Genomic DNA, 117,570 nt, shown 5'->3' on the forward strand with positions numbered 1-117,570 from the left:
TAATTTCTTTATTTTCTCATAAAAATAATTCTATTCAGTACAATAGTGTTCAGTACAATAGAATCTGGGACCTCTGCTGGGGTGACTTAGGGGGCCCCTTTAAACCCCGGGGCAGCAGGAAAACAAACTTCAAGATGGAAACCTTAATAATGTAAGAGCCAGGATCGGTGTCTATTGGAAGCAGCGCTAATGCTGAATAATGGAATCATCGTCCGCTGACTCAGACTGGTTTATGAGATGATTCATTTTACTGAGAGACTCCAGAAAATGTCCTATCGGTAATGTCTGCGCACAGCCGACTGGCAGAATCATCCCGCCATAGCTTACCCTCCCCCACAGCCACCCATTCCTATTCTTAAAGGGGCACTTTATTCTTAAAAGGGATACTCCAGAGGAAAATCAACTAGTGCCAGAAAGTTTTATAGATTTGAAAATTACTTCTATATAAAAATCTTAAACCTTCCAGTACTTATCAGCTGCTGAAGTTGTGTAGCTCTTTCCAGTCTGACCACAGTTCTCTCTGCTGACACCTCTGTCCATGTCAGGAACTGCCCGGAGCAGGAGAGGTTTGCCATGGGGATTTGCTCCTACTCTGGACAGTTCCTGACACGGACAGGGGTGGCAGCAGAGAGCGCTGTGGTCAAACTGGAAAGAACTACACAACTTCCTGTGGAGCATACAGCAGAAGTACTGGAAGGGGCAAGATTTTTATATAGAAGTAATTTACAAATATGTATAACTTTCTGGCACCAGCTGATTTGAAAACTTTTTTTTTTTCCCTCTGGAGTACCCCTTTAAGAAAACTGGGAGCAGAAAAGGGGCACAGGGGGCAATGGGGTGACAATGTGCTGCGCCCCCTGCTCCTGTCACCGCCTTTCTTCCTATCCCTTTAGCTTAAGTAATGAGCAGTACAGATTTGCAATTAAAGGGGTATTCCAGGCCAAAACTTTTTTATATATATCAACTGGCTCCGGAAAGTTAAACAGATTTGTAAATTATTTCTATTAAAAAATCTTAATCCTTCCAATAGTTATTAGCTTCTGAAGTTGAGTTGCTGTTTTCTGTCTAACTGCTCTCTGATGACTCGCGTCCCTATGGGGATATTCTCCCATCATGCACAGCTCCCGGGACGTGACATCATCATTGAGCAGTTAGACAGAAAACTTCAGAAGCTAATAACTATTGGAAGGATTAAGATTTTTTAATAGAAGTAATTTACAAATCTGTTTAACTTTCCGGAGCCAGTTGATATATATATAAAAAAAAAAGTTTTTGCCTGGAATACCCCTTTAATGGAAAAATGCATCAGTTTTTCATTTTATGCTTCATATTTTTGTTTCTAACAAATTTTAACATTTTTTTTTTTGCACATTTTTATTGCATTCTATAAGTCCTGGGGGGAAGGGGGAAGTCTTAAAAAAAAAAAAAATGCATGATTCATACTAATACTGTTCCTATCTGTTCACCAGCCCCTGGGTATTGTGTGTAAGAGCGTCCGGTCGGCAGAGCAGCTGCGTGTACGTACTCAGGAGCAACCTCCACACCAGGGAAGGAAGAATGCAAGGTACATCTAAAGGGTTAATACAATGTTTATGCAAATCCCCCAAAAGAACCAATAAATAAATAAATGAATAAATGTTAAATAAATATAACATTTAATTAATAATAAATTAAATTAAATTAAATGGTTAAATTAAAAAATGTTTACAATTTTATTTTATTTTTTTGTAAACTCATGTATCTAATTTTAATTGATTTATTTAATTTTAATTTGTTTAAATAAATAAATTTAAAGTAAATTCATTTTTTTTTTACAATTTTTTTTATTTGTTTAATTTGAACTCCTTTTATTTTAATTTACCTATTTCATTTTTAATGTATCTAATTGTATTTATTTAAATACATTTTAAATAAAGGAATGAAATTTAAGGTAAATAAAAATATAAACTTTTAATGTAAATAAAGTTAAGTAGATACATTTTAAAATAACTCAATAAAAGGATGAATTTATATTACATAAATAAAATAAATAAATTAAAATAAATAAATAAATATTCCTCCAGTGCGGCATTGTATATACTGTATATGTATGTAACATCCTGCAGTAACCAGTGGATTAATGTATTACTTATGTATACGCACCTGGTGCAATGCAGGACTAGAGGAATATATACAGGTATTTTTTAAAATTTTGGGACTATTTGGGGAGTTTGCCGGCATTGGATACATTATGCATCATTTCCTATGCTTGGTTGCTACATTGTATAACACGCACACATCCCAGTAGTGATGGATACAGATCACCGATTGCCCAACCAGTGTGCCTCCAGCTGTTGCCAAACTACAACTCCTAGCATGCCCGGACAGCCAAAGGCTGTCCGGGCATGCTGGGAGTTGTAGTTTAGCAACAGCTGGAGGCTCACTGATTAGGTAACACAGCTATAGACCCTGTATCCAGCTGGTTTTCCCCCATTCTTCCTTGATACATTGTTCCTTTTCTTTTATTACAAATGTATTCTTTTCATTGATAACATTCTGCAATTTACATTTAAAGGGGTACTCCGGTGAAAACTTTTTTTTTATTTTTATTTTTTTAAATCAACTGGTGCCAGAAAGTTAAACAGATTTGTAAATTACTTCTATTAAAAAATCTTAATCCTTACTGTACTTATTAGCTGCTGAATACTACAGCGGACATTCTTTTCTTTTTGAAACAGAACTGTCTGCTGACATCACGACCACAGTGCTCTCTGCTGACATCTCTGTCCATTTTAGGAACTGTCCAGAGCAGCATATGTTCGCTATGGGGATTTCCTTTTACCCTGGACAGTTCCTAAAAATGGACAGAGATGTCAGCAGAGAGCACTGAGGTCGTGATGTCAGAAGAGAGCTCTGTGTTTCAAACGGAAAAGAATTTCCACTGTAGTATTCAGCAGCTAATAAGTACAGGAAGGATTAAGATTTTTTAATAGAAGTAATTTACAAATCTGTTTAACTTTCTGGCACCAGTTGATTTAAAAAAAAAAATAAAAAAAAAGTTTTTCACCGGAGTACCCCTTTAATACCAAATACATAAGATTCCAAGACTTGGAGGCTATAAAATCCTTCCCCTGTGGATTTACCGAATGCCCCAAAGTCATTTCCTGCGGGTGATGTGGTGGCCGAGCTCAGTATCGCCCCCTGATGGGAGGAGGAAATCCTGACTATCCCAAAATTTCCATATATCCCTACAGTCCCATCTGTAAATGTTGAGGATTTCCTTTTTCTTCAGGTAAAGCGGTGATCAATGAAGCTTCAGTCTGAGGGGTGTAAAGCTGATCATATATAGTGAATCCTACAGAGGTGTAGGTATATATATATATATATATATATATATATATATGGGGAGCAGAGGCTGCAGCTGGACCCTTATAGTGGTGGGAGACAGAGGCTTTATAGGATGGATGATCATGGGCTTTGTAGTAGAGGACGATCAATGTCACAGAATAAGTACTGAAATAATAGTTATACATCATAATAATAAGGTGGAGGTTTAGTACAGAGCAGGGGCACAACTAAGGGAGTTATATAAAGCAGATCAGGGTGGAGAGAGCTGAAACAGGCTGTAGATAGGGAGGAGAACATACATGGAGGACAGGTCACACAGGCTGTAGATAGGAAGGAGAACATACATGGAGGACAGGTCACACAGGCTGTAGATAGGAAGGAGAACATACATGGAGGACGGCTCACACGGTGTAGATAGGGAGGAGAGCATACATGGAGGACAGCTCACACAGGATGTAGATAGGGAGAAGAGCATACATGAAGGACAGCTCACACAGGGTGTAGATAGGGAGGGGAGCATACATGAAGGACAGCTCGCACAGGCTGTAGATAGGAAGGAGAGCATACATGGAGGACAGCTCACACAGGGTGTAGATAGGGAGGAGAGCATACGTGGAGGGCAGCTCACACAGGCTGTAGATAGGGAGAATACCATGTAGGAAGGATGGCTCAGACAGGCTGTAGATAGGGAGGAGATTATAGAAGGAGGACAGCCAACACAGGTTAAAAATACAGCTGAGAGCATTCATGGAGAGCAGCTTACACATGCTGTAGATAGGAAGGAGAGCATGCATGTAGGGCAGCTCACTCAGGCTATAGGTAGAGAGTAAAGCATACTTGTAAGGGACACACAGACTGTAGATAGGGAGAACATACATGGAGGGCAGCTCACACAGTGTATAGAAAGGAAGGAGAGCATACACGGAGGGCAGCTCACACAGTGTATAGAAAAGAAGGAGAGCATACACGGAGGGCAGCTTACACAGGCTATAGATAGAGAGTAAAGCATACTTGTAATGGACGCACACAGACTGTAGATAGGGAGAACATACATGGAGGGCAGCTTACACAGGGTATAGAAAGGAAGGAGAGCATACATGGAGGGCAGCTCACACAGTGTATAGAAAGGAAGGAGAGCATACACGGAGGGCAGCTTACACAGGCTATAGATAGAGAGTAAAGCATACTTGTAATGGACGCACACAGACTGTAGATAGGGAGAACATACATGGAGGGCAGCTTACACAGGGTATAGAAAGGAAGGAGAGCATACATGGAGGGCAGCTTACACACGGTGTAGATGGGAAGAAGAGAAGATACAAGGCATTCTGAAGGGAGAAAAACATGGGCTCTGTACAAGTGTTAAGTAGAGCACCGACAAAATACTGTAGAGTCATGATACCACAAACCTCATATGCAGCATGAACTACAGGGAGGACAGGGGGTCTGAAAATGAATGGAGGTGACAAACGTCATAACTCTCAGTAGCCACTAATTTATGGAAAGACATTTTATTTTTCACATTTCTAAGGAGTCCATAGCTATTAATCTGCACTTAGCGGGGCTCAGTACTTTGGCACCATGTATGAGCAGCTTTACTCCCCCGCTGATATCTGACAGAAACAATGAAAACTCTGACATCTCCTAAGGATTTATTGTTCTGTACGTCTGGTTATAAAACACCCTCTAAACCTGCAGGATGTGCAATAGAAAACCTACAGAGCAGTGGTCTTCAGCCTGTGCTATTCCAGCTGTTGAAGAACTACAACTCCTAGCGTGTCCTGATGTTTGTGAGGTCATGCTGGGAGATGAACCTTCACAACAGCTGGAGGAACACAGGTTGGGGAACACTGGAATAAAGGAACACTGATAGGAGAACAAAGCGTCCAACAATGCAAAAAACAAACAAATTTCTGAAAATACTCTTAAAAAGATACAAAATAAGATGGCACAAAGCGGTGAGCACTTCTTGTCCCTCGCCAGCAGCCGGACTACAGGGAGGGACCCGCATGTTATGGTGGGTGGTTTTTGTTTGTATTTTTTAGGTGCTTAAGTGCCCATGAATGAGCCCTGAGAATAGCACAAGAACAACCCCATGGGTGTCTCTAGGTCCTGGGACTATTAGTCTTATAGCGCGGGGCGATCTGAACCACATGCAAGATGCTCCGCTGCCTCCTTGTTTACAGCATTGAGAACCGAAATCTCTTCAGCAAATAGAAAGTGTCTGCAATAAAAAAAAGAGCGCGCACGCGCAATCCGATCTTCATGAAGAACTGACATCTTCTTGCAGTGCCCACAGCTGGGGGGCGCCGTCACAGTCCCTGGTGTTTTCATTGGTTATGGTTGCTGCCACAGTGCTTGTTTACAGTAAAAAGCATAGACGCGGGTATTTCGTGGGGTGTGCTGATGTCGTACGGCCAGGAACAGATCCGGCTGGATGTAGAGGTTAGAAAGATGAGACGCATCACTTACGTATTTCTTATTCTATTCATGTGCCACATAATGCATATATGTGTTTATTTGCAAGCTTGGGAAATGCTTCCTACCACGTTTTGATTTAGACAGTGAAACGCGTTGCCATCTCTGGATCTCCTAGTACATTTTACTTGCCAGATTGGAAATAACACCCTGTCTTAAAGGGGTACTCTTCCCCTAGACATCTTATTCCCTAAGATGTCTGATCGCGGGGGTCCCACCACTGGGGACGCCCACGATCTCTGCTGCGGCACTCCAGACATCCTGGGGTTCTGGATGAATGGCGATGTGGGGCGGAGGCTTGTGACTTCACAGCCACACCCCCTCGATGCAAGTCTATGGGAGGGGGCGTGACGCCCCCTCCCATAGACTTGCATTGAGGGGGTGTGGCCGTGACATCACGAGCCTCCGATGCTGCACCCGTTGTTTCTTTAGAGCGTTGGGTGCAGGGAGATCGCGGTGGTCCTTTGGATAGGGGATAAGATGTTTAGGGGCGGAGTACCCCTTTAAGATGGAGATTGAAATGCATTGCCAGCTCTACTTCCCTTATTCTCTTGTTTCATGCCATATTAGATTTGGAGATTGAAACGCGTTGCCATCTCTAGATTTCCTTCTTTTTGTAGAAAGCGTTTCGTACCACATCTGATTTGGAAAGTGAAACGCGTTGCTATCTCCACCATGCTGGATTTGCAGACTTGGAAGTTACTCCCTGTCCTGTTTGAGTTGAAAAGTGAAATGCGTTGGCATCACTTTACATGCTGAATGTTCAGGCATAGAAATTACTGTCTTTGCGTTAGAGTGAAATGTGTTGTTATCTCAACGTTCCCCTGGTATTCTCTTTTTGTAGGCTTAGAAATGGTTCCTACCATATGTGATAGAGACACAATTGTGTTGCTGTCTCCACCTTATTACCTTCCATGCTGGACTTTCTTTCTTGTTTGAGGCAGAGAGTGAAATGCGTTGCTATCTCCATATTTCCTTATACTCTTTTTTTGTAGACTTAGAAATGGCTCCTATCACATCTGAGTGAAACACGTTGCTATGGTTATAATTTTTGTGTTTTCTTTTTTGTCTGTCTGGCAAGTGCTTCTGGGGACCTATCATTCAGTACCGAAACGCGTTACCGTCTCCATATGTCCTGTAATGACTATAGTTGTCTTATTTAGCATAACACAGTGCAGTTTCCACATTCTGGCTTCTATTTTTCGGTATTTTTTTTTTTTATTCTCGTTGTTGGGTGGGATTCTTTCGGGGGGTTTTTGGCAGTCATTTATGGCACAGTAAAAAGTTTCCACCAATGCAGATTACGGAGCTCCGGTTAAGTGAAAAGTCTGCATAAGGCACATGTCTCCAGAACTCCCTTTATAGTCACCATCTGTTCTGGTTTTACACCTCGGGGCGATTATTTTAACCCCTTCTGTACTGGAGGGGGCAGTCGACACGCACGGTGGGGGCCACTGTCTCCTCCAGCACAGAAGGGGTCAAAGGTCACTGCTGAGTCAAAGTACAAAGTAACTTTGGGCTCCAGAGTGGAAAGTGTAAGTCAAGGGTCCGTGGTCCCACATTGCAGCCCACAGCTTCGTTGTGCCGTGACTGAGCGGTGATCCTCACGTTTGCCCCCTTAGTTGCGTTCTTCTTCAAGTAATGCTTTGTCCTCGTGCTCCTCATCTTTGGTTTCGCAGGGTACCGAGCCGTTCTCTATGATGGAGTGTCGGATGAAGTCTGAGAGAGTCGCCGTGTCGGAGGTGGACATCCTGTCGCCCTCGTCCTCCTTCTTCTCCTCGTCCGCTGAATATTTCCTGTAGTTCTCGTAGATCTTCCGTACGTCTTCCGGAAGGTTCTTCTTCAGGTCCTTGTTTTTCCTTTTGGTCAGCTTGGAGGAGCTGGAGCCCAACTTGTTGATGATGTTGTCCTCGGAGAGGCCTTGGCCGTGTAGCGTGATGAACTGCTCGATCCCCTTGTGCCTCAGGTTGTTGGGTCTGTTGTTTATGCTCTCCTGGGATGACGCCTTAAATCGCCCGTTCTCCAGCTCTGCGAACACTGAGCGTTTTTCGGGGGAGAGCATGTCCAGGGAGTGCGCCCTCTGGTCCAGCCCCAGCCGCCTGCGTTCCATGCTCCTGATGGTGGCCGCCCGCTGCAGCTTATCGTGGATCTCTACGCTCAGGCGTCTACGGGTCTCCCGGAACTCGGCTGTCACGTTGGCTTTCCACTCCGCGGCGTGAGCCTTGATTTCTCCCACCTAGAGGGAAAGATCAGAAGGACGATCAGTGACTTGTTAGAATCGATGAAATGACAGCGAAACTCAAAGGGTTAAGTCATTTTATCATTAAATATTTGTTTGCATCTCTGTACAGTTACTGCCCCCTACAGACACAAACACTTAATGGCAGAAACAGTACATGGAAGATGACCGCAGCAGGGGGTAACAGAGGAGGGGGCAGGCGGGTAAGAGAGGAGGGGGCAGGGGGTAAGAGAGGAGGGGGCAGGGGGTAAGAGAGGAGGGGGTCAGGGGGTAATAGAGGAGGGGGTCAGGGGGTAAGAGAGGAGGAGGGGGGGTCAGGGGGTAAGAGAGGAGGAGGGGGGGTCAGGGGGTAAGAGAGGAGGAGGGGGGGTCAGGGGGTAAGAGAGGAGGAGGGGGGGTCAGGGGGTAAGAGAGGAGGAGGGGGGGTCAGGGGGTAAGAGAGGAGGAGGGGGGGTCAGGGGGTAAGAGAGGAGGAGGGGGGGTCAGGGGGTAAGAGAGGAGGAGGGGGGGTCAGGGGGTAAGAGAGGAGGAGGGGGGGTCAGGGGGTAAGAGAGGAGGAGGGTGGGGTCAGGGGGTAAGAGGAGGAGGGGGGGCAGGGGGTCATAGGAGGGGGTAAGAGAAAGGAGGAGGGCAGGGGGTAAGAGAGAGGGGCAGGGAGTAAGAGAGAGGGGCAGGGAGTTAGAGAGAGGAGGGGCAGGGGGTAAGAGGAGGGGGGCAGGGAGTAAGAGAGAGGGGCAGGGAGTTAGAGAGAGGAGGGGGGCAGGGGTCCGGTGCTTCTACAACCTCAATATCAGTAGGCTGCTGAATAAGCCCAAATCCTCTATATAACCTTTATATAACGTAATGTATATTTGTTGCTCTAGGCAGGTATCTCACCTTTGTTTGGTTTCCATCAGAGACTTATTATAAGGTGAAGTCTCCTCCTATTTCTTTATGAATTTACAGAAAGGTCATTGGTTCTGTCCCTTCTGTACCTGAGTCATGTGACCACAATACACAGAGGTTCCCCATAGGATCCATTATGGCTCCTCCGCTGTCCGTGGTCCTGATGAGACTGGGGGCTGCGCCTTCTCCACATCTGCTGTACTAATGTCGGAGCGTCTCATGGTCGTCCTGATCTTTTGTGAGGATAGTCTGACCTAATCCGATCGATCAGCACAACGGCAGCCATGAACCTCTAATAGTGACCTGGCTCCTGCAGCCTCCATTATAATATTTATATATATCACACAAGATCTGTGGTCACAGCCCAAACCGCACCCATGTAATGTCCTGGACGAGACAATGTTACAGGGAAAAACAGCGCCACACCTGTCTGCAGGTTGTGTATGGTATTGCAGACCAGACCCCTATGATGAAACTGAGCTGCAGTGTCAAGTCCCATAGCAGGCTGTAGCAACAGAGCGCCGATCTAATGGATCAATGAAATACTTTAGTATGACACTGATTCGTATAAGTAATCAAATAAAAAAGTGTAAAAAAGATAAATAAATAAAAAATCCCCCCCCCCCAAATAAAATGTAAAATCACTAACCTTTTAAAAATTTTGAAATAATAAAAAAGTTGACAAACAAAAAACCGTATTTGATACAACCGAATGCAACTGCCCAAACTATTAAAATAAAATGTATTTTCTGCCTGACCACAGTGCTCTCTGCTGACACCTCTGTCTATATGAGGAAGCATTTATTTATTTATTTTTATGTATTTTTTATTGTTGTTTTATTAGTATTACTATGATTATTATTATGTCTTATTATTATTTGTTTGTTTGGGTATTTTTTTATTTACTTTTTGTTCTTTTTGAATAAAAGCTTCATAAATTGGTTATCTCGGAACATTACGAACCTGAGAAATACATAGAACATGTTAGTTTAAAGGGGTACTCAGCTGGAAAACATTTTTTTTCTAAATCAACTGGTGCCAGAAAGTTAAACAGATTTGTAAATGACTTCTATTAAAAAAAAATCTTTACCCTTCCAGTACTTTTTAGTAGCTGTATGCTACAGAGGAAATTCTTTTCTTTTTGAATTTCTTTTGTCTGACCACAGTGCTCTCTGCTGACACCTCTGTCCGTGTCCGGAACTGTCCAGAGCAGCACAGGTTTGCTATGGGGATTTTCTTCTGCTCTGGACAGTTCCTGATACGGGCATCAGGTGTCAGCAGAGAGCACTGTGGACAAGACAAAAAATAAATTCAAAAAGAAAAGAATTTCCTCTGTAGCATACAGCTGCTAAAAAGTACTGGAAGGGTAAAGATTTTTTTTTTTTTTTTTAGAAGTGATTTACAGTGCTCTCTGCTGACACCTCTGTCCGTGTCAGGAACTGCCCAGAGCAGCATATGTTTGCTATGGGGATTTTCTCCTGCTCTGGACAGTTCCTGAAATGGGCATCAGGTGTCAGCAGAGAGCACTGTGGTCATGACAAAAAAGAAATTTAAAAAGAAAATAATTTCCTTGGTAGCATACAGCTGCTAAAAAATACTGGAAGGGTAAAGATTTTTTAACAGAAGTAATTTACAAATCTGTTTTAACTTTCTGGCACCAGTTGATTTAAAAAAAAGTTGTTTTCCACCAGAGTACCCCTTTAAGATGAAAATGCAAAAAACAAAAATTGGCTGCATTATTAAGAGGTTAATGAAGTGCTTCCCAACCGGGGTGCCTCCAGCTGTTCCAAAACTACAACTCCCAGCATGCCCGGACAGCCAACGGCTGTCCGGGCATGCTGGGAGTTGTAGTTTTGGAACAGCTGGAGGCACCCTGGTTGGGAAATACTGGGATATCAGTTTGGTGATGATCTGACACCCTCAGGATCGGTCACAGGACGGGTGCGCGGTCGATACGCCTTCTCCCTGTGTACAGGCGCTGCTGGGTCATTGAGCCTTGATAGGAAGGAGGCCGAGGAGATATGGGCGGAGGATCAATATATAAGCTGAATATATCAATACAAAGCGAGCGGATACAATGTATCCAGATGGTGAAGGACATATGTTTGATAATGTATTCGGTGTTATCTTATTAATACAACACTCATGTGATCTCACAATGTAACTTGGCTCTGCTACATCTGCGCAGTCGGCGGCCGCCTTACCTCCTCTTTTGTTTTCTTTGATATCACTCGGAGCCAGTCCCCGATCATACTGAGCACCGCCGCAAAGTAGGCCAGGCCGACCAGGATCCAGAACCACACCAGGGGCTTATACCACTCCCGATACATTATATCTGTATTCCCACCTGTAAGACAGAGACACAATACTAAGGATGTATCCAGTTTATATTCAGAGTGATTATCGACGTCACCTCCTGTATATGTGTATACACAGTCATGGCCGTAAATGTTGGCACCCATGAAAATGAAGTATTCCTCACAGGAAAGGATTGCAGTAACACGTGTTTTGCTCTACACATGTTTATTCCCTTTGTGTGGATTGGAACTAAACCAAAAAAGGAGGAAAAAAAACAAATTGGACAAAATGTCACCAAACTCCAAAAATGGTCTGGACACAATTATTGGCACCTTAACTTAATATTTGGTTGCACACCCTTTGGAAAAAATAAGTGAAATCAGTGTCTTCCTATAACCATCAATAAGCTTCTTACACCTCTCAGCCGGAATGTTGGACCACTCTTCCTATAACCATCAATAAGCTTCTTACACCTCTCAGCCGGAATGTTGGACCACTCTTCCTATAATCATCAATAAGCTTCTTACACCTCTCAGCTGGAATGTTGGACCACTCTTCCTATAACCATCAATAAGCTTCTTACACCTCTCTGCCGGAATGTTGGACCACTCTTCCTTTACAATCTGCTCCCGGTCTCTTATTGGGCGGCGCCTTTTCCCAACAGTAACTATAAGATCTCTCCACAGGTGATCAATGGGATTTAGATCTGGACTCATTGCTGACACTTCAGAACTCTCCAGCGCTTTGTTGTCTCCATTTCTGGGGCTTTATGACGTATGTTTGGGGTCATTGTCCTGCTGGAAGACCCAAGATCCCGGACACAAACCCAGCTTTCTGACCCTGGGCTGTACAGTGCCACCCAAAATCCATTGGTAATCCTCAGATTTCATGATGTCTTGTACACATTCAAGGCCCCCAGTGCCAGAGGCAGCAAAACAACCCAAAACATCACTGACCTCCCCCATATGTTACTGTAGGTTCTGTGTTCTTTTCTTTGTAGGCCTCATTCCGTTTTCGGTAAACAGTAGAATGATTTGCTTTACCAAAAAGCTCTATCTTGGTCTCATCTGTCCACAAGACGTTTTCCCAGAAGGATTTTGGTTACTCAAGTTCATTTTGGCAAAATTTAATCTTGTTTTTTATGTCTCTGTGTCAGCAGTGGGGTCCTCCTGGGTCTCCTCCATAGTGGGGTCCTCCTGGGTCTCCTCCATAGCGGGGTCCTCCTGGGTCTCCTCCATAGTGGGGTCCTCCTGGGTCTCCTCTATAGCATTTCATTTAAATGTGGACGGATAGTTCACGCTGATGCTCCCTGAGCCTGCAGGACAGCTTGAGTATCTTTGGAACTTGTTTGGGGCTGCTTATCCACCATCCAGACTATCATGCGTTGACACCTTTCATCAGTTTATCTCTTCCGTCCACACCCAGGGAGATTATCTACAGGGCCATGGGGTGTAAACTTCTTGATAATGTTGAGCACTGTGGACAAAGACAAAGATGGACTTGTATCTTTGAGATTGTTGATATTTTCCCACAATTTTGGTTCCCAAGTCCTCAGACAGTTCTCTTCTCCTCTTTCTGTTGTCCATGCTTAGTGCGGCACACACAGACACACAATGCAAAGACTAAGTGAACTTCTCTCCTTTATATCTGCTTTCAGGTGGGATTTTTCTATTGCCCACACCTGTTACTTGCCCCAGGTGAGTATAAAGGAACATCACAGGCTTGAAACAATCTTATTTTCCCACAATTATGAAAGGGGCCAATAATTGTGTCCAGACCATTTTTGGAGTTTGGTGACATTATGTCCAATTTGCCTTTTTTTCCTCCTTTTTTGGTTTAGTTCCAATACACACAAAGGGAATAAACATGTGTATAGCAAAACATGTGTTACTGCAATCCTTTCCTGTGAGGAATTTCAGGGGCGCCAACATTTACGGAAAGCTGTGATGTCACCTCCTGTATAATATAACTGATCAGCTGATTAACCCCTCATGTTATAAGGCCCATAGTCTGAGATTTCTCATCCCTGAAGTCAATCAGGAAACTGCTGAGAAAACAGCGAGATCCTGCGCGACGCCGCTGCCTCCAACCGCTCCGCCGACCCTTATTCACTGAGAGCACCGCGCCACTAATGGAGGCAACATAATTAATTTACAGCGGGTCTAATTGGATGAGCAAAGAGGGAACGACTCTAAAGATGGCGACCGACTCTCCTCATCGGACTAAACTATTATCATAACATCTAATGTAACTAAATAATATATAATAGATGTTCTAGAACAATGTAAGAAAACATTATAATACTAAATGCAATGTAAACAATGCTATAAAATATAATATATACCATTATAAACAAATATTACTCATCAAAGAACAGGACATGTAATACCACACTCTACCATAGGGAGGCGCTGCCAGACTTGGAACAGTCTGTGACATTGTGTTTATATGGTTTTTCTCACAATGAGAGAACAATGGCGGCTGAGAGGATTGTCACCTGTAGGACCCGTAGGGTCGTCTTGGTCTCTGTTCACACTGCGCTAACTTTGCGCTTTCTATTACACATCCGGGGACGTATCTCTGTATCTATACCTTTTATTATATGGATCAGTGTTTCCCAACCAGTGTGCCTCCAGCTGTTGCAAAACTACAACTACCAGCATGCCCGGACAGCCTTCGGCTGTCCGGGCATGCTGGAAGTTGTAGTTTTGCAACAGCTGGAGGCACACTGGTTGGGAAACACTGATATAAATAGAGACCTCCATCGTGGTCGCCAAATTATTAACCCCGGGTCGGCCGCTCACGCGTTTCATGATTTATTCATAAGGATGAGATCACAGGACGATTATAGCCAGAGAGGAAGGGGCCACGGGGAGAGAGGATGGAGGCCGCCGTTAACTCTTTATAGTACAGACAGTCCGCAGATAATGGAGACCGCTCGCTGCTGCTCTAAGGGTCGTGTCACATAATCCGCGCCAATTTCCATAACTAAACCATCTTCCACTTTAATATAATATTTTGTGTTTTATAGGTTATTTTCCTACAGGAAAAAATGGCCGCCCTTTTTCTGTAGATTTCCACATGGATTCCCAATAGTGAAATTAGCGTCAAAAGCTACACCAGAATTCACACGGATTTTACATGCGGTTTCGGTGACTATTTAAAGTGTGAACCAGTCCTTTAAAAGTCTATTAAGGGTCTATAGGGGGCGAGATGTACATGATGAGGGTTGTAGTGCTGTGCGCTTCTCAGAGTCATCACACATGATAGGCTTAGATACAGTAGCTCAGCAGACAGTATCACACATGATAGGCTTAGATACAACAGCTCAGCAGACAGTATCACACATGATAGGCTTAGATACAACAGCTCAGCAGACTCCATTACAGAAGATAGGCTTAGATACAACAGCTCAGCAAACAGTATCACACATGATAGGCTTAGATACAACAGCTCAGCAGACAGTATCACACAGGAAAGGCTTAGATACAACAGCTCAGCAGACAGTATCACACATGAAAGGCTTAGATACAACAGCTCAGCAGACAGTATCAGACATGAAAGGCTTAGATACAACAGCTCAGCAGATAGTATCACACAGGAAAGGCTTAGATACAACAGCTCAGCAGACAGTATCACACATGATAGGCTTAGATACAACAGCTCAGCACACAGTATCACACAGGAAAGGCTTAGATACAACAGCTCAGCAGACAGTATCGGACATGAAAGGCTTAGATACAACAGCTCAGCAGACAGTATCACACGACAAAATTAGATACAACAGCTCAGCAGACAGTATCACACATGACAGGCTTAGATACAGCAGCTCAGCAGACGGTATCAAACCTGATTGGATTAGATACAAAAGTATCACACATGATTGGATTAGATACAACAGTATCACACATGATTGGATTAGATACACAACAGTATCACACATACTCACGAACCTGCCACGTAGTCTCCAAAGCCGACGGTCGTGAGCGTCACCACCACGAAGTAGATGGACTCCAGCTCGGTCCAGCCCTCGATCTGCTTGAAGATGACGGCCGGGATGGTGACGAACACCAGACACCCGGCCACGATGAACAAGATGGTGGAGATGACGCGGATCTTGGTCTGGCTCACCTGCTTCTTCTGAAACAAAGACATTTGTCACTTCTCCCTGGATACAATGTATCCGCTCACACCAAAATATTCCGTCCCACAATGCACTGCACTCACTGACGTCTATAGATTTACAAATCCTGGAGTAACGCACAGTGTCATATACTACTAAGATATAGAAGAGGGACTACAACTCCCATCCGGCCCTGTATAACCACATCTCCACATCTCACGGACAGTGTCATATACTACTAAGGTATAGAAGAGGGACTACAACTCCTATCCGGCCCTGTATAACCACATCTCACGCTCAGTGTCATATACTACTAAGGTATAGAAGAGGGACTACAACTCCCAGCCGGCCCTGTATAACCACATCTCCACATCTCACGGACAGTGTCATATACTACTAAGGTGTAGAAGAGGGACTACAACTCCCATCCGGCCCTGTATAACCACATCTCACGCTCAGTGTCATATACTACTAAGGTATAGAAGAGGGACTACAACTCCCATCCGGCGCTGTATAACCACATCTCACGCACAGTGTCATATACTACTAAGGTGTAGAAAAGGGACTACAATTCCCAGCCGGCCCTGTATAAACATATCTCACGCTCAGTGTCATATACTACTAAGGTATAGAAGAGGGACTACAACTCCCATCCGGCGCTGTATAACCACATCTCACGCTCAGTGTCATATACTACTAAGGTATAGAAGAGGGACTACAACTCCCAGCCGGCCCTGTATAACCACATCTCACGCACAGTGTTTCCTCCATTGCCGCGTTCTCCTGCTTTTACTAATATTGCGCAGTTGTAATTCTTTGTCATCTTCATGGTTTTTAATTTGCATAAAACATGTAAATGACCCTGTATGCAAATGAGATAGCAATGCAGGGACGGGACCCATTAATGTTCGGCCCCAGAGGAGCCTCCCGGGAACAGTAAAGTGACTAAGCGGCTCCGGGGCCCCGAGGACGGAATCTGCTGATCTGATCTATGGGGAATCCTATTACTGTTTCCATGGTGACCAGTCGTGGAGGGGGATGGGGGGGTCCTGTGTCTAGATGCTTGATGATCAATGGTGGAGACCTTGACAATGAATCAGCAACGGAACCTCCGTAACATTGTATCTAGATGGGGAGCTCTGAATCAGTGATTCCCAACCGGTGTGCCTCCAGCTGTTGTGAAACTACAACTCCCAACAAGCCTGGACAGCCTTAGGTTAGTGTTTCTCCATCAGTGTACCAACAATTGTTGCAAAACTACAACTCCCAGCATGCCCGGATAGCCATAGGTTAGCGTTTCCCAACCAGTGTGCCCCCAGCTGTTGCAAAACTATAACTCCCAACAAGCCTGGACAGCCTTAGGTTAGTGTTTGCCAATCAGTGTGTCTCCAGCTGTGGCAAAACTAAACTCCCAGCACGCTTGGTCAGCCAACGGCTGTAGTTATAGTTCTGCAACAGCTGGAGGCACCCTGGTTGGGAAACACTGCTTTAGATGATAGTGGATTCTCAACCAGTGTGCCTCCAGCTGTTGAAAAACTACAATTCCCAGCATGCCTGGACAGCCTTAGATCAGTGTTTCCCAATCGGTGTGCCTCCAGCTGTTGCAAAACTACAACTCCCAGCATGCCCGGACAGCCGTTGGCTGTCCGGGCATGCTGGGAGATGTAGTTTTGCATCAGCTGGAGGCATCTTAGTTGGGAAACACTGCTGTAGATGATCGCTGATATCCGGCACTAGCAGTGAGTCCTGGCTGCTGGTTGTACCTGTTACTCGCCGGCATACATGTACGCCCTGTGTCATCTAAGGGTTAACCTCATTGATAAGATGCCAATGCATGAAGTGTGTGAATCCAATGTATATGTGACGTGTATATCCCCCGGGGTGGCGGTATTACCTCGCTGCCTTTATTCTGCGTCACTGACCTCCCGTCACGTATCAGAACAAACCATTCATAGAACTAATTGTATCTTTTCTCCTCCATTGGTGACCGATCCTGAAGGTCACATCTGGGGTCACTCACCGGGGGGGGGGGGGGGGGCCCAATTTACGCTCCCGTCTCCTAAGACTTCAGGATCGGCTCATAAAATATAAATACAACATTTTACAGGTCTCTGCTCATTAGGGTAATGGGCTCAGCTGGAAGTGAGGGGCCCCGCTGACTCTGAGGGGCCCGCTGACTCTGAGGGGCCACTACTGTCTAATAAGGGGGCAGCAGTGGGAAGCCTGAGGTCTGGACTCAATGTTGGCTGCAGAGCTCACACTCATATGTCGGCATTGTGCAAACAAACAAGCGGAATGATCATATCAGGATTCTATAAGACTACATCAACTACTATCCACTACACCTGAGCATGCCCTCTACCATCCTCCACCACACCTGAGCATGCCCTCTACCATCCTCCACCATCCTCCACCACACCTGAGCATGCCCTCTACCATCCTCCACCACACCTGAGCATGCCCTCTACCATCCTCCACCATCCTCCACCACACCTGAGCATGCCCTCTACCATCCTCCACTACACCTGAGCATGCCCTCTACCATCCTCCACCACACCTGAGCATGCCCTCTACCATCCTCCACCACACCTGAGCATGCCCTCTACCATCCTCCACCACACCTGAGCATGCCCTCTACCATCCTCCACCACACCTGAGCATGCCCTCTACCATCCTCCACCACACCTGAGCATGCCCTCTACCATCCTCCACTACACCTGAGCATGCCCTCTACCATCCTCCACCACACCTGAGCATGCCCTCTACCATCATCCACCACACCTGAGCATGCCCTCTACCATCCTCCACCACACCTGAGCATGCCCTCTACCATCCTCCACCACACCTGAGCATGCCCTCTACCATCATCCACCACACCTGAGCATGCCCTCTACCATCCTCCATCACACCTGAGCATGCCCTCTACCATCCTCCACCACACCTGAGCATGCCCTCTACCATCCTCCACCACACCAGAGCATGCCATCTAACATCCACCACCACACCTGAGCATGCCCTCTACCATCCTCCACCACACCAGAGCATGCCATCTACCATCCACCACCACACCTGAGCATGCCCTCTACCATCCTCCACCACACCTGAGCATGACCTCTACCATCCTCCACCACACCTGAGCATGACCTCTACCATCCTCCACCACACCTGAGCATGCCCTCTACCATCCTCCACCACACCTGAGCATGCCCTCTACCATCATCTAACAGACCTGAGCATGCCTTCTACCATCATCTACCACACCTGAGCATGCCCTCTACCACCATCCACCACACCTGAGCATGCCCTCTACCACCATCCACCACACCTGAGCATGCCATTTACAATCCTCCACCACACCTGAGCATGCCCTCTACCATCCTCCGCCACACTTGAGCATGCCCTCTACCATCCTCCACCACACCTGAGCATGCCCTCTACCATTCTCCACCACACCTGAGCATGCCCTCTACCATCCTCCACCACACCTGAGCATGCCCTCTACCATCATCCACAACTGAGCATGCCCTCTACCATCATCTACCACACCTGAGGATGCCCTCTACCATCATCTACCACACCTGAGCATGCCCTCTACCACCATCCACCACACCAGAGCATGCCCTCTACCATCCTCCACCACACCTGAGCATGCCCTCTACCATCATCCACACCTGAGCATGCTCTCTACCACCATCCACCACACCTGAGCATGCCATTTACCATCATCCACCACACCTGTGCATGCCATCTACCATCCTCCACCACACCTGAGCATGCCCTCTGCCATCCTCCACCACACCTGAGCATGCCCTCTACCATCCTCCACCACACCTGAGCATGCCCTCTACCATCCTCCACCACACATGAGAATGCCCTCTACCATCATCCACCACACCAGAGCATGCCCTCTATCATCCTCCACCACACCTGAGCATGCCCTCTACCATCCTCCACCACACTTGAGCATGCCCTCTACCATCATCCACCACACCTGAGCATGCCCTCTACCACCATACACCACACCTGAGCATGCCCTCTACCACCATCCACCACACCTGAGCATGCCCTCTACCATCCTCCACCACACCTGAGCATGCCCTCTACCACCATCCACCACACCTGAGCATGCCCTCTACCACCATCCACCACACCTGAGCATACCCTCTACCATCCTCCACCACACCAGAGCATGCCCTCTACCATCATCCACACCTGAGCATGCCCTCTACCACCATCCACCACACTTGAGCATGCCATTTACCATCATCCACCACACCTGAGCATGCCATCTACCATCCTCCACCACACCTGAGCATGCCCTCTACCATCCTTCACCACACCTGAGCATGCCCTCTACCATTCTCCACCACACCTGAGCATGCCTTCTACCATCCTCCACCACACGTGAGCATGCCCTCTACCATCCTCCACCACACCAGAGCATGCCTTCTACCATCCTCCACCACACCTGAGCATGCCCTCTACCATCCTCCACCACACCTGAGCATGCCCTCTACCATCCTCCACCACACCAGAGCATGCCCTCTACCATCCTCCACCACACCTGAGCATGCCCTCTACCATCCTCCACCACACCTGAGCATGCCCTCTACCATCCTCCACCACACCTGAGCATGCCCTCTACCATCCTCCACCACACCTGAGCATGCCCTCTACCATCATCCACAACTGAGCATGCCCTCTACCATCATCTACCACACCTGAGCATGCCCTCTACCATCATCTACCACACCTGAGCATGCCCTCTACCATCATCTACCACACCTGAGCATGCCCTCTACCACCATCCACCACACCTGAGCATGCCCTCTACCATCATCCACACCTGAGCATGCTCCCTACCACCATCCACCACACCTGAGCATGCCATTTACCATCATCCACCACACCTGTGCATGCCATCTACCATCCTCCACCACACCTGAGCATGTCCTCTGCCATCCTCCACCACACCTGAGCATGCCCTCTACCATCCTCCACCACACCTGAGCATGCCCTCTACCATCCTCCACCACACATGAGAATGCCCTCTACCATCATCCACCACACCAGAGCATGCCCTCTATCATCCTCCACCACACCTGAGCATGCCCTCTACCATCCTCCACCACACCTGAGCATGCCCTCTACCATCCTCCACCACACTTGAGCATGCCCTCTACCATCATCCACCACACCTGAGCATGCCCTCTACCACCATCAACCACACCTGAGCATGCCCTCTACCACCATCCACCACACCTGAGCATGCCCTCTACCATCCTCCACCACACCTGAGCATGCCCTCTACCATCCTCCACCACACCTGAGCATGCCCTCTACCACCATCCACACCTGAGCATGCTTTCTACCACCATCCACCACACCTGAGCATGCCATTTACCATCTTCCACCACACCTGTGCATGCCATCTACCATCCTCCACCACACCTGAGCATGCCCTCTGCCATCCTCCACCACACCTGAGCATGCCCTCTACCATCCTCCACCACACCTGAGCATGCCCTCTACCATCCTCCACCACACATGAGAATGCCCTCTACCATCATCCACCACACCAGAGCATGCCCTCTATCATCCTCCACCACACCTGAGCATGCCCTCTACCATCCTCCACCACACCTGAGCATGCCCTCTACCATCCTCCACCACACTTGAGCATGCCCTCTACCATCATCCACCACACCTGAGCATGCCCTCTACCACCATCCACCACACCTGAGCATGCCCTCTACCACCATCCACCACACCTGAGCATGCCCTCTACCATCCTCCACCACACCTGAGCATGCCCTCTACCACCATCCACCACACCTGAGCATGCCCTCTACCACCATCCACCACACCTGAGCATACCCTCTACCATCCTCCACCACACCTGAGCATGCCCTCTACCATCATCCACACCTGAGCATGCCCTCTACCACCTTCCACCACACTTGAGCATGCCATTTACCATCATCCACCACACCTGAGCATGCCCTCTACCATCCTCCACCACACCTGAGCATGCCCTCTACCATCCTCCACCACACCTGAGCATGCCCTCTACCATCCTCCACCACACCTGAGCATGCCTTCTACCATCCTCCACCACACGTGAGCATGCCCTCTACCATCCTCCACCACACCAGAGCATGCCTTCTACCATCCTCCACCACACCTGAGCATGCCCTCTACCATCCTCCACCACACCTGAGCATGCCCTCTACCATCCTCCACCACACCAGAGCATGCCCTCTACCATCCTCCACCACACCTGAGCATGCCCTCTACCATCCTCCACCACACCTGAGCATGCCCTCTACCATCCTCCACCACACCTGAGCATGCCCTCTACCATCCTGCACCACACCTGAGCATGCCCTCTACCACCATCCACCACACCTGAGCATGCCCTCTACCATCATCCACACCTGAGCATGCCCTCTACCATCCTCCACCACACGTGAGCATGCCCTCTACCATCCTCCACCACACTTGAGCATGCCCTCTACCATCCTCCACCACACTTGAGCATGCCCTCTACCATCCTCCACAACACTTGAGCATGCCCTCTACCATCATCCACAACACTTGAGCATGCCCTCTACCATCATCCACCACACCTGAGCATGCCCTCTACCATCATCCACACCTGAGCATGCCCTCTACCATCCTCCACCACACCTAAGCATGCCCTCTACCATCCTCCACCACACCTGAGCATGCCCTCTACCATCCTCCACCACACCTGAGCATGCCCTCTACCATCCTCCACCACACCTGAGCATGCCCTCTACCATCCTCCACCACAACTGAGCATGCCCTCTACCATCCTCCACCACACCTGAGTATGCCCTCTACCATCCTCCACCACACCTGAGCATGCCCTCCACCATCCTCCACCACACCTGAGCATGCCCTCTACCATCATCCACAACTGAGCATGCCCTCTACCACCATCCACCACACCTGAGCATGCCCTCTACCATCATCTAACAGACCCGAGCATGCCCTCTACCATCATCCACACCTGAGCATGCCCTCTACCATCCTCCACCACACCTGAGCATGCCATTTACCATCATCCACCACACCTGAGCATGCCATCTACCATCCTCCACCACACCTGAGCATGCCCTCTACCATCCTCCACCACACCTGAGCATGCCCTCTACCATCCTCCACCACACCTGAGCATGCCTTCTACCATCCTCCACCACACGTGAGCATGCCCTCTACCATCATCCACCACACCAGAGCATGCCCTCTACCATCCTCCACCACACCTGAGCATGCCCTCTACCATCATCCACCACACTTGAGCATGCCCTCTACCATCATCCACCACACCTGAGCATGCCCTCTACCGTCATCCACCACACCTGAGCATGCCATCTACCGTCCTCCACCACACCTGAGCATGCCCTCTACCATCCTCCACCACAACTGAGCATGCCCTCTACCATCCTCCACCACACCTGAGCATGCCCTCTACCATCCTCCACCACACCTGAGCATGCCCTCTACCATCATCCACAACTGAGCATGCCCTCTACCATCCTCCACCACACTTGAGCATGCCCTCTACAATCAACCACCACACCTGAGCATGCCCTCTACCATCATCCACCACACCTGAGCATGCCCTCTACCATCCTCCACCACACCTGAGCATGCCATCTACCATCCTCCACCAAACCTGAGCATGCCCTCTACCATCCTCCACCACACATGAGCATGCCCTCTACCATCCTCCACCATAACTGAGCATGCCCTCTACCATCCTCCACCACACCTGAGCATGCCCTCTACCATCCTCCACCACAACTGAGCATGCCCTCTACCATCCTCCACCACACCTGAGCATGCCCTCTACCATCCTCCACCAAAACTGAGCATGCCCTCTACCATCCTCCACCACACCTGAGCATGCCCTCTACCATCATCCACCAGTTTACTGTAAAGTAAATCAATAAATACTAACCCTTACCCGGAACACTTTCTCCACTCTTGCGATGCTTTTCCCAAAAATCGTGCCCAGCTGGTCCCCAATGCCGGCCAACAAGAAGCCGAAGAGCGGGATTCCGAATATAGCGTAGAGGATGCAGAAAATCTTCCCCCCTTCTGTGCTGGGCGCGATGTTCCCATAACCTGAAGATAGAAGACGGAGCCGTCACATTGTAAATCTATGGGATCTGCTGAAAACCCTACAGAACAAAGTATTCACACCCCTGACAAGATGTGGGGGCCTGATGGACAAGATGTGGGGGCCTGATGGACAAGATGTGGGGGCCTGATGGACAAGATGTGGGGGTCTGATGGACAAGATGTGGGGGCCTGATGGACAAGATGTGGGGGGCCTGATGGACAAGATGTGGGGGTCTGATGGACAAGATGTGGGGGCCTGATGGGCAAGATGTGGGGGTCTGATGTTACAATAAGCTGGATTTTGGGGTTTATATTTGTCCCATTTTTTTTTTGTTTTGTTTTTAAAACCTTTTAATGATTAAAAAAAAAGAAATTTTTCTTTTATCATTTTTGTATTTTTACACAGAGGAGGCGTGGCTTAGTGTGAGCAAATAGGTTACATAGTTACATAGTTAGTATGGTTGAAAAAGACATACGTCCATCCAGTTCAACCAGGGAATTGCCATTAACATCTGCATCATAATAATCCGCTCCAACAGCGGCGCAGGATGTGTGAAGGTCACTGATGTCGCCCTTTTCCCCCATTGTACTTCCCTTTTAAAGGGGTACTCCGCTGCTCAGCGCCAGGAGCTCGTGCTGTCATAGCCCCGCCCCCTCATGATGTCACGCCCGCCCCCTTAATGCAAGTCTATGGAAGGGGTCGTGACATCATCAGGGGCTATGACATCACGAGCTCCTGGCGCCGACTCCAGCGGTCAGAACAGTTTGTTCCAAACGCTGAGCAGCGGAGTACCCCTTTAAAAGATTTACACACATGTTGTGTGCACTCTTTAAATTTGGGAGAAAATCTGTGCAACATTTCTTTACAGTTTTTCGGGTGGTTTTTTGTGCCTAATTTAAGAAATTGGCGCACACAACATAAATAAAAAAATTAGGTGGATTTTTTAAGGGATGCGCAACAGGAGCATTGACACGAACCAATGAACTATCTACGCCACCTTCAGAGAGGAGTGCGCTTGTGTGAATTTTTCTGTTTTGCGCAATACATTTTTTTCACGCAGATGATCAATGCAACAAATCTGTGCACAAGAAGCCACGCCCCCTCATAAATAGAGTGAATGGGCTTCCAAGCTGGAAAACCAATCAAAACCACGATAACCCCCCCCCCCATTAGCAAAAAACTGTAGCGCGATGGGCTGGAAACATGAAGGGGGGCACCGCGCCGGCGCACATCACCCACCTATCGTGGTTATCACCGTCCCAGCAAAGAAGAAGGCGCTGCCCAGATCCCAGTGGCTGCTCTTGTTCGTGTAGTTGCCGATGGGGTTGACTCCGGCGTTGTCGGCATCGATGGCTTTCTGAGGAGAGACGAGAGATTAATGGTGAACGAAACCGAACAACATCTACCGGAACCAAATGTACGAGCGCGACTGACACTGAACTGCAGCATCTTATTGGATCACGTACGAGACATGGGGGGGGGGGGCTTCACTGCGGGTTTATTTTTACCCTCTGGGGCACAATATGGGGCAGTGTCTGTTTGGCACTATTATTTAGGGACCTCTCTATCTCGGGCTGGTATTGGAGGGGCAGCCCGTGTGCTGTGGTAACATTTTGTGCAGCATAGTAACAGTATTATTTAGACACATTGCAGTGGTACTATATGCTCCTGGTGTGGGGGTATTATCCGGTAACTGTATAGTGGTATTTGTCAACCATTATGTGGTGATGTATGGATATTATCCAGTAACTGTATGGTGGTGTTTTTATGTTGTGGAAATATGCGGTGCTGATGTGGCTTGTTCAGTAACAGTATGACGGTATTATTAAAGTGTACCTGTCATTAACAAAAACTTTTGATATAATGTAGATAATAACATTATATGAATAATTGTAATATACATTGGTTAAAAAATGTGTATATTTTTTGGGTTAAAAATGTTGTCCCTGCAGCTATTGCCTGTGTGTCTGTGTGAGGAGTCCAAATACAGGAAGTGAGGACAGGACAAGCTCTGTGCAGGCTCCTGGCTTGTCAGTCATCCTGATGTGTGAGTTAGGGGTGTGTCACAGAGCCTCAGTGTACAGAGCCCTGCAAGTCCTCAGTGTACAGAGCCCTGCATGTCCTCAGTGTACAGAACCCTGCTTGTCCTCAGTGTACAGAGCCCTGCTTGTCCTTAGTGTACAGAACCCTGCTTGTCCTCAGTGTACAGAGCCCTGCATGTCCTCAGTGTACAGAGCCCTGCATGTCCTCAGTGTACAGAGCCCTGCTTGTCCTCAGTGTACAGAACCCTGCTTGTCCTCAGTGTACAGAGCCCTGCTTGTCCTCAGTGTACAGAACCCTGCTTGTCCTCAGTGTACAGAGCCCTGCATGTCCTCAGTGTACAGAGCCCTGCTTGTCCTCAGTGTATAGAGCCCTGCATGTCCTCAGTGTACATGGCCCTGCATGTCCTCAGTGTACAGAGCCCCGCTTGTCCTCAGTGTACATGGCCCTGCTTGTCTTCAGTGTACAGAGCCCCGCTTGTCCTCAGTGTACAGAGCCCTGCTTGTCCTCAGTGTACAGAGCCCCGCTTGTTCTCAGTGTACAGGACCCTGCATGTCCTCAGTGTACAGAGCCCCGCTTGTCCTCAGTATACAGAGCCCTGCTTGTCCTCAGTGCCCTGCTTGTCCTCAGTGTACAGAGCCCGGCTTGTCCTCAGTGTACAGAGCCCTGCTTGTCCTCAGTGTACAGAGCCCCGCTTGTCCTCAGTATACAGAGCCCCGCTTGTCCTCAGTATACAGAGCCCCGCTTGTCCTCCGTGTACAGAGCCCCGCTTGTCCTCAGTGTACAGAGCCCTGCTTGTCCTCAGTGTACAGAGCCCTGCTTGTCCTCAGTGTACAGAGCCCCGCTTGTCCTCAGTATACAGAGCCCCGCTTGTCCTCAGTATACAGAGCCCCGCTTGTCATCAGTGTACAGAGCCCTGCTTGTCCTCAGTGTACAGAGCCCTGCTTGTCCTCAGTGTACAGAGCCCTGCTTGTCCTCAGTGTACAGAACCCTGCTTGTCCTTAGTGTACAGAGCCCTGCTTGTCCTCAGTGTACAGAACCCTGCTTGTCCTCAGTGTACAGAGCCCACAGTTTTTAGCTCACAGAGCATTGTCTAGACTGGATACAATTGTATCACTTCTCAGCTGAGAACAGGACTAGCTATGTACAATGTATCAGTCTGGGGTCCAGGATGTTTAGCTCACAGAGCATTGTCTAGACTGGATACAATTGTATCACTTCTCAGCTGGGAGCAGGACTAGCTATGTACAATGTATCAGTCTGGAGTCCAGGATGTTTAGCTCACAGAGCATTGTCTAGACTGGATACAATTGTATCACATCTCAGCTGAGAGCAGGACTAGCTATGTACAATGTATCAGTCTGGGGTCCAGGATGTTTAGCTCACAGAGCATTGTCTAGACTGGATACAATAGTATCACTTCTCAGCTGGGAGCAGGACTAGCTATGTACAATGTATCAGTCTGGGGTCCAGGATGTTTAGCTCACAGAGCATTGTCTAGACTGGATACAATTATATCACTTCTCAGCTGAGAGCAGGACTAGCTATGTACAATGTATCAGTCTGGGGTCCAGGATGTTTAGCTCACAGAGCATTGTCTAGACTGGATACAATTGTATCACATTTATATCTTCTGGATGTAAACAAGGTTGTTGATTACTGACAGCAAAACATATTTTCAAAATGGTGAAAACTTGAAATATTGTTTTTATATCTGAAAGTTGTAGATTTTTTTTCTTCCTACAGTGATGAATCTTTCATTCTTTTAGTATTTTGCGTCCTCTCTGCAGAGTTATTTTTCCTGGATTAGTGGATCAAGGTAAATGTTGTTTTTCATTGTAGATTTTGCAGGGACGGGCAGCAGTGACACATGCAGGAAGCCGATGTCTTCTGTATACTGCAATGCAGCAGCAAATGCATCAGATGGGCCGATGTGACGGAGCAGGACGCACGGTGGGATTACACATCCTGACGCCAGCAGCATCGCTGATAAACCTCCGTACATTGCTGAACTCCGCCGCGGTATTCGCTGGGATCGCTCTGGAGCGCGTTCTTTATTGCTGAGATGAAGAACTTTCATACATGGCTGCTCCGGAGTGATCAGCGGCGCCGGCCGGTAATAACCTTGTGGCTTATTGATGGAAGCGATGCCCGCGCTACATTCATGTTCTTCTCTCGCATCGCGGTGACACAAGATTTATCCCTGAGAATAATAGCGGCAAACGGGGATTTTATTTTCTCATCTGACAAGGTTCCTATTTATTGATGGTCTTTACTGCTACCGACCGAACAAATCCAGATCATTTCCACCCCGATCCTAATACGTTTCCACCTTAAAGGGAATCCTGATGTTATAGAAAGATCCGTGCAGAGGAAGAAGGGGCAGTTACCCATAGCAACCAATCAAATCGATGAATTCATTTTTCAGAGGCCTTTTATATAGATATGTTTGCTGTAAATGATTAAGAACATTGTGTAAATTCAGAAGGAGCAAAACTCTACATAGCTAGTCCTGCTCCCAGCTGAGAAGTGATAATTGTATCCAGTCTAGACAATGCTCTGTGAGCTAAACATCCTGGACCCCAGACTGATACATTGTACATAGCTAGTCCTGCTCCCAGCTGAGAAGTGATAATTGTATCCAGTCTAGACAATGCTCTGTGAGCTAAACATCCTGGACTCCAGACTGATACATTGTACATAGCTTGTCCTGCTCCCAGCTGAGAAGTGATACAATTGTATCCAGTCTAGACAATGCTCTGTGAGCTAAACATCCTGGACTCCAGACTGATACATCGTACATAGCTAGTCCTGCTCCCAGCTGAGAAGTGATACAATTGTATCCAGTCTAGACAATGCTCTGTGAGCTAAACATCCTGGACTCCAGACTGATACATCGTACATAGCTAGTCCTGCTCCCAGCTGAGAAGTGATACAATTGTATCCAGTCTAGACAATGCTCTGTGAGCTAAACATCCTGGACTCCAGACTGATACATTGTACATAGCTCGTCCTGCTCCCAGCTGAGAAGTGATAATTGTATCCAGTCTAGACAATGCTCTGTGAGCTAAACATCCTGGACCCCAGACTGATACATTGTACATAGCTAGTCCTGCTCTCAGCTGAGAAGTGATACAATTGTATCCAGTCTAGACAATGCTCTGTGAGCTAAAAATCCTGGACTCCAGACTGATACATTGTACATAGCTAGTCCTGCTCCCAGCTGAGAAGTGATAATTGTATCCAGTCTAGACAATGCTCTGTGAGCTAAACATCCTGGACCCCAGACTGATACATTGTACATAGCTAGTCCTGCTCCCAGCTGAGAAGTGATAATTGTATCCAGTCTAGACAATGCTCTGTGAGCTAAACATCCTGGACTCCAGACTGATACATTGTACATAGCTTGTCCTGCTCCCAGCTGAGAAGTGATACAATTGTATCCAGTCTAGACAATGCTCTGTGAGCTAAACATCCTGGACTCCAGACTGATACATCGTACATAGCTAGTCCTGCTCCCAACTGAGAAGTGATACAATTGTATCCAGTCTAGACAATGCTCTGTGAGCTAAACATCCTGGACTCCAGACTGATACATTGTACATAGCTCGTCCTGCTCCCAGCTGAGAAGTGATAATTGTATCCAGTCTAGACAATGCTCTGTGAGCTAAACATCCTGGACCCCAGACTGATACATTGTACATAGCTAGTCCTGCTCTCAGCTGAGAAGTGATACAATTGTATCCAGTCTAGACAATGCTCTGTGAGCTAAAAATCCTGGACTCCAGACTGATACATTGTACATAGCTAGTCCTGCCCTCAGCTGAGAAGTGATACAATTGTATCCAGTCTATAGACAATGCTCTGTGAGCAAAACACCCTGGACTCCAGACTGATACATTGTACATAACTAGTCCTGCTCTCAGCTGAGAAGTGATACAATTGTATCCAGTCTAGACAATGCTCTGTGAGCTAAACACCCTGGACTCCAGACTGATACATTGTACATAGCTAGTCCTGCTCTCAGCTGAGAAGTGATACAATTGTATCCAGTCTAGACAATGCTCTGTGAGCTAAACACCCTGGACTCCAGACTGATACATTGTACATAGCTAGTCCTGCTCTCAGCTGAGAAGTGATACAATTGTATCCAGTCTAGACAATGCTCTGTGAGCTAAACACCCTGGACTCCAGACTGATACATTGTACATAGCTAGTCCTGCTCCCAGCTGAGAAGTGATACAATTGTACCCAGTCTAGACAATGCTCTGTGAGCTAAACATCCTGGACTCCAGACTGATACATTGTACATAGCTATTCCTGCTCTCAGCTGAGAAGTGATACAATTGTATCCAGTCTAGACAATGCTCTGTGAGCTAAACATCCTGGACCCCAGACTGATACATTGTACATAGCTATTCCTGCTCTCAGCTGAGAAGTGATACAATTGTATCCAGTCTAGACAATGCTCTGTGAGCTAAACATCCTGGACCCCAGACTGATACATTGTACATAGCTAGTCCTGCTCTCAGCTGAGAAGTGATACAATTGTATCCAGTCTAGACAATGCTCTGTGAGCTAAACATCCTGGACCCCAGACTGATACATTGTACATAGCTAGTTCTGCTCTCATCTGAGAAGTGATACAATTGTATCCAGTCTAGACAATGCTCTGTGAGCTAAACATCCTGGACCCCAGACTGATACATTGTACATAGCTAGTCCTGCTCTCAGCTGAGAAGTGATACAATTGTATCCAGTCTAGACAATGCTCTGTGAGCTAAACATCCTGGACCCCAGACTGATACATTGTACATAGCTAGTCCTGCTCTCAGCTGAGAAGTGATACAATTGTATCCAGTCTAGACAATGCTCTGTGAGCTAAACATCCTGGACCCCGGACTGATACATTGTACATAGCTAGTCCTGCTCTCAGCTGAGAAGTGATACAATTGTATCCAGTCTATAGACAATGCTCTGTGAGCTAAACATCCTGGACTGATACATTGTACATAGCTAGTCCTGCTCTCAGCTGAGAAGTGATACAATTGTATCCAGTCTAGACAATGCTCTGTGAGCTAAACATCCTGGACTCCAGACTGATACATTGTACATAGCTAGTCCTGCTCTCAGCTGAGAAGTGATACAATTGTATCCAGTCTAGACAATGCTCTGTGAGCTAAACATCCTGGACCCCAGACTGATACATTGTACATAGCTCGTCCTGCTCTCAGCTGAGAAGTGATACAATTGTATCCAGTCTAGACAATGCTCTGTGAGCTAAACATCCTGGACCCCAGACTGATACATTGTACATAGCTAGTCCTGCTCTCAGCTGAGAAGTGATACAATTGTATCCAGTCTAGACAATGCTCTGTGAGCTAAACATCCTGGACTTCAGACTGATACATTGTACATAGCTAGTCCTGCTCTCAGCTGAGAAGTGATACAATTGTATCCAGTCTAGACAATGCTCTGTGAGCTAAACATCCTGGACCCCAGACTGATACATTGTACATAGCTCGTCCTGCTCTCAGCTGAGAAGTGATACAATTGTATCCAGTCTAGACAATGCTCTGTGAGCTAAACATCCTGGACCCCGGACTGATACATTGTACATAGCTAGTCCTGCTCTCAGCTGAGAAGTGATACAATTGTATCCAGTCTATAGACAATGCTCTGTGAGCTAAACATCCTGGACTGATACATTGTACATAGCTAGTCCTGCTCTCAGCTGAGAAGTGATACAATTGTATCCAGTCTAGACAATGCTCTGTGAGCTAAACATCCTGGACTCCAGACTGATACATTGTACATAGCTAGTCCTGCTCCCAGCTGAGAAGTGATACAATTGTATCCAGTCTAGACAATGCTCTGTGAGCTAAACATCCTGGACCCCAGACTGATACATTGTACATAGCTAGTCCTGCTCTCAGCTGAGAAGTGATACAATTGTATCCAGTCTAGACAATGCTCTGTGAGCTAAACATCCTGGACTCCAGACTGATACATTGTACATAGCTAGTCCTGCTCTCAGCTGAGAAGTGATACAATTGTATCCAGTCTAGACAATGCTCTGTGAGCTAAACATCCTGGACCCCAGACTGATACATTGTACATAGCTAGTCCTGCTCTCAGCTGAGAAGTGATACAATTGTATCCAGTCTAGACAATGCTCTGTGAGCTAAACATCCTGGACCCCGGACTGATACATTGTACATAGCTAGTCCTGCTCTCAGCTGAGAAGTGATACAATTGTATCCAGTCTATAGACAATGCTCTGTGAGCTAAACATCCTGGACTGATACATTGTACATAGCTAGTCCTGCTCTCAGCTGAGAAGTGATACAATTGTATCCAGTCTAGACAATGCTCTGTGAGCTAAACATCCTGGACTCCAGACTGATACATTGTACATAGCTAGTCCTGCTCTCAGCTGAGAAGTGATACAATTGTATCCAGTCTAGACAATGCTCTGTGAGCTAAACATCCTGGACCCCAGACTGATACATTGTACATAGCTCGTCCTGCTCTCAGCTGAGAAGTGATACAATTGTATCCAGTCTAGACAACGCTCTGTGAGCTAAACATCCTGGACCCCGGACTGATACATTGTACATAGCTAGTCCTGCTCTCAGCTGAGAAGTGATACAATTGTATCCAGTCTATAGACAATGCTCTGTGAGCTAAACATCCTGGACTGATACATTGTACATAGCTAGTCCTGCTCTCAGCTGAGAAGTGATACAATTGTATCCAGTCTAGACAATGCTCTGTGAGCTAAACATCCTGGACCCCAGACTGATACATTGTACATATTTAGTCTTGCTCCCAGGTGACACTTTGTAGTTTATTTCCCTTCTATATATGAATAAATGTATTAGTCGAGGTTTTTTGTGGGATTCTGGTCAGGTCATGTGAGTGACACTAAGTGCTGTATCCTTATATATATTACATCTGCTGACAGTGAGACTGTGACGCTAAGTGCTGTATCCTTATATACTTTACGTCTGCTGACAGTGAGACTGTGACGCTAAGTGCTGTATCCTTATATACATTACGTCTGCTGACAGTGAGACTGTGACGCTAAGTGCTGTATCCTTATATACATTACATGTGCTGACAGTGAGACTGTGACGCTAAGTGCTGTATCCTTATATACATTACATGTGCTGACAGTGAGACTGTGACGCTAATCTCCACTATATCACCGCATGGATCAATTACACAAGGGGATGGAAACGTTCCAAGTAGATTCAATACAAGTAATAAGTGTCCGCTGTGAAATATTCTTACACGTATGCAATGAATCATGGGTATTATCACAGACGGGTGAAAGCCCAATGTATGGAAACATGAAAACGTGTTATTAAGTAACCGAGTCATCGACAAGGACAACAAAGAGGCAACAAGGGGATCAAGAGTCTTCTCCATCTGCTAATTATACACAATGATCTATATATAAGTATAATGTACAGAACAAGCACATGGGGGATATACGTGTATAATGTGCGGCACAAACATGTTATATATATATATAATATACGACACAAACATGTTATATATATATATATTATGTACAGAACAAGCACATGGGGGATATACGTGTATAATGTGCGGCACAAACATGTTATATATATATAATATACGACACAAACATGTTATATATATATAATATACGACACAAACATGTTATATATATATAATATACGACACAAACATGTTATATATATATAATATACGACACAAACATGTTATATATAAGTATAATGTACAGAACAAGCACATGGGGGATATATGTGTATAATGTGCGGCACAAACATGTTATATATATAATGTACAGAACAAACATGTTATATATATATAATATACGACACAAACATGTTATATATATATAATATACGACACAAACATGTTATATATATATATAATATACGACACAAACATGTTATATATATATAATATACGACACAAACATGTTATATATATATAATATACGACACAAACATGTTATATATATATAATATACGACACAAACATGTTATATATATATAATATACGACACAAACATGTTATATAGAAGTATAATGTACAGAACAAGCACATGGGGGATATATGTGTATAATGTGCGGCACAAACATGTTATATATATAATGTACAGAACAAACATGTTATATATATATATAATGTACAGAACAAACATGTTATATATATAATGTACAGAACAAACATGTTATATATATATATAATGTACAGAACAAACATGTTATATATATAATGTACAGAACAAACATGTTATATATATATATAATGTACAGAACAAGCACATGGGTTATATACGTGTATAATGTGCGGCACAAACATGTTATATATATAATGTACAGAACAAACATGTTATATATATATAATGTACAGAACAAGCACATGGGGGATATACGTGTATAATGTGCGGCACAAACATGTTATATATATATAATATACGACACAAACATGTTATATATATATAATGTACAGAACAAGCACATGGGTTATATACGTATATAATGTGCGGCACAAACATGTTATATATATAATGTACAGAACAAACATGTTATATATATATATAATGTACAGAACAAGCACATGGGGGATATACGTGTATAATGTACAGAACAAACATGTTATATATATAATGTGCAGCACAAACATGTTATATATATATATATAATGTACAGAACAAGCACATGGGGGATATACGTGTATAATGTGCGGCACAAACATGTTATATTTATATAATGTACAGAACAAGCACATGGGGGATATACGTGTATAATGTGCGGCACAAACATGTTATATATATGTTTCATATACGTCACAAACATGTTATATATATATATATATATAATGTACAGAACAAACATGTTATATGTGTCCTAGAGACAAATACACTGTTAGGGAGATTTATCATTTGATTCCGGCTGATTTGTGGCTGTAATTTAAACCATGAATAATCATAATTTTTTATAGGTTTAAAAGTAAAAAAAAAAGGTTGCCGTTGTCCAGAACGCACATGCTTATAGCGGAATGTTTCTATCGTTGTCCAGAACGCACATGCTTATAGCGGAATGTTTCTATCGTTGTCCAGAACGCACATGCTTATAGCGGAATGTTTCTATCGTTGTCCAGAACGCACATGCTTATAGCGGAATGTTTCTATCGTTGTCCAGAACGCACATGCTTATAGGGGAATGTTTCTATTGTTGTCCAGAACACACATGCTTATAGGGGAATGTTTATATTGTTGTCCAGAACGCACATGCTTATAGTGGAATGTTTCTATTGTTGTCCAGAACGCACATGCTTATAGGGGAATGTTTATATTGTTGTCCAGAACGCACATGCTTATAGTGGAATGTTTCTATTGTTGTCCAGAACGCACATGCTTATAGGGGAATGTTTATATTGTTGTCCAGAACGTACATGCTTATAGCGGAATGTTTCTATCGTTGTCCAGAACACACATGCTTATAGTGGAATGTTTCTATCATTGTCCAGAACGCACATGCTTATAGCGGAATGTTTATATCGTTTCCAGAACGCACATGCTTATAGCAGAATGTTTCTATTGTTGTCCAGAACGCACATGCTTATAGTAGAATGTTTCTATTGTTGTCCAGAACACACATGCTTATAGTGGAATGTTTATATCATTGTCCAGAACGCACATGCTTGTAGGGGAAAGTTTTTATCGTTGTCCAGAACGCACATGCTTATAGCGGAATGATTATATCGTTGTCCAAAACGCACATGTTTATAGTGGAATGTTTATATCGTTTCCAGAACGCACATGCTTATAGCGGAATGATTATATCGTTGTCCAGAACACACATGCTTATAGCGGAATGTTTATATAGTTTCCAGAACGCAAATGCTTATAGCGGAATGATTATATCGTTTCCAGAACGCACATGCTTATAGCGGAATGATTATATCGTTGTCCAGAACACACATGCTTATAGCGGAATGTTTATATCGTTTCCAGAACGCACATGCTTATAGCAGAATGTTTCTATTGTTGTCCAGAACGCACATGCTTATAGTGGAATGTTTATATCATTGTCCAGAACGCACATGCTTGTAGGGGAAAGTTTTTATCGTTGTCCAGAACACACATGCTTATAGCGGAATGATTATATCGTTGTCCAAAACGCACATGTTTATATCGTTTCCAGAACGCACATGCTTATAGCGAAATGTTTCTATTGTTGTCCAGAACGCACATGCTTATAGTGGAATGTTTATATTGTTGTCCAGAACGCACATGCTTGTAGGGGAAAGTTTTTATCGTTGTCCAGAACACACATGCTCATAGTAGAATGTTTCTATTGTTGTCCAGAACGCACATGCTTATAGGGGAATGTTTCTATTGTTGTCCAGAACGCACATGCTTATAGGGGAATGTTTAACTTGTTGTCCAGAACGTTCATGCTTATAGTGGAATGTTTCTATTGTTGTCCAGAACGCACATGCTTATAGTGGAATATTTATATAGTTGTCCAGAACGCACATGCTTATAGCGGAATGTTTCTATTGTTGTCCAGAACGCACATGCTTATAGCGGAATGTTTCTATTGTTGTCCAAAACGCACATGCTTATAGTGGAATGTTTCTATTGTTGTCCAGAACGCACATGCTTATAGCGGAATGTTTATATTGTTGTCCAGAACGCACATGCTTATAGTGGAATGTTTCTATTGTTGTCCAGAACGCGCATGCTTATAGTGGAATGTTTCTATTGTTGTCCATAACGCACATGCTTGTAGTGGAATGTTTCTGTTGTTGTCCAGAACGCACATGCTTATAGTGGAATGTTTATATCATTGTCCAGAACGCACATGCTTGTAGGGGAAAGTTTTTATCGTTGTCCAAAACGCACATGTTTATAGTGGAATGTTTATATCGTTTCCAGAACGCACATGCTTATAGCGAAATGTTTCTATTGTTGTCCAGAACGCACATGCTTATAGTGGAATGTTTATATTGTTGTCCAGAACGCACATGATTGTAGGGGAAAGTTTTTATCGTTGTCCAGAACACACATGCTCATAGTAGAATGTTTATATCGTTGTCCAAAACGCACATGATTATAGGGGAATGTTTCTATTGTTGTCCAGAACGCACATGCTTATAGGGGAATGTTTCTATTGTTGTCCAGAACGCACATGCTTGTAGGGGAAAGTTTTTATCGTTGTCCAGAACACACATGCTCATAGTAGAATGTTTCTATTGTTGTCCAGAACGCACATGCTTATAGGGGAATGTTTAACTTGTTGTCCAGAACGTACATGCTTATAGTGGAATGTTTCTATTGTTGTCCAGAACGCACATGCTTATAGTGGAATATTTATATAGTTGTCCAGAACGCACATGCTTATAGCGGAATGTTTCTATTGTTGTCCAGAATGCACATGCTTATAGTGGAATGTTTCTATTGTTGTCCAGAACGCACATGCTCATAGTAGAATGTTTCTATTGTTGTCCAGAACGCACATGCTTATAGGGGAATGTTTCTATTGTTGTCCAGAACGCACATGCTTATAGGGGAATGTTTAACTTGTTGTCCAGAACGTTCATGCTTATAGTGGAATGTTTCTATTGTTGTCCAGAACGCACATGCTTATAGTGGAATATTTATATAGTTGTCCAGAACGCACATGCTTATAGCGGAATGTTTCTATTGTTGTCCAGAACGCACATGCTTATAGCGGAATGTTTCTATTGTTGTCCAAAACGCACATGCTTATAGTGGAATGTTTCTATTGTTGTCCAGAACGCACATGCTTATAGCGGAATGTTTATATTGTTGTCCAGAACGCACATGCTTATAGTGGAATGTTTCTATTGTTGTCCAGAACGCGCATGCTTATAGTGGAATGTTTCTATTGTTGTCCATAACGCACATGCTTGTAGTGGAATGTTTCTGTTGTTGTCCAGAACGCACATGCTTATAGTGGAATGTTTATATCATTGTCCAGAACGCACATGCTTGTAGGGGAAAGTTTTTATCGTTGTCCAAAACGCACATGTTTATAGTGGAATGTTTATATCGTTTCCAGAACGCACATGCTTATAGCGAAATGTTTCTATTGTTGTCCAGAACGCACATGCTTATAGTGGAATGTTTATATTGTTGTCCAGAACGCACATGATTGTAGGGGAAAGTTTTTATCGTTGTCCAGAACACACATGCTCATAGTAGAATGTTTATATCGTTGTCCAAAACGCACATGATTATAGGGGAATGTTTCTATTGTTGTCCAGAACGCACATGCTTATAGGGGAATGTTTCTATTGTTGTCCAGAACGCACATGCTTGTAGGGGAAAGTTTTTATCGTTGTCCAGAACACACATGCTCATAGTAGAATGTTTCTATTGTTGTCCAGAACGCACATGCTTATAGGGGAATGTTTAACTTGTTGTCCAGAACGTACATGCTTATAGTGGAATGTTTCTATTGTTGTCCAGAACGCACATGCTTATAGTGGAATATTTATATAGTTGTCCAGAACGCACATGCTTATAGCGGAATGTTTCTATTGTTGTCCAGAATGCACATGCTTATAGTGGAATGTTTCTATTGTTGTCCAGAACGCACATGCTTGTAGTGGAATGTTTCTATTGTTCTCCAGAACGCACATGCTTATAGTGGAATGTTTCTATTGTTGTCCAGAACGCACATGCTTATAGCGGAATGTTTCTATTGTTGTCCAGAACGCACATGCTTATAGTGGAATGTTTCTATTGTTGTCCAGAACGCACATGCTTATAGCGGAATGTTTCTATTGTTGTCCAGAACGCACATGCTTATAGTGGAATGTTTCTATTGTTGTCCAGAACGCACATGTTTATAGTGGAATGTTTCTATTGTTGTCCAAAACGCACATGCTTATAGTGGAATGTTTCTTTGTTGTCCAGAACACACATGCTTATAGTGGAATGTTTCTATTGTTCTCCAGAACGCACATGCTTATAGTGGAATGTTTCTATTGTTGTCCAGAACGCACATGCTTATAGCGGAATGTTTCTGTTGTTGTCCAGAACGCACATGCTTATAGTGGAATGTTTCTATTGTTGTCCAGAACGCACATGTTTATAGTGGAATGTTTCTATTGTTGTCCAAAACGCACATGCTTATAGTGGAATGTTTCTATTGTTCTCCAGAACGCACATGCTTATAGCGGAATGTTTATATCGTTGTCCAAAACGCACATGCTTATAGTGGAATGTTTCTATCGTTGTCCAGAACGCACATGCTTGTAGTGGAATGTTTATATCGCTGTCCAGAACGCACTTGCTTATAGCGGAATGTTTCTATTGTTGTCCAGAACGCACATGCTTATAGTGGAATGTTTCTATCGTTGTCCAGAACGCACATGCTTATAGTGGAATGTTTCTATCGTTGTCCAGAACGCACATGCTTATAGTGGAATGTTTCTATTGTTCTCCAGAACGCACATTCTTATAGTGGAATGTTTCTATTGTTGTCCAGAACGCACATGCTTATAGCGGAATGTTTCTATTGTTATCCAGAACGCACATGCTTATAGTGGAATGTTTATATCGCTGTCCAGAACGCACATGCTTATAGTGGAATGTTTATATCGCTGTCCAGAACGCACATGTTTATAGTGGAATGTTTCTATTGTTGTCCAGAACGCACGTTTATAGTGGAATGTTTCTATTGTTGTCCAGAACGCACATGCTTATAGTGGAATGTTTCTATTGTTGTCCAGAACGCACATGCTTATAGCGGAATGTTTCTGTTGTTGTCCAGAACGCACATGCTTATAGTGGAATGTTTCTATTGTTGTCCAGAACGCACATGCTTATAGTGGAATGTTTCTATTGTTGTCCAGAACGCACATGCTTATAGCGGAATGTTTATATCGTTGTCCAAAACGCACATGCTTATAGTGGAATGTTTCTATCGTTTCCAGAACGCACATGCTTATAGTGGAATGTTTCTATCGTTGTCCAGAACGCACATGCTTGTAGTGGAATGTTTATATCGCTGTCCAGAACGCACATGCTTATAGCGGAATGTTTCTATTGTTGTCCAGAACGCACATGCTTATAGTGGAATGTTTCTATCGTTGTCCAGAACGCACATGCTTATAGTGGAATGTTTCTATTGTTCTCCAGAAAGCACATGCTTATAGTGGAATGTTTCTAGTGTTGTCCAGAACGCACATGCTTATAGCGGAATGTTTCTATCGTTGTCCAGAACGCACATGCTTATGGCGGAATGTTTCTATTGTTATCCAGAACGCACATGCTTATAGTGGAATGTTTATATCGCTGTCCAGAACGCACATGCTTATAGCGGAATGTTTCTATTGTTGTCCAGAACGCACATGCTTATAGTGGAATGTTTCTATTGTTCTCCAGAACGCACATGCTTATAGTGGAATGTTTCTATTGTTGTCCAGAACGCACATGCTTATAGCGGAATGTTTCTATTGTTGTCCAGAATGCACATGCTTATAGTGGAATGTTTATATCATTGTCCAGTACGCACATGCTTATAGCGGAATGTTTCTATTGTTGTCCAGAACGCACATGCTTATAGCGGAATGTTTCTATTGTTCTCCAGAACGCACATGCTTATAGCGGAATGTTTCTATTGTTGTCCAGAACGCACATGCTTATAGTGGAATGTTTCTATTGTTGTCCAGAACGCACATGCTTATAGTGGAATGTTTCTATTGTTCTCCAGAACGCACATGCTTATAGTGGAATGTTTCTATTGTTCTCCAGAACGCACATGCTTATAGTGGAATGTTTCTATTGTTTTCCAGAACGCACATGCTTATAAGTGTACAGTGGAATACTGGGGGAGATTTATTAACCCTTGTGCACAGGGGTAGTGGTGCAGTCACCCATAGCAACCATTCGTAATCCAGCTTTCATTTTTAAAAAGGTGTCTGAACCATAAAAGATCTGATTGGTCGCTTTGGGCACATACCCCACTGGTCAATGACCTCACTATGTACAGATCAGTAAGTTACAAGTCACCGACCTACCCGGCGGCAGCCCTGTGTGTTCTGTGAGGTATGGAGGCGGGGCCCTGTGTGTTCTGTGAGGTATGGAGGCGGGGCCCTGTGTGTTCTGTGAGGTATGGAGGCGGGGCCCTGTGTGTTCTGTGAGGTATGGAGGCGGGGCCCTGTGTGTTCTGTGAGGTATGGAGGCGGGGCCCTGTGTGTTCTGAGGTATGTAGACGGGGCCCTGTGTGCTCTGTGAGGTATGGAGGCGGGGCCCTGTGTGCTCTGTGAGGTATGGAGGCGGGGCCCTGTGTGTTCTGTGAGGTATGGAGACGGGGCCCTGTGTGTTCTGTGAGGTATGGAGGCGGGGCCCTGTGTGTTCTGTGAGGTATGGAGGCGGGGCCCTGTGTGCTCTGTGAGGTATGGAGACGGGGCCCTGTGTGTTCTGTGAGGTATGGAGGCGGGGCCCTGTGTGTTCTGTGAGGTATGGAGACGGGGCCCTGTGTGTTCTGTGAGGTATGGAGGCGGGGTCCTGTGTGTTCTGTGAGGTATGGAGGCGGGGCCCTGTGTGTTCTGTGAGGTATGGAGGCGGGGCCCTGTGTGTTCTGTGAGGTATGGAGGCGGGGTCCTGTGTGTTCTGTGAGGTATGGAGGCGGGGCCCTGTGTGTTCTGTGAGGTATGGAGGCGGGGCCCTGTGTGTTCTGTGAGGTATGGAGGCGGGGCCCTGTGTGTTCTGTGAGGTATGGAGGCGGGGCCCTGTGTGTTCTGTGAGGTATGGAGGCGGGGCCCTGTGTGTTCTGTGAGGTATGGAGGCGGGGCCCTGTGTGTTCTGTGAGGTATGGAGGCGGGGCCCTGTGTGTATCCGACAATATGCAGCATGAGATTTGTGTCAAATTTATTAAAGGTTCTTCACCTTTTTGATAAATTAAGAGCAAGAACGTCAAAATCACAGTAACAAAAAAATCACTATGAGAATGCCCACAGCCACACAATTAATTACCCCCCCCCCCCCCCCAATGACCTAAAATCTGCCCCATGGTGGGGGAATTAAGATACATGAATAAACCAAAACTGAATATACAATACCATCCGAAACTCTTCACCCCCGGTCACTATATACAATGTATCCAGAAAGTCTTCACCCCCGGTCACTATATACAATGTATCCAGAAAGTCTTCACCCCCGGTCACTATATACAATGTATCCAGAAAGTCTTCACCCCCGGTCACTATATACAATGTATCCAGAAAGTCTTCACCCCCGGTCACTATATACAATGTATCCAGAAAGTCTTCACACCCGGTCACTATATACAATGTATCCAGAAAGTCTTCAGCCCCGGTCACTATATACAATGTATCCAGAAAGTCTTCAGCCCCGGTCACTATATACAATGTATCCAGAAAGTCTTCACCCCCAGTCACTATATACAATGTATCCAGAAAGTCTGCACCCCCGGTCACTATGAACAATGTATCCAGAAAGTCTTCACCCCCCGGTCACTATGAACAATGTATCCAGAAAGTCTTCACCCCCATCACTATATACAATGTATCCAGAAAGTCTTCACCCCCGGTCACTATATACAATGTATCCAGAAAGTCTTCAACCCCGGTCACTATATACAATGTATACAGAAAGTCTTCACCCCCAGTCACTATATACAATGTATCCAGAAAGTCTTCACCCCCCAGTCACTATATACAATGTATCCAGAAAGTCTTCACCCCCGGTCACTATAAACAATGTATCCAGAAAGTCTTCAGCCCCGGTCACTATATACAATGTATCCAGAAAGTCTTCAGCCCCGGTCACTATATACAATGTATCCAGAAAGTCTTCACCCCCAATCACTATATACAATGTATCCAGAAAGTCTTCACCCCCGGTCATTTTATACAATGTATCCAGAAAGTCTTCACCCCCGGTCACTATATATAATGTATCCAGAAAGTCTTCACCCCCGGTCACTATAAACAATGTATCCAGAAAGTCTTCACCCCCGGTCACTATATACAATGTATCCAGAAAGTCTTCAGCCCGGTCACTATATACAATGTATCCAGAAAGTCTTCACCCCCGGTCACTATATACAATGTATTCAGAAAGTCTTCACCCCCAGTCACTATATACAATGTATCCAGAAAGTCTTCAGCCCCGGTCACTATATACAATGTATCCAGAAAGTCTTCAGCCCCGGTCACTATATACAATGTATCCAGAAAGTCTTCACCCCCGGTCACTATATACAATGTATCCAGAAAGTCTTCAGCCCCGGTCACTACATACAATGTATCCAGAAAGTCTTCACCCCCGATCACTATATACAATGTATCCAGAAAGTCTTCAGCCCCGGTCACTATAAACAATGTATCCAGAAAGTCTTCAGCCCCGGTCACTATATACAATACATTCCGAAAGTATTCACTATCCTCCGTTCACTATAAATGTTTACAATGTCTGAAAAATGCTGTAAACTATTTACACTTCAAATGTTCATAAAAATTTAGCGAAATGTAGGCAGCATTAGGAAATCATTTCTGTCATGGAACTGCAACCAGTATGGCTAAAAAAAAAAATTCCTGCCACATCAGCTAAAACAAGGCATACACAAAAACCTCTACATTATTCTTCAATAATAGACTATGCTGCACTAAATAAGCCAAAAAAAATATTTGCAGATTTAAGGACAAACATTACATCAGGAGAAGCATGCCCACTCTGAAGGCACGACCCCAACATGTGGAGGTTACATACAGATAGGTTGTTGTATATGTGGAGGTTACATACAGATAGGTTGTTGTATATGTGGAGGTTACATACAGATAGGTTGTTGTATATGTGGAGGTTACATACAGATAGGTTGTTGTATATGTGGAGGTTACATACAGATAGGTTGTTGTATATGTGGAGGTTACATACAGATAGGTTGTTGTATATGTGGAGGTTACATACAGATAGGTTGTTGTATATGTGGAGGTTACATACAGATAGGTGGTTGCATATGTGGAGGTTACATACAGATAGGTTGTTGTATATGTGGAGGTTACATACAGATAGGTTGTTGTATATGTGGAGGTTACATACAGATAGGTTGTTGTATATGTGGAGGTTACATACAGATAGGTTGTTGTATATGTGGAGGTTACATACAGATAGGTGGTTGTATATGTGGAGGTTACATACAGATAGGTGGTTGTATATGTGGAGGTTACATACAGATAGGTTGTTGTATATGTGGAGGTTACATACAGATAGGTTGTTGTATATGTGGAGGTTACATACAGATAGGTTGTTGTATATGTGGAGGTTACATACAGATAGGTTGTTGTATATGTGGAGGTTACATACAGATAGGTTGTTGTATATGTGGAGGTTACATACAGATAGGTTGTTGTATATGTGTGTTATCTGTAGGGCAGATAGGAAGGATCGGACATCTCTGTGACTTTTTACTGTTACATTCTTTCGCGTCTTTCGTTACCTTGATCAGCGCGTCCAGCTCCTGCTGTGTGACACATGAATGCGCCTGCAGGAAATCCTGCTTCTCTTGGGCTATCGTACTTTTTTGGCTGCTTTCGAATGGCTGCTCTAGAGCCCGGAAGACGAGGCCACCGCTGACCAAATACACCACCACCACCACGAAGATGGCCACCACTGTCTTCCACTTCATGACGGAGTGTAGACCTCTGGAGGTGTTGTCCATCGTAGTCACCAAAGTCGTCCGGGAACATACAGACAATCGAGGGGTAAGCGTGGGAGTCGGGTGATGCCCGTTCGGCTTCGGATCAGGAGGGGGGACAGGGACGGGGGCAGGTGAGGGCACCGTGGAGGGCACAGCCACTGCAAGAGAAGGACAACAATGATTGAGACTGATACATTGTCACAGAAAGATGGAAGCATTCTCATATAAGAGACTGTCACAATGAGAGGTCTACAGGGGACAAACATGAAGGGTCCCAAAACTAAATGTCATACAAGAGCCTCCATATACAGAACATGGCGCCCAAATAATGTACATTACACACTGCGGAAACCTGTCAATAGCAACATAGAAACTAAAGAAATGATTCGTCCCCCTGTACTGATGTCTGTAGAGCGATAGGAATAAATCCCGGCAGACCATGCGGCTGTGCCCCCTGTGCTGTCCCCGCCTCCAAAAGATCACACTCAGGATTCTCTGCTGTTACTGCACAGAAGACACCTGACAACTCAGAGAAGAACCCTTCCCCTCAGAGCGGAACCCTTCACCACAGAGCGGAACCCTTCACCTCAGAGCGGAACCCTTCACCCAGAGCGGAACCCTACCCCACAGAGCGGAACCCTTCACCTCGGAGCAGAACCCTTCACCACAGAGCGGGACCCTTCACCACAGAGCAGAACCCTTCACCTCAGAGCGGAACCCTTCACCACAGAGCGGGACCCTTCACCTCAGAGCGGAACCCTTCACCTCAGAGCGGAACCCTTCACCACAGAGCGGAACCCTTCACCTCAGAGCGGAACCCTTCACCACAGAGCGGAACCCTTCACCACAGAGCGGAACCCTTCACCTCAGAGCAGAACCCTTCACCTCAGAGCGGAACCCTTCACCACAGACCTGAACCCTTCACCACAGAGCGGAACCCTTCACCTCAGAGCGGAACCCTTCACCACAGAGCGGAACCCTTCACCTCAGAGCGGAACCCTTCACCACAGAGCGGAACCCTTCACCACAGAGCGGAACCCTTCACCTCAGAGCGGAACCCTTCACCACAGAGCGGAACCCTTCACCACAGAGCGGAACCCTTCACCTCAGAGCGGAACCCCTAACCTCAGAGCGGAACCCTTCACCACAGAGCGGGACCCTTCACCACAGAGCGGAACCCTTCACCACAGAGCGGAACCCTTCACCACAGAGCGGAACCCTTCACCACAGAGCGGGACCCTTCACCACAGAGCGGGACCCTTCACCACAGAGCGGAACCCTTCACCACAGAGCGGGACCCTTTACCACAGAGCGGAACCCTTCACCACAGAGCGGAACCCTTCACCTCAGAGCGGAGCCCTTCACCACAGAGCGGGACCCTTCCCCTCAGAGCAGAACCCTTCACCACAGAGCGGAACCCTTCCCCTCAGAGCAGAACCCTTCACCACAGAGCGGAACCCTTCCCCTCATAGCGGAACCCTTCCCCTCAGAGCGGAACCCTTCCCCTCAGTACAAGGAATGACCCCAGCTCCCTGTTGTCCTGTCCACTCTTATGTTCATCCCATTTTTTCTGCAATCAATAAATCGTTTTGCAACACTAACATAGTAAATAGCCTTTAATTTAACCCTGGGAGATGCATTAAATAGGGGCCCTTACCTGCCAACAGGGGCCCCTGCCTTGTGTGGTTATAGTGGATGTAGGTAGCAGCTCTATGAGGATTATTCACCTGCACTAATAGACTGTGTGAGGCCCCAGAGCCCAGGGACTTATCTACATCACAGAGTCAAACCTGAGGGCCCCAGGGGCCCCGCAATGTGATCAGGTAACACTCTACTGTGCACTGTAGGGAGCGAGACCCTGATCTCACAGCTAGATACACAACAACAACCACAACCGCGCAGCAGAGACGGGAACTAAGACGTCCTGTCATATAGTAACAGCAGGATAACGCTACATATTCATATCCTTTACAGTTATATTCTTGTATATAGGAGCAGTATTATAGTAGTTATATTCTTGTATATAGGAGCAATATTATAGTAGTTATATTCTTGTATATAGGAGCAGTATTATAGTAGTTATATTCTTGTATATAGGAGGCAGTATTATAGTAGTTATATTCTTGTATATAGGAGCAGTATTATAGTAGTTATATTCTTGTATATAGGAGGCAGTATTATAGTAGTTATATTCTTGTGTATAGGAGCAGTATTATAGTAGTTATATTCTTGTATATAGGAGCAGTATTATAGTAGTTATATTCTTGTGTATAGGAGCAGTATTATAGTAGTTATATTCTTGTATATAGGAGCAGTATTATAGTAGTTATATTCTTGTATATAGGAGCAGTATTATAGTAGTTATATTCTTGTATATAGGAGCAGTATTATAGTAGTTATATTCTTGTATATAGGAGCAGTATTATAGTAGTTTTATTCTTGTATATAGGAGCAGTATTATAGTAGTTATATTCTTGTATATAGGGGCAGTATTATAGTAGTTATATTCTTGTATATAGGAGCAGTATTATAGTAGTTATATTCTTGTGTATAGGAGCAGTATTATAGTAGTTATATTCTTGTATATAGGAGCAGTATTATAGTAGTTATATTCTTGTATATAGGAGGCAGTATTATAGTAGTTATATTCTTGTATATAGGAGCAGTATTATAGTAGTTATATTCTTGTATATAGGAGCAGTATTATAGTAATTATATTCTTGTAATATAGGAGCAGTATTATAGTAGTTATATTCTTGTGTATAGGAGCAGTATTATAGTAGTTATATTCTTGTATATAGGAGCAGTATTATAGTAGTTATATTCTTGTATATAGGGGCAGTATTATAGTAGTTATATTCTTGTATATAGGGGGCAGTATTATAGTAGATATATTCTTGTATATAGGAGCAGTATTATAGTAGTTATGAATTCAGGTAGAAAAACAGACATGGTGCACATCTACAATCTTGTATAATGATCTGATTGCTTCTCAGCATAATATCAAAAACTAACAGGTTGTTAGTATACATTTTTGATCAAAAAGTACAAGCCCACTCGCCACATCAAGGCCACCTATTTAGAGTGGGTCCCTAACGTCCCTAGCATAAAATAGCGCAGCACTGGGCGGCGACCACCACCGCCGTGACACCAATGCCCACAGGGGGGAACGACCAACCGGCAGAGCGGCCCCAATGCCACTCAAACCAGTCCATGGGCCGCACCCCCCGCAGACACGGCGCCACGGCAGCAACGGACACCGCACAGCACCACACCAGTAGTTATATTCTTGTATATAGGGGGCAGTATTATAGTAGTTATATTCTTGTATATAGGAGCAGTATTATAGTAGTTATATTCTTGTATATAGGGAGCAGTATTATAGGAGTTATATTCTTGTATATAGGAGGTAGTATAATAGTAGATATATTCTTGTATATAGGAGCAGTATTATAGTAGTTATATTCTTGTATATAGGAGGCAGTATTATAGGAGTTATATTCTTGTATATAGGAGCAGTATTATAGTAGTTATATTCTTGTATATAGGAGGCAGTATTATAGTGGTTATATTCTTGTATATAGGAGCAGTATTATAGTAGTTATATTCTTGTATATAGGAGGCAGTATTATAGTAGTTATATTCTTGTATACAGGGGCAGTATTATATATATTCCCATACGTTTTCGTCTGGAGCATCTCCCTATTTATTAGTAGAGGGCTGAATACAGAGAATTGGGTACTTTCTGCCAACAAGTCTTCCTGTCCAGGTAGATCAGTAATGAAGTGATGGGAGCGTCTTGTGCTTCTACTATACAACCATGAATAAAAACTATGATAAGGCTGCGGTACAGATATATATGTGGTTCACACAGATAAAGATGAAAGCAATCACAATCTGTGGTAATAATGTGCTGTCCATTCCCAGACCCCTAATAATCTCAGAGGACCCCCACATGGTGATAGGTAAACAGCATCTACTACAAGGATGACAATAACCTTAATTCAGACAAGATCCCCAAATATCTGTATCAGAGATGACAAAATAACAAATAATGACCAAAAATGCAAAAACAATACGAATAATTGACTGGAAGAATATATATATAAGAAAGAATATATAATAGGTAATAACAGGTAACAAATAAATCATAACACATAAAAGCAGGTAATAGTCCATAAAGGGCTGGAATCTCCACACATCAGATACCATACAGTATGTGCACCTTATTGTATACGCACCTTATTGTATACCCATCTTATTGTATACCCATCTTATTGTATGTGCACCTTATTGTATATGCATCTTATTGTATGTGCATCTTATTGTATACCCATCTTATTGTATACGCATCTTATTGTATACCCATCTTATTGTATGTGCACCTTATTGTATACGCATCTTATTGTATGTGCATCTTATTGTATGTGCATCTTATTGTATACGCACCTTATTGTATACCCATCTTATTGTATACCCATCTTATTGTATGTGCACCTTATTGTATATGCATCTTATTGTATGTGCATCTTATTGTATACCCATCTTATTGTATACGCATCTTATTGTATACCCATCTTATTGTATGTGCACCTTATTGTATGTGCATCTTATTGTATGTGCACCTTATTGTATACGCATCTTATTGTATACCCATCTTATTGTATGTGCACCTTATTGTATACGCATCTTATTGTATGTGCATCTTATTGTATACCCATCTTATTGTATACGCATCTTATTGTATACCCATCTTATTGTATACGCATCTTATTGTATACGCATCTTATTGTATACGCATCTTATTGTATGTGCATCTTATTGTATGTGCATCTTATTGTATGTGCATCTTATTGTATGTGCACCTTATTGTATACGCATCTTATTGTATGTGCATCTTATTGTATGTGCATCTTATTGTATGTGCATCTTATTGTATACGCATCTTATTGTATACGCATCTTATTGTATACGCATCTTATTGTATGTGCATCTTATTGTATGTGCATCTTATTGTATACGCATCTTATTGTATGTGCACCTTATTGTATGTGCATCTTATTGTATGTGCATCTTATTGTATGTGCACCTTATTGTATACGCATCTTATTGTATGTGCATCTTATTGTATACGCACCTTATTGTATGTGCATCTTATTGTATGTGCATCTTATTGTATGTGCATCTTATTGTATGTGCATCTTATTGTATGTGCATCTTATTGTATGTGCACCTTATTGTATACGCACCTTATTGTATACGCATCTTATTGTATACGCATCTTATTGTATACGCATCTTATTGTATACGCATCTTATTGTATGTGCATCTTATTGTATACGCATCTTATTGTATACGCATCTTATTGTATACGCATCTTATTGTATACGCATCTTATTGTATGTGCATCTTATTGTATGTGCATCTTATTGTATGTGCACCTTATTGTATGTGCACCTTATTGTATGTGCACCTTATTGTATTTGCATCTTATTGTATGTGCATCTTATTGTATACGCATCTTATTGTATGTGCACCTTATTGTATGTGCACCTTATTGTATGTGCACCTTATTGTATGTGCATCTTATTGTATACGCATCTTATTGTATGTGCATCTTATTGTATGTGCACCTTATTGTATGTGCATCTTATTGTATACGCATCTTATTGTATACGCATCTTATTGTATGTGCACCTTATTGTATGTGCACCTTATTGTATGTGCACCTTATTGTATGTGCACCTTATTGTATGTGCACCTTATTGTATGTGCACCTTATTGTATGTGCATCTTATTATATACACATCTTATTGTATGTGCATCTTATTGTATACGCATCTTATTATATGTGCATCTTATTATATACGCATCTTATTATATGTGCATCTTATTATATACGCATCTTATTATATGTGCATCTTATTATATACGCATCTTATTATATGTGCATCTTATTATATACGCATCTTACTGTATGTGCATTTTATTGTATGTGAACCTTATTGTATACGCATCTTATTGTATGTGCACCTTATTGTATAAACATCTTATTGTATGTGAGGTGAAGCCTTATATACAAGTTTCTTGTTTTGGTTTTATACTTTGTGTATTGATGGATACAGACTTATATCAGGTATATATTTAATATATTGTCTCTTCTTTTTCTCATAACTTCTGAATTCCCTATTTATGGATGATGTGTATTATCTGAGCCCAGGCTGATGGATCTGCTGCTTCCCTTAGGTCAGCACCATCTTAATACCATGAAGCATATATGTACATGTCATTACTTACCAACCCAACACCAACCACATCAATGTCCTCCATGTCATCACCCACCAACCCAACACCAACCACATCAATGTCCTCCATGTCATCACCCACCAACCCAACACCAACCACATCAATGTCCTCCATGTCATCACCCACCAACCTAACACCAACTACATCAATGTCCTCCATGTCATCACTTACCAACCCAACACCAACCACATCAATGTTCTCCATGTCATTACTTACCAACCCAACACCAACCACATCAATGTCCTCTGTCATCACCCACCAACCCAACACCAACCACATCAATGTCCTCCATGTCATCACTTACCAACCCAACACCAACCACATCAATATCCTCCATGTCATCACTTACCAACCCAACACCAACCCCATCAATGTCCTCCATGTGGTCACCCACCAACCCAACACCAAACACATCAATATCCTCCATGTCATCACTTACCAACCCAACACCAACCCCATCAATGTCTTCCATGTCATCACCCACCAACCCAACACCAACCACATCAATGTCCTCCATGTGGTCACCCACCAACCCAACACCAACCACATCAATGTCCTCCATGTCGTCACCCACCAACCCAACACCAACCACATCAATGTCCTCCATGTCATCACCCACCAACCCAACATTAGCCACTCCAATGTCCTCAGCCCCCAAGTTAACATCAACAACATAAATGTCTTCTATAGCCTCAGCTTCCAGATTTACCAGGGGTCACCTATTTATAAAATTTGTTAAATCATACATGGAGGGCAACTCCCACAGACTGTAGGTGGGGAAGAAAGTATACATGGAGGAGAGCTCACACAGGCTGTAGATAGGGAGGAGAGCATACATGGAGAGCTCACACAGACTGTAGAGAGGGAGGAAAGTATACATGGAGGACAGCTCATACAGGCCATATATAGAGAGGAGAGCATACATGAGGACAGCTTACACAGTCTGCAGATAGGGAGGAGAGCATACATGAAGGACAGCTCACACATACTGTAGATAGGAAGGAGAACATACATGGAGAACAGCTTACACCTGTTATAGATAGATAGGAGAACATACATGGAGGACAGCTAACACAGGGAGTAGATAGAGAGGAGAACATACATGGAGGACAGCTCACACAGGTTGTAGATAGGGAAAAGAGCATACATGAAGGACAGCTCACATAGACTGTAGAGAGGAGAGCATACATGGAGGACAGTTCACACATGGTGTAGATAGGAAGGAGAGCAGACATGGAGAACCACTTACACCTGCTGTAGATAGAGAGGAGAACATACATGGAGGACAGCTCACACAGGCTGTATATAGAGAGGAGAGCATATATGAAGGACAACTCACACAGGCTTTAGAAGGGGATGAGAACATACGTGGAGGACAGCTCACACAGGGTGTAGATATGGAGGAGAGAATACATGGAGGACAGCTCACACAGGCTGTATATAGGGAAGAGAGAATACATGGAGGGCAGCTCACACAGGTTGCATATAGGGAGGATAGCATACATGGAGGGCAGCTCACACAGGTTGCATATAGGGAGTAGGGAGGAGAGCATACATGGAGGACAGCTCACACAGGCTGCATATAGGGAGGAGAGCATACATGGAGGGCAGCTCTCACAGGTTGTATATAGGGAGGAGAGAATACATGGAGGGCAGCTCACACAGGTTGCAAATAGGGAGGATAGCATACATGGAGGGCAACTCACACAGGCTGTAGAAGGGAGGAGAGCATACATGGAGGACAGCTCACACAGGTTGTAGATAGGGAGGAGAGCATACATGGAGGACAGCTCACACAGGGTGTAAATAAGGAGGAGAGCATACATGGAGGACAGCTCACACAGGCTGTAAATATGGAGGAGAGCATACATGGAGGACAGCTCACACAGGTTGTAGATAGGGAGGAGAACATACATGGAGGACAGCTCACACAGGTTGTAGAAGGGAGGAGAACATACATGGAGGACAGCTGACACGGTGTAAATAGGGAGGAGAGCATACATGGAGGACAGCTCACACAGGCTATAGATATGGAGGAGAGCATACATGGAGGACAGCTCACAGGCTGTAGAAGGGGATGAGAGCATACATGGAGGACAGCTCACACAGGCTGTAGATAGGGAGGAGAGCATTCATGAGGACAGCTCACGCAGGCTGTATATAGAGAGGAGAGCATACATGGAGGGCAGCTCACACAGGGTGTAGAAGGGGAAAAGAACATACATGGAGGACAGCTTACACAGGGTGTATATATGGAGGAGAAAATACATGGAGGTCAGCTCACACAGGCTGTAGAAGGGGATGAGAACATACATGGAGGACAGCTCACACAGGGTGTAGATAGGGAGGAGAGTATTCATGAGGACAGCTCACACAGGCTGTATATAGAGAGGAGAGCATACATGGAGGACAGCTCACACAAGTTGTAGATATGGAGGAGAAAATACATGGAGGGCAGCTCACACATGTTATAGAAAGTAAGGAGAGCATACATGGAGGGCAGCTCACACAGGCTATAAATATGGAGGAGAACATACATGGAGGACAGCTCACACAGGGTATAGAAAGTAAGGAGAGCATACATGGAGGGAAGCTCACACAGACTGTAGATATGGAGGAGAGCATACATGGAGGACAGCTCACACAGGTATAGAAAGTAGGGAGAGCATACATGGAGGACAGCTCACACAGAGTATAGAAAGTAAGGAGAGCATACATGGAGGACAGCTCACACAGGGTGTAGATGGCTGCAGCACAATCATCTTACATCAAAATGACATTGTACAAATAAAAACCTTTCTTCCCAGTGCATTGTATTCACAGATCAGCAGATAGGATCAGGTGCGACTCCATACAGGTTCAGATCCTGACATACAGGGTGTGCAGGATACAGGGTGCGCATTATATAGTCCCACCCTATATCTATATAAACCAGCTATCTCTCAGCAGAGCCAAGCCCTATTATATCAGTCATGTCCCTAGTAATGGCCATTCCCATTTGCCATGACCCATTGCTGGAGGATGTCCAGGACTCTCCCAGGTTTACATCTCGGAGCTTCCAGAGTAAAGGTCCCAATAAATATTAGACATGTGTCAGATGAATCAGACGATTTTGGAAGAACAGTTGATGTGTTGGGACAGACGGATCAGGCATGTTGGATGTCAGTTGCCCAATCCTGTTGTTCTTGGGGACATAAGCCACAGTTTGAGGAATCTGGCAGCAGCTTACCCCACCTCTCTCCGTTCAGAACACCACGAATGCATGGCCGAGCCTTGAGGTGTATGAAGACGATCAGGAGAGAGACTTGTCAGCAGAACCAGTGGTCTGCTTACAGATATCTAATGCATATGGGTACCCCAACAACCACATCAATGTCCACGAAGTCCTCTGCCTCCAACCTAACACCAAAAACATCAATATCAACCATATCCTTAACCTCTATGCTAATACCAACCACATGAACATCCACCCTATCCTCAGCCTCCAACCTAACATCAACCACAATATCCACCATGTCCTTAAAGGGGTACTCCGGTGGAAAACATTTTTTCTTTTTTTTTATCAACTGGTGCCAGAAAGTTAAACAGATTTGTAAATTACTTAATCCTTCCAGTACTCATTAGATGCTGAATACTACAATGGAAATTCTTTTCTTTTTGGAACACAGTGCTCTCTGCTGACATCACGAGCACAGTGCTCTCTGCTGACATCTCTGTCCATTTTAGGAACTGTCCAGAGCAGCATATGTTTGCTATGGGGATTTTCTCCTACTCTGGACAGTTCCTAAAATGGACAGCGATGTCAGCAGAGAGCACTGTGCTTGTGATTCAGCAGAAAGCTCTGTGTTCCAAAAAGAAAAGAATTTCCTCTGTAGTATTCAGCAACTAATAAGTACTGGAAGGATTAAGATTTTTTAGTAGAAGTAATTTACAAATCTGTGTAACTTTCTGGCACCAGTTGATTTAAAAAAAAAAAAAAAAAGTTTTACACCGGAGTACCCCTTTAAACGAGTTCTCCACCATTAGGTGATTTTAGCACTCTCCTACCATACAGTAATGGACATGCTTAAGAAGGATCTGTGCTGGTCTTGGGGCTAAATATCTGTGTTGTGAGATGACCATAACACTGCTGATTTCTTTTTGTGAAATGGCTGCTTCCTGTTGGAGTTCCTTCCCTCCAACTACAAGCACCAGGATGCCTTGTTTGTAAGTGTGAGGTCACTTTTTCTCCTTCCCACACATCAGCCACTCCACCCATTGCAGTACAGCTGCAGCCCTGTAGAGAATGATCTCCTCCCACCCAGCAGTCGCTCTACCCACTGAAGTACATATAAGCTCCCTTTTAACACCTGACTAGTGATGTAATGTCTCGGGCTGCACTGCAACCTGAAACAACTCATTTTGTATGCTGTTAAAAATGAACAATTTCTGACCAGAATTGTCAGACCATCCATTACACACAGGTACAGACGCTGTATTATGAACTGCACTAACTTTACAGCCCCTGTAGCATAGTCAAATTTTAAAAGACCCTGGAATACCCCTTTAGGGTAGGTCACACGTAATGGATTCGGCAATCCGCAGCTATGAGCAGACACACAGGGATCTGCGCAACTCTAGGAAATGTGTGACCCTAACCCTAATCTCCAACCTAACACCAACCACATCAGTGTCCACCATAACCTCAGCCTCCATGCTCCAGCCAGCATATTTAAAGGGGTATTCCGGGCAAAAACATCTTATCCCCTATCCAGCCTTAGCCAATCATAGCTCATCTCAAACTGAACTGCCCTGGGCTGTGTGTAGCAGAGTGAGGGAGGAAGTTCTCCCCTGGATGGCTTCAGATGATGTCATACCTGCTGGGGAACGCCCCTTACCAGTCTGTGAATGTGACTGAGACTGAGCAGAAAATACAGAACAATATTAAGGAAGAAAACTAAAACATAATAAAAATAAAGGCCGGGGGTGGTTTATCATGATGGGGGCCGTGCTCTGGGGGGATTATGAGAGGTACTCTTTAAAACTGTGTTGGGTAAAGTCTGATGATTCTGGGTGACACTTTCCAGAGAATTGGTGCAGCACGAGTAAAGTCATGAAGGATGGGATTTATAGAAGACATTAGTTTTAGGTCACTATAGAGCAGAGAGCAGGTATAGGGCGGTAGACAGATGTCGGGAGGTGCCGCTCTGGGGAGAGCTCTGTGGTCAGGAGTAAAGAACAGACATTATACGGTTCATACAGGACAATGGGAGAGAGAACTGAAGGATTCAGTGCAAATTTTTTTATTTTTAAACACAACGTGCGCCACATTTGCCCACACAATGAAAACGCTTGAGATCCGTTTTTTTTTTCATCTCCAGGAACCAATTGTCCGCGTACGCGCTCTGTCACAGCGCTGATCCTCTCACATTGTTACACAAGTATCCATAGGGAAAGGTGATCCTGAGCCGACTGGAAATCACAAAGACGGTAATGACATAATGACATTACGAGAGGTGAAGGCGAAGCACCGAGATAACCGCATTACACCGATACCATCAATCCCTCTCCTGCCAATCACATCCAAGAATTTACACCGCACCACATGTGCTTTGTGTCTGTGCTGAGCCGCGATCACCGTCTGGAATTAGTCTTTACTCCAGGATCATGGAACATGGAAGCTCAGCAGCATCAGCAACTGACACAAGGATTTTAGATGCCCGATCCTATTGTTCTTGGGGAGATAAACCAATACCTGAGGAGTCTGGCAGCAGCTCACCCCACCTCTCTCCATGCAGACACCTGTATGCAAGGCTGATGTCAGTAGAAACAGTGTTTGCCCAAAACATCTAATGCATTGTCTAACCTGACATCAACCAGATCAATGTCCACCATGTCCTCAGCCTCCATCATAACATCAGCCACAACAATGTCCACTATGGCCACAGCCTCCATCATAACATCAGCCACAACAATGTCCACTATGGCCACAGCCTCCATCATAACATCAGCCACAACAATGTCCACTATGGCCACAGCCTCCATCATAACATCAGCCACAACAATGTCCACCATGTCCTCAGCCTCCATCATAACATCAGCCACAACAATGTCCACTATGGCCACAGCCTCCATCATAACATCAGCCACAACAATGTCCACTATGGCCACAGCCTCCATCATAACATCAGCCACAACAATGTCCACTATGTCCTCAGCCTCCATCATAACATCAGCCACATCAATGTCCACTATGGCCACAGCCTCCATCATAACATCAGCCACAACAATGTCCACTATGGCCACAGCCTCCATCATAACATCAGCCACAACAATGTCCACTATGTCCTCAGCCTCCATCATAACATCAGCCACATCAATGTCCACTATGGCCACAGCCTCCATCATAACATCAGCCACAACAATGTCCACTATGGCCACAGCCTCCATCATAACATCAGCCACAACAATGTCCACCATGTCCTCAGCCTCCATCATAACATCAGCCACAACAATGTCCACCATGTCCTCAGCCTCCATCATAACATCAGCCACAACAATGTCCACCATGTCCTCAGCCTCCATCATAACATCAACCACATCAATGTCCACCATGTTCTCAGCCTCCATCATAACATCAGCCACAACAATATCCACCATGTCCTCAGCCTCCATCATAACATCAGCCACATCAATGTCCACTATGGCCACAGCCTCCATCATAACATCAGCCACAACAATGTCCACCATGTCCTCAGCCTCCATCATAACATCAGCCACAACAATGTCCACCATGTCCTCAGCCTCCATCATAACATCAGCCACAACAATGTCCACCATGTCCTCAGCCTCCATCATAACATCAACCACATCAATGTCCACTATGGCCACAGCCTCCATCATAACATCAGCCACAACAATGTCCACCATGTCCTCAGCCTCCATCATAACATCAGCCACAACAATGTCCACTATGGCCACAGCCTCCATCATAACATCAACCACATCAATGTCCACTATGGCCACAGCCTCCATCATAACATCAGCCACAACAATGTCCACTATGGCCACAGCCTCCATCACAACATCAGCCACAACAATGTCCACCATGTCCTCAGCCTCCATCATAACATCAGCCACAACAATGTCCACCATGTCCTCAGCCTCCATCATAACATCAGCCACAACAATGTCCACCATGTCCTCAGCCTCCATCATAACATCAGCCACAACAATGTCCACTATGGCCACAGCCTCCATCATAACATCAACCACATCAATGTCCACTATGGCCACAGCCTCCATCATAACATCAGCCACAACAATGTCCACCATGTCCTCAGCCTCCATCATAACATCAGCCACAACAATGTCCACTATGGCCACAGCCTCCATCATAACATCAGCCACAACAATGTCCACTATGGCCACAGCCTCCATCATAACATCAGCCACAACAATGTCCACCATGTCCTCAGCCTCCATCATAACATCAGCCACAACAATGTCCACCATGTTCTCATGGAGGAACCCTTATTGGGAAACACTGGCTTAACCCAACATCAATCAATGAATGACAGATGATACAATATAGTGTTTTGCCTGAGCACATAAAGTCCGTATTACAAGGCGGCAGCAGCCGATCCCACAGTCATCTCCGCACTTTATAGGTCACTATCACTTTATTGTCCTTTATTATCCTGTGATATCTGAGACCCAGAGAGATGAAAAGACTATAAATAATACATGACAGGAGGAAAGAATGGTCCCTGATACCAAGGACAGGACAGTGAGATACAGAACAAAGAACTACAACCCTCAAAATATATTATTATTATTATTATAGTCGTTATATTGTTGTATATAGGAGCAGTGTTATAGTAGTTATATTCTTGTATATAGGAGGCAGTATTATAGTAGTTATAGTCTTGTATATAGGGGGCAGTATTATAGCAGTTATATTCTTGTATATAGGAGGCAGTATTATAGTATTTATATTCTTGTATATAGGAGCAGTATTATAGTAGTTATATTCTTGTATATAGGGGGCAGTATTATAGTAGTTATATTCTTGTATATAGGAGCAGTATTATAGTAGTTATATTCTTGTATATAGGAGCAGTATTATAGTAGTTATATTCTTGTATATAGGAGCAGTATAATAGTATTTATATTCTTGTATATAGGGGCAGTATTATAGTAGTTATATTCTTGTATATAGGAGCAGTATTATAGTAGTTATATTCTTGTATATAGGAGCAGTATTATAGTAGTTATATTCCTGTATATAGGAGCAGTATTATAGTAAATATATTCTTGTATATAGGAGCAGTATTATAGTAATTATATTCTTGTATATAGGAGCAGTATTATAGTAGTTATATTCTTGAATATAGGAGCAGTATTATAGTAGTTATATTCTTGTATATAGGAGCAGTATTATAGTAGTTATATTCTTGTATATAGGAGGAGCAGTATTATAGTATTTATATTCTTGTATATAGGAGGAGCAGTATTATAGTAGTTATATTCTTGTGTATAGGAGCAGTATTATAGTAGTTATATTCTTGTGTATAGGAGCAGTATTATAGTAGTTATATTCTTGTATATAGGAGCAGTATTATATTAGTTATATTCTTGTATATATAGGAGCAGTATTATAGTAGTTATATTCTTGTATATAGGAGGCAGTATTATAGTAGTTATATTCTTGTATATAGGAGCAGTATTATAGTAGTTATATTCTTGTATATAGGGGGCAGTATTATAGTAGTTATATTCTTGTATATAGGAGGAGCAGTATTATAGTAGTTATATTCTTGTATATAGGAGCAGTATTATAGTAGTTATATTCTTGTATATAGGGGGAAGTATTATAGTAGTTATATTCTTGTATATAGGAGCAGTATTATAGTAGTTTTATAGTAGTTATATTCTTGTATATAGGAGCAGTATTATAGTAGTTATATTCTTGTATATAGGAGCAGTATTATAGTAGTTATATTCCTGTATATAGGAGCAGTATTATAGTAGTTATATTCTTGTATATAGGAGCAGTATTATAGTAGTTATATTCTTGTATATAGGAGCAGTATTATAGTAGTTATATTCTTGTATATAGGAGCAGTATTATAGTAGTTATATTCCTGTATATAGGAGCAGTATTATAGTAGTTATATTCTTGTATATAGGAGCAGTATTATAGTAGTTATATTCTTGTATATAGGAGCAGTATTATAGTAGTTATATTCTTGTATATAGGAGCAGTATTATAGTAGTTATATTCTTGTATATAGGAGCAGTATTATAGTAGTTATATTCTTGTATATAGGAGCAGTATTATAGTAGTTATATTCTTGCATATAGGAGCAGTATTATAGTAATTATAATCTTGTATATAGGAGCAGTACTATAGTAGTTATATTGTTGTATATAGGAGGCAGTATTATAGTAGTTATATTCTTGTATATAGGAGCAGTATTATAGTAGTTATATTCCTGTATATAGGAGCAGTATTATAGTAGTTATATTCTTGTATATACGAGCAGTATTATAGTAATTATATTCTTGTATATAGGAGCAGTATTATAGTAGTTATATTCTTGTATATAGGAGCAGTATTATAGTAGTTATATTCTTGTATATAGGAGCAGTATTATAGTAGTTATATTCTTGTATATAGGAGGCAGTATTATAGTAGTTATATTCTTGTATATAGGAGGCAGTATTATAGTAGTTATATTCTTGTATATAGGAGCAGTATTATAGTAGTTATATTCTTGTATATAGAAGCAGTATTATAGTAGTTATATTCTTGTATATAGGAGCAGTATTATAGTAGTTATATTCTTGTATATAGGAGCAGTATTATAGTAGTTATATTCTTGTATATAGGAGGCAGTATTATAGTAGTTATATTCTTGTATATAGGAGACAGTAGTATTGTAGTTATATTGTTCCTGATATGTAATGACATAGGGCAGGATGTAGGAGGCTGCAGGTTGCAGATTTATTACTGATCTGTCTGCAGGTTCTGTACTTTCTTACATATGACTTTCATCCCCATCGTTAATTATGGATAATTCTGGGTTATAAAATGCACAGAACAAGCAGGAAATTTCCCGATAACTCAGCTGAGTGAACTCTTAGAATTCATTGTTGGTAAAATCTGTTAATAAAACCTCAAGTGTAAACTCAGAGTTTGTGCAGCAGCTTTTAAAAACCTCACGGAACGACCGAGCCGCAGAAAAGATAACTTTACGGAATCTAATCCATCCCACAATCTGAGGTCATGAAAACACAGAACACGACGCTGCATCATATTATCCATGATTAATTATGTAATATAAATAATATCTATCTCATATCTATCTATCTCTCTCATATCTATCTATCTCATATCTATCTATCTCATATCTATCTATCTCTCTCATATCTATCTATCTTTCTCATATCTATCTATATCTATCTATCTCATATCTATTGATCTCATATCTATCTATCTCATATCTATCTCATATCTATCTATCTATCTCATATCTATCTATCACATATCTATCTATCTATCTCATTATCTATCTACCTCATATCTATCTATCTATCTATCTATCTATCTATCTCATATCTATCTATCTCATCTCTATCTATATATCTATCTATCTCATATCTATCTATCTATCTCATATCTATCTATCTCATATCTATCTATCTATCTCATATCTATCCTTTCTTGTACAGTTCTCATGACTTTTTTAGGTCCTCGTCTGATCTTAGGGACTGGCACTGTCCTCTATTCTTACGGTCGTGCTCACACAGCATCTGGAGAATAATCATTTCTTGCTTTGATTTTCCATTAATCCTTCTAGATCGGTGACTCCGGGTTCATGTTCTTGGCCATAATAGAGAAGATGGAAGAACAGGAGGAGAAGCTGGGACTTACCGAGCAGCCCACCAAACAAATGGCGCGGGTCACACCATTCTGATCTGTCGGAGGGTCCTAAAACCTTGAAATGCGTTAAGTTTTGGCTATAAATAAGTTGTGTTTATACAAACTGCTTTTCTTTGGTGGACTGCGCCAAATATCCGGCGTCTTCTGCCTCCTGTTCATCCCGATTGTCTCCGATCCCTGGGGGCGGTGCCATCTATATCAATGTCTACAAAGGGCGGGTGAGCGGGCACCCCGAGGGGTCTATAACCTGCGTCCAGACCTAATGCCCCAGATCTGCTTCATATTCTATCCTCTACATAATAGAGAAGAGGGAGGGATCCAGCAGGGATCACAGATCTAGGGATCCATCCAATCAGATCAACGGAAATATCCAACCAAACAGGAGAATAATACAATCACTGCAACAATAACAGATCAGACCTGCAGAACATCACTCTGTCCTCTCTACAGACCTGCAGAACATTGCTCTGTCCTCCCTACAGACCTGCAGAACATCGCTCTGTCCTCTCTACAGACCTGCAGAACATTGCTCTGTCCTCTCTACCTCCTGATACATAGTGATATATCCTGCAGATTATTACACCTCTGACCTCTCTACAGATCTGCAGAACATCGCTCCGTCCTCTCTACCTCCTGATACATAATGATATATCCTGCAGATTATTACACCACTGACCTCTCTACAGATCTGCAGAACATTGCTCTGTCCTCTCTACCTCCTGATATATAGTGATATATCCTGCAGATTATTACACCACTGACCTCTCTACAGATCTGCAGAACATCGCTCCGTCCTCTCTAACTCCTGATACATAGTGATATATCCTGCAGATTATTACACTTCTGACCTCTCTACAGATCTGCAGAACATCGCTCCGTCCTCTCTACCTCCTGATACATAGTGATTTATCCTGCAGATTATTACACCTCTGACCTCTACAGATCTGCAGAACATCGCTCTGTCCTCTCCTCCTCCTGATACAGTGATATATCCTGCAGAGTATTATACCTCTTACCTTTCTACAGATCTGCAGAACATCGCTCCGTCCTCTCTAACTCCTGATACATAGTGATATATCCTGCAGATTATTACACTTCTGACCTCTCTACAGATCTGCAGAACATCGCTCCGTCCTCTCTACCTCCTGATACATAGTGATTTATCCTGCAGATTATTACATCTCTGACCTCTACAGATCTGCAGAACATCGCTCTGTCCTCTCCTCCTCCTGATACAGTGATATATCCTGCAGAGTATTATACCTCTTACCTTTCTACAGATCTGCAGAACATTGCTCTCCCTCCCCTACCTTCTGATTCCTATGGATACATTGTTGTTACAATTATTTATCATTATTTTGGGATTTTGCTGACGCTTTGTTCCTCTTTGCGTCTCTTGTTCCCTCCTCCCTGTCACTTCGGTGATAAATATTCCGGTTTCTATCGGGTCGTTCTGGTCATGTCCTCAGTGCCCCAATACTCACAGTAACACTTGAACAGTGACATCCTATAGTAGTCGATCAATAGCAGGTGACACTCACAACAAGATGGCAGAAGTGACGGCTGCTGGTCTATGGGGACCTCCTGTGCCCCATAGTGAGTGATAGGAGTTGTAGTCCACGCCCGGGCGTCATGACGGGATGTGATTCGCTTCTGGGCAGCGACAGCTTTTGCTGGGGATGAATTTAGCTATGGTTAATTAATGCATCTGGACTACTAAAATAGCAAGACCAGCCCAGAGATGAATATTTTATCAGGACATGGAGTACAATGGCTCCGGAGAACACAAAACACTTACAATGGACACATCCCAAATCTGCCCCGGGCCCGACCAGGTCATCTCCGGCAAATCCCAACCACATCCCTACTGTCTAAGGAAGCTGGGACTACAGGGCCCAGCATGGAGTCTACAGAGCCTACGGAACCCAGCATGGAGCCTAAGGAACCCAGCACGAAGCCTACAGAGCCCAGCATGAAGCCTACGGAACCCAGCATGGAGCCTAAGGGACCCAGTATGGGGCCTATAGGACCCAGCATGGACCCTAAGGAACCCAGCATGGACCCTAAGGAACCCAGCATGGAGCCTACTGAGCCCAGCATGGAGCCTACAGGACCCAGCATGGAGCCTACTGAGCCCAGCATGGAGCCTACGGGACCCAGCATGGGGCCTATAGAACCCAGCATGGACCCTAAGGAACCCAGCATGGAGCCTACAGAGCCCAGCATGGAGCCTACGGGACCCATCATGGAGCCTACAGAGCCCAGCATGGAGCCTACGGGACCCAGCATGGAGCCTACGGAACCCAGCATGAAGCCTACAGAGCCCAGCATAAAGCCTACGGAACCCAGCATGGAGCCTACGGGACCCAGTATGGAGCCAACAGAGCCCAGCATGGAGCCTACGGGACCCAGCATGGAGCCTACGGAACCCAGCATGAAGCCTACAGAGCCCAGCATGAAGCCTACGGAACCCAGCATGGAGCCTAAGGGACCCAGTATGGGGCCTATAGGACCCAGCATTTACCCTAAGGAACCCAGCATGGAGCCTACTGAGCCCAGCATGGAGCCTACAGGACCCAGCATGGAGCCTACTGAGCCCAGCATGGAGCCTACGGGACCCAGCATGGGGCCTATAGAACCCAGCATGGACCCTAAGGAACCCAGCATGGAGCCTACAGAGCCCAGCATGGAGCCTACAGAGCCCAGCATGGAGCCTACGGGACCCATCATGGAGCCTACAGAGCCCAGCATGGAGCCTACAGGACCCAGCATGGAGCCTACTGAGCCCAGCATGGAGCCTACGGGACCCAGCATGGGGCCTATAGAACCCAGCATGGACCCTAAGGAACCCAGCATGGAGCCTACAGAGCCCAGCATGGAGCCTACAGAGCCCAGCATGGAGCCTACGGGACCCATCATGGAGCCTACAGAGCCCAGCATGGAGCCTACAGGACCCAGCATGGAACATACGGAGCCCAGCATGAAGCCTACGGGACTCAGCATGGAGCCTACGGGACCCAGAATGGAGCTTACGGGACCCAGCATGGAGCCTAGGGGACCCAGCATGGAGCCTAAGGGACCCAGCAATGGAGCCTAGGGGACCCAGCATGGAGCCTAGGGGACCCAGCATGGACCCTACAGAGCTCAGCATGGAGTCTACGGGACCCAGCATGGAGCCTACAGAGCCCAGCATGGGGCCTATAGGACCCAGCATGGAGCCTACTGAGCCCAGCATTGAGCCTACAGGACCCAGCATGGAGCCTACAGAGCCCAGCATAGAGCCTATGGGACCCAGCATGGAGCCTACAGAGCCCAGCATGGGGCCTAGAGGACCCAGCATGGACCCTAAGGAACCCAGCATGGAGCCTACGGAACCCAGCATGAAGCCTACAGAGCCCAGCATAAAGCCTACGGAACCCAGCATGGAGCCTACGGGACCCAGTATGGAGCCAACAAAGCCCAGCATGGAGCCTACGGGACCCAGCATGGAGCCTACGGAACCCAGCATGAAGCCTACAGAGCCCAGCATGAAGCCTACGGAACCCAGCATGGAGCCTAAGGGACCCAGTATGGGGCCTATAGGACCCAGCATTTACCCTAAGGAACCCAGCATGGAGCCTACTGAGCCCAGCATGGAGCCTACAGGACCCAGCATGGAGCCTACTGAGCCCAGCATGGAGCCTACGGGACCCAGCATGGGGCCTATAGAACCCAGCATGGACCCTAAGGAACCCAGCATGGAGCCTACAGAGCCCAGCATGGAGCCTACAGAGCCCAGCATGGAGCCTACGGGACCCATCATGGAGCCTACAGAGCCCAGCATGGAGCCTACAGGACCCAGCATGGAGCCTACTGAGCCCAGCATGGAGCCTACGGGACCCAGCATGGGGCCTATAGAACCCAGCATGGACCCTAAGGAACCCAGCATGGAGCCTACAGAGCCCAGCATGGAGCCTACAGAGCCCAGCATGGAGCCTACGGGACCCATCATGGAGCCTACAGAGCCCAGCATGGAGCCTACAGGACCCAGCATGGAACATACGGAGCCCAGCATGAAGCCTACGGGACCCAGCATGGAGCCTACGGGACCCAGAATGGAGCTTACGGGACCCAGCATGGAGCCTAGGGGACCCAGCATGGAGCCTAAGGGACCCAGCAATGGAGCCTAGGGGACCCAGCATGGAGCCTAGGGGACCCAGCATGGACCCTACAGAGCTCAGCATGGAGTCTACGGGACCCAGCATGGAGCCTACAGAGCCCAGCATGGGGCCTATAGGACCCAGCATGGAGCCTACTGAGCCCAGCATTGAGCCTACAGGACCCAGCATGGAGCCTACAGAGCCCAGCATAGAGCCTATGGGACCCAGCATGGAGCCTACAGAGCCCAGCATGGGGCCTAGAGGACCCAGCATGGACCCTAAGGAACCCAGCATGGAGCCTACAGAGCCCAGCATGGAGCCTACAGGACCCAGCATGGAGCCTACAGAACCCATCATATAGCCTACAGGACCCATCATGGAGCCTACAGAGCCCGGCATGGAGCCTACAGAGCCCAGCATGGAGCCTACAGGACCCAGCATGGAGCCTACAGGACCCAGCATGGAACCTACGGAGCCCAGCATGGAGCCTACGGGACCCAGAATGGAGCCTAGGGGACCCAGCATGGAGCCTAGGGGACCCAGCATGGAGCCTAGGGGACCCAGCAATGGAGCCTAGGGGACCCAGCATGGAGCCTAGGGGACCCAGCAATGGAGCCTAGGGGACCCAGTATGGAGCCTACAGGACCCGGCATGGAGCCTACGGAACCCAGCATGGAGCCTACAGAGACCAGCATGGAGCCTACAGAGACCAGCATGGAGCCTACAGAGACCAGCATGGAGCATTCAGGACCCAGCATGGAGCCTTCGGAGCCCAGCTTGGAGCCTAGGGGACCCAGCATGGAGCCTAGGGGACCCAGCATGGAGCCTACGGGACCCAGCATGGAGCCTACAGAGCCCAGCATGGAGCCTACAGGACCCAGCATGGAGCCTGTGGAGCCTAGGGGACCCAGCATGGAGCCTAGGGGACCCAGCATGGAGCCCACGGGACCCAGCATGGAGCCTACAGAGCCCATTATAGTACCTAAAGAACCCAGCATGGAGTCTACACAGAAGAGAGGGGGGCCTACAACTACACTGCTCAAAATAATAAAGGGAACACTAAGATAACACATCGTAGATCTGAATGAATGAACTAATCGTATGAAATCCTTTCCTCTTTACATAGTTGAATGCGCTGACAACAAAATCACCAAAAATTATCAATGGAAATCATCAACCCCTGGAGGTCTGGATATGGAGTCACACTCAAAATCACAGAGGAAAACTCCACTACAGGCCGATCCAACTTTATGTAATGTCCTTAATACAAGTCCCAATGAGGCTCAGTAGTGTGTGTGGCCTCCACGTGCCCGTATGACCTCCCCGCCTGGGCATGCTCCTGATGAGGTGGAGGATGGTCTCCTGAGGGATGTCCTCCCAGACCTGGACCCTCTGCCTTCCTCTTGTAGGAACTGCTGACACACTCCAGCCACATGAGGTCTAGCATTGTCTTGTATTAGGAGGAACCCAACCGCACCAGCATATGGTCTCACAAGGGGTCTGAGGATCTCATCTTGGTACCTAATGGCAGTCAGGCTACCTCTGGCAAGAACATAGAGGGCTGTGTGGCCCCCCAAAGAAATGCCACCCCACACCATTACTGACCCACCACCAAACTGGTCATGCTGGAGGATGTTGCAGGCAGCAGAACGTTCTCCACGGCGTCTCCAGACTCTGTCACATGTGCTCAGTGGGAACCTGCTTTCATCTGTGAAGAGTACAGGGGCCAGTGAGAATTTGCCAACCTTGGTGTTCTCTGGCAAATGCTAAATGTCCTGCACGGTGTTGGGCTGTAAGCACAACCCCCACCTGTGGACGTCGGGCCCTCATACCACCCTCATGGAGTCTGTTTCTGACCATTTGAGTGGACACATGCACATTTGTGATCTGCTGGAGGTCATTTTGCAGGGCTCTGGCAGTGCTCCTCCTGCTCCTCCTTACACAAAGGTGGAGGTAGTGGTCCTGCTGCTGGGTTGTTGCCCTCCTACGGCCTCCTCCACGTCTCCTGATGTACTGGCCTGTCTCCTAGTAGCGTCTCCATGCTCTGGACACTACGCTGACAGACACAGCAAACCTTCTTGTCACAGCTCGCATTGATGTGCCATCCTGGATGAGCTGCACTACCTGAGCCACTTGTGTGGGTTGTAGACTCCGTCTCATGCTACTACTAGAGTGAAAGCACCGCCAGCATTCAAAAGTGACCAAAACATCAGCCAGGAAGCATAGGAACTGAGAAGTGGTCTGTGGTCACCACCCGCAGAACCACTCCTTTATTGGGGGTGTCTTGCTAATTGTCTATAATTTCCACCTGTTGTCTGTTCCATGTGAAATTGATTGTCAATCAGTGTTCTTCCTGAGTGGACAGTGGGATCTCACACAGGTGTCAGTGACTTGGAGTTACATTGTGGTGTTTACGGGTTCCCTTTAGTTTTTTGAGCAGTGTATATGGGGGCAGTATAGGGGCCTTCGACTATATATGGGGGTAGTGTAAGGTCCTATAGCTATATACAGAGGCAGTCGAAATATATCAGGTTGGGAAACACTGATCGAGATGCTGAGAGGGAGCAGATGGGTGGAGTGAACACTGCAGAGCGATGCACAGCTATGCGCCATTAGGGGTCTTTGGAAAGTTGGGTGCAAGCCCTTGTAGGCAAGTAAATGGTGATAATGGTGGGCACCCAGCATCTGCTCTGGAACACAACATTCCAAGACTGTACAGAAGATTGATTCTTGGGAGTAATGATCCTTAAAGGGCCAGTGCAGATATCTGTAAGTAAAGCTTAAAGGGGATTCCCGTGAGATGAGGAGGAGGGATGAGGCGCCTTTACCTTTAAGTTACAGACACTTTGAATTTAGATTTGAGAAACGGAAAATGTCTCATCTGATCTAACGCGGCAACAGGGGTCATGTGACTGCGGGAAGGATCTCGTCCTTGGTGACATTACTAACGTCATGTTGTGGGTTTGTGGTTTTTACAGCCCCATAGGGATAAAAGGGTGAAAACAGCTGCACAGCGCCCTCCTGTGGTCAGCCTCAGCACTTGGGCGAAAAAGATTAAGGGCGGTCACAGTAATGCAGGCACGGCGCAGGGAAAGACGCCTTTATAGACTTTATACACTGTATCATAGTGTGAACTATCATGTGGACACACACAGGGTTAACTGCCCAATACTGCCCCCATAGTCAGGACAGGCAACACCTTCACTGGAGGAGGAAAGTCCTGAAGATTGTTTGGAATCGGCAACAGGGTTTTATGCTACATATAGACGGGGATCTGACTGTATTATAAGACAGTATTATAGTAGTTATATTCTTGTATATAGGGGGCAGTATTATAGTAGTTATATTCTTGTATAAAGGAGGCAGTATTATAGTAGTTATATTCTTGTATATAGGAGCAGTATTATAGTAGTTATATTCTTGTATATAGGGGGCAGTATTATAGTAGTTATATTCTTGTATATAGGAGCAGTATTATAGTAGTTATATTCTTGTATATAGGAGGCAGTATTATAGTAGTTATATTCTTGTATAAAGGAGGCAGTATTATAGTAGTTATATTCTTGTATATAGGAGCAGTATTATAGTAGTTATATTCTTGTATATAGGGGGCAGTATTATAGTAGTTATATTCTTGTATATAGGGGGCAGTATTATAGTAGTTATATTCTTGTATAAAGGAGGCAGTATTATAGTAGTTATATTCTTGTATATAGGGGCAGTATTATAGTAGTTATATTCTTGTATATAGGGGCAGTATTATAGTAGTTATATTCTTGTATATAGGAGCAGTATTATAGTAGTTATATTCTTGTATATAGGAGCAGTATTATAGTAGTTATAGTCTTGTATATAGGGGGCAGTATTATAGTAGTTATATTCTTGTATAAAGGAGGCAGTATTATAGTAGTTATATTCTTGTATATAGGAGCAGTATTATAGTAGTTATATTCTTGTATATAGGGGGCAGTATTATAGTAGTTATATTCTTGTATATAGGAGCAGTATTATAGTAGTTATATTCTTGTATATAGGAGGCAGTATTATAGTAGTTATATTCTTGTATATAGGAGCAGTATTATAGTAGTTATATTCTTGTATATAGGAGCAGTATTATAGTAGTTATATTCTTGTATATAGGAGCAGTATTATAGTAGTTATATTCTTGTATATAGGGGGCAGTATTATAGTAGTTATATTCTTGTATATAGGAGCAGTATTATAGTAGTTATATTCTTGTATATAGGAGGCAGTATTATAGTAGTTATATTCTTGTATATAGGAGCAGTATTATAGTAGATATATTCTTGTATATAGGAGCAGTATTATAGTAGTTATATTCTTGTACATAGGGGGCAGTATTATAGTAGTTATATTCATGTATATAGGAGGAGTATTATAGTAGTTATATTCTTGTATATAGGGAGCAGTATTATAGTAGTTATATTCTTGTATATAGGGGCAGTATTATAGTAGTTATATTCTTGTATATAGGAGGCAGTATTATAGTAGTTATATTCTTGTATATAGGAGCAGTATTATAGTAGTTATATTCTTGTATATAGAAGGCATTATTATAGTAGTTATATTCTTGTATATAGGGGGCAGTATTATAGTAGTTATATTCTTGTATATAGGAGCAGTATTATAGTAGTTATATTCTTGTATATAGGGGCAGTATTATAGTAGTTATATTCTTGTATATAGGAGCAGTATTATAGTAGTTATATTCTTGTATATAGGGCAGTATTATAGTAGTTATATTCTTGTATACAGGAGCAGTATTATAGTAGTTATATTCTTGTATATAGGAGGCAGTATTATAGTATTTATATTCTTGTATATAGGAGCAGTATTATAGTAGTTATATTCTTGTATATAGGAGCAGTATTATAGTAGTTATATTCTTGTATATAGGAGCAGTATTATAGTAGTTATATTCTTGTATATGGGAGCAGTATTATAGTAGTTATATTCTTGTATATGGGAGCAGTATTATAGTAGTTATATTCTTGTATATGGGAGCAGTATTATAGTAGTTATATTCTTGTATATAGGAGGCAGTATTATAGTAGTTATATTCTTGTATATAGGAGCAGTATTATAGTTATATTCTTGTATATAGGAGCAGTATTATAGTAGTTATATTCTTGTATATAGGAGCAGTATTATAGTTATATTCTTGTATATAGGAGCAGTATTATAGTAGTTATATTCTTGTATATAGGAGCAGTATTATAGTAGTTATATTCTTGTATATAGGGGGCAGTAGTATAGTGGTTATATTCTTGTATATAGGGGCCAGTAGTATAGTGGTTATATTCTTGTATATAGGAGCAGTATTATAGTAGTTATATTCTTGTATATAGGAGCAGTATTATAGTAGTTATATTCTTGTATATAGGAGCAGTATTATAGTTATATTCTTGTATATAGGAGCAGTATTATAGTAGTTATATTCTTGTATATAGGAGGAGTATTATAGTAGTTATATTCTTGTATATAGGAGCAGTATTATAGTAGTTATATTCTTGTATATAGGGGCAGTATTATAGTAGTTATATTCTTGTATATAGGAGCAGTATTATAGTAGTTATATTCTTGTATATAGGAGCAGTATTATAGTAGTTATATTCTTCTATATAGGAGCAGTATTATAGTAGTTATATTCTTATAACTAGGAGCAGTATTATAGTAGTTATATTCTTGTATATAGGAGCAGTATTATAGTGGTTATATTCTTGTATATAGGAGCAGTATTATAGTAGTTATATTCTTGTATATAGGGGGCAGTATTATAGTGGTTATATTCTTGTATATAGGGGCCAGTAGTATAGTGGTTATATTCTTGTATATAGGAGCAGTATTATAGTAGTTATATTCTTGTATATAGGGGCCAGTAGTATAGTGGTTATATTCTTGTATATAGGGGGCAGTAGTATAGTGGTTACATTCTTGTACATATACCGCACATCACTCTCCATTATTGTCTGCTCCAGTTATTAGAAAGCAGATAATGATCAGCGAATAAGGACAAACATTCAATTCTCCGAATCGGATGGAATTACAATGAATCCTATTTCAGGAGACGAATAAAACGCCAAATTGTAAACATTAACCACAAATACACCAGAGGCTCTTTGTGTAATTGCGCAGCAGATAACAGCAACAAAGATGATATACACAATAAATCGGAGCTCCCCAAATCACTTCAGGTCATCTCTGCTTCTTAAAGGACCAATCACTCTGACGCTACAACCAATAAGTCTCATCAGACACACAAGACAAAGATTGGATCTTACAACAGCGCCGCCCTAGTGGCACTATGGACTTGAGAGAGAAACGTGTGGATGTAATGAGATGTTACTGAGAAATGTGATCAATATATTATTGGATGGAGGGAGAGGTATGGCAGCAGTAATTATATAGCAATGGTTAGACTGAAGGTCCTCCAACCACAAGGGGCAGGATTTCCATGAATCCGCTGTGTGGAATAACACCATACATCAGGTCACCTCTATGGTCTGAGAGGGAAAAGGGGTACTCCTCCCCTAGACATCCTATCCTAAGGATAGGGGATAAGATGTCTGATCGCAGGAGTCCCACTGGGACCCCCCGCAATCTCCGCGCAGCGCCCGCCATTCTAAGCAGTATGGATTTCCGCGGTGGGAGATGTGACGTCCCGCCCCCTCCATCCTTCTATGGGAGGGCATTAATGGAGGGGGTGTGACGTGATGTCACGAGGGGGCGTGGTGTGACGTTACGTCTCTCGCCGCGGAAACCCAGCTTTCTAAACGTACTGTCTATAATACAAAAAATGAAGAGAATGTCCGTTCGGCACTGCGGATCCTTCACTGCTGGAGGTATCTGGATAGGGGCTTTTTGTGTATCGGTTCTCGCTAAGGATGTGTTGGTGGGGCCCAGGCTAAAGGTGTATTCAGCAATACCACATCAATGGAATCGAGAAAAGTATAGAAGCCGGACACTCACCAGTAAACTCTTTCTTCAGGCTTTATTCATGCCAATAAGATACTCACATATACAGACGGGGGGACATGACAAGGAAGAGCAGGGGGGGTACAGTGGCAACAAGCTCCGTTTCGCACACTTAAGTGCTTCGTCCGGCCATATGGCCGGACGAAGCACTTAAGTGTGCGAAACGGAGCTTGTTGCCACTGTACCCCCCCCCCCCCTGCTCTTCCTTGTCATGTCCCCCCGTCTGTATATGTGATTAAAGGGGTTATCCAGGAAAAAACGTTTTTAAATATATCAACTGGCTCCAGAAAGTTAAACAGATTTGTAATTTGCTTCTATTAAAAAATCTTAATCCTTTCAGTACTTATGAGCTTCTGAAGTTAAGGTTGTTCTTTTCTGTCTAAATCCTCTCTGTTGACACCTATCTCGGGAAACGCCCAGTTTAGAAGAGGTTTGCTATGGGGGATTTGCTTCTAAACTGGGCGTTTACCGAGACACGTGTCATCAGAGAGCACTTAGACAGAAAAGAACAACCTTAACTTCAGAAGCTCATAAGTACTGAAAGGATAAAAAAAATTTTTTTTAATAGAAGTAATTTACAAATCTGTTTAACTTTCTGGAGCCAGTTGATATATATATATAAAAAAAAAGTTTTTCCCTGGAATACCCCTTTAACTTATTGGCATGAATAAAGCCTGAAGAAAGAGTTTACTGGTGAGTAGTGTTGCTCGCGAATATTTGCAATTGGAATTTTAGTTGCAAATATCGCATATATATAGCACTATATATTCGAAATTACGAATATTCGCGCTTTTTTTTTTTCACAGTACACATCACAGTGATCATCCCTCTCTGCTTCCAGCTTGTGTGGTGTAAAGAAGGCTCTAATACTACTGTGTCAGACCGGCGAGCGAATATTCGCATATGCGAATCTTTGCGAATATTGATCGCTCCCTTCTGCTGCTTCTATCAAGTAACACTGGTATACAGGCTATAAAGTTCATAAATTTTCACCTATGCGAAAAAGCGCGAATATTACGAATATGCAAATTTAGCGAACATATGACGAATATTCATCCATATATTCGCGAAATATCGCAAATTCGAATGTGGCCAATGCCGCTCAACACTACTGGTGAGTGACCGGCTTCTAGTCTTTTCTCGATTCCATAGTCATTGGGGGGAGATTTATCAAAGTTGTCTATTTCCCGCATCAATATAGACCAAACTACAGAGCGTTACGCCGGTCTATTGTGCGCCTAATTTATCAAAAGGCGCACGGCACTTGATAAATTCTGCGCACGGACTTCGGGATCTATGGTTTACACTGTATTTAAACCTGCGTCCGTATGGTCTGACATTTCAGCCTATTTTCGCCTGATGCAAATTTTTGCCAAAAAAGTTGCAATTGATAAATTCAGCACTTAAAGGAGTAGCCCAGTAGTGAACAAGCGGGGAACAACTTATCCCCTAGCCTAAGGATAGGGAATAAGTTGCAGATCGCGGGGGGTCCGACCGCTCCCCCCCCCCCCCCCCCCCCCCGTGATCTCCTGTATGGGGCCCCGACAGCCCGCGCAAAGGGGGCTTCGTGCGGGGGTCCACACCCGCTATCTGGCCGGAGAGCCGGGGCCCTGTACAGAGAGATCGCAGGGGGCCCCAGCGGTCGGACCCCCCCCCCCGCGATCTCAAACCTATCCCCTATCCTTAGGATAGGGGGTACGTTTTTCACCACTGGACTACCCCTTTAATGCATTTTTCTATCTAAAATGACTTGGAATGCATCATGTACAGAAAATCCTCTAAAGAAAAAGTCACAAAAAAGTCCCACGTATTTAGACTGCGACTTTCTGTGCGACAGTTTTAGACGGGAAAAACAGCAAAACACATGGATAAGAACTGACGCGTTACGATCGTCTCGGCAATCTTAGTCGTACTGGTAAAGATAAAAGATCGCTGCTGCAAGTGAGGCCAAGTAATTGTCTCTATAGTCATTATATAAATATATCTACAGTCATGGCCGTAAATGTTGGCACTAGAGATGAGCGAATTTACAGTAAATTTGATTTGTCACGAACTTATCAGCTCGGCAGTTGATGACTTTTCCTGCATAAATTAGTTCAGCTTTCAGGTGCTCCGGTGGGCTGGAAAAGGTGGATACAGTCCTAGGAAAGAGTCTCCTAATACTGTATCCACCTTTTCCAGCCCACGGGAGCACCTGAAAGCTGAACTAATTTATGCAGGAAAAGTCATCAACCGCCGAGCCGAGAAGTTCGTCATGAATCGAATTTACTGTAAATTCGCTCATCTCTAGTTGTCACCCCTGAAATGTTTCTAGAAAGTGAAGTATTCCTCACAGGAAAGGATTGCAGTAACACAGGTTTTGCTATACACATGTTTATTCCCTTTGTGTGTATATATATATATAGATCTCCTCTCCTCTGTATATATATATATATAGATCTCCTCTCCTCTGTATATATATATATTGCAGTAACACAGGTTTTGCTATACACATGTTTATTCCCTTTGTGTGTATTGGAACTAAACCAAAAAAGGAGGAAAAAAAGCAAATTGGACATAATGTCACCAAACCCCAAAAATGGTCTGGACAAAATTATTGGCCCCTTTCATAATTGTGGATAAAATGTTCCTCCTCGCCTTCTAAAAATCCTAACTCTCTTATATTTCCCTCCACAGACCCATATGAGGACTTGTTTTTTGCGGCACCAATTGTACTTTGTAATGACATCACTTATTTTACCATAAAATGTGCGGCGCAATCAAACAAATATTATTTATGTGGGAAAATTGAAAAGAAAACCGCAACTTAGCAAATTTTGGAAGGTTTTGTTTTCACGCTGTACACTTTCCGGTGAATATGACATGTTTTATTTATTCTGTGGGTCAATATGATTAAAATGATCCCCATGATTACATTATTTTCTATAATTGTACCGCATAAAAAAAATCGCAAACCATTTTAACAAAATTAGTATGTTTGAAATTGCCCTATTTTGACTACCTATAACTTTCTCATTTTTCCGTATATGGGGCGATATGAGGGCTCATTTTTTGCGCCATGATCTGTAGTTTTTATCAGTATCACTTTTGCTTAGGTTTTACTTTTTATTAATTTTTTTGGGAATAAAATGTGATAAAAAGCAGTTCACCGTACGGGATGATTAACAATATATTTTAATAGTTCCGACTTTTACGCACGCGGTGATACCAGATATGTGTATTATTTTATTTTTTACACTTTTTTGGGGGTAAAATGGGAAAAACGGACGTTTAATTTTTTTATTGGGGGAGGGGATTTTTCACATTTTTTTACTTTTTTATTTTACATTTTTTAACTTTTTTTTACACTTTTTATGTCCTCATAGGGGACTATTCATTGCAATCAGTTGATTGGTAATACTGTGCAGTGCTATGTATAGGACACAGCACTGATCAGTATTATCGGTGATCTTCTTGTATTGTCTGCTCGATCTCAGACCAGAGCAGAAGACCCGTGGAGACGGCCGGAGCCAGGTGAGGGGACCTCTGGCCGCAATGCTGGATGATTGGATCCCCGCGGCAGCGCCACGGGCGATCCAATCATCCGTTCAAAGTACCGCAATGTCGCAGATGCCGTGATCTATATTGATCACGGCATCGGAGGGGTTAATGGCGGACATCCGCGCGATTGCGGTTGTTCGCCATTACCGGCGGGTCCCTGGCTGCTGATAGCAGCCGGGACTTGCCGGGCATGACGCGAGCACCATCATGTACGTCATGGTGCTTTAAGTACCATGTCACCATGACGTACATTTACGTCCATTGTCCTTAAGGGGTTAAACTCACCTGGGGCAAGTAACAGGTGTGGGCAATATAAAAATCCCACCTGAAAGCAGATAAAAAGGAGAGAAGTTCACTTAGTCTTTGCATTGTGTCTGTGTGTTCCACACTAAGCATGGGCAACAGAAAGAGGAGAAGAGAACTGTCTGAGGACTTGAGAACCAAAATTGTGGAAAAATATCAACAATCTCCAGGTTACAAGTCCATCTCCAGAGATCTAGATTTGTCTTTGTCCACAGTGCGCAACATTATCAAGAAGTTTACACCCCATGGCCCTGTAGATAATCTCCCTGGATGTGGACGGAAGAGAGAAACTGATGAAAGGTGTCACCGCAGGATAGTCCGGATGGTGGATAAGCAGCCCCAAACAAGTTCCAAAAGATATTCAAGCTGTCCTGCAGGCTCAGGGAGCATCAGTGTCAGCGCGAACTATCCGTCCACATTTAACTGAAATGAAACGCTATGGAGGAGACCCAGGAGGACACCACTATGGAGGAGACCCAGGAGGACCCCACTATGGAGGAGACAAAGGAGGACCCCACTATGGAGGAGACCCAGGAGGACCCCACTATGGAGGAGACCCAGGAGGACCCCACTATGGAGGAGACCCAGGAGGACCCCACTATGGAGAAGACCCAGGAGGACCCCACTATGGAGGAGACCCAGGAGGACCCCACTATGGAGGAGACCAAGGAGGACCCCACTATGGAGGAGACCCAGGAGGACCCCACTATGGAGGAGACCCAGGAGGACCCCACTATGGAGGAGACCCAGGAGGACCCCACTATGGAGGAGACCAAGGAGGACCCCACTATGGAGGAGACCCAGGATGACCCCACTATGGAGGAGACCCAGGAGGACCCCACTATGGAGGAGACCCAGGAGGACCCCACTATGGAGGAGACCAAGGAGGACCCCACTATGGAGGAGACCCAGGATGACCCCACTATGGAGGAGACCCAGGAGGACCCCACTATGGAGGAGACCCAGGAGGACCCCACTATGGAGGAGACCCAGGAGGACCCCACTATGGAGGAGACCCAGGAGGACCCCACTGCTGACACAGAGACATAAAAAGAGACTACATTTTACCAAAATGAACCTGAGTAACCAAAATCCTTCTGGGAAACGTCTTGTGGACAGATGAGACCAAGATAGATCTTTTTGGTAAAGCGCATCATTCTACTGTTTACCGAAAACGGAATGAGGCCTACAAAGAAAAGAGCACAGAACCTACAGTAACATATGGGGGAGGTCAGTGATGTTTTGGGTTGTTTTGCTGCCTCTGGCACTGGGGGCCTTGAATGTGTACAAGACATCATGAAATCTGAGGATTACCAATGGATTTTGGGTGGCACTGTACAGCCCAGTGTCAGAAAGCTGGGTTTGTGTCGGGGATCTTGGGTCTTCCAGCAGGACAATGACCCCAAACATACGTCATAAAGCCCCCAGAAATGGATGACAACAAAGCGCTGGAGAGTTCTGAAGTGTCAGCAATGAGTCCAGATCTAAATCCCATTGATCACCTGTGGAGAGATCTTATAATTACTGTTGGGAAAAGACGCCTTCCAATAAGAGAGACCTGGAGCAGTTTGTAAAGGGAGAGTGGTCCAACATTCCGACTGAGAGGTGTAAGGAGCTTATTGGTGGTTATAGGAAGAGTGGTCCAACATTCCGGCTGAGAGGTGTAAGGAGCTTATTGGTGGTTATAGGAAGAGTGGTCCAACATTCCGGCTGAGAGGTGTAAGAAGCTTATTGATGGTTATAGGAAGAGTGGTCCAACATTCCGGCTGAGAGGTGTAAGAAGCTTATTGATGCTTATAGGAAGAGTGGTCCAACATTCCGGCTGAGAGGTGTAAGAAGCTTATTGATGGTTATAGGAAGAGTGGTCCAACATTCCGGCTGAGAGGTGTAAGAAGCTTATTGATGGTTATAGGAAGAGTGGTCCAACATTCCGGCTGAGAGGTGTAAGAAGCTTATTGATGCTTATAGGAAGACACTGATTTCATTTATTTTTTCCAAAGGGTGTGCCACCAAATATTAAGTTAAGGTGCCAATAATTTTGTCCAGACCATTTTTGGAGTTTGGTGACATTATGTCCAATTTGCTTTTTTTCCTCCTTTTTTGGTTTAGTTCCAATACACACAAAGGGAATAAACATGTGTATAACAAAACCTGTGTTACTGCAATCCTTTCCTGTGAGGAATACTTCATTTTATAGAAAAATGTATCAAAGTCTATTTCCCGCATCAATATAAACCAAACTAGAGTGTTAGGCCGGTCTATTGTGCACCTAATTTATCAAAAGTTGCTCTGTATATTCCTGCTCTCTATATTAGTCATGGTCTGTATATTCCTGCTCTCTATATTAGTCCTGGTCTATATATTTCTGCTCTCTATATTAGTCCTGGTCTGTATATTTCTGCTCTCTATATTAGTCCTGGTCTATATATTTCTGGTCTCTATATTAGTCCTGGTCTGTATATTTCTGCTCTCTATATTAGTCCTGGTCTATATATTTCTGCTCTCTATATTAGTCCTGGTCTGTATATTTCTGCTCTCTATATTAGTCCTGCTCTGTATATTTCTGCTCTCTATATTAGTCCTGGTCTATATATTTCTGGTCTCTATATTAGTCCTGGTCTGTATATTTCTGCTCTCTATATTAGTCCTGGTCTATATATTTCTGCTCTCTATATTAGTCCTGGTCTGTATATTTCTGCTCTCTATATTAGTCCTGCTCTGTATATTTCTGCTCTCTATATTAGTCCTGGTCTGTATATTTCTGCTCTCTATATTAGTCCTGGTCTGTATATTTCTGCTCTCTATATTAGTCCTGGTCTGTATATTTCTGCTCTCTATATTAGTCCTGCTCTGTATATTTCTGCTCTCTATATTAGTCATGGTCTGTATATTTCTGCTCTCTATATTAGTCATGGTCTGTATATTTCTGGTCTCTATATTAGTCCTGGTCTATATATTTCTGGTCTCTATATTAGTCCTGGTCTGTATATTCCTGCTCTCTATATTAGTCCTGGTCTATATATTTCTGGTCTCTATATTAGTCCTGGTCTCTATATTTCTGCTCTCTATATTAGTCCTGGTCTGTATATTTCTGCTCTCTATATTAGTCCTGGTCTGTATAAGAATAAGAATAAGAAGAACTTCTACAGCAGCGTTTCCCAACCAGGGTGCCTCCAGCTGTTGCAAAACTACAACTCCCAGCATGCCCGGACAGCCAACGGCTGTCCGGGCATGCTGGGAGTTGTAGTTTTGCAACAGCTGAAGGCACACAGGTTGGAAAACACTGGCGTAGACCAACACTGATGTAGACCAACGGCTGTGCGGGCATGCTGGGAGTTGTAGTTTTGCAACAGCTGAAGGAACACAGGTTGGAAAACACTGGTGTGGACCAACACTGATGTAGACCAACGGCTGTCCGGGCATGCTGGGAGTTGTAGTTTTGCAACAGCTGAAGGCACACAGGTTGGAAAACACTGGCGTGGACCAACACTGATGTAGACCAACGGCTGTCCGGGCATGCTGGGAGTTGTAGTTTTGCAACAGCTGAAGGCACACAGGTTGGAAAACACTGGCGTAGACCAACACTGATGTAGACCAACGGCTGTGCGGGCATGCTGGGAGTTGTAGTTTTGCAACAGCTGAAGGAACACAGGTTGGAAAACACTGGCGTGGACCAACACTGATGTAGACCAACGGCTGTCCGGGCATGCTGGGAGTTGTAGTTTTGCAACAGCTGAAGGCACACAGGTTGGAAAACACTGGCGTGGACCAACACTGATGTAGACCAACGGCTGTCCGGGCATGCTGGGAGTTGTAGTTTTGCAACAGCTGAAGGCACACAGGTTGGAAAACACTGGCGTAGACCAACACTGATGTAGACCAACGGCTGTCCGGGCATGCTGGGAGTTGTAGTTTTGCAACAGCTGGAGGCGCACAGGTTGGAATAGGAGGGACCTATGAGTGGAGGGTAAATCCAATATTATTAACATTTGACCGCTAAGCGGTCACTAAGACCCTAAATTTCCCACCCAATTTAAAACTTAACATTTAATGAGCCGAGATTAAAATAACCTCACACATATTGATCCATGGTGCATTGATTGGCATGACACTGCATGCTATAGAAGTGAATTGAAAAATTAGACTGTGGCTGCAGTCCACAGTCTATAGTGTGAGACAATTAAAAATCTAACACATTGCCCGCCCGCCCGACGTTTCGCCACAGGCTGTGGCTTTATCAAGGGCTAAGAGGCAAATGGCGTGCAAACAAGCCTTGCAGGGGTTTAAATAACCTCCTGTCTCTAACGTCATTAGAACATGTCACTTCCTGTATTAACATGACATCTCATTGGTTACAATCATATGCAGACTCATGATTGACCGCTTCCTGGCCAATGAATTTTTAGACCAGGATGCATCTTGCTATATTCGTTTGATTGCTGCCAATCAAACGAATATAGCAAGATGCATCCTGGTCTAAAAATTCATTGGCCAGGAAGCGGTCAATCATGAGTCTGCATATGATTGTAACCAATGAGATGTCATGTTAATACAGGAAGTGACATGTTCTAATGACGTTAGAGACAGGAGGTTATTTAAACCCCTGCAAGGCTTGTTTGCACGCCATTTGCCTCTTAGCCCTTGATAAAGCCACAGCCTGTGGCGAAACGTCGGGCGGGCGGGCAATGTGTTAGATTTTTAATTGTCTCACACTATAGACTGTGGACTGCAGCCACAGTCTAATTTTTCAATTCACTTCTATAGCATGCAGTGTCATGCCAATCAATGCACCATGGATCAATATGTGTGAGGTTATTTTAATCTCGGCTCATTAAATGTTAAGTTTTAAATTGGGTGGGAAATTTAGGGTCTTAGTGACCGCTTAGCGGTCAAATGTTAATAGCACAGGTTGGAAAACACTGGCGTGGACCAACACTGATGTAGACCAACGGCTGTCCGGGCATGCTGGGAGTTGTAGTTTTGCAACAGCTGGAGGCGCACAGGTTGGAAAACACTGGCGTGGACCAACACTGATGTAGACCAACGGCTGTCCGGGCATGCTGGGAGTTGTAGTTTTGCAACAGCTGGAGGCGCCCTGGTCGGGAAGCACTGCTCTAGATTACAATAAGAAAGTTAACCCTGTTGTATATTATTGGGGTTACAGTCATTAAAGGGGTAATACTGAATAATACAGAATATCTATGGACAGCTGGGAAAATAGATAAATAAATATAATTAAAAAATTAATTAAATTAATAAAATATTTTTTTTTGTAGATACATATATGTGTGTGTAAATAAAAAAAAAATTGTTTATATATATATATATATATATATATATATATATATATATATATTATTTTTTTTTTCTACAATTTGATGTGAAGTGCAGTAAATAGACGGGGGTCTCTTCACTCCTGCCCTCCCAGTCCTTGAAATTAGTGCAGCCATAGACTCTTCACAATAACATAAGCATCAAGGGAAATCTATATGAATTGTAAAATTGAGCATTCTCTGAATTCAACAACAGGGGGACCCCCTACCACTAGAAAAGCTAAGGGGGACCCCCAACCACTAGACAATCTCAGGTAGACCCCCGACCACCAGACAATCTCAGGGGGACCCCGACCACCAATCTCAGGGGGACCCCCAATCACCAGACAATCTCAGGTGGACCCCCGACCACCAGACAATCTCAGGGGGACCCCCGACCATCAGACAATCTTCAGGGGACCCCGACCACCAGACAATCTCAGGTAGACCCCCGACCACCAGACAATCTCCGGGGGACCCCCTTGCTATGATAAGATGTTGTCAATCTAAAGCTTTATGGTGACACTGTCCATCCCAGATACACAAACACTTTATATACTAAGTATCACTCTGGTGCTGGGGAATTATATTCCATATATAATTATCTGTAATGGTTCTTATGGAGGTTGTACATACTTTGTGTATATATAGTTTGTGTATATACTTTGTATTAGTATCTGTATATTGACACTAACATTAATAATATTATTAGAAAGGTTTCCTGTCATATAAATATTTACATGATCAGTGAGATAAACAATAAAATACAACAAATCCTGACTGATCCCGAGTCACTAAACTCCTCCGAATTCTGATGGAGAATCCTCCAATGTGTAAATATGGGAATAAGGGGCCATGAGTTAGAATAAATAACAATACAACTATCTCCTATCTATCTATCTATCTCATATCTATCTATCTATCTCATATCTATCTATCTATCTATCTATCTCATATCTATCTATCTATCTCATATTTATCTATCTCATATCTATCTATCTATCTCATATCTATCTATCTATCTATCTATCTCTCATATCTATCTCATATCTATCTATCTATCTCATATCTATCTATCTATCTCATATCTATCTATCTCATATCTATCTATCTATCTCATATTTATCTATCTATCTCATATTTATCTATCTCATATCTATCTATCTATCTCATATCTATCTATCTATCTCTCATATCTATCTATCTCATATTTATCTATCTCATATCTATCTATCTCTCATATCCATCTATATATCTATCTCATATCTATCTATCTATCTCATATCTATCTATCTATCTCATATTTATCTATCTCATATCTATCTATCTATCTCATATCTATCTATCTATCTCTCATATCTATCTATCTCATATTTATCTATCTCATATCTATCTATCTCTCATATCCATCTATATATCTATCTCATATCTATCTATCTATCTCATATCTATCTATCTCATATCTATCTATCTATCTATCTCATATCTATCTATCTATCTATCTATCTATCTCATATCTATCTATCTATCTCATATCTATCTATCTCATATATTTCTATCTATCTATCTGTAGAGTTCCTCTGTTGTTTTGAACACTCTCCCCCACAATAATTGCCCCCCTGCCTGCTCCAGTGTTACCCCAGGGGGGGCTCCTGCCCTATAACAAGTCCAGGCAGGTAGATGTTGCTGCACCCTCACTGCACTAGGACTCTCCCATCATAAACATCACAATAAATTCTACAGCAGCGTTTCCCAACCAGGGCGCCTCCAGCTGTTGCAAAACTACAACTCCCAGCATGCCCGGACAGCCAAAGGCTGTCCGGACATGTTGTGAGTTGTAGTTTTGCAACAGCTGGAGGCGCCCTGGTTGGGGAAAACCCCTGTTCTCCAGGAAGTTTGCAGCAAAGTCAGCGGCTCGTTGTTCTGCAGCACATGGTGGGGGGGATCACACAAGTCTCTGCTGCAGAGCTATACAGATTAAGGGGGTCCCCAGGGACTGCATTATGGTGAGGGGGCTCTGCCCTGTGGCAGTCTGCAGCAGCTGGCACTATGGCATGAGACACAAGCAGCAGCCACCCACCACCCAGTGCAGATAGCAGCCTGGGCATTGTGCTCTGCAGCACAGCCTGCACCCAGGGGCACAGTCCTTGCACCCACCTTGAGGGTCCCAGTTCACCTGCTTCCTCGGGTTCTCTAGGGGGAATTTCATGTCTCCTGTATGTAGCAGTGACCACCCCAGATGCCAGCAGGGTTCTGCACCATGGGCTGGGCAGACGAGACAGTCCTGGAGATGAGACAGTCCTGGAGATGAGACAATCCTGGAGAGAGGGTGAGGAGACCACCCTGGATGGGGAGACAGTCCTGGATGGGGAGACAGTCCTGGATGGGGAGACAGTCCTGGATGGGGAGACAGTCCTGGATGGGAGACAGTCCTGGATGGGGGAGACAGTCCTGGATGGGGAGACAGTCCTGGATGGGGAGACAGTCCTGGATGGGGGAGACAGTCCTGGATGGGGAGACAGTCCTGGATGGGGAGACAGTCCTGGATGGGGAGACAGTCCTGGATGGGAGACAGTCCTGGATGGGGGAGACAGTCCTGGATGGGGCTGAGGGGTCCTCCCTGGTCACATCAGCTCAGGCTGGGGGCTGCAGCTCTTGTGGATTGGAGCAGCCTGGTGTAGCCTGATGGAGCGGGGTCTGCAGCATTACACATGTGTGCGGCGGGGCTGCTGTCAGACACCCGGGCAGGAGGCTGGAAGCTGCACAATGCTCTGTGAGGGTGAGGAGCGTCTGACATAACGTCATGGCTGCTGGAGAAGACCGCAGTGTGTGATAAGGGCCCCCCACCCCCAGAACAATAACAACCCCCTCCACAGAGGAGGAGAAGTTACCTCCTGAGAGGATAGACGTGAGGACACATGAGGATGGTGGTGATGGGCATGGGGGTCTTACTGGTGATGGGCATGGTGGTCATACTGATGATGGGCATGGTGGTCATACTGATGATGGGCATGGTGGTCATACTGGTGATGGGCATGGTGGTCATACTGATGATGGGCATGGTGGTCATACTGGTGATGGGCATGGGGGTCATACTGGTGGTGATGGGCATGGGGGTCATACTGGTGATGGGCATGGTGGTCATACTGGTGATGGCTGGTACTTACTGGCCGGCAGAGGAGGGCGCAGTGTTCCTGGCTGGGCTCACTGGCAGGGGACACGCTCGGGTGGGCAGCAGCACATGGCAGATACATGGGAAGCCCCCGCAGCATTGGGTGGTCGTCTCCTCCTCACCAGACATATCCACAGCACAAAGACAATGGCCGAGCGCGGAGCAGGGGCTTTCCCGGAGCCCAGAGAGGACGCATCTCCCCGCGCCAGCTGCCGCTCTGTGTGTACAGGTGCCAGGGAGGGGGCAGCCGGGCATTCCCGCCGCCCAGAAGAGCCGCCCCTCACAGGTAACACGGGGGCCCCCGGGTGACGGCAGGAAGATCCGCTCCCCCCGCCCGCAGGAGGAGGGCCCCGATAGTGAGGAGGTATCTGAGGGCCCCGATAGTGAGGAGGTATCTGAGGGCCCCGATAGTGAGGAGGAATCTGAGGGCCCCGATAGTGAGGAGGTATCTGAGGGCCCCGATAGTGAGGAGGTATCTGAGGGCCCCGATAGTGAGGAGGTATCTGAGGGCCCCGATAGTGAGGAGGTATCTGAGGGCCCCGATAGTGAGGAGATATCTGAGGGCCCCGATAGTGAGGAGGTATCTGAGGGCCCCGATAGTGAGGAGGTATCTGAGGGCCCCGATAGTGAGGAGGTATCTGAGGGCCCCGATAGTGAGGAGGAATCTGAGGGCCCCGATAGTGAGGAGGTATCTGAGGGCCCCGACAGTGAGGAGGGATCTGAGGGCCCCGACAGTGAGGAGGGATCTGAGGGCCCCGACAGTGAGGAGGTATCTGAGGGCCCCGATAGTGAGGAGGTATCTGAGGGCCCCGATAGTGAGGAGGTATCTGAGGGCCCCGATAGTGAGGAGGTATCTGAGGGCCCCGACAGTGAGGAGGGATCTGAGGGCCCCGACAGTGAGGAGGTATCTGAGGGCCCCGACAGTGAGGAGGTATCTGAGGGCCCCGACAGTGAGGAGGTATCTGAGGGCCCCGATAGTGAGGAGGTATCTGAGGACCCCGATAGTGAGAAGGGTATCTGAGGGCCCCGATAGTGAGGAGGTATCTGAGGGCCCCGATAGTGAGGAGGTATCTGAGGGCCCCGATAGTGAGGAGGTATCTGAGGACCCCGATAGTGAGGAGGTATCTTAGGGCCCCGATAGTGAGGAGGTATCTGAGGACCCCGACAGTGAGGAGGGATCTGAGGGCCCCGACAGTGAGGAGGGATCTGAGGACCCCGACAGTGAGGAGGTATCTGAGGGCCCCGATAGTGAGGAGGTATCTGAGGACCCCGATAGTGAGGAGGGATCTGAGGACCCCGATAGTGAGGAGGTATCTGAGGACCCCGATAGTGAGAAGGGTATCTGAGATCCCCGATAGTGAGGAGGTATCTGAGGGCCCCGATAGTGAGCAGGTATCTGAGGGCCCCGATAGTGAGGAGGTATCTGAGGGCCCCGATAGGGAGGAGGTATCTGAGGGCCCCGATAGTGAGGAGGTATCTGAGGACCCAGATAGTGAACAGATATCTGAAGACCCCGATAGTGAACAGATATCTGAGTGCTGCGGTAGTGAGGAGGGATCTGAGGGCCCCCACTCCCAGGAGGAATCTGAGGACCCCAATAGTGAGGAGGTATCTGAGGGGCCCTCCTTTAGGAGGAATCTGAGGACCCCGATAGTAATGAGGAAGCTGAGGACCCCAATAGTGAGGAGGTATGGGGGGGCCCCTATAGTGAGGAGGAATCTAAGGACCCCCACCCACAGAAGGAGGAATCTGAGGACCCTGATAGTGAGCAGGAATCTGAGGACCCCGATAGTGAGCAGGAATCTGAGGACCCCGATAGTGAGCAGGTATCTGAGGACCCCGATAGTGAGCAGGTAACTGAGGACCCCGATAGTGAGCAGGTATCTGAGGACCCTTATAGTGAGCAGGTAACTGAGGACCCCGATAGTGAGCAGGTATCTGAGGGCCCTGATAGTGAGGAGGAATCTAAGGACCCCCACCCACAGAAGGAGGAATCTGAGGACCCCGATAGTGAGCAGGAATCTGAGGACCCCGATAGTGAGCAGGAATCTGAGGACCCTGATAGTGAGCAGGAATCTGAGGACCCCGATAGTGAGCAGGTATCTGAGGACCCTTATAGTGAGCAGGTAACTGAGGACCCCGATAGTGAGCAGGAATCTGAGGACCCCGATAAAGAGCAGGAATCTGAGGACCCCGATAGTGAGCAGGTATCTGAGGACCCTTATAGTGAGCAGGTAACTGAGGACCCCGATAGTGAGCAGGAATCTGAGGACCCCGATAAAGAGCAGGAATCTGACGACCCCGATAGTGAGGAGGAATCTGCAGGCCCCCGATAGTGAGGAGGATTCTGAGAGCCCCAATAGTAAGTAGGAATCTGATGGGCCCCATAGTTAAGAGGCATCTGAGGGCCCCAGTGGTAAGGAGAGGAGTCTGAGGGCCCCAATAATGAGGCATTTGGGGCCCCAATCACCCCCCAAAAAATCAGCAGCCGCCTCCTCACTACATAACACTGCAGAGAAGGAGGCTCCTCATTCACATTCCTTCTCCATCATTCCTCATCCTCCTCATTTATATTTATTCTCATTCATTCCTTCTCCCTCATTCCCCATCTCTCACCTCCATTCATCTTCCCTCATTCACATTCCTTCTCCCTCATTCCTCATCCCCCTCATTCACATTCCTTCTCCCTCATTCCTCATCCCCCTCATTCACATTCCTTCTCCATCATTCCTCATCCTCCTCATTCACATTCCTTCTCCCTCATTTCTCATCCTCTTCATTCACATTCCTTCTCCCTCATTCCTCATCTCTCACCTCCATTCATCTTCCTTCATTCCCTCATTCACATTCCTTCTCCCTCATTCCCCATCTCTCACCTCCATTCATCTTCCCTCATCCCTCATTCACATTCCTTCTCCCTCATTCCCCATCTCACCTCCATTCATCTTCCCTCATCCCTCATTCACATTCCTTCTCCCTCATTCCTCATCTCTCACCTCCATTCATCTTCCCTCATCCCTCATTCACATTCCTTCTCCCTCATTTCTCATCCTCTTCATTCACATTCCTTCTCCCTCATTCCTCATCTCTCACCTCCATTCATCTTCCTTCATTCCCTCATTCACATTCCTTCTCCCTCATTCCCCATCTCTCACCTCCATTCATCTTCCTTCATTCCCTCATTCACATTCCTTCTCCCTCATTCCCCATCTCTCACCTCCATTCATCTTCCCTCATCCCTCATTCACATTCCTTCTCCCTCATTCCTCATCTCTCACCTCCATTCATCTTCCCTCATCCCTCATTCACATTCCTTCTCCCTCATTCCTTATCCTCCTCATTCACATTCCTTCTCCCTCATTCCTCATCTCTCACCTCCATTCATCTTCCCTCATCCCTCATTCACATTCCTTCTCCCTCATTCCTCATCTCTCGGATTCGGTTTCCCCCATTCTTTACCTTTCTCTTCCTCTTCTTCCCATAAACATGAACTGTGCTATAGGATTGGCTGAATGTGAACGTGATGTCAGTAGAAGGAGGGAGATAAGCGGCTGCCAGACCAGAATGCCGGGGCTTATCCTTGTAAACAATGAAATCAGAAGCCTTGAGGTGTGTTCACACATCGTGTCTGCAGGGGGCAGTGCGCTACAACTGAGAGCCAGGCGGGAATTACCATCAACTGCTGCAGTTTTGGAGCTATTACAGGTGAAGCTCTATTGGATGAGATCTGGTGACTGTGGAGGTGATCTACTGGATGAGATCTGGTGACTGTGGAGGAGATCTATTGGATGTGATCTGGTGACTGTGGAGGCGATCTATTGGATGAGATCTGGTGACTGAGGAGGTGATCTACTGGATGAGATCTGGTGACTGTGGAGGAGATCTATTGAATAAGATCTGGTGACTGTGGAGATCTATTGGATGAGATCTGGTGACTGTGGAGGGGATCTATTGGATGAGATCTGATGACTGTGGAGGTGATCTATTGGATGAGATCTGGTGACTGTGGAGGTGATCTATTGGATGAGATCTGGTGACTGTGGAGGTGATCTATTGGATGAGATCTGGTGACTGTGGAGGTGATCTATTGGATGAGATCTGGTGACTGTGGAGGTGATCTATTGGATGAGATCTGGTGACTGTGGAGGTGATCTATTGGATGAGATCTGGTGACTGTGGAGGTGATCTATTGGATGAGATCTGGTGACGGTGGAGATCTATTTGATGAGATCTGGTGACTGTGGAGGTGATCTATTGGATGAGATCTGGTGACTGTGGAGGTGATCTATTGGATGAAATCTGATGACTGTGGAGGTGATCTATAGGATGAGATCTGGTGACTGTGGAGGTGATCTAAAGGATGAGATCTGGTGACTGTGGAGGTGATCTATTGGATGAGATCTGATGACTGTGGAGGTGATCTATTGGATGAGATCTGATAACTGTGGAGGTGATCTATTGGATGAGATCTGGTGACTGTGGAGGTGATCTATTGGATGAGATCTGGTGACTGTGGAGGTGATCTATTGGATGAAATCTGATGACTGTGGAGGTGATCTATAGGATGAGATCTGGTGACTGTGGAGGTGATCTAAAGGATGAGATCTGGTGACTGTGGAGGGGATCTATTGGATGAGATCTGGTGACTGAGGAGGAGATCTATTGGATGAAATCTGATGACTGTGGAGGGGATCTATTGGATGAGATCTGATGACTGTGGAGGTGATCTATTGGATGAGATCTGGTGACTGTGGAGGTGATCTATTGGATGAGATCTGGTGACTGTGGAGGTGATCTATTGGATGAGATCTGGTGACTGTGGAGGTGATCTATTGGATGAGATCTGGTGACTGTGGAGGTGATCTATTGGATGAGATCTGGTGACTGTGGAGGTGATCTATTGGATGAGATCTGGTGACTGTGGAGGTGATCTATTGGATGAGATCTGGTGACGGTGGAGATCTATTTGATGAGATCTGGTGACTGTGGAGGTGATCTATTGGATGAGATCTGGTTACTGTGGAGGTGATCTATTGGATGAAATCTGATGACTGTGGAGGTGATCTATAGGATGAGATCTGGTGACTGTGGAGGTGATCTAAAGGATGAGATCTGGTGACTGGAGGTGATCTATTGGATGAGATCTGATGACTGTGGAGGTGATCTATTGGATGAGATCTGATAACTGTGGAGGTGATCTATTGGATGAGATCTGGTGACTGTGGAGGTGATCTATTGGATGAGATCTGGTGACTGTGGAGGTGATCTATTGGATGAAATCTGATGACTGTGGAGGTGATCTATAGGATGAGATCTGGTGACTGTGGAGGTGATCTAAAGGATGAGATCTGGTGACTGTGGAGGGGATCTATTGGATGAGATCTGGTGACTGTGGAGGTGATCTATTGGATGAGATCTGGTGACTGTGGAGGGGATCTATTGGATGAGATCTGGTGACTGTGGAGGTGATCTATTGGATGAGATCTGGTGACTGTGGAGGTGATCTATTGGATGAGATCTGGTGACTGTGGAGGTGATCTATTGGATGAGATCTGGTGACTGTGGAGGTGATCTATTGGATGAGATCTGGTGACGGTGGAGGTCTATTTGATGAGATCTGGTGACTGTGGAGGTGATCTATTGGATGAGATCTGATGACTGTGGAGGTGATCTATTGGATGAGATCTGGTGACTGTGGAGGTGATCTATTGGATGAGATCTGATGACTGTGGAGGTGATCTATTGGATGAGATCTGATGACTGTCAAGGTGATCTATTGGATGAGATCTGGTGACTGTGGAGGTGATCTATTGGATGAGATCTGATGACTGTGGAGGTGATCTATTGGATGAGATCTGATGACTGTGGAGGTGATCTATTGGATGAGATCTGGTGACTGTGGAGGTGATCTATTGGATGAGATCTTGTGACTGTGGAGGTGATCTATTGGATGAAATCTGATGACTGTGGAGGTGATCTATAGGATGAGATCTGGTGACTGTGGAGGTGATCTAAAGGATGAGATCTGGTGACTGTGGAGGGGATCTATTGGATGAGATCTGGTGACTGAGGAGGAGATCTATTGGATGAAATCTGATGACTGTGGAGGTGATCTATTGGATGAGATCTGGTGACTGTGGAGGTGATCTAAAGGATGAGATCTGGTGACTGTGGAGGGGATCTATTGGATGAGATCTGGTGACTGAGGAGGAGATCTATTGGATGAGATCTGGTGACTGTGGAGGTGATCTATTGGATGAGATCTGGTGACTGTGGAGGTGATCTAAAGGATGAGATCTGGTGACTGTGGAGGGGATCTATTGGATGAGATCTGGTGACTGTGGAGGTGATCTATTGGATGAGATCTGATGACTGTGGAGGTGATCTATTGGATGAGATCTGGTGACTGTGGAGATGATCTATTGGATGAGATCTGATGACTGTGGAGGTGATCTATTGGATGAGATCTGATGACTGTGGAGGTGATCTATTGGATGAGATCTGGTGACTGTGGAGGTGATCTATTGGATGAGATCTGGTGACTGTGGAGGTGATCTTTTGGATGAGATCTGGTGACTGTGGAGGTGATCTATTGGATGAAATCTGATGACTGTGGAGGTGATCTATAGGATGAGATCTGGTGACTGTGGAGGTGATCTAAAGGATGAGATCTGGTGACTGTGGAGGGGATCTATTGGATGAGATCTGGTGACTGAGGAGGAGATCTATTGGATGAAATCTGATGACTGTGGAGGTGATCTATTGGACGAGATCTGGTGACTGTGGAGGTGATCTAAAGGATGAGATCTGGTGACTGTGGAGGGGATCTATTGGATGAGAGCTGGTGACTGAGGAGGAGATCTATTGGATGAGATCTGGTGACTGTGGAGGTGATCTATTGGATGAGATCTGGTGACTGTGGAGGTGATCTAAAGGATGAGATCTGGTGACTGTGGAGGGGATCTATTGGATGAGATTTGGTGACTGAGGAGGAGATCTATTGGATGAGATCTGGTGACTGTGGAGGTGATCTATTGGATGAGATCTGGTGACTGTGGAGGTGATCTATTGGATGAGATCTGTTGACTGTGGAGGTGATCTATTAGATGAGATCTGATGACTGAGGAGGCCATTGGAGTCATGTGACCTCATTGTCCTGTATGAGATGATGTCATGTGACCTTATTGTCCTGTATGAGATGATGTCATGTGACCTGGGTCATTATCCTGCTGGAAATCTAATCAGAAGATGGATCCACTGTGGTCATAAAGGGACGGACATGGTCAGTAACAATATTAAGGCTGTGGGGTTTATACCAGGATACATTTTTACTATGAAGCCCAAAGTGCCCAGAAAATGTCCTGTCCCCCCCCCCCCCCCCCCCCAACCATTACACCCCCACAGCCTGACGCGCTGATACAAGGCCGGAGGGATCCAGGCTTTATGTTGTTTACACCAAATTCGGACCCATCTGGTGTCACAGCTGGATGGAGACTCCTCAGACCAGACAACGTTCTTCCATCTTCCATTGTCCAGTTCCGGTGACCTGTGTGAATTGTAGCCTCAGTTTCCTGTTCTTAGCTGACAAGAGTGGCCCCCGGTATGGTCTTAGCTGACAAGAGTGGCCCCGGTATGGTCTTAGCTGACAGGAGTGGCCCCCGGTATGGTCTTGACTGACAGGAGTGGCCCCCGGTATGGTCTTTGCTGACAGAAGTGGCCCCCGGTATGGTCTTGGCTGACAGGAGTGGCCCCCGGTAGGGTCTTTGCTGACAGGAGTGGCCCCGGTATGGTTTTAGCTAACAGGAGTGGCCCCCGGTAGGGTCTTTGCTGACAGGAGTGGCCCCCGGTATGGTCTTTGCTGACAGGAGTGGCCCCCGGTATGGTCTTTGCTGACAGGAGTGGCCCCCGGTGTGGTTTTAGCTGACAGGAGTGGCCCCCGGTGTGGTTTTAGCTGACAGGAGTGGCCCCGGTATGGTCTTTTCTGACAGGAGGTGCCCCCGTAAGGTCTTTTCTGACAGGAGGTGCCCCCCGTTGTGGTCTTAGCTGACAGGAGTGGCCCCCGGTATGGTCTTAGCTGACAGGAGTGGCCCCCGGTATGGTCTCAGCTGACAGGAGTGGCACCGGTAGGGTCTCAGCTGACAGGAGTGGCCCCCGGTATGGTCTTTGCTGACAGGAGGGGCCCCCCGGTATGGTCTTAGCTGACAGGAGTGGCCCCGGTATGGTCTTAGCTGACAGGAGTGGCCCCGGTATGGTCTTAGCTGACAGGAGTGGCCCCCGGTATGGTCTTAGCTGACAGGAGTGGCCCCCGGTATGGTCTCAGCTGGCAGGAATGGCCCCCGGTATGGTCTTTGCTGACAGGAGGGGCCCCCCGTTGTGGTCTTAGCTGACAGGAGTGGCCCCGGTATGGTCTTAGCTGACAGGAGTGGCCCCGGTATGGTCTTTGCTGACAGGAGTGGCCCCGGTATGGTTTTAGCTGACAGGAGGGGCCCCCGGTAGGGTCTTTGCTGACAGCAGTGGCCCCCGGTAGGGTCTCAGCTGACAGGAGTGGCCCCCGGTATGGTCTTTGCTGACAGGAGTGGCCCCCGGTATGGTCTTTGCTGACAGGAGTGGCCCCCGGTAGGGTCTTTGCTGACAGGAGTGGCCCCCGGTGTGGTTTTAGCTGACAGGAGTGGCCCCTGGTATGGTCTTTGCTGACAGGAGTGGCCCCGGTATGGTTTTAGCTGACAGGAGGGGCCCCCGGTAGGGTCTTTGCTGACAGCAGTGGCCCCCGGTAGGGTCTCAGCTGACAGGAGTGGCCCCCGGTATGGTCTTTGCTGACAGGAGTGGCCCCCGGTATGGTCTTTGCTGACAGGAGTGGCCCCCGGTAGGGTCTTTGCTGACAGGAGTGGCCCCCGGTGTGGTTTTAGCTGGCAGGAGTGGCCCCCGGTGTGGTTTTAGCTGACAGGAGTGGCCCCCGTAAGGTCTTTTCTGACAGGAGGTGCCCCCCGTTGTGGTCTTAGCTGACAGGAGTGGCCCCCGGTATGGTCTTAGCTGACAGGAGTGGCCCCCGGTATGGTCTCAGCTGACAGGAGTGGCACCGGTAGGGTCTCAGCTGACAGGAGTGGCCCCCGGTATGGTCTTTGCTGACAGGAGGGGCCCCCCGTTGTGGTCTTAGCTGACAGGAGTGGCCCCCGGTATGGTCTTTGCTGACAGGAGTGGCCCCCGGTATGGTCTTTGCTGACAGGAGTGGCCCCCGGTATGGTCTTTGCTGACAGGAGGGGCCCCGGTAAGGTCTTTGCTGACAGGAGGGGCCCCGGTATGGTCTTTTCTGACAGGAGGGGCCCCCCTTTGTGGTCTTAGCTGACAGGAGTGGCCCCCGGTATGGTCTTAGCTGACAGGAGTGGCCCCCGGTATGGTCTTTTCTGACAGGAGTGGCCCCCGGTATGGTCTTAGCTGACAGGAGTGGCCCCCGGTATGGTCTTAGCTGACAGGAGTGGCCCCCGGTATGGTCTTTTCTGACAGGAGTGGCCCCTGGTATGGTCTTAGCTGACAGGAGTGGCCCCCGGTATGGTCTTAGCTGACAGGAGTGGCCCCCGATATGGTATGAACTTCAGCGAGTTGTCTTCACCCTAGTTGGGAAACACTGGCCTAAGGCTGTCCGGGCATGCTGGGAGTTATAGTTTTGCTACAGCTGGAGGTGCCCTGGATGTCTGGTCATGCTGTGAGTTGTAGTTTTGCAACAGCTGGAGGCACGCTGTCTGGAAAACACTGCCTTAAGGGATATTTGAGCATTTCACAGAACCTGTTACATTTAACTACATAAAAACAAGAAGCCGGAGACGAGCCGTGGAGCTACCTTGGCCGCAGAGGATTGTGGGTAAGCAGGCGGCCACCCGAAGAGATGGCGAGCCTCACCTTGTACAGACGCGGAGTCGCCCTCACCCTGCAGCGTTGCGCAATACATTCAGGTTTATTATTTTGTTTTATTCCTTATTAACCTCAATTATTCTCATTAAAGTGGGATGAACATCCGCGGATGGGGGAGGGGCTGTACGTGACTCATCCGTCCTGCGCCTCACATAGGAGATAGCGCTCTGCTTCCAATAATAACGCCATTATCTGCCGGTCCAGGTGGGAAGGGGAAGCGAATCCACCTGAGCCTGATGGACGTACACGGACGAGGCGCCGCACATTTAATTATAAGGCGGAATAAATCCAGAAGCGTTCCCGAGTCGATGGAAATGAAGCGTAATCATCCTATAATGACTCCTGATGCTTTCAAAACCATTTGTAAGTGATGGTTCCAAACCAAGGTGCCTCCAGCTGTTGCAAAACTACAACTCCCAGCATGCCCAGACTGCTACCCCCAGGGCTGGTGCAGGAATAATTGACACCCTAGGCAAAAGCTAATTTTGCCGCCCCTTGACCTTTCCTATTTGCTCTGCCTTTTGACACGCCCCCACCTTACTACTAAGGTGACACATTGTAACAAACCTCCTCCTCATGTAATCTCCTTACTACTAAGGTGACACATTGTAACAAACCTCCTCCTCATGTAATCTCCTTACTACTAAGGTGACACATTGTAACAAACCTCCTCATGTAATCTCCTTACTACTAAGGTGACACACTGTAACAAACCTCCTCCTTATGTAATCTCCTTACTACATGGGTGACACACTGTAACAAACCTCCTCCTCATGTAATTTCCTTACTACTAAGGTGACACATTGTAACAAACCTCCTCCACATGTTATCACCTTACTACTGGAGTGACACATTGTAACAAACCTCCTCCTCATTTAATCACCTTACTACTCTTGTGACACACTGTAACAAACCTCCTCCTCATGTAATCGCCTTACTACTGGGGTGACACACTGTAACAAACCTCCTCCTCATGTAATCTCCTTACTACTGGGGTGACACACTGTAACAAACCTCCTCTTCATGTAATCTCCTTACTACTGGGGTGACACACTGTAACAAACCTCCTCCTCATGTAATCTCCTTACTACTGGGGTGACACTGTAACAAACATCCTCCTCATGTAATCTCCTTACTACTGGGGTGACACTGTAACAAACCTCCTCCTTATCATGTAATCACCTTACTACTGGGGTGACACACTGTAACAAACCTCCTCCTCATGTCATCTCCTTACTACTGGGGTGACACACTGTAACAAACCTCCTCCTCATGTAATCTCCTTACTACTGGGGTGACACACTGTAACAAACCTACTCTATATGTAATCTCCTTACTACTGGGGTGACACTGTAACAAACCTCTTCATGTAATCTCCTTACTACTGGGGTGACACACTGTAACAAACCTCCTCCTCATGTAATCTCCTTACTACTGGGGTGACACACTGTAACAAACCTCCTCCTTATCATGTAATCACCTTACTACTGGGGTGACACACTGTAACAAACCTCCTCCTCATGTCATCTCCTTACTACTGGGGTGACACACTGTAATAAACCTCCTCCTCATGTAATCTCCTTACTACTGGGGTGACACAATGTAACAAACCTCCTCATGTAATCTCCTTTCTACTGGGGTGACACACTGTAACAAACCTCCTCCTCATGTAATCTCTTTACTACTGGGGTGACACACTGTAACAAACCCCCTCCTCATGTAATCTCCTTACTATTGGGGTGACACACTGTAACAAACCCCCTCCTCATGTAATCTCCTTACTAATGGGGTGACACAATGTAACAAACCTCCTCATGTAATCTCCTTACTACTGGGGTGACACACTGTAACAAATCTCCTCCTCATGTAGTCTCCTTACTACTGGGGTGACACACTGTAACAAACCCCCTCCTCATGTAATCTCCTTACTACTGGGGTGACACACTGTAACAAACCTCCTCCTCGTGTAATCACCTTACTACTGGAGTGACACACTGTAACAAACCTCCTCCTCATGTAATCTCCTTATTACTGGGGTGACACACTGTAACAATCCTCCTCCTCATGTAATCTCCTTATTACTGGGGTGACACACTGTAACAAACCTCCTCCTCATGTAATCTCCTTACTATTGGGGTGACACACTGTAACAAACCCTCTCCTCATGTAATCTCCTTACTACTGGGGTGACACATTGTAACAAACCTCCTCATTTAATCACCCTACTACTGGGGTGACACACTGTAACAAACCTCCTCCTCATGTAATCTCCTTACTACAGGGGTGACACACTGTAACAAACCTTCTCCTCATGTAATCTCCTTACTACTGAGGTGCCACACTGTAACAAACCTCCTCATGTAATCTCCTTACTACTGGGGTGACACACTGTAACAAACCTCCTTCTCATATAATCTCCTTACTACTGGGGTGACACACTGTAACAAACCTCCTCCTCATGTAATCTCCTTACTACTGGGATGAGACACTGTAACAAACCTCCTCCTCATGTAATCTCCTTACTACTGGGGTGACACACTGTAACAAACCTTCTCCTCATGTAATCTCCTTATTACTGGGGTGACACTGTAACAAACCTCCTCCTCATGTCATCTCCTTACTACTGGGGTGACACACTGTAACACACCTCCTCCTCATGTAATCTCCTTACTACTGGGGTGACACACTGTAACAAACCTCATCCTCATGTAATCTCCTTACTACTGGGGTGACACACTGTAACAAACCTCATCCTCATGTAATCTCCTTACTACTGGGTTAACACACTGTAAAAAACCTCCTCCTCATGTAATCTCCTTACTACTGGGGTGACACACTGTAACAAACCTCCTCCTCATGTAATCTTCTTACTACTGGGGTAACACACTGTAACAAACCCCCTCCTCATGTAATCACCTTACTACTGGGGTGACACACTGTAATACACCTCCTCCTCATGTAATCTCCTTACTACTGGGGTGGCACACTGTAACAATCCTCCTCCTCATGTAATCTCCTTACTACTGGGGTGACACACTGTAACAAACCTCATCCTCGTGTAATCTCCTTACTACTGGGGTGACACACTGTAACAAACCTCATCCTCGTGTAATCTCCTTACTACTGGGTTAACACACTGTAACAAACCTCCTCCTCATGTAATCTCCTTACTACTGGGGTGACACAATGTAACAAACCTCCTCCTCATGTAATCTTACTACTGGGGTGACACAATGTAACAAACCTCCTCATGTAATCTCCTTACTACTGGGGTGACACACTGTAACAAACCTCCTCCTCATGTAATCTTCTTACTACTGGGGTGACACAATGTAACAAACCTCCTCATGTAATCTCCGTACTACTGGGGTGACACACTGTAACAAACATCCTCCTCATGTAATCTCCTTACTACTGGGGTGACACACTGTAACAAACCTCCTAATGTAATCTCCTTACTACTGGGATGACACACTGTAACAAACCTCCTCCTCATGTAATCTCCTTACTACTGGGGTGACACACTGTAACAAACCTTCTCCTCATGTAATCTCCTTATTACTGGGGTGACACTGTAACAAACCTCCTCCTCATGTCATCTCCTTACTACTGGGGTGACACACTGTAACACACCTCCTCCTCATGTAATCTCCTTACTACTGGGGTGACACACTGTAACAAACCTCATCCTCATGTAATCTCCTTACTACTGGGGTGACACACTGTAACAAACCTCATCCTCATGTAATCTCCTTACTACTGGGTTAACACACTGTAAAAAACCTCCTCCTCATGTCATCTTCTTACTACTGGGGTAACACACTGTAACAAACCCCCTCCTCATGTAATCACCTTACTACTGGGGTGACACACTGTAACAAACCTCATCCTCGTGTAATCTCCTTACTACTGGGTTAACACACTGTAACAAACCTCCTCCTCATGTAATCTCCTTACTACTGGGGTGACACAATGTAACAAACCTCCTCCTCATGTAATCTCCTTACTACTGGGGTGACACACTGTAACAAACCTCCTCCTCATGTAATCTTCTTACTACTGGGGTGACACAATGTAACAAACCTCCTCATGTAATCTCCGTACTACTGGGGTGACACACTGTAACAAACATCCTCCTCATGTAATCTCCTTACTACTGGGGTGACACACTGTAACAAACCTCCTCTTTATCATGTAATCTCTTTACTACTGGGGTGACACACTGTAACAAACCCCCTCCTCATGTAATCTCCTTACTACTGGGGTGACACACTGTAACAAACCTCCTCCTCATGTAATCTCCTTACTACTGGGGTGACACACTGTAACAACCCTTCTCATGTAATCTCCTTACTACTGGGGTGACACACTGTAACAATCCTCCTCCTCATGTAATCTCCTAACTACTGGGGTGACCCACTGTAACAAACCTCTTCATGTAATTACCTTACTACTGGGGTGATACACTGTAACAAACCTCCTCCTCATGTAATCTCCTTACTACTGGGGTGATACACTGTAACAAACCTCCTCCTCATGTAATCTCTTTACTACTGGGGTTACACACTGTAACAAACCTCATGTAATCTCCTTACTACTGGGGTGACACACTGTAACAAACCTCATCCTCATGTAATCTCCTTACTACTGGGGTGACACACTGTAACAAACCTCCTCCTAATGTAATCTCCTTACTTCTGGGGTGACACACTGTAACAAACCTCCTCCTCATATATTCACCTTAGTGGGCAGAAGGGTGCCCCCATCAAGAGGGCGCTGTAGGCCGCTGCCTATTTTGCCTATAGGTAGACCCCCACAATCTCCTGTTCAGGGTCCAGCAACTCTCTTGCCCTCCCCCTTCAGAGATGTGCAGGAGTCACAGGACTTGAGACGGGACCCCCGCTCATCTCAGAGGGTGGGGGCCGGAGCCCTCTACAAAAATGGGGGAGTTGCTGGACCCGTGCAGGAGACCCTGGGTGGGGGTCTCAGCAGTCGGATCCCCCAGGATCAGACACTTATCCCCTATCCTGGTGGGATAAGTTGTCTTCCCTGGAGTACCAACATCAGGGACTACTACCCTCATCATAACTACCATCATTAGTGCTCATGTAGTATATGTGGGTTACATTGGAAATCCAGAAGAAAACGACGCCAACATATACCATGGCGTATTAATGAGAGGCTCTACCAGTCACTACATTCAGGTAATATTCAGAACGTATTATATAAAAAATATATATATATATTTTTTTTTTTTGTGGGGTTCAATAGCGCCATCTAATGCCACAAAAAAGTATCACAAAAACAACAGGCCAATAAAGTGACTGAGCTGCTGCGGGTGCCAGCTCGCCATCCCAATGCGGACATTCTGACAACACAGTCCTAATACTTCTCACAGCTGAGAGTTTGCTCCAATTGTATCCAGCAGGGGCATCACTAGAATGCATAGGGCCACTTATCAGAACGAGATGTGCCCATGCCACCCATTGACAGTAAAATTAAATAGGAACAATAACTAAAAGCAGAGACGTGCACAGACATTTTGGGGGCAGGGCCTGAAGTGATGTAGTAATGTTAGATAGCAAAAAGATGCGAATTCCCTACAAAAAAAAGTATAGTGTTCTTCAGTGGCCCCTCAACCTCTGGGCCCCCTGTGGCAGCTGCTATGGCTGTAGATTCGCCTATTGGACCTGTGTGAAGTTCGCAAAAGATGAATCTAAATGCACCATTCCTTTGGGCCGCTTTGGTTTCCGAGATATTGAGCGCTAGAATTACTACAACCAACGGCACTAGTGCTTGTCTGTAGAGGTTATAAATCCTGGAGTACCCTGACCTTGTCCCCAGTGATGGCGCAAACTCTTCACTAATGTGCGGTCCCCTCCAGGGTCAGTGGTCTGGTGTCAACTAATGCTGCTCAGCCAATAACATCCATTCTGCATAATGAAATGTACACAGGACGGGCATGAGCCACCTCAGAATGCCCGTCCCTATGACGTCCCTATGATGTCCCTATGACGTCCCTATTACGTCCCTATGACATCCCTATTACGTCCCTATGACATCTCTATGATGTCCCTATGATTTCCATATGACGTCCCTATGACATCCTTATGACGTCCCTATGACATCTCTATGACATCCCTATGATGTCCCTATGACATCTCTATGATGTCCCTATGATTTCCATATGATTTCCCTATGACGTCCCTATGACATCCCTATGATTTCCCTATGACATCCCTATGACATCCCTATGATTTCCCTATGATTTCCCTATGACGTCCCTATGATTTCCCTATGACATCCCTATGATTTTCCTATGACGTCCCTATGATTTCCCTATGACGTCCCTATGACGTCCCTATGACATCCCTATGATTTCCCTATGACGTCCCTATGATTTCACTATGACATCCCTATGACATCCCTATGATTTCCCTATGACGTCCCTATGACATCCCTATGATTTTCCTATGACGTCCCTATGATTTCCCTATGACGTCCCTATGACATCCCTATGATTTCCCTATGACGTCCCTATGATTTCACTATGACATCCCTATGACATCCCTATGACATCCCTATGATTTCCCTATGACATCCCTATGATTTCCCTATGACATCCCTATGACATCCCTATGACGTCCCTATGACATTGCTGGAGGTGGAGTTATATCTCAGGTAGCAGAGATGCACATACAGACACTATCACCTCTGCCAGGTATCACCTCTTCTCATCACTGACCGGTCGCGGTGTATGAAGTAATAACCCTGTGTATATCATAATGAACCATAGCGGGAAGCTATGTCGGCACTAAAGAGGTGTCACGGGTGTAAACTGGATACAGCAGAATGAGTCTCTACGGTCAATGTGGAGGTGCTCCCGTAATGAAACCAAAACTGTACAGGCAGGTATGTAGGAAAAAACGTAGCACTCACCTGATGACCAGTGCAAACATGAAGGCTTTATTTCACATTTCGGTGCAGGACATCAATGCAACGGGACAGTGAGGAGAAGACAAAAAGTGCTCAGAAAGAGCATGGGGAGCGACGGCTCAGTTTCGCGGCAAATACCGCTTGTTCATGCCTAGGTATGCGTGAAGAAGTGGAATTTGCCGTGAAACTGAGCCGTCGCTCCCCTAAAAATATACATATAATGTTATTATCTACATTATATAAAAAGTTTTTGTTGATGACAGGTACACTTTAATGCTAAATTAACTTCTCTGGTGTCTACAACATTTTTTGGTGCAACGTTCATCCTCACCTGGATGGGGTATCAGCAAATCTAGCGCACAATATCTCGGAAACCATAGCGGACACCCTGGTCGGTAAACATTGGCCTAAGGCTGTCCAGACATGCTGGCATTTGTAGTTGTTCAACAGTATGAGGTACCCTGGTCGGCAAAAACTAGCCTAGGGCTGTCTGGGCATGCTGGGAGTTTTAGTTTTGCAACAGCTGGAGGCACCCTGAATGAGACACATTGCATTGATGGGTAGCAGCTAGAATGTGCTTGTGTAAAGTGAACCTGGCCAAGGTCAGGACTGTTTTTTTAGTCTCTGGATATAGACCATGAAAGTTTTAATTCGCCGACAGCAAGCAGAGACCTGGAAATGGTGACAAATTCAAGCACATGAAAGTTTGTTTGTTCCAACATTTTATTGAAGGTACAGAAAGTAAATTTGCCATTAAAGCGATTGTAGATGGATTCTGGCCGCTCGGTCACGCTCCGCCGCCATTGTTGTTGTCCAATATGATATTAAATCTGTAGACGTAGCAGAGCTGGGGAGCGCGGAGTCAATGCTGCACAACGGAGGGACCTGCGACCTTCTGACACTCTGGGGAATTCGAAATAAATCATCTTGTCCCTGCGTATAAATAGTAAATGTGATGCTAAGAGTCAGGTGCATAATGTGGTTTTCTTCGTTCCCTCCCCGGGGGGATGGCTGGTGCATTGTGGCAGCGCAGGACACAGAATGTGCATTATGGCGGGGGCCAGCGCGGTTCTTATCATCTGCACAAAGTAAATTACACTCTTTATAGTGTGGAATCAATATGTCACAAACAGAGGCTTGGCGCAGCTCATCACATACACAATGTATCTTCATCGTGCTCTAAAATAGTCAATAAATCTGTATATATATAAGGATTCCACAAAAGGGAAAGCTCTTTGTCGCCACCTGTAGGCCAGTGTTGGGATTACATTTTATTGCTATGTGCAGGAGGAGATAAAAAGACAGAATTTTTAGACAAATTAGTGAAATCCCTGATCTACAGTGAGGACTGACACTATTCAGGACACTAAGGAGGAGGCGGGCAAGGTAGGTGGCGCTCTCTTAAAGTGATGCCTGTGCCCTGTATAGCACATTAGTGGGTGTCACTCAGTTACTAATCTAGATCACCACAAGAAGTCAGAAATTAATGAAATACTTCGCACAGACGACTCAAGGGTTAATAAGTATAAAACTGCAAATCTTTCCATCCTACACTGCACATGTCTATGGGTACATCTAATGTATGGGGCGTGGAGATGAGCAGAGCACTGGGGCTTAATGGGAAAATACCATTTAATGCTAATACATTTATAGCCATTAATGTGGTGCTGTACTCCAGATGGGTCCTGCACGGGTCTAATGCACTTAGCACAATATACAGCTGTCTACTGCTCTCTGCTGCATTCTACTGCATGCCCCAGCTCTCTGATGCATTCCCTGACTCTCTTCTGCCCTCTACCACACTCCCATACCTTCTGCTGCACTGTCATGCTCTATACTGCTCGCTTCTACTTTCTGCTGCACTGTTCTGCTCACTATTGCCCTCTTATAGTCTCTGATGCACTGCCCTGCTCTCTCCTGCCCTCTTCTGATTTGTCCTGCTTACTGCTGTGCTCTTCTACTCTTATTCCTCCCCCCTGCTTTCTATTCCTCTCCCCCTGCTCTCTCTTCCTCTCCCCCTGCTCTCTGTTCCTCTCCTTCTGCTCTCTATTCATCTCCCTTGCTCTCTATTCCTCTCCCCTGCTCTCTATTCCTCTCTCCTGCTCTCTATTCCTCTCTCTCCTGATCTCTATTCCTCTCTCTTCTGCTCTCTGTTCCACTCCCCTGCTCTCTGTTCCTCTCCCCTGCTCTCTGTTCCTCTCCCCTGCTCTCTGTTCCTCTCCCCTGCTCTCTGTTCCCCTCCCCTGCTCTCTGTTCCTCTCTCCCAGCTCTCTGTTCATCTCATCTGCTCTCTATTCTCCCTCCTGCTCACTATTCCTCTCCCCTGCTCTCTATTACTCCCTCCTGCTCTCTATTCCTCCCTCCTGCTCTCTATTCCTCTCCCCTGCTCTCTATTCCTCTCCCCTGTTCTCTATTACTCCCTCCTGCTCTCTATTCCTCCCTCCTGCTCTCTATTCCTTCCTCCTGCTCTCTCTTCCTCTCCCCTGTTCTCTATTCCTCCCTCCTGCTCTCTCTTCCTCTCCCCTGTTCTCTATTCCTCCTCCTGCTCTCTGTTCCTCTCTCCCTGCTCTCTATTCCTCCCTTCTGCTCTCCATTCCTCCCTCCTGCTCGCTCTTCCTCCCTCCTGCTCTCTCTTCCTCCCTCCTGCTCTATGTTCATCTCCCCTGCTCTCTATTCCTCTCCACTGCTCTCTTTTCCTCTCCCCTGCTCTCTTTTCCTCCCTCCTGCTCTCTATTCCTCTCTCTCCTGCTCTCTATTCCCCTTCCCTGCTCTCTATTCCCCTTCCCTGCTCTCTATTCCTCTTCCCTGCTCGCTATTCCTCCCTCCTGTTCTCTATTCCTCCCTCCTGCTCTCTATTCCTCTCCCCTGCTCTCTATTCCTCTCCCCTGCTCTCTATTCCTCATCCCTGCTCTCTAGTCTTCTCCCCCTGCTCTCTATTCCTCTCCACTGCACTCTATTCCTCATCCCTGCTCTCTATTCTTCTCCCCCTGCTCTCTATTCTTCTCCCCCTGCTCTCTATTCCTCCCCCCTGCCCTCTGTTCCTCTCTCTCCAGCTCTCTATTCCTCTCTCTCCAGCTCTCTGTTCCTCTCTCTCCAGCTCTCTATTCCTCTCTCTCCAGCTCTCTGTTCCTCTCTCTCCAGCTCTCTGTTCCTCTCTCTCCAGCTCTCTATTCCTCTCTCCAGCTCTCTGTTCCTCTCTCTCCAGCTCTCTGTTCCTCTCTCTCCAGCTCTCTATTCCTCTCTCTCCAGCTCTCTATTCCTCTCTCTCCAGCTCTATGTTCCTCTCTCTCCAGCTCTATGTTCCTCTCTCTCCAGCTCTCTGTTCCTCTCTCTCCAGCTCTCTATTCCTCTCTCTCCAGCTCTCTGTTCCTCTCTCTCCAGCTCTCTATTCCTCTCTCTCCAGCTCTCTGTTCCTCTCTCTCCAGCTCTCTATTCCTCTCTCTCCAGCTCTATGTTCCTCTCTCTCCAGCTCTCTGTTCCTCTCTCTCCAGCTCTCTATTCCTCTCTCTCCAGCTCTCTGTTCCTCTCTCTCCAGCTCTCTATTCCTCTCTCTCCAGCTCTCTGTTCCTCTCTCTCCAGCTCTCTATTCCTCTCTCTCCAGCTCTCTATTCCTCTCTCTCCAGCTCTCTGTTCCTCTCTCTCCAGCTCTCTATGCGCTTCCATTCCTGGTGATAATGACCTGGGTCACTTCCCCTCTTCTCTCTCCAGACTTATTTCTCATGGATGATTTATTTCCAGTGTATCTGTGGCTTTCTGATGGCCCTGCCTTTATACATCACATGATTGTTTTCCAACCTATGGTATTCCGGCTGTTATGAATCTATAACACTTAACATGCAACATATGTTTTTTTTATCTCCAGATCTCTATTGCACTCTCCTGCTCCCCACTGCTCTTTCCAGCTTGTTATTGCACTGTCCTGCTCACTACTGCTCTCTCCACTGCACTATCCTGCTCACTACTTTTCTCTCCAACTCTCCACTGCTCTCTCCACTTCTCAAATTACTCCAGTACTGAATTACCATGCTCACTACTGCTCTCTCCAGATCCCTACTGTACTCCCCTGCTCTCTATTGCCCTCCCCTACTCACTACTGCTCTCTCCAGCTCTCAACTGCACCCTACTGCTCACTACAGCACTCCCCTGCTCACTACTGCTCTCTTCAGGTCTCTATGGCACTGTCCTGCTCACTACTGCTCTCTTCAGGTCTCTACTGCACTGTCCTGCTCACTACTGTTCTCTCTAGCTCTCTACTGCACTCCACTGCTCACTACTGCATTCTCCTGCTCACTACTGCTCCCTCCAGGTTTCTACTGCACTCGCCTGCTCACTACAGCACTCCTCTGCTCACTACTGCTCCCTCCAGGTCTCTACTGCACTCCCCTGCTAACTACTGCTCTCTCCAGTTCTCTACTGCACTCCCCTGCTCACTACTGCTCTCTCCAATTCTCTACTGCACTCCCCTGCTCACTACTGCTCTCTCCAATTCTCTACTGCACTCCCCTGTTCACTACTGTTCTCTCCAGTTCACTACTGCACTACCCTGCTCACTACTGCCTTCTCCAGTTCTCTACTGCACTCCCCTGCTCACTACTGCACTCCCCTGCTCACTACTGCTCTCTCCAGTTCTCTACAGCACTCCCCTGCTCACTACTGCTCTCTCCAGTTCTCTACTGCACTCCCCTGCTCTCTCCAGTTCTCTACTGCACTCCCCTGCTCACTATTGCTCTCTCCAATTCTCTACAGCACTCCCCTGCTCACTACTGCTCTCTCCAGTTCTCTACTGCACTTCCCTGCTCACTACTGCTCTCTCCAGTTCTCTACTGCACTCCCCTGCTCACTACTGCTCTCTCAAGTTCTCTACAGCACTCCCCTGCTCACTACTGCTCTCTCCAGTTCTCTACAGCACTCCCTTGCTCACTACTTCTCTCTAAAGTTCTCTACTGCACTTCCCTGCTCACTACTGCTCTCTCAAGTTCTCTACAGCACTCCCCTGCTCACTACTGCTCTCTCCAGTTCTCTACTGCACTCCCCTGCTCACTACTGCTCTCTCAAGTTCTCTACAGCACTCCCCTGCTCACTACTGCTCTCTCCAGTTCTCTACTGCACTCCCCTGCTCATTACTGCTCTCTCCAGTTCTCTACAGCACTCCCCTGCTCACTACTGCTCTCTCCAGTTCTCTACAGCACTCCCCTGCTCACTACTGCTCTCTCCAGTTCTCTCCAGCACTCCCCTGCTCACTACTGCTCTCTCCAGTTCTCTACTGCACTTCCCTGCTCACTACTGCTCTCTCCAGTTCTCTACTGCACTCCCCTGCTCACTACTGCTCTCTCCAGTTCTCTACTGCACTCCCCTGCTCACTATTGCACTCCCCTGCTCACTACAGTTCTCTACAGCACTCCCCTGCTCACTACTGCTCTCTCCAGTTCTCTACTGCACTTCCCTGCTCACTGCTGCTCTCTCCAGTTCTCTACTGCACTCCCCTGCTCACTACTGCTCTCTCCAGTTCTCTACAGCACTCCCCTGCTCACTACTGCTCTCTCCAGTTCTCTACTGCACTCCCCTGCTCTCTCCAGTTCTCTACTGTATTTCCCTGCTCACTACTGCTCTCTCCAGTTCTCTACTGCACTCCCCTGCTCATTACTGCTCTCTCCAGTTCTCTACAGCACTCCCCTGCTCACTACCGCTCTCTCCAGTTCTCTACTGCACTCCCCTGCTCACTACTGCTCTCTCCAGTTCTCTACAGCACTCCCCTGTTCACTACTGCTCTCTCCAGTTCTCTCCAGCACTCCCCTGCTCACTACTGCTCTCTCCAGTTCTCTACTGCACTCCCCTGCTCACTACTGCTCTCTCCGGTTCTCTACTGCACTCCCCTGCTCACTACTGCTCTCTCCAGTGCTCTACTGCACTCCCCTGCTCACTACTGCACTCCCCTGCTCACTACTGCTCTCTCCAGTTCTCTACTGCACTCCCCTGCTCACTACTGCTCTCTCCAGTGCTCTACTGCACTCCTGTTTACTACTGCTCTCTCCAGTTCTCTACTGCACTTCCCTGCTCACTACTGCACTCCCCTGCTCACTACTGCTCTCTCCAGTTCTCTACAGCACTCCCCTGCTCACTACTGCTCTCTCCAGTTCTCTACAGCACTCCCCTGCTCACTACTGCTCTCTCCAGTTCTCTACAGCACTCTCCTGCTCACTAGTGTTGAGCGGCATAGGCCATATTCGAATTCGCGAATATTCGCGAATATATGGACGAATATTCGTCATATATTCGCGAATATTCGCATATTCGTTATATTCTCCGATATATTTTCGCATATGCGAACATTCGCGTATGCGAAAATTAACATATGTGAATATTATCACATACAAAATTAACATACGCGCAAATTCGCATACGCGAAAATTCGCATATGCTAATTTTCGCATATGCGAATTTTCGCACGCCAGTCTCACACAGTAGTATTACAGCCTTCTTTACACCACACAAGCTGGAAGCAGAGAGGGGTGATCACTGTGATGTGTACTGTGAAAAAAAAAAAACAAAAACGAATATTCGTAATTACGAATATATAGCGCTATATTCGCGAAATTCGCGAATTCGCGAATATGCGATATTCGCGAATAATATTCGAATTGCGAATATTCGTGAGCAACACTACTGCTCACTACTGCACTCCCCTGCTCACTACTGCTCTCTCCAGTTCTCTACAGCACTCCCCTGCTCACTACTGCTCTCTCCAGTTCTCTACAGCACTCCCCTGCTCACTACTGCACTCCCCTGCTCACTACTGCTCCCTGCAGTTCTCTACAGCACTCCCCTGCTCACTACTGCTCTCTCCAGTTCTCTACTGCACTCCCCTGCTCACTACTGCTCTCTCCAGTTCTCTACGGCACTCCCCTGCTCACTACTGCTCTCTCCAGTTCTCTACAGCACTCCCCTGCTCACTACTGCTCTCTCTAGTTCTCTACTGCACTCCCCTGCTCACTACTGCTCTCTCCAGTTCTCTACTGCACTCCCCTGCTCACTACTGCTCTCTCCACTTCTCTACTGCACTCCCCTGCTCACTACTGCTCTCTCCACTTCTCTACTGCATTCCCCTGCTCACTACTGCTCTCTTCAGTGCTCTACTGCACTCCCCTGCTCACTACTGCTCTCTCCAGTTCTCTACTGCACTCCCCTGCTCACTACTGCTCTCTCCAGTTCTCTACGGCACTCCCCTACTCACTACTGCTCTCTCCAGTTTTCTACTGCACTCCCCTGCTCACTACTCCTCTCTCCAGTTCTCTACAGCACTCCCCTGCTCACTACTGCTCTCTCTAGTTCTCTACTGCACTCCCCTGCTCACTACTGCTCTCTCCAGTTCTCTACTGCACTCCCCTGCTCACTACTGCTCTCTCCACTTCTCTACTGCACTCCCCTGCTCACTACTGCTCTCTCCACTTCTCTACTGCATTCCCCTGCTCACTACTGCTCTCTTCAGTGCTCTACTGCACTTCCCTGCTCACTACTGTTCTCTCCAGTTCTCTACTGCACTCCCCTGCTCACTACTGCACTCCCCTACTCACTACTGCACTACACTGCTCACTACTGCTCTCTTCAGCTCTCTATTACACTTCCCTCCTAACTAGTGTTGCTCGCGAATATTCACAATGTCAATTTTATTCGCGAATATCGCATAATTACGAATCTTCGTTTTTTTTTTGTTTTTTTCACAGTACACATCACTGTGATCACCCCTCTCTGCTTCCAGCTTGTGTGGTGTAAAGAAAGCTCTAATACTACTGTGTGAGACTGGTGTGCGAATTTTCGCATATGCGCAAATAAGACGAAAATATGCGAATATATGACGAATATTCGTCCATATATTCGCGAATATTCGCGAATTCGAATATGGCCTATGCCGCTCAACACTACTCCTCACTAGTTTTGAGCGGCATAGGCCATATTCAAATTCGCGATATTTTGCGAATATATGGATGAATATTCGTCATATATTCGCATGTTCGTAATATTCGCTATATTCGCGAATATGCGATATTCGCGAATAAAATTTGCATTGCGAATATTCGCGAGCAAAACTACTCCTCACTATCCCGCTCTCTTCTCCTCTCACTGCATGCGATCACTTTTCCCATAGAAAGTAGCAGGATCTGTGCCTGTGGGGTTCAGCACCATGGACAGTGATGACTGCAGCATAGGACACTTGTATTGTTATTTCTTGGCAAACACGTAGTTCATTGTTTTCCAATCAGTCTCCAGTTGATGCAAAACTACAACTCCCAGCATGCCCGGACAGCCAACAGACATGCTGGGAGTTGTAGTTTTGCAACATCTGGAGGTCCACAGTTTGGAGACCACTATAATCCATATGCTGTGGAAGGAGCTTTTTTGTGCTCAGTGTCGCCCCCAATATGTTGTTATGGTAGTTTGGCAACAGCTGGAGGTGCCCTTGTTGAGAAACGCTGACACGGTTTAACCCTTTTTATGCCAGGCTCAGTTTTGGGTGATTTGTCCTCATGGCGGCTGCCAACTACTGAGATCCCCACAGCGCCCTCTACAGGTCACCGTCCGTCCCTGCCGCCTCTGCTGACTAATTCTGGAGTCATTATCTTCCGGTTATTTAACAATTACGCTCCAGTCACATGACCGTCCTGTAAATTACCTCCGTGCCTTTATATTGAGACATTGTAATTCAGTGGAAGCGTCTTTACCAGTCACCCGCGTAAATCTTGTCTGGGAAAATCCGATGATTCCAGCTCGCCAGCACTTCAGGGGATCCTGAGCGGTAAATCTATTCAATTATATGGAAGTAATGTGTCCCGGCATTAATAGAAGGTTGGGACGGTATTGGGCATGTAAATGGCAGCCACCCAACTTTCTCAGATAAAGATATAATGAGGAGACGTCTGTTCTCATCCTGTGTTGTCAAATGGGAAATTTGTGGAGAAATTAATTGTAATCAGCAAAGGGTCAAAGCAATGACGGCCACATGGAGTATTTATGGAGGGATGGGGGAGCCCCATGGGACAAACCCTGACTCTGTAAGATACATCCTCATCTCCAGACCTTGCTCCTACACCATAGGACATACCCTGACCCTACAAGGTATACCCTGACCCTACAAGATAAACCCTGACCCTACAAGATAAACCCTGACCCTACAAGATAAACCCTGACCCTACAAGATAAACCCTGACCCCACAAGATAAACCCTGACCCTACAAGATAAACCCTGACCCTACAAGATAAACCCTGACCCTACAAGATAAACCCTGACCCTGCAAGATAAACCCTGACCCTGCAAGATATACCCTGACCCCGCAAGATATACCCTGACCCCGCAAGATATACCCTGACCCCGCAAGATATACCCTGACCCCGCAAGATATACCCTGACCCCGCAAGATATACCCTGACCCCGCAAGATATACCCTGACCCCGCAAGATATACCCTGACCCCGCAAGATATACCCTGACCCCGCAAGATATACCATGACCCCGCAAGATATACCCTGACCCCGCAAGATATACCCTGACCCCGCAAGATATACCCTGACCCCGCAAGATATACCCTGACCCCGCAAGATATACCCTCACCCCGCAAGATATACCCTCACCCCGCAAGATATACCCTGACCCCGCAAGATATACCCTGACCCCGCAAGATATACCCTGACCCCGCAAGATATACCCTGACCCCGCAAGATATACCCTGACCCCACAAGATATACCCTGACCCCACAAGATATACCCTGACCCCGCAAGATATACCCTGACCCTACAAGATATACCCTCACCTTATAGTATTTGCTGTTACCCCTTACGATACATCTTGACCCCATAAGTTATACCCTCACCCCACAAAATTTGCTCCTACCCTATAAGTTAAACCCTCATCCCATAGAATTTGCCCATTGTCAAATAATTTCGCTTTTGCGACTTAGATGTGATTTCCAGTCATGTGACCATAGTGGCCGTGTCCCCTCATCCTAAGCCGTACCCTGACCCCACTGATTCCCACCTGATATGTTGATTGGCTCCATTATTATACGTTCAGTTAACCTGCGCCTGTCTGGGGCCGACCCTGTATTGATGGGCCAGGTCCCTGTTCACACAATGCGCCGCGCTATTGATTCCTGACACCATAATGTAATATGTGATCTCTCTCCGGGGCCCCATATTTTATAGTGTCATGGCTGCTCCCCGCACAGGAGATGCTCATGAGAAGCATGGCCACCCAGCTTTCCTAGACTCCTGAATAGTAAATTTCCGCAGTTATGCAGACGTGCCGTCCCTGCTCCAATATAGCTGCCCAAGTGGCTCATTTGTCATTTAGGATTTAGAGAAGCTTTTACATCACAGGCTATTAATAGAGAATAATGTAGAGGGTCTTGTGTATGCCCTGTGCTTACCTGTTTTATCTGATGTGGCAGGCATGGGGTTATCAGCCATACAGATTGCAATTCCATCACTGAAATGATTTCCTGTGCAGAGGGAGGGAGTGGAGCCAGTGATGTCTTTTTAGAGAAATATTACCATGAGAAGAATCACAATTAAGGTGTTTGATGACGATTTGAAGTCTTCAGGTTGTGTTCACATGTGGCATTTTGTGCAATGAAAGTAAAATAGTCATAAAAAATCATAATAAATGTAGAAAAAAAACACAGAGTGTGAACACTTTCTCAGGGGAGGTGTATAACAACTATATAATCTGATCCCATAGAGATAGCAGCAGTATACAGAGAGCTGGAGGGGAGGTGTATAACAACTATATAATCTGATCCCATAGAGATAGCAGCAGTATACAGAGAGCTGGAGGGGAGGTGTATAACAACTATATAATCTGATCCCATAGAGATAGCAGCAGTATACAGAGAGCTGGAGGGGAGGTGTATAACAACTATATAATCTGATCCCATAGAGATAGCAGCAGTATACAGAGAGCTGGAGGGGAGGTGTATAACAACTATATAATCTGATCCCATAGAGATAGCAGCAGTATACAGAGAGCTGGAGGGGAGGTGTATAACAACTATATAATCTGATCCCATAGAGATAGCAGCAGTATACAGAGAGCTGGAGGGGAGGTGTATAACAACTATATAATCTGATCCCATAGAGATAGCAGCAGTATACAGAGAACTGGAGGGGAGGTGTATACCTACTATATATTCTGATCCCATAGAGATAGCAGCAGTATACAGATAAAGCTGGAAGGAGGTGTATAACTACTATATATCCTGATCCCATAGAGATAGCAGCAGTATACAGATAGAGCTGGAGGGGAGGTGTATAACTACTATATATCCTGATCCCATAAAGATAGCAGCAGTATACAGATAGAGCTGGAGGGGAGGTGTATAACTACTATATATCCTGATGCCATAGAGATAGCAGCAGTATACAGATAGAGCTGGAGGGGAGGTGTATAACTACTATATATTCTGATCCCATAGAGATAGCAGCAGTATACAGATAGAGCTGGAGGGGAGGTGTATAACTACTATATATCCTGATGCCATAGAGATAGCAGCAGTATACAGATAGAGCTGGAGGGGAGGTGTATACCTACTATATATTCTGATCCCATAGAGATAGCAGCAGTATACAGATAGAGCTGGAGGGGAGGGGTCTTATGGGTGATGATGTCATACTGTAATTCACAGGAAGTTCCTCTGACACATTAAGCAGTGTGGTTTTCTGTGGATCAGGCTGGTGATCACATGACCCAGTTACAGTAATTAAAGGCATGGATTTAAGTGTTGCTGAAGGATGGGAGAAAAAAGTAAACCTGGAGTGAATGGCTGTGTGTCCGCCATCATTGTGCGGGGGAGGACTGGGAGTGATGACCCTTATAGAAGGAGTATGAGCCACCATATTGGTTGTCACCCAGCTTTCCCCTACACGGATATAAGGATAAACTGAAGAGAGTTCTGACCCATTAGGACGATTCATTGATGTTTTAGTGTCCATCGTGTTTCCTGCATCTGATTAATCGGTGAGAATAACATGCGGGGAAGACGGAGGCGCCGGACGCAGCAGATGCCGCAAGACGTAACACGTTCTATATATAACTGGAAAATAAGAGCGTGCGCTCCCCCGAACAGGGCGATTATATACAACTATACATCAATGGAATAGTGAGCTCTGCAGAACATCGCTCTGTCCTCTCCCTACAGATACATAGTGATCTATCCTGCAGATTATTACACCTCTGACCTCTCTACAGATCTGCAGAACATCGCTCTGTCCTCTCCCTACAGATACATAGTGATCTATCCTGCAGATTATTACACCTCTGACCTCTCTACAGATCTGCAGAACATCGCTCTGTCCTCTCCCTACAGATACATAGTGATCTATCCTGCAGATTATTACACCTCTGTCCTCTCTACAGATCTGCAGAACATCGCTCCGTCCTCTCTACCTACTGATACATAGTGATCTATCTTGCAGATTATTACACCTCTGTCCTCTCTACAGATCTGCAGAACATCGCTCCGTCCTCTCTACCTCCTGATACATAGTGATCTATCCTGCAGATTATTACACCTCTGACCTCTCTACAGATCTGCAGAACATCGCTCTGTCCTCTCCCTACAGATACATAGTGATCTATCCTGCAGATTATTACACCTCTGTCCTCTCTACAGATCTGCAGAACATCGCTCCGTCCTCTCTACCTCCTGATACATAGTGATCTATCCTGCAGATTATTACACCTCTGTCCTCTCTACAGATCTGCAGAACATCGCTCCGTCCTCTCTACCTCCTGATACATAGTGATAAATCCTGCAGATTATTACACCACTGACCTCTCTACAGATCTGCAGAACATTGCTCCGTCCTCTCTACCTCCTGATACATAATGATATACCCTGCAGATTATTACACCTCAGACCTCTCTACAGATCTGCAGAACATCGCTCTGTCCTCTACCTCCTGATACATAGTGATCTATCCTGCAGATTATTACACCTCTGACCTCTCTACAGATCTGCAGAACATCGCTCCGTCCTCTCTACCTCCTGATACATAGTGATATATCCTGCAGATTATTACACCTCTGACTTCTCTACAGACCTGCAGAACATCGCTCTGTCCTCTCTACCTCCTGATACATAGTGATATACCCTGCAGATTATTACACCTCTGACCTCTATACAGATCTGCAGAATATCACTCTGTCCTCTCCTTACAGATACATAGTGATATATCCTGCAGATTATTACACCTCTGACCTCTCTACAGATCTGCAGAACATTGCTCTGTCCTCTCCTGACAGATACATAAAGAGCTCAGTGATGTAATAATCTGCAGGATATATCACTATGTATCAGGAGGTAGAGAGGACGGAGCGATGTTCTGCAGATCTGTAGAGAGGACAGAGGTGTAATAATCTGCAGGATATATCACTATGTATCAGGAGGAGGAGAGTACAGAGCGATGTTCTGCAGATCTGTAGAGAGGTCAGAGGTGTAATAATCTGCAGGATATATCACTATGTATCAGGAGGAGGAGAGTACAGAGCGATGTTCTGCAGATCTGTAGAGAGGTCAGAGGTGTAATAATCTGCAGGATATATCACTATATATCTGTAAGGAGAGGACAGAGCGATGTTCTGCGGCAGTAATATGTGTTGTTGTTGCGGTGTCTCCTCCATCACTGTCCGCAGATATTGACCTTCCCTGATGGATCTTCCCCTGGAGGTGGATCAGCATGAAATAACCTGTGTTCTGTCTCCTCATCCTCACTGAGATCAGACGGGTCAGGATCGGCCCATCACACCTATACATGGGGTCATCACCCTGTCCAGCCCATCACACCTATACATGGGGTCATCACCCTGTCCGGCCCATCACACCTATACATCAGGTCATCACTCTGTCCGGCCCATCACACCTATACATCAGGTCATCACCCTGTCCGGCCCATCACACCTATACATCGGGTCATCACTCTGTCCGGCCCATCACACCTATACATTGGGTCATCACCCTGTCCGGCCCATCACACCTATACATCGGGTCATCACCCTGTCCGGCCCATCACACCTATACATCGGGTCATCACCCTGTCCGGCCCATCACACCTATACATCAGGTCATCACCCTGTCCGGCCCATCACACCTATACATCAGGTCATCACTCTGTCCGGCCCATCACACCTATACATCAGGTCATCACCCTGTCCGGCCCATCACACCTATACATCAGGTCATCACCCTGTCCGGCCCATCACACCTATACATCGGGTCATCACTCTGTCCGGCCCATCACACCTATACATCAGGTCATCACCCTGTCCGGCCCATCACACCTATACATCGGGTCATCACTCTGTCCGGCCCATCACACCTATACATGGGGTCATCACCCTGTCCGGCCCATCACACCTATACATGGGGTCATCACCCTGTCCGGCCCATCACACCTATACATGGGGTCATCACCCTGTCCGGCCCATCACACATATACATCATGTCATCACTCTGTCCGGCCCATCATACATATACATCATGTCATCACTCTGTCCGGCCCATCACACCTATACATCGGGTCATCACTCTGTCCGGCCCATCACACCTATACATCGGGTCATCACTCTGTCCGGCCCATCACGCCTATACATCAGGTCATCACCCTGTCCGGCCCATCACGCCTATACATCGGGTCATCACTCTGTCCGGCCCATCACGCCTATACATCAGGTCATCACTCTGTCCGGCCCATCACACCTATACATGGGGTCATCACCCTGTCCGGCCCATCACACCTATACATCGGGTCATCACTCTGTCCGGCCCATCACACCTATACATCAGGTCATCACCCTGTCCGGCCCATCACACCTATACATCAGGTCATCACCCTGTCCGGCCCATCACACCTATACATCAGGTCATCACTCTGTCCGGCCCATCACACCCATACATCAGGTCATCACTCTGTCCGGCCCATCACACCTATACATCAGGTCATCACCCTGTCCGGCCCATCACACCTATACATCAGGTCATCACTCTGTCCGGCCCATCACACCTATACATCAGGTCATCACTCTGTCCGGCCCATCACACCTATACATCAGGTCATCACCCTGTCCGGCCCATCACGCCTATACATCAGGTCATCACCCTGTCCGGCCCATCACGCCTATACATCAGGTCATCACCCTGTCCGGCCCATCACGCCTATACATCAGGTCATCACTCTGTCCGGCCCATCACACCTATACATCGGGTCATCACTCTGTCCGGCCCATCACACCTATACATCAGGTCATCACTCTGTCCGGCCCATCACACCTATACATCGGGTCATCACTCTGTCCGGCCCATCACACCTATACATGGGGTCATCACCCTGTCCGGCCCATCACACCTATACATCAGGTCATCACCCTGTCCGGCCCATCACGCCTATACATCAGGTCATCACCCTGTCCGGCCCATCACACCTATACATCGGGTCATCACTCTGTCCGGCCCATCACACCTATACATGGGGTCATCACCCTGTTCGGCCCATCACCCCATCACCCTATCCAGATTAGAGGTGGCCAAAAGAATACATAAGCCTCCATGTATCCCTACCGTATCTCATCGTGTATCTAGACTAAAGGTCTCCAACAGGGTCCTAGGGCCTCCATGTATCCCAACTGTATCTCATCTTGTATCCAGGCTAGATATGGAGAGGAGCAGTTGCCCAAAGCGACCAATCAGATTGCAGCTTTTATCTATAAGGACAAGAGATCTGATTGGTCGCTGGGGTT

The 117,570-nt window shown here is 45.7% G+C and overlaps 2 protein-coding genes across 6 annotated transcripts; one reads left to right on the top strand and one right to left on the bottom strand.

Annotated features, from left to right (window-relative positions):
* Nucleotides 1-6,186: 6,186 nt before the first annotated feature.
* KCNK10 (potassium two pore domain channel subfamily K member 10) lies at nt 6,187-85,201 on the bottom strand. 5 transcript variants are annotated; one of them, XM_056545952.1, is made up of 7 exons: nt 83,933-84,230; nt 44,052-44,410; nt 24,745-24,862; nt 23,341-23,507; nt 15,181-15,364; nt 11,134-11,276; nt 6,187-8,041 (listed from the first exon to the last, which is right to left on the bottom strand). In XM_056545952.1, the coding sequence occupies exons 1-7, from the start codon at nt 83,982-83,984 to the stop codon at nt 7,424-7,426; spliced, it is 1,641 nt and encodes a 546-aa protein (XP_056401927.1). In that variant the 5' UTR covers nt 83,985-84,230; the 3' UTR covers nt 6,187-7,423. The 5 variants fall into 5 exon arrangements, with proteins under 5 accessions (XP_056401927.1, XP_056401928.1, XP_056401926.1 ...); XM_056545953.1 differs by having other exon boundaries at nt 6,188-8,041; nt 15,181-15,367; nt 23,347-23,507; XM_056545951.1 differs by having other exon boundaries at nt 6,188-8,041; nt 15,181-15,367.
* LOC130295710 (protein starmaker-like) lies at nt 85,095-87,283 on the top strand. Its single transcript, XM_056546736.1, has 3 exons — nt 85,095-85,166; nt 85,288-85,932; nt 86,579-87,283. Exons 1-3 carry the CDS (start codon nt 85,095-85,097, stop codon nt 87,281-87,283), a joined length of 1,422 nt encoding a protein of 473 aa, XP_056402711.1.
* Nucleotides 87,284-117,570: the final 30,287 nt, after the last annotated feature.

This window comes from Hyla sarda, chromosome 11, assembly GCF_029499605.1.
Source record: "Hyla sarda isolate aHylSar1 chromosome 11, aHylSar1.hap1, whole genome shotgun sequence".
Lineage (NCBI taxonomy): Eukaryota > Metazoa > Chordata > Amphibia > Anura > Hylidae > Hyla > Hyla sarda.

Bases quoted from the DNA above. Each gene is read 5' to 3' on its own strand.
- KCNK10 (XM_056545951.1), bottom strand. From the start codon at position 83,984: ATGAAATTCCCCCTAGAGAACCCGAGGAAGCAGGTGAACTGGGACCCT. The intron at 44,411-83,932 runs GTGGGTGCAAGG...CTTCTCTTGCAG, and splicing joins GGTGAACTGGGACCCTCAAG to TGGCTGTGCCCTCCACGGTG. The intron at 8,042-11,133 runs GTAAGGCGGCCG...CTTTCCCTCTAG, and splicing joins CAAAGAAAACAAAAGAGGAG to GTGGGAGAAATCAAGGCTCA.
- LOC130295710 (XM_056546736.1), top strand. From the start codon at position 85,095: ATGGCCGAGCGCGGAGCAGGGGCTTTCCCGGAGCCCAGAGAGGACGCA. The intron at 85,167-85,287 runs GTGTGTACAGGT...CCCCGCCCGCAG, and splicing joins CCCGCGCCAGCTGCCGCTCT to GAGGAGGGCCCCGATAGTGA. The intron at 85,933-86,578 runs GTATCTGAGGAC...GCCCTCCTTTAG, and splicing joins AGGGCCCCGATAGTGAGGAG to GAGGAATCTGAGGACCCCGA.